This window comes from Sylvia atricapilla, chromosome Z (genome assembly GCF_009819655.1).
Source record: "Sylvia atricapilla isolate bSylAtr1 chromosome Z, bSylAtr1.pri, whole genome shotgun sequence".
Classification (NCBI taxonomy): domain Eukaryota; kingdom Metazoa; phylum Chordata; class Aves; order Passeriformes; family Sylviidae; genus Sylvia; species Sylvia atricapilla.
Window position 1 is genome coordinate 22,894,537 of NC_089174.1, and position 141,516 is coordinate 23,036,052.

Consider the following 141,516-nt stretch of genomic DNA (forward strand, 5'->3'; position numbering starts at 1 on the left):
TCTAAGAACACAGGACACAATTGTGCCATTTCCAACTAATCAATATGGTTTTGGACTCTGATCACATCTGAACTGATTAAATACTTACTTTTTAAAAATGTATTCAAAAAAGTCCAGTGTCTTTATGAAATTTCTTCTTCTTAATTTGGTAGCATATCTGCAAAACAAAGCAAATCCAAGACAAATAAACTTACATGTGTAAGTAATTTCAGGGGACAAAATACACATAATTCACTCAGTTGGGAGTACAAGAACTCTGTTACACACAACTGAATCCACTGTAGTAAACAAACCAGGAGTTTAATTTATAAAAGAAAAAAAAATTTTCTCAAAATACCAGCTGCAGAAACCACCTCCTATTTTTGGCAGACTGAGATTGTATCAATTTGTCATGAGGCTGTTGAATATTGGATTTCCTGTGCTCACTTTTATTCATCCTAAAATACTTGTGATTCCTTAATAGACAGAGATTTTATCTAAGTCACATTAGATACTCCTTTTTTATTATAATTTGTTCAGTGGGTAAATTCCTGCATTTGTCTTCTCCCTTACTTTGACTCCTAGCCAAACCAAGTATATATCCCTAAGATATATCGCAGATGGCTGGGGACTGTGGCACATTTAAGTAATGTGTGTGGCTATATTATAACTCTGCTGTCATCCTTACATATTTATTCAGGTTTAGTTCATGAACAATTTGTGTGTGGGGGGAAAACAATTCAGCTTGCAATCAAAGATGCCTCCTCCATGGCAAAAATGTTGCTGAGAATCTAGAACATCTTTCCTATTTATATTGAAATTCAGCACCTAAAATAGTATCTTCCCAAGTGATGTTCCCAAGGAGTTCCCTGCTGCCTGCAGAAAAAAGTCTGTTGTAGGAGACCCTGAGCACTTAAATCTGATCTGCATTCTGAACAGACTCCAAAATTTTTCTTTCTCTTCAGCCTTTGTCAGCTATAAAAATGCTTCTGCCATTAATTTAGGTGCCAGTGTCTAGGTGGACACCTGTTAATGTCACTGACAGACTGCTTGCTCCTGCTGAGTGGTGCCTTATTCCACCCCTGCTCCCACTGAGGTCAACTTGCTGGGGGCAAGCAATGCACAAATTCAGCAAGATTTTGCCCTCAGTGTGGGTCTGAATTGTTCTGTGAAAACTGAGTAAAGGACTTTTCTGGTTCCCTGCCCAGTCAAAACTTTTATGTAATGTAGAAAGGGATAAAGTTCCTGCAGCAGACATTAAAATATGCTGGGGAAAGCAGCCTGGGTTATTCCTGCCTCAGGCAAAGAAAAACTCATCTGTGGGATTGATTTTGCTCAAGCACCTGGCTGCATTAGGTCGATGACTGGGGAGGATGGGGAATTCTGGTGCCTGCCTCAGTGGAGTTGATTCTGGCTTCCTACACCAGCTATACGTCCATCACCGGACCTGGCACCTCACAGTGCCCATCCTCTGCCACTGCACATTTGGGGATCGGAGCCCAACTACATTGACAAGGAATGAGCTGTGACCAAACTGGACAAGTCCTGCTGTAATGGAATCAGGGCTGACTTCAACACGTGACAATCCACCACCACACATCCTCTCTCCTGCCATGAAAAAATGTTTGACCTTCCCAAGTGCATTCTAAATCACAGAATACTCTGAGTTAGAAGGGATCCACAGGGACCATTGAGGCCAACCCTTCAGTGAATCCCCCACACAGAAATCAAACCCCTGCCTTGGTGTTATCAGTACATGAGCCAATCTCAACTCATTAGCTTCCTTCCTGACTAAAATAATTTTTATTTCTTGCTGTAACAGCAGCCTCAGGCAGAAGCAGTAGCCTAAAAAGTGAATGGGGGAGAGTTAACTGTGTGAAATGTTACCATCTCTGAAATGAAATGCTGGGCACATTGAGACCCACCGGCAGTTTTAAAATGCCCTTTGCATGCATATTTTGAACTTTCTGTCCTATTTTTTTTTCTGTAATTATGGAGATGGAGGTGACTCAGAACTGCACTAATGGGATGTTTGCATTTACCTTCCCCACTGTGAGTCCTGGTTGACTTTCTATGCTCCATCTTCCTGTGACCTCCAACTACTACCTAAAATCAGCTTTCTCCCACATATTGGTGGGATCTGTTGGGTGACAACCTGGCCAAGAGAGCCCCAAGTCTGGAGTTCTGAATATGTTCTGTGAGTCTCTCTGCAGGTACACACATTTAAAAATAAATCTAAAATTAAATTAAATGCAAACGATGGTACAATTTAAATTTGAAAATATGGAGCAGCCTAGTCTTGCCTCCTGTAATTTTGTCTTGGCATTGAACTGCAGCAAAAATCCTGGGTTTTTTCAATTTTAAAACCAAAATAACCAATACACTCATTACTTCTGTGCTTGGGGAATATCAAAGAAATGAGCACTGGTAGGTTTAAGGGTTGTTGAAGATGAGAAGAATTCAACAATTACACCAAATGATGTAATAAAATACTAGGGTTTTTTAACAGTGCTTTATTAATTGTGCCTATGTCATCATCATGCTAAAACTGCACATTGCTCTGAGCATAAAGGAGCAAGCCAAGCTTCATATTAGATATATTTAAACCCAGATGTTTGTCAATTTTTCAATTGATTTCAAATTATTTACTGTGGTTTGGACTGGTTTTCAGTCTGAAAATTACAGGTTGCTGCATTCAGTGGGCTGTAGCTAGACTTTCTCTAATCTGAAATAAGTGTGATGTGTGAATTTTGCTTTGTGTAAAATATGCCACATATTTTATGTAAATTTTATGTAAAATGTGCTACAAACACATAAAGTTTACACAGGAATAACACCAAACTGGAATCACTAAGAGAAAAATAAGCACTAAGAGAAAAATAAGCCCTTGGTTATCCTCTTACTACCACAAAGTTATACTATATTCTGCACTGTTGTGTTCTGTTATGTTATAATGGTTTGTTCCTTTCCCGCCTATCTGGCTTTAAAGAATGTTATTTCCCCAGTTTGTCCCTTCCCCTTTTCCTGTCAATCCTAATGTATCATTCCCAGCCTCCTCCCCTGAATCCTGTCTGTCCTTCGGTCGCCCTCCCGTGTTCGTGGAAGAAAGTTCGTGGAAGGGCGTCAAGTGATAGAAGTGATAGGACAGGAACTGGGGATTCTTCCTGTGCACCCCCCGCCCCCCCCCCCCCCCCCCCCCCCCCCCCCCAGTCTCCCATTGGATTCCTAGAGAGTCCGTCTTATCCCTACCCATTCCCATCTTGCCCCTTATTGGTTCCCTCCTGCGGTACCTCCCGTGTTTAGAAGTTGCTGTTCTTTCCTGTCACAGAGGTTCAGCTAAAGCAGGTACCCCGAGGCTAACAGCTGCTTGTGGGGGCTGTAATAAAGGTCTTGGATTTCGCCCTCTGACTGAGCCTGACTCCTTCCTCCGGCAGTGTCCCAAGCCTCTCGCACATCAAGGGAAAGGATCCCTTGGCCGCCCTTCGGGTTCTGCCGATCCTGAGGAGTGGCCCACGCTTGTCCGCAGCGTTGGGCTAGTCTGGGCAGACAGAGGCTTCGTTGCCTGTGAGAGACACTGTGACACTGCACCTTACTCTTAGATTTTCAGGCTGGAGCAGAAATATTTTAACTACAGTGGATGAAATAGACTTGAGTGGGAATTAAATATTCCAGGCATTTTAAAAATAAACTCAGTGGACTTTTATAGGAATGGTCCATAGACTAAGGGAATGGTAGTTGTAAGAAAATCTATCAAAAGATCAGTGGTGCATTGGGAAGTGTGATACCTGGTGTGACCTAAATGATTCATAAGGGACACTGTCCTGGTTTCAATTAATAAATAGCTCTCATCTGAGTCCAAGAGTCGTTGAGAGTTTTTCTCTCCCCTGACTCTCCTTCCCATCCTATAGGGCTGAGAATGAGCAAGGAGCTGTGGCATTTAACTGCTGGCTGGGGTTAAAACACAGCAAGGACAGACCATAATTTTTCTTCTCTAGAAATAAGAGAAGCAGCTAAACTCAGGGTACCAGTACTCTGTATCTCTTTATTCTAGGGGCATGTAGCAGATTGCCACTCCCACTCTCAGCTCCATTACAGAAGCTCGCTGAGGAAATGACCAGGAAACTGATTTCTTCTAGCGGCCTGGCATCTAAACTGTCCATGGTCTTATCAACCTGACCAACTTCTCACATAAAAAATTATTTTAAAATACAGAAGACAAAAAGGTGAGGTGACTCAAGAGCCTTACTTAATAATTATAGAATCACAGATTAGTTTGAGTTGGAAAATACCTTTAAATGTCACGTGGTTCAATCTCTCTGCAGTGAACAGGGAGTACTTTGTCTTCCTGTTCAGTATCTCTAATTAAAAGCAAAAATGCACGGTTTTTTTTCCACTGCTCTTTGTCAAGGGATAGGAAAGCTCAAAGCTTCTGACAAACACACACAAAAATCTAAGTTCAGTATGTTATGATTATTATGTGGGTGTCCAGAGCTGCAACCAGCTTGCTTGCTCACTGGGTCTGCATACAGGGGTACAGCTTTGTTCATTTTAGGTTCTGTAGGTCTGAACCTCAAGAAGTGTGGTAATGGTGTGGAAGAAAGGAGGACTCTCAAGTGGGTTGGAGCTAAGGTTTATTGGTCCGAGAGCCATGTGAAAAGTGGCTCCTGGGTTTTGGGTTTCAGCTTAAGTACAGGGGTAGTGGAAAGGGGCAGGGGGTGATCTAGAACCAATGCCAGGTAGGATGGCAGTGACCAGAACAATTACCAGGACATCTTACACATAAAACAGGGAGGGGTAACTGTCAAATTGTCAAATGAGAGTGCAGCCCCACCAGAATTTCCCAGGCTTTTGGGTGGGATTACAAGGTGATTGACAAAACTCACCACCAGGGAAAGACCAAGGGGTTTGAACAGGACATAGGGTGGACCAAACCACATTACAGGAATTTGGTAACCTAAGTTTCACACCCCAACAGATTATGCCATCATTTTTGATGCTTTGGGGGTTTCTCTGGAGAGTCATACATTAGGATCTCTATCTATAAGAGTTACAGCTGACATTTGGCTTTTCTCCAGGTTTGCAAAGGAGAGAAAAGTCTTGACACCATTCCTCTTCATCACAGAGCTCTCAGGTGCTTCAAACAATCTGCCAAGAGGAAGTTGGCTTCAGGATTCTCTGGCGCTGTAAAAGTGGTGCTCTGTTTTCTCAGAGGTATTTAATTCCCAGTGACACCCATGTGGTTCCCTGTGATGGGCCAAAGGAGTGCTGGGCTCTATGTTTGACAGCAAGAAATGAAAATTCAGAAAGGACTCATGGAGTGTATAACAGAGCTGGAAAGCACCATCACAGTTTCGTAGTCCAGGATTACATCATAAAGCCTGAGCTGTCTCTATTCTTTCTTTTCACATGACATACCTATCCCTTGCTATCTAGCACCACATTAAAAATAAGTGAGCTTGCTCTGAGAGACCACACTTGCCCAACAGGAATAATTTGACACCAGCATTTGTGCTTGGGAATTGTGTGAGTGTGCTGTTAAAGGGGACTTGTGTTTTCCAAAACAGACTTTATACAGATCAGGGTCCATTTTCATTGGGCAGATTCTGTAAATTCTTCAGTTCTTAAGTTACTTTTGGAGTATGACAAAAAGCATTTGTCATATGTATGTGTCTGGTTGGACTATAGCTTCTCCTGCACCTTAACCTTACCATCTAGTATCACATTATTTAAAGGCTTCCTGTAACAAAAGCCATATATCCAGCTCATTTATTTCCTCATAAAACCACAGCCTTGGGTGAGTGCCATTCTTGGTTGTACTTCATCTCATGTGTCAGCATTTTACAGGCGTTTTTCTTCTGCCAGCTTAATCTCCTGTGTGAGCCTAATACTGCCAAACTTCAGAATTATTTGCCGTTCTAAGACATTTTCTTTGTCACATATGTTTTTTGACACCATTTTGCAAGGGATTTAGTTGTAATCTAGACCACAGAAGACAAAGGAATTTGTTGGAGAAATCAACAGCCTGCTCCTCAATATCACAACCATGTAGGACTCAACCCACAGGTGTGGGTACCACACTTGGCTGGAGGCTAGAATGGACACTGTATTCAAGGAGGTGTTTTCTGCTGTTAGGAGGCTGGGAGAAAGCTCTGCATGAGGTTTGGATCCTCACAAGGATTCACATTTCTTTCAGGATGGCACCCCTGGCAAGCCGCATTTTCTGCTGTGCAGCTCCAGATAGTGCCCAGAACACAAGTGAGCCCACAGACTTTCAATAATACAGCTGACTCCCACCCAAATTCATTTTCCTTGTGCCAGAAATCCTTGTTAGAGCCAGTAATTTGGGTAAGGTCACCCCAGCTGATTTGAGGAAGGATGTAAAAAGTCAGTTTCTAAAGCAGCAAACAGAAGGGTTAAGTCCATTCTACACTTCTCTGAGAAGATGAGGCAATTTGCCAATTCTGCAGCCTTCAATAAATTTGACAGAATTATTTATCTGGACTAATTGGGTGAATTATTTCTTAAATACATGCTGTTGTGGCCTGTCCCTCAACTTGCTTGTTCAGTGTTTTCCTCGGGTTTTTTTACCATTCTTATAATTCAACTTTGATAAGCCCCTGTTATTTCTTACTCTTCCCCCACCACCTTTTATCTGCATGTCTAAGGCAGAGGGAACAGTAAGAAGTCTCTGACCCTGCCAGAGTGATCCAGAAGTGGGGTGTCCTCCTAACCTTGTGAAAATTGAAGCCTTTCTCTGAAAGTTAAACAGCCTTTATTTATCTTTATTGAGTGTTCACACCATGTGGCCTTTTGAAGCCAACCAAAGCAGTGCAAGGGTTGCATACTGCCTGTAATAATTTTATATTTGCCACAGAATTTGGGGGGGGGGGTGGGGGGGGGGGGGAGAGATATAATGCAGAAGCACCACAGTGTCAGCAAAGCAGTACTGATATTTTTTTCAAAACTCTGTGCTTGCTCCATGAGATGTTTGTCTGACCTCACTACTCAAATGATATTGATGCTCATAACAATTTTACACTGACTTCAAACAGATTTTTTTTTCTCTTCCCACTTCCCTGAATTTTCACAAGCACTAGAACTGTCATCTTGGAATAAAGAAGCAAAAACATACAGGGAAAGTTGCATTAAATCCAGTCTGGTCCCATGGAATGGCTTCATGCTTTCATGAAGGATGTCCAGAACAGGGCAATCTTTCTTGTGAGCCTGATTGCTGGAAAAAAAAAAATCAAGTAAAAAAATGTACTCACGGCAAAGACATGCAGCACAGGAGCACACCACTCTAGGAACAAGTTCCATGCTCTGGGTGAGAGCGTGCCAGCCCAGAGAATGAACAATGGGGGTTGACTTTTCTTCAACAATTCACTGTGGATATCGGGATAGCACCTTTCTGGCATAAAGCTGGTTCTTTCTTGACAGGACTCTGTCCTGATCTTTGCTTCACTTTCAGGTCTGGAATATCCAGACAGTTCTTTCCTGTACAGTTGGTTCCACAGGAGTTCAAGACCCAAGAGAGAGCCTTTATATCCAAGCAGCTCCTGGATTCCCACCAGCCTAAGACCAGGACGTTCTAAAGGCTCTCTGTGCCACCCATTATGATTCTGTGACCAGTCTTATCTACTGGAGCTGTTTCCATCACTGTCATATGAATAAAGAAGACAGAAGATATGACAGAATGGAACAGATTTAAAAGTAAAAGTAACTAAAAGCATTGACTGAAACTTTGGGTAGAGGATTGAGGTACTAAGCCAGATAATCTTACAAATCAACTAAGTCAGTACCGTGGCTTCTCTTCCAGTTGTCTCTCTGCCCAAGATTAATGTATCTCCAAGATGAGAACAACAGGGAGTATTAAAAATGACTGGCAAGGAGGAAAACATGACTAAGTGTCAAACTCAGAACAAATGGCATAACCAAAATATGCAGCAAGTGGGGATCCCAAGAGGGTTTTGCAGCTACTGTTTAGAGGAATATACACCATCACCTCAGACAGGGAGCAATAAAAACAATCCACTGGATTACTCACAGTGACAGAAAGAATGATGCTGTCATGTGAAGCTGAAAATTTCCTCCCTCATCCTGGCAGTGGAAACAGGGCCCACACAGTATATTTGTGTCTCCTTTGGGCACCTTCAGTCAGTCCTAGTGGTTAAAAGAAGCTAGTACTAGTTTCTGACTGAGTACTAGTGACCTTTATTTTTTTTTTAATTTACAGGTACTTGGAATGTCTTGCGGTCTTCCTGTGGTAGCATTAGTTTTAGAGAGGAGACTATCAAAGCCAGAGGGAGTGGTGGGCTCTGTGCCACTTCCTGTCAATGTTACAAGGTAGCCTGCTGCTCTTTTATTCAGAAGGGATCACAGAGACAAAGTGGTTGATTGTCTGTTTTCCTCACTCACTCCTTGAGCATCCTCTGAAAGGATCAGTCTACCTGGATTTATACTGCAAAAAGAAACAAAGTGGAAGTTTTGTTTAGATACCAAGAACTGTCTCAGCCTCTCTTGTGAGGCAGTAAAGAAGCACACAGCCCTCACTGGTGAAAATCCATTTGACTGCAATGCAATTGTTTGGATTTGACACCAGGCCTACCCACAGAAGGATATTTGGAGACCTGAACTGTTAAGTGTGTGAATTTTGGCAGAAAATAAACCCCCTTGCAGATCAGAGGGGCTGCGTGTGCCTGGGCTTCAGTTCTGGTTAGAAGCAATTCAGCATGATCAGCCTGGTCATGTTCAGTAGGAGCAATCATGATCACAGATTCACAAATAGTGCAGTTTATTGAAAGAACAGAAATAACAGATTCAGAATTGCCATGGATGAACACAACAGCTGTGAGAGAATTCTGATAAAAAACATAGCATCATGTTAATGCAGGTAATAGTAATCCTACACAGAAGATTACCAAAAAGGTGTCCTCTCCTGAGGGGAGGGAGAGCAAAGGAACCAGTCATCTGTCTCAATCTAGCCTTTTGGGTCTTCCTCCTAGCCAGGTGAAATTTCTACCCTCCTGATATACAGCCCAAACTTAACCTCCTTATCCCTCTTAAAAACAGCAGGATCAAGACAGACAATTGAGTCATTTAGTCATATATGTGGTAGCACATACCTCCTTAAGCTTATTAGCATATGCAGGGTGAGAACTTTAAGACAGGCAAAACTCACTTTTTTGCTGTGCTGTCCTTCAAATTCTCAGTCACACAACCTTGTTCCCTTCTTCACGTTTTATCTTCACAGGACATCCCCCCACAGCCAGCTCAGCTTTTCTGATGTCAGCCATTCAAATCTCCATCTGCAAAGATAACATAGAATGAACACAGCATGTGCTGCACGTTATAAGCCTTGGCCCTTCCCTGACTCCTTCAGGAGCTAACAAAAAAAAAAAAAAAAAAAAAAAAAAAAAAGGGCAAATTTTTCTGTTTATCAGAAACAAAATTACTACTGGAATATCAAAACGGTCGGGTTAGTCCTGAACCCTTTACAATAAGCCAGAGTATCAAATACGTATAGTTCAATATGGGCTCTCCTCCCTTTGGGCAGCAGTATCCCTCAGGGAAAAGGCCCCTCCTTCAAGCTATCAGTCCCTCTCATCTTCTCCTTTCTTCCAATGATTGGTGGATTTCGGATCCTCGATATGATTGGCTCATTTTCTAGGGTCTCATTGGTTATTAGTAGGAACTCCTCTGGACCAAATATTCTTTCCCGCCTTTGAATGACTGGTCAGTTGGGTCTACCAACCATGGCCCAGAGTGATGTCCTGATTCAGAGCCTCGTGTGGAGGATGGAAGTTTCCTTCTTTTCTCTATCTCTCTCTAGTGTCACCCCTGCAAACACTCCAGCAACCCTTCAACTGCAACTTTTTTACATTTGCAACTGTTCTGAACTCATAGTGACAAGACCTACAGAGTTAGCAACAGAAAAGACACTTTTACATAAAACATTTGTGTCAAACCTGTACAAAGTTACAACTGGAAATGAAACTTATAAGATACATACTGATACTCTTATAACTAAGATGTCCAACTTTAAACATTTATGATACTATCAATCCCCCCAGTCTGCATGCAGCCAGTGCACTGATGATCCATCACAGCAAACTGAAGGTTTTCAAACACAATACTCAACATACTTAATGCAATTTTAGATATCTGAAAGTGTTTGCAAATTTATTTTTTCTGCCTGGTGAAAGAGTGCGAAAGAGAGAAAGTAAGAAATATCCAGATGAATAATTTTTTTTTCCCTTTAAGTGGCAATTCAAGTGAAAAATACAACATTTTGTAATCTTGGAAACTGCATTTAGATAAACTGGAGCATCTAAATAGAAACAAAATAATCCATTCCTAGTAAATGAAAGTATTAACTTTACCAGAACAGTTTATTTTTCCCTAACTCTTTATTTTCTAACTACGGTTATGGAAAGAGGCAGTGAGGGAATCATTCCAGGCTGACCCAACATAAATTTCTCAGCCACTCCAAGGCAAAAGAGACAGTGTGAGGTGTCCTGCATCTCAGCTCATGACTTGGGCCTTTTAGAAGATGTGAGCAACTAAAAAAAAAGGCAGATGAATGTGAATTTAAGTAATATAAAGCTTTGTAAAGCCTTGGGGTTTTTTTCCACAATGGGAGCAGAACAACACAGAGCTGGACAGAAGGACTGTGATAACCTATTTTCAAACAAGCCCAGTTGCTCAGAGGAAACAAGCTTTGTAGAAGGTCGCTGTGATACATACAGGACAAATGTTCTGCAGCCCAGAAAGCAAACAAACCAACTCTACTTCAAAGAAATGACAGTTAGCCAAGCAAGTGGAAAGGGCAGCAAGAGAAATATGAGTGGTGATTTTAATCACATTTCCTGCTGCATTTTTTATTGCTGAAAAGCTTTCATCAGCTTTAATGTGATGCTCAGACATCAATCAAGGATGGATAAATTCTGTGGCCACAGTTCTCTATTCCAGCTGGTAGATGGGGTCCGCCGCTTGGGACCCAGAGAGCCACAGCCACCCCAAAAGATGTCTCGCTAGAAACAGCTCCTTGGGGGGTCAGGGCACTCCTCAGCTGGCAGAGGGGCTTTTCAGCTGGCGGGCAGAGCAGTGATTTTTCAGCTCAGTGATTTCAGCTCTCAGTGATTTCAGCTCAGTGCTCTCAGCTCCTGCCCTTGTGAGTTAGCCCCTCTTTTAGCCGGCCGTGGTGAGAGAGAGAGAGGTCTCGTGTGGAATTTCCGCAGGTGGTACTTTATTGCAAAGGTACCAGCGAAAGGGTCCAGGGACAAGGTGCCTCTGCCGACCAGAGGAAACCCAGGGGTTTTTATGGGACACCAGGGTGGGAGGAAAAGGATACAGAACCAATCAATTGTAACAGATCTGCATAAGTTTGCGAGGGGTCTTGTGGGTCTACAGACAGGTCGCCGTGACTAGGAGGTTAGTCTTTGTCTTAGGGGCTCTGGGTGAAGTTGCGAAATTCTTTCTTAACTCATCAGCTTGGCTCCCTCCAGGGCAAAGCAGCTGGGGCTCCGCCCACCCCCACAGTTCTCCAGCAATCAATGCCACCAGCACTCCTCTGCTCATGGTTACACAGGCTGACAACCAGCTCAGAAGAGCTGCATCCACTTGCAGCTACATGGGTCTGCCTGGTCTTCTTTCAGTTGAATAACTAACACAAAAAAAGATCAGAATAGACAACCCTATGGCAACAACCATGAGAAACGGAAAATGAGGGAGAAGTGTTGAAGGCAGCCAGTCTTTAGCATGGAGTTGAAAAAAGTCAACAACTCTGTCAAAAATTATATTCTGTATTTTATTCAGCCCTGGAACAGAGACTGCAATGCTTTTAAAAAGCAAGGTACAACGAATAGCGGACTCCAAGTACTTTTTTAGGCTAAAACAATTTTGGTCTTTTGCACATGAATATTTATGAAAAAAAAAAAAAAAAAAAAAAAGGCAGAAAAATTAATGACACAACTTTCCAAACATATAAACTTTGGTGGCATTTATATCCTTCCTCAGGGCACTTTCTGGAAATATTCCAGCCCCTCACAGAGCAGTATTTAAGGAGTGCTTAATGTCTTCTTAAAAACAAAGCCTGTGTTCAAGTTCTTTGTTATATCAGGGACATTGCAGAGAATTTTATTAACAGAAATATTTGAGCAAAGAGTAAAAATAAATGCAAATGTCAGAGAATACAATTTCATAATTTATTTATTGCTATAAATAATCAAGCTGTAAAGATACTTTCAAGATGAAGAGCCTCTGAGTCAAAAGTATTACAAACAAAAGTTTGACCACTCTGTACAGTTCAGGTTTCTAACAGTGACAACTTGCTATGACTTGCTTAAAACTGAGTCCAAAGCAGGAATTCTTTACAGCCATCATCCCCGTTGCAGTGCTGATGACCAGAAAATCCTATTGCAATCTAGTAATGAATTATCGACAAATGAAAAACAAAAACTCCAATAAACCAAAACCAAACCTAAAAAAGCTAAAAACTAACCAAAAACCCCCACAAAAAACAAGAAAGTAGATATTGAATTATTTCACTTTATTAATAGATTTCCAATGTAATTTTCAGAGATCTTTCAATAATAAGGTTGATTACTTTTCTTGAAGGACATACTTTTTAAAATTAGTATCACCCATGCCCAAAAGCCAGAAAAAGATTTGCTCCTACAATGAAGCATTAAACGAATGACAATTTAGAGTTGTCTGCTAAGGCACAGAAGAGTTACCATTTCTTCTAAAAATAATTCTCACATGAAAACTACCAATTATCTAACTACAGAGCAGAAAATTTATGTGCTTACCAGTTTTTTCCAGACCTAAAAAACAGGATGCAGACAACAAAGACAACACCTCTAGAGCTGTACAAATCTCAAGTGATGTCTTTCTCATTACCTGAAAGGTAACTCCTGTGGTTCAGGGAAAAAGAAAAATTTTTTTCTGCAAATTCTTCCAGTCAATAATTCCTTATTGCTAACAGAGGAGATTTGGAACACCTGTGTTAACACAATCCATTCCTTCAAAGAAAATGAGGAAAAGTGATAGGAAGAAGCTGAGCTGATCAGACAAGAAATAAAAATGTGATTACAAGACTAGAAGAAAAAAGAAAGAAGAAAGGGGAAATAGGAAATTGTTAACTCTTAGACATACTATCAGCTCACCTCTACAGGTAGAACATGGTGCAGTCTTGGCCTACAGACCACCACTCTGCCACCTGTAGTTTTCCATGTTGGGAAACAATTTTGCTACCTTGTACCAATTTAGAGAGAACAATGTGAGAGAAACGCTAGCTTTGAAGGACGGTGGGAAGGTAACAGCAGGCAGGTGCGATGTCAGCTTGCTAGAGATAACGGCATATTGGGAAAAGGGTATATGACACAGAGAAACAGCAGGATGGCTGCCCAAGACCTTCCTAAGACCTTGCTTTGAAGACTTTGTACACCTCTGGGGACCCTCACTCAAGAAAGATGAATTTAAATCAGAAAACACACAGTTCAGACCTATTGGGAGGCAGTAACCTCCTCTTTTATGCAGCATGATGGGAAGTGTTTCTTTCTATGCAGATTCTGTGCATACCAAAGGAAGGAAAACCAAGGGAGGAAAAAAAAGTTTTTTCAGAAAAGTAGTAAAACATTGTCAGAGGTCATCCAGAGATGTGGTGGCTGCCCCATCCCTGGGAACAGTAAAGTGAATGGGGTTTTGAGCAACCTGATCTACGTGAAGATGTTCCACTTATGCCTTTAAAGGTCCTTTACAACCCAAACTATTCTGTGAATCTATTATTTTCTTTTTCTTCATAAATATCTGTGAAGATAAACCTCAAAGAAAGGGGGAAGGTTAACATTCAGAGAAGGGCTTAGGTTAAAGCACTAGTGTGGGTTTGCCCCACACTCTGAGGGTCCAGCCTGGCAGAGAAGTGGCTGTAATTAATTTGAGCCAGACTGCTTCTCGAAGGTGTTTTGTAAATCAAAAGCTATCATAAAGAAAAAATAACAAATGTTACAAGAAACAAATAATAAGCTGTAATAAACCTGAGAAACCTCATACACCTTGCTACAACATCTTGAAAAGCCTGGAGTTTCTTTGTTCTCTCTTTAATACTTAACAGCTTATAGGTGGGCTTTTTGGCCCTTGGCCCAGTGAGAGTAACAACAGACTTCGAGTTACATTCTCGGAGTCCAATCCACACTTCTGAGCTGGCTCCGAGCCAATCCCTGTCAGAGGGGTATGTAAGAATCTAGGTACTCTTCCTAATATGTCTAAACGTAAACTGAATCTCTTTCCCTAGTTGGAAACACCTGCTGGGGGTGTGGGGTATGCATTATTACACACTAGGTCAGGGTAAACTGCTGGAGTTGACAAAAGACTTCTAAACACTCCAGGAGTGAATATCTCAAACCATTCTTCCATGCAGGGCAGCAGGATGCTGCACTGCACTCGGGACTCAGTCAAACAGGGAAAGATGACAGGAGTCCCGCGGGCAAAAAAAAAAAAAAATCCAGGTGTACTCAAGCAGGCAGCCACCGCCTCGCTGCCAGGGAGACCCGTGAGATGATTTCCTCCCGATGGGCAGCGTGGCTACGGAGACAGATTGCTCTGAGATCCTGGCGATCCATCACAGGACGTGGAGCGTGTCAATGCCCCGGTCACAGTATTAGCGTCTCAGACCTGGGGTCAGCACGGCTCCGATAGCCCAGGATTAAACCCAGCTACCAGAACTAAGACATGGAGAGAGATTTCCCCTGATCCTTACAGACGCGCACACAAACGCCCATCTCAGCTCTGCCCTGTTTTTCCTTAAGACAAGAGTGTTCTGTCCTAAAAGCCGTGTTAGTCAGTGCCCCAGGTTTGCGGGATCAGGATCTCGGGTCTCACACGTCGGAAAACGGTTCCGTTTGAAGCAGCAGTGCATGGGAAGGGCACCGGGTTGCCTTCGACAACAAGCGGCAGGGGTAGACACTGCTCCCCCGCCATCCGATGGGGGCCTGTAGCCCACCTTCGGTTCGCAGCCCTCGGGACACGGAAAATTGTTCCGCTGCTCGGGAGCGGTGAGAGGGATGCCCCATGGCAGCACCGGACGGAGGGCTTCGTCGGGGCTGTCTCGGGACGCTCCTCCTGGGGCACAAAGGGGCGGCCCCCCAAGCCCCTTCCTGCCCTGGGCGCCCCGCGGGGGCGAGTCCCAGCGGCCCGGGGAGGAGCCGAGTGGAGCCGGCGCTCGTTGTCCCTGCCGTTGAGAGCGCAGCGCAGCCCAGCGACCGTCCGCAGTTACACCGACAACTTTGCTGGCGGGGAGCGTTTCGAGGGCTGCAGGGGTACAAGGGCACGGGGCTGGAGCATCGAGCGGAACCAGGATTAGAGGACGGAGACGCGGCGAGGCGGGGAGCGGAGCCAGGACCGCGGAACGGTGGCAGGGACCCGGACAGGGGCGCGCTCGGCGGGCTCGAAGCGGGGAACGGAGCCCTGTGGAGCCCCGCTGGGACTTGGGCTGCGGAGGAGTGGCCGGGCAGGAGCAGGCCAGCCAGGGCAGCATCCCGCCTCCGGCGGGGTAGTTGGGTGGAGCGACCACCTGGCGGGGCGAGAGGCGGGGGTCGCAGGGGCGAGGGTCGCAGGGGCAGATTCCGCCTCGGCCCCGCGGAACCAAGGGGGCGGTCCGGGGGCTGAGCCTCCCCGCAGCCCCGGCGCGAAGGCCCGGAGGCGAGGCGGCGGCGGCCCCATGGGCGGCGGTGGGGGCGGCTCTGCGCGGCTCTGCGCGGCTCTGCGCGGGGTTCGCCCGCCACTGCTGATGCCGCTGTAATCCGCCCGCGGGGCTATTGATGCAGGTGGTGGGGCCGGGGGAGGCGGCGGCGGCGGGGGGTTCCCGGCCATGTGTCAGCAAGGGGTGCGCGGGGTCCTGGGCCGGGCATGCCTGCTGTTGCTGCCGTCCTGCGCTCTGTTGCTAGCGGCGGTGCCCGGCTCTGCGTCCCACCCGCAGCCCTGCCAGATACTGCGGCGCATCGGGCACACAGTGCGAGTGGGGGCCACCCACTTGCAGCCCCGGGCCGCCCCGGGCGTCGCTGCCTGGTCCGGGAACGCGTCGGACGGGCGCCCCGAGAGGCCGCTGGGCCGGCGGGCGGGGGGCGGCGGGGCACAGCGGCCGCCTCCCTCGCCGCGGGACGCGCTGCTGCTGGCCGTGGCCAACCTGAACGGCGTTCCCGGGTTGCTGCCCTACAATCTGTCCCTGGAGGTGGTGATGGCGATCGAGGCGGGGCTGGGCGACCTGCCCCTCTTCCCCTTCTCTTCAGCCAGTGCCTCCTGGAGCAACGACCCCGTCTCCTTCCTACAGAGTCTGTGCCACACCGTGGTGGTGCAGGGGGTCTCTGCTATTCTCGCCTTCCCGCAGAGCCGTGGGGAGATGCTGGAGCTGGACTTCATATCGGCAGCGCTGCGCATCCCGGTGGTCAGCATTGTGCTAGGCGAGTTCCCCCGGCGGAGCCTGGTAAGGGGCTGGGACCACGGGAAAAAGCGGCGGGCAAGGCAGCGCTCCGCGGACGCTGGGGGCGGGCGTCGGAGCCGGGCAGGGGTCGCGGCGGGATGACTCTGACAGAGGAAAAAGCTCTCTGACTCCAGGGACACCGGCATCGCTCTTCGGTCTCTCCCTCCTTTAGCACTCCGTTTCGCTTTAGCTCCGGGGTGGCCGGGGATAAGCATCCTCTCTGTGGAAAGAGACAAGAGCTCGGTGGCTCAAGCGAAGTTGTTAGCGCAAAGTCATTCACTTGCTGTAAGCTGTAGAGGCGAGAGCAGAAGCGGGATCCAGGACACGCTTTGCATTATCAAGAGAAGGTTATTAAGAGGGAGGAGGGGCGGGAAGGCAAAACGAAAAGATCCCAAAAGGCTTTCAGAGTGTTTGTTATCGGTCTTAATGCTGGCCTGTGTATGGGCACTGCAGGTTGGGAACCAGGTGACACTTTTCAGGGAAGTTGCTCAGTGTAGCTTGACTGCGTCGAGCGGAGCTAACGCGCCAGGATTTTCTGTACTTATAGGTCGTACATTGGTACTAGATCAGATTTTTGCTAATTCGAGTTGCCTAACTAAAGTACTAGAAACTGCAGCCCAGCCTGACTGTTTCATTGTCTAGCTAAAATAGAAACTGAATTCTTTGTGTTGGACAAAGTCTCAGGCAGAAGTAGAAGTAGCATCAGGAGGTAAACTTTCTATCATACAAAAAAGGCAATTTAGTGTTACACACTCTGGAGAAAGGTGATAGGTACAGCATTTTGCAGCTGTGTGTTTGATGCCAGGAGTCATCTTCAGGTAAAAGAGGTGGAAGAAAATGCTCTATTCTGTAAAGCCTGAGCAAGGGAAGTCATAAGTAAAATGGTACTAGCTACTTTTTAAATACAGGATAAATAGCTGTTTTGTATAAAAAGAGGTAGCTCAACTTTAGTCTCAAAATGTAATCAGAAAAAAATATTGCCAAGTGAATTTGCTTTGCAAAAGCAAAGAAAAACCACAGCTTGGATCACATTCCTGTGGGTTCAGGTTCTTTTCAGTTTTTGTATGTTTGAATTGTGACAGAAAATGTAGAAAAAGTCTGTGTTAGGTAGCTTCTGGTCTGTAACTGAAGATGTGACTGCTGTATGCTGGTCTGAATTACAGAGTGGTTTGGGTCAGAAAGGACCTTAAAGAGGATCTCGTTCCACTCCCTGCCATGGGCAGGGACACCTTCCACCAGACCAGGCTGCTCCAAGCCTCATCCAGCATGGCCTTGAGCACCTCCAGGGATGGGACAGCCACAGCTTCTCTGGGCAACTTCTGCCAGGGCTTCATCATCCTCAAAGTCAACGATTTCTTCCCAATAACCCATCCAACCCTGCCCTCTGGTATTGTGAAGTTGCTACCCTTCCTCCTGTCACTTTATGTCCTTGTCAAACTCCCCACTCCAGCTCTTTTGTGGCCCCTTTAATTCACTTAGGCTTCTCTACTCAGCAAAACCCATGTAACTCAGGTATCTCTAGATTTAAGCAGAAACATAGGGTTAATCAGTGCTGCTGAATTCTGATATTGATAGTGCCAGCAGCATCCAAGTTTGATGTTACATCTACCAGCCTTGCAGCTGCAGTCACAATTGTGCTGGAGTCAACAACCAAAACTCCCTGAGGGCCAGATCCTGAAACCAGTATATAATAATGCTCTGGCTGTTAGCATTATTTTATCTTCCATCTCAGAGAAGGGTCTAAGCTGCCTGAGTTCACAAGATGTGTTCAATACATGCAGCATGAGGTTAGATTTCATTGCTGCTTTCCATGAACTTCAAAGTTCCTGCTTAACTTTCAAATTTTTCTCAGTGGGGAGCCCAGTGAATCACTTTATCCAAATCAGAACTTTGTTCTTAAGCAAACTTTAACTGGTATTGTCTTCAGTGACAGTGAAACCAATGCCTGGCACTGCACGTGTGCTGAACAGATTCTTCCTTCAGGCTGAACTAAAAAAAATTACTTTTCAAGCATCTGTGGGTTTAGAAAAACAACTCAGTCTTACTCAAAGGCTAGCAAGTAATATAAGTGTGTTAGTCTCTTAAGGTTGTCTCGGAGGGGCTGACATGTTTCTGAACAATTATTTTCGTACTTTCGTTTATTAGATACCATTTTAAGGCTAGCACTGGAGGTAGTGCTACAGCAGCCTTGCCTTGCATACCTCCTAGAGTTACAGGATTTCCAAGAGCGTACTGGACCCAGGAGTCCCTGGAGTTGTTTGCCTCAGCAGTCTCTGTTGCAGGAAGGGATTTTGTGTTGCTCACAGTCCTATACCAGCATTTACATGAAACAAACATGCCACAGACCTTTCACCTTCTTGTCTCTATAGACCTATAGCTGCAGATTAGCCTCTCCTACAGACTGCAGGAGGCAAATGAAAATTACATTATTGTAGACAAGGCAGATTTTTTTTTCTGATAGGCCCAGCATGCAGATTTCCAGAAAAGAAGACTGATTTCTAATCCTGCTTCTGAATTTGCACCCCTGAGGTCACCCCTCCTACTGCTACTTGGACAGAGTATCTTTCCTCCCACAAAACCACTGCAGCATGCCCTTAGAAGTGCCTGCAGGTATCTTTCTTCCATGCAGGGACAGAAACAGACCCAAAACTTGTTTGCCCTTGGAAAGCATTTTGCCCTGTGTGCATATGAAGACCATGGCAAACATAACAAACCCAGTACTCGCTAGATGTTGTCTCATATTGCTTCTCTTCAGCATTCAAATCTTTTATTAGAGTGGTCGTAAAGTAGTTATGTCTAGCAAAGTCTCATTTTCCACACTACAACAGGACAGGAATATATACATGCAATAACTTGTGCTGCTGCTAAATATTAATGTCATTACTTCATGCAGAAATTTACAACAGGCAAATGTTCACTGTAATTGAAAAGCACTTTGATCTTGGAACAAATCTTCTCTAACATGGAAAAAAGCAATGTTTGGAATGAAAGGGAAGGCAAAGATCCAGAACTGAAATACATTTCAATAATACTCCCTTTTTTTCTCTGTGGTATTTGATGATAGTAATACTTCAGACATGTAGCATGACAGGAAATCCACAGCACCACAGATGGGCAGCTTCAGTCATGTAAGATACCTAGACTGTGTTTTCAGAAGTTTTGTGGTGGTCCAAGCATATTTAAAAATCCATTTTTATTAAATTCTACCACCCTGAGGGCATTAAAAAAAAAAAAAAAAAAAAAAAAAAAAAAAAGGCGAACAGTCTTTCCCCATGACATGAACAAGAACAATCACAAGACAACAAGACAACAGCCATCACAAGGTGTAGTAGTGCACTTGTTCTCCCACAAGCAAAAGCTTGTTCTGGAGGTTCAGGAGTGTGTTGTTTTCAATGGAGGCTGCACAGAGTTAACCGTGACACACTTTCTAAATTTTATATCTGTGATTTAATTGTTCATGTACACTAACAGTAAATCCAAGTGCTGGTGTGACCTGAAGAAATGGTGTGTACTTTTCCCACTTTACTGATATTTCAGTAAATTTTCACACTCAGTAAACAACAGTAACAATTGAACACTGTCATTCAGCAAGGAAAAAAAACCTACTGGGTTTCTTCACTACTAACACAAATGCAAATTGCAGTGCAGTTTTGACAGCTCATTATTTTGGAGACAGAAGCTCACAAGAACTGAGGCATGGCTTGTGACCTTGTGTATGCTTGTATCAAGAGAAGCACTTTATTTTTTGATTCAAGATTGCCAACATCATTAATAATTTTCCCATGGGTGGAACAGGGAAAAGATCAATACATCGAAAAGATCCAGGAAACATGAACCATACATAAACACAGTGATATTGCTTGTAGTAGTACAGCTCAGAGCTGAGAGTCTGGGAGGAATAGCTGTAATATCCGTTTTGTTGGTGATAGTATCAAAAACATAGGGGAGGTCATGTTTGAAGCAGTGTTCTCTGAATTTAAAGGAATACTTTTAGTGGATTTCAGATAAATCAGGACCTCTGATGTCTGTTAACATGAAAAGGAATCTTCTCAGAGCAAGTAAACAGAATAAAGTAATTGCAAATCATCAGCCCCTGCCAGTCTGTGCTTTACCTGGTTTCTTGAGGAACTGAAACTGCAGTACTACTGATTACTGCTATGATTTCAGAAAGGGTCAAAAGAATAAATAAACCAAATCAGAGTTCCAGGTTAAACTGAATTTTCCAGTGAAATACCAAGCTCAGCCTCAGAACAGATGCTGTAAAAAGAAACTGCCTATAAACATTTAATTCTTTCATTTGTTTTTAAAGAAATTGAGCTATTTTTTTAACAGCATCCTAAGTTATATATATATATATATATAAACAGACCACCACAGGTGAGGAATTTTAAGTATTCTTGGAAACAGGAATACCGCTGTGAATACAGTGTCTTCAGAAGTCATACTGACCTGTAAGACATAGACTGTGAATTGTGCCAGTTAGGGGAGGCAGAAATTACAGATGGAGATGGAGATGTGGGAAAGCTTCTGTCCAACTAAATGCCCAGAGACACTTTTTTCTTTCCTCCTCAGAGCCAGAATTTCATTTTTGCGGAAAAGTGATTTTGATTGGCTGTGGAAAAAGTTTTAATAATTATATTTTCCCTGGAGATGTGCAACATACACATTTGGTTGCAGGCTCTAGTAATTTAAACTGTCACTGCTAATCTGTCTTAGTCCAGACACTGAAAGCTTGTACTAGTTTCTGTGCAGATGAAGACTATGGCCAGTGTCCAGCAACCCTTCTCACCTCACCCTGAGTAAACAGTAAGGTGGACTTGCCTTTTGTGTACTTCAAGAGGGTTTGTAAGAGGGGCATTGCGAGGAATCAAGGACAGAAATTGAGAGGATGTGCAAAAAAATGCCTGGTTGCTTCTCTTTCAGTCAGAAACCTCAGTAATATTTCCTCTATCAAAAATCTTTGCATGGAACAAAGAAAGAGGGAGAAAAAGCCCAAAACTAGCCTCTTTATTTGAATTGGAGAGTTTAAGGAAGATTCAGTTAATCACAACTGCAAAGGATCCCTTTTCAGAATGCAGGAAAGTGACGAGAATGCTTTTACTTCAGTTCTTGCCTCTGGTTGCTCAGTTTTAAAGTTCCCTGGAGACAGAAGGAGCCAGAAACTTGCCAGGATAGTACTCACTCAGAATTGTCCAGTAACGAGATTTTCTCCTTCCTCATCCCATGCTAATTCTTCAATGCAGAAAAGCTGAGTTAACATAAAATTCAGTACCATACATGAGTTTATTTTGGGTTTGGCTCTTTTCTATTTTGGGTGTTCACAAAACAATGTCTTCCTCGCTGCTAGGTCTTTCATAATGCACTGCACAAACTCCTGTCAGTGGTGAGTGATTAAAATATGACAGCCTTAAATCATTGATTATTAGTTTGCTGAAGAACAGGCATCATCAGAAGAAACATAAAAGAATACTTGGCTTAATCCACTAAGTAAAAATTATAATTTTGCCTAGAATAGACAAATTTGAAGGCAACCTGCTGTCAGATTCTATATGAGTACATAAGTGACTGTACTGAACAGATTGTTAACAAAGAAAAGTAAGCTGGAGTATTCAACATAATTTCCCCCAAGAATTTGTCCACAAAAAAGAGTCGAAGTAGAGCTATAGAAACCATCAAAGGATCTTGGGATGTGCTATTTGGCTTATTTTTTGTGATTAAATTCAAAGACTACTTACAGAAGTTCTCATTTAGGGTATATTTAATAATTTATTATAAATTTAATACTAAATTGCTTAAAAATTTAATAACTAAATTGTTAAATAAATTTAATAATAAATTGTTTACTATTTAAACCCATGAAATATTGAAAACAACATAGTGTTTGGAGTTTCAGTTGTGCAGATCTAGTTACAGTTTTAAGCCCTCAAATAACATGTTTATATCATGTTCTATTATTTCCCTTTCTGGATTTCCAATTAATTTTTAAATGAGAAATAAAACCAGGCATAACATGGATAGAAATTCTGTATTAATTGTAATCAGCAAAAAATTGGAAAAAGCAGTTTCTTTTAAAAACATAAATTTGCCTTCCAATAAAGACTCAGACTACAAGCCCATGTTTCTGTGGGTCTTACTGAAGGGCTTTTAAAGAGTGGAAGGGTTGTCTTCTCAATTTGCTGGAATGAGAGTGCATCAGATCTCACTGCAACACAAATAGTTGTACATTGCAGAGTTTGTTCTGAAGAGCTAAAAGCATCCAGAGAAAAGAGGAGGAACAAGAAAATGAAGCAAGAAACTGGAAACATCATATCTCAGTGATGCAGGGGAAGGAAGGACAAAATAAGCTGAATTCCAGTGAGTAATGCTTGCCCAGAAAAATATTTTGCTGCCCCCAAAATGCATTATCTTTCCTGCAGACTTCTCAGGAAACTGATTAGACCAGCATCTAGGAAGCAGTGATGGGAAGAGGGATTATGTCAGAGGTAGGTAATGGTTTATTGCTGTTGCCAGAGGGATGTCTTGCAAAGAGTGTGAGGCCTTTGTGTGGTTGGATGTGATTAACGGAAGCCTCTTTTTGAACTTCATGATGAGAATTATGGTCAGAGTCCTTGTGATGCTTTGGGAACCAGAGTCATCTTCTGATTAGGATTTGGGAACACCAGGTTACTGGGATGCATGCAGCATCATACCAGTAGGTACCCAGAAGGGATTTCCTAATAAATGGGAGCAGATTCAGGCACAGGGACTTTAGGATTGGAGCTTTGGACATTAGTGACTGTTCTTGTGGTCTGCCCCTGAAAGACTCCACATTTTCCCCATACCTTGTCAGTCAGCCAAATTGGTTCTCATCACCACAAGGAAAGGGTGTGCAGATGGTGGAAGTAGCAAGAGAACTGAGAGAAGGATTCAAGCTTGAGTAGGCAGCACTGATAGATGATTCATTTATTAAAGGAGTCACACTCAAACAAAGCTGCTTGTTCAAGGGGCTCCTCATCAGTATGACTCAGAAGTTCACAGCCTGGCCCCAAGTGCTTCACAGCTGTCACAGCAAGCTGATAACATTGCTCTTGGTAATTATGGACAGCTCCATGAAGAACTGAGACAGGCATTACCACAGCCATTGTAACATTACGTGCTGCCCTTGTGGGGCATTGCAACCAAAAGTTTGTGTGCAGCTGGTGTTAAGACTTGGATTTGGCTGCAGACAGAGTTCCAGAGCATCTGTTCAGTCTTGATGTTCACCTCTCATACCTGAGCTCCATGTGTCATTTCCCTGAGGTGTAGGTCCATATAGCCACTGATGAGCATCTTGCATCCCTGGAGTACAGGAATATCCTGTTGGTTCAAGCAGAAAGCAGATGCCACCTCTGTGCCAGGCACCCACCCCTGTGCCTCTGTGAGCTCTGAGTGCCTTGTGAGTGGGGAGATAATGCTGAACCTCTCAGATGCTCCCTACTGCAGGAATGGTGAGCTGGGAGAGCCCTCAGAAGCTGATGGGAAGGTTTCCAGTTGGCAGCAGTTTGGAAGGGTCTGGTGTACAGTATGAGCGCTGGATAATTAGCTTTTATCTGAAATGTTTTGACCAGGGTGGCTGCAGGCTGTAGATGGTGGGTGGAGGAGTGAAGGTGGGCACAGGTGTACCATCAGCTGTGAATTACAGTACTGTAATTACTCAACCACAGTAAATGAGGAAATTACTGTGATCATTTGATTCTGATTATTATATAGGAAAATTCAAATGCTGGGAGCTCAGAAGAAGCAGTCCACCATTTTTTCCTCTTATTTATATGGTATTTTTATTACTCTTCCTTCACTCACTTTTATCAGTGATGATAATTCCCAAAGCCTGTTTTACAGTGTGGAAAGCATTTGAGTGGATTATAAAAATCTATGAACGTTCTGCACAGGCCTATTTTAAACTCTCAGTATTTCCCTGAAGGCATGCTATCCCACTTCCAACTTCTTCAAGACTGTGAAGGAAACAATTGCCCATGCTGTTCATATGACATTTTACAAGACTTTTTAAGTTGAGACAGAGTTAAAAGACAAGACAGATCTTCAAGCATCAACTGGGATTTTAAAAACCAAGTTTTGCATTCGTTGCAAAGAAAGAGCTATTAGACAGAGAAAATAATAACCAGAAAGAGCACCTGAATTATGCACCAGCCTCTCTCAGTCATGCTACTGATAAAGCAGTTGCATTACACTCATTTTAATAGCATACTCACTCAAACTGGCTTAAAAAGATAGTTTTATTTTGTAAATCAGATGAAAAGTCAGTATCATTGAGTTCATGACCAGGGAAATAGTAAAATTAGATAATTTTCTGGTGCTCTTTTAGGTGAAAGCATAATTAATTATTACTTTCTGAGTCTGTAATACTCACATATGTAGCTGCTTTCTATAAGACAGCAGTTGTTTTCAAGAATTTTCTGTACTCAATGTAAGTATCAAAAGTGGGGAAAACAGATCCAACCTTTACTTGAAGCTGCCCTCCTTTGAGCGTGTACTGAAAATGTTTGAGGTATGATTTACATTGTTTTAGTGTGCTAATACCATAGAGCTCATTTTACCTCTGCCTTGGAAGGGCAACAAGATGAAGAGTTTATGTGCCTGGGTTTCCTCTGCTTAAATTCTGTGTATGATAGGTGATAAACTACAGAGCTCAGAGGCGACTTAGATACCCACTGACAGCTTTGAGGCAAACACGGGTAGTTGCAGCAGAAAGCATTGGTATTTTTTTGTTTTAATGTCAAAGAATGAAAATTTCAGATGTCTCATCTTCTGCCCCTGGAAGTGTTGAAGGCCAGGTTGGATGGAGCTTTGAGCAATCTGGTCTGGTGGAAGGTGTCCCTGCCCATGGCAGAGGGTTGGAATGCAATGGTCTTCAAGGTCACTCCCCACCCAGAACATTCTGTGAAATTGTCTGCTGCAGAGCTCATGACCAGGGAAATAGTAAAATATGGCATAAGTGTTTCTTCCTCGGAGATAACAGGGAGAGAAAAAACATCCATTAATCACCTCTATAAAAGTTCCAATCACAATGTATTAGTATGGAAACATCCTAGGTAGGCTGGTATGGTTAAGAATACTCCTGTGCCATGTGATTAGGCATCTTGCATCAGCAGTCAACACAGGGAAGTCAAAATTATGATCATCTTTCTATACACATGAATTATTTACATAGTATAGGATGCTTACAAGCTTGTTAATTGAAACCTCCTTTTTCACTTCAGTTATACCCCTAAGATTTCTTCAGAGCTTGTCATCCTTCTCAAGAGTTTTATTTCATGTTCATTAAGCTATATTTTGTTTAATGTTTTCTTCCGTTATCTAAATTAGAAATTCCCCATGGAATACTCTTGGGAAAGGATTCCTTCATACTGAGAGTTTGTTTCTAGAGAGAGAGATGAGTGGTGGGTCTGTTTTGGATATTGATGCCCAGAATCCCCAGGAATGCTCAAATATTTTTTCAGATGCTCTGTTATCTATCTACACTTCAATTTTCTGTGTGGCATGCTCATTTCATCCTTTATTTGTCTTGCCCTCTGGCCTTTGTACTGAGGTCCTGCAGGACTGTAGGATACTACAGATCCTGAACTTATACTGCAGAAAAAGACTGCAAGGTTCTATTGTGATACAAATGATCAGCAACATAAATTGCTCATCACTCACTGTTCATCTGCACTGAAGAGCACCAAAAATAAGGCACTTATTTATAAATAGCTCAGCCTGCTGGATTCCAGTGAAACACAGTTTTGTATCTTCCCACCATTTTGACAGTGCATATAAATATGTAACATGCAGTTATGTGGAAGTGAGCTGTGCCACAATGTCCTCACAACCCTTACAGGTTTGTGAGTGGCAAATTTAGGCCTGTAGTGGGATGCAGGAGTGCCACACAGCAGAAGAAAGATGCTCTGTTTGACAGGGAATGGGAGCTTGTTGACTGGCTCATACTGCCTTTGTATTCCCCCCCAGAACTGTACTTTAAGAGGAAAATCAAGTGAGAATTCACAGTGAATAATATATCTGATAATCACAGACTTTTTTCTCTCTGCCTGAAAACCACTTGAAATTTCTGGAACAAGCCAGAACAAAGGAATGGCAGCATCCCATAGTCTTCAAAAACATCTATGGGGTTACTTCCTTTTAAGTCACTGGCTTTGAGTAAGGACTAGTCTGAGACAGATATAGTTTTGGTTGTTTTGCTAAGCCCATGATTCTTTTTTTTTTCCCCTAGTCAAATAAGCACAAGAATTGGAGATATACATGGAATCTGGAACTTGCAAATACTCCAAGTGTTTGGTTTTGCTGTGCATTTTCTATGAGCATTTGTCTTAGTGTAATTTGGTTACTGAAGTGTTCATGAAAAGGAGAGAATGTTCATATGATGAGAACAAGAACAGCTGAAGCAAATCATTTCAGTTTTATGAGTGCCTGCATGCCGTTTCTGATGCAACTGGCATAATTAAAAAAAAAAAAAAAAAAAAAAAAGAAAGAAATATTTGGACTTCATTTAAGTTTGGTATTGTTTTGCTTTGAATGAAGAACTAGTCCAACAGGATCTGTAGTTTGTTGCTGTGATACAAAAAATATATTCATAATCAAGCTTAAGATTTCTGTCAACTCTAAACTTTAATTTTACTTGAATTTGACTTATTTTCACCAGAGAGCTCCCACTTTGCCTAAAAACCTATAGAAAGCAATTCACTGTGATCAAGAATAATTTAGGCAATTCATCTCTTTGTAGATCCATATTATGCCAGCATTATGAGAGCAAATGCATGTCTTCCGAGAGTCATACAAAATTACTACAATTTCAATAGAGAATAGTAAGCAGCAAAATGGCCTATTATTATCAGTAAGAGCAAAAGAAATGAGTCTGCAGTCTGACCACTGAACAAGGGTTTCCAATGTGAAATCCAGTCCTCTTCAATACAATTACAACCAGAGGAGAATACACTGGACTGAGTACTAGAATAGCTGCTGGTTTACCAGTCCAGGCATGAAGAACTCCAGATGTATTTTTGTGCTTTGTTGGAAGTCTTCTCTGGAAGATGACAAGTTGCCAGAGGATGTCAGAATTAACCATGACATGTTGCCTGTCTGTAGAAAATGACTACCTCATCTGGCTGCCACTGAAAATGTGTGGTGCTGTGGCATGCTTTAACAGAAGATCCAGGTTTCTGTGAGTCTCCCTTTGTTGCTTTTATTCTCACTGCCACTTATGGTTCCACTCTAGTTTGCCAGGTACCTCAAGGAGCACTTCTGGGGTATCAAAGCTTTATTGCAACAAAATTCAATTCAACTTATAGTTTTACACCTTCTTTAGTTCCATCCAAGGTCACTGAAGTGTGTGGATCTATAATTCTGCACATTGCTGTAATAACTGTAATACAGTCCCCGTTCCTGTTCAATGACAGGCTGGATGGGGCTTGTAGCAAGTTGCTGTTGGGGATGGTATCCTGCCCTTGGCAAGCGGGTAAGGTGCCTTCCAACACAAACCATTCTAGGATTCTGTATCTTAGACTGGCAAGGCTTGCATTCAAGTGTTAACACAATGTAAATAATTAAAACTGAAAAGTAGAAAGAAATAAAATCACAATATTCCTGTGTCTTCAGGGAATATACCTTCCTTTTGTGACTGTTTTTGCTGGAGGTTCTCTCTCCCTGAAGCAATACTGTTTCGGGCAGAGAGAGAGACAGCAGTTTTCTTGCTCTTGCCAAACTCTTAGGAGCACTGATCTGTCATCCCTTCCTCTCAGCTTGTCTGGGGGAATTAGATACTCCTCTGCAATACTCCCCCTTGTTCAGAGTGATAAAAAGAATCGTGGTGCCAGAAATAGTCAACATGAATTCCTTGTCCCCAGGCTTTGGTTCACCAGACTCTGGAGTGATTGTGGATTATCTGCATGGGGATGGAGGGACACAAACATCTTGAAGAGATTAGTGAGACATGATGCTCCCATATTTTATCAAAGGCACTTATCTGTATTAAACTTGCAGGGGACACCTCATTTTCAGTGGTTCTTACCCTCTCTTTCAGGAGGATACAATCACCCACTTGAGGAGCAGAAATAGTGCATGACTAACTATGTCATGGAACAAATGATTAACACTAAGTAGTTTATGCAAGCTGTTTGCAAACAATCCATGTGCCGACAATTACACTGGAGCAATTTTGTGAATACCTAACTCAGTGTGTTTTATATAACTCAAGACTAGCTCCCAGATCATAAAATTCATAACTTCTGTCTCATTTGCTAAATTCGTGAATGTCATTATTTTTTCTAGCTTGTAAAACTCGTAGTGTTAGACTTGACTGTGTTTATTAGTTTTGGTAACACCGGACTGGCGAAGCTGTTGGAGGGATGGTGGGTCTGATGAGTGAGGAGCTGTTTAAGAGGAGTAACAGCTGCTGTGTTTTTAGAGTTTTTAAGTCACTTGCAAGTTAACTTACAAGTTTTTAGGTGCAGAGGAGGGCAGGGTACACAGGCAGGTCCATTAATATATCTGATGCTCTCAGATTCTCAGCAATGCAAATATTTGATGTTGTATCTGTTGCATCCTGTTCTGCTGCATCCAGAAGGTCCAGAGACTCAACCACTGGCTGCCTAAGTGCATCAAAACACTCTTAAGAGTTCATTTCTGAGACCTCAGAGCCTCATTGTCAGCTGGAATAACTGTCTTCAGGGTCAGAAAGCTGACCTGTAGAGAGCATAGCATCCATAGGCATCATCCCATGGGTGAGGGTGGGGAGAGCTGGGCCATGAGCTTGTGTATCTGTAGGAAGCTCAAGCACAGACAAGAGTTTATTGATTCATGTGATCAAGAATGTTTGGGAGCCTTTTGACTAACAGAAATATGCAGCCCAAGCAGATGCTAAAGCTCTTAATAAATTAACTAAATGCCCAATATGCTTGGGTAATTGGTGCTCTGCAATGAGTGTAGTGGCTGTTCAGCTGTTGCAGGGTTTTTCAAGCCTACATAATTCTAAGGAGGAGGTACATTAATTTTTAATGGAGATTATAAGACATTATTTCATAATAGGAGGATATGGAGACAGTGAAAATTTAAAAGAATTGCAACAGAGAAGATACAACCAGTATCAAAACTAGATTCACCAACATCCAGTCTATTAAATTGTTTCTGTTACTTTCATTGTTTTCTCATAAACAAGGCCAACCACTATTAATGTGCTGCAACAGATTTTTTTCCCTTTCCCCTCAAGCAATGTAAGGTATCAGTATATATAAGATTTTAGATAAATAGGTAGGATGAAGAATTTTGTTAACAAAGAAGTTAAATTGGTATTTAATTATGTCTCAACAATTTGTCCATTTCCTTCTGACTATCTTTTTCCTATGAGTGTACTGAACTTCCCTACCATAAAGGTCTTGCCTGGTAAGAGTAGTATGCTGAATTATTTATGGATGGACACATTGCTTAAAGCCTCAGTTATCACTGCTCCACTGAATCTAATCATGATTCAAAAGAGGGATTAATATGTATGATTCATATTTTGTTGTGACTTACAAATGTTGTGCAATCACTTCATTCTTGGTCCAAATGACTGTGATAGGTGCAGAGTTAAACCAAACCTGGTAGCCGTAGTCGTGCCAAGTATTTGTGTGTAGTAGAGAGATGAAGGTGTTGTGTATTCTGTCAGGCACTTAGATGAGGCCGGAAGATTGAGTCACAAGTAGGAGCTGTAAATGCTCGCTTGATGATCTTGTACATTATAAATCCAAGAGTGAGACAGGGATGGGTGATGATTTTTGACACATTCTCCCAAAACTCCGCATAATACTGATTGTAAACCATTTTCTGCCCTCTGAGGTACCTACTACAGCAAGAGACTGTTTCACGGCTGTATTCAGGACACTTTTGGAATACAGCGGACCATTAGTACTTGCTTATATCCCCTTAAAACTTATGTGGAAATCACAGTATCAAAATGCCCATAGATGTGGCGTCCTGATGAGATTTTCAGTGGGATGTTGGAAGTGTGCCAGTGCACCAGAGCAGTCTAATGGTGCAAATACCCAAACTATTTAACAACACATAAAAGAAATGGCTGTCACTTCTCCATAGTTTTTATATATTGAAGCAGTTGTGTCTAGCACAGCAAAGAAGTGGAGATTTGGATCTTAGATTCTGCTTCTGGTAAAGGATTGATGTATTATTTGATCCCTTTTTCTTCTTTTTTTTTTTTCTTTTTTTGCCTCTGGTCTGTGCCTGTGTAAAAAGCTGTGAAGTATTTATCTTGCTGTAAGCCTTACAATGAGTGAGAATCCTGGTGGTGATGTGTCCCTCTGGGCCACTGTGGAGGGGGTAATCCCCATTTTACAGTGGGGTTTGCACACTGAGATGAGGCAGGAATTTCAAACTGGATTGCCCAGCTTCTATATTCAACAGCCAGCTTGTGCCCCTTCTTCCTCCACCTCCTCTTCCTCCTCCTCTTTCTTCTCCTCCTCTTCTCCTGTGTGCTTGGTAACGGGCTCTGTGCAGTCACACACATTTTTGGGTTGTTGCTATAACGCTTTATTGGAAACTCAAATGCTTCTGCTTTTGGGGGTGGGGGTTGGGCACTTCCTGGTTACAAGAGCTTACCTGATTTTGTGGTTTTTCATGCTCAGAAAAAGCAATTTCAAAATACAGCCATGAAACTTCTACACAGTGGCTCATCTTTCAGGTATTTTTGTTAATGACGTTTTAGGACAGTATTGGGAATTAAAAGTAGGGAGCAGTGGTGAAAGCATTTGCAGTGGGTAGAAGCCACTAGGCTTTGGTGCATTTTCAAATTTCAGATTCCTATCTTATGTTGAAGGTAGTAAGTCTGTAGCTGAGGATCTTACAAACATCACAAATCCCAGTTTATTTGGGTTTGCCCCCTGCTGAGGAAGGGAGAATTCACTGTCTGGTTAGTGAAAGGTACCAAATGAGCTGAGGACGCCCATGCAGGATGAGACTCTCTGACCCTGGGCTTCACTGTGGGCTTCAGCTGAGAGCAGGAAGAGGCATTACAAGTCCACTCAGGACAGCACAGTTCAGTGGCCTATCCCCTTTGTCAGTTCCCTGCATCCCATGACATGCAGACTGTATTTGTTTTTAAAAGAGATGTTTGATTTTTTTCCCCCCACTCATCCCATGCCATGACAGCCCATATTAACTCTTTTCCTTATTTCCCATCTTTCCAATTAAATCCTTGATGTATTAAATAAGAAACCTCAAGTGAAGCTGTTTAAATTCTGATCCTGGTTTTCAGCCAAGCCACATACACCTAAGAATTCACCTTAGAGCCATGTTTTTAATGCCTAGCCTCAGAAAGATGAACTACTAACTACTAACTTAATCTACCCTGCCTCATTTAATAGAGTTAAGATATCAGGATTTGCAAGTTTAATTCTCAGCTATCTTTCATACAACCAAATCAATATAGAGCAAAATGCCCTTGTAGCTAAAATTAATCCTGTGAAACATGCCTGGAGCAAGGCCCAGCAGAAGAGGATGCAATGATGAGACGGTGCTGGCTTTCTGAGGAATGGGACATGGGTCAGGATTAATTTCCCCTGCTGTGTATTGCCATATGCATCTATCATTTCAGGAATGCCCTGTGGATCACTGCATGGGTATTTCTTTGACAGGCAGAAGAAAAGAACTATAGAGAAGAGGAGGGAAACACCTTCTTGGGGACAGAGCTGCTGAGGGTATGGGGAATGCAAATGCTCAGGAAGGATAGAGAACAGTTTCAAGCCATGCTGTAATTGCACTAGTGATTGAAAACAGTGCTCCATCAGATTTTATTCCTTGCTGCAGGTGTTAATGGGGAATATAATAAAGAGCACAGAGTGCCCTTGTATCTGATTAAATAGTTCTCTCCAAGTTAAACCAGCAGCACTGGTGTGTTACCAAAATTTCTTTACAGCAACAGAGTCTTTCTCTATCACACCTCAGATGTGAGGAGGAAGGAGACAAATTTCAGCAAGCCCAGAGTACTTGTAGTATCTGCTTCAATGTGTTGCTGCTGTTTTGGCTCTGCTTCTGTCAAAATCTGAGTTGCTTGAACCAAAAACTGGGGGGAAAGAGCCTCTCCCCGTGCATTGCCTCTGAATAATACATGGAAAACTCAAGACTGCCTGCTTCAGAACTCTTCTGTAATGGATCCCTTTGGACTGATAGTAGGGATGTGCAAATCACCGGTACTTGTGAGGTGCTTCTCTCTGAAAAGCACTCAGAGATGTTGTTGTTAGGGCAGATACTAAACACAGAGTGACACGGTAAAATCTTCAGAAGGCTCTTTTTTATGGCCACATGCTGTCTTTTATACAGTTTTCACAAACCTCGAGGGCAACATCTAATTGATTAATAGTTTTCTTGTTAATTATTCTATTGGTTAGTAAAAGGTATTTTACTTATGTGTGAAATCTTTCTATTCTCAGATTGTTTACATATTTTCTTCACTGATTCTCATGGGACAAATCCCTTGTTATTACAGGTTCACTTATTTTTCACTCTCAGAATATATTGTTGCATTAAAGGAACTTCTCAATCTCAAAATAGCTTCATATGGGAATTTAGAGATTGCTTGATAGCTATTCAGCTATTTTCCAGCTATTCAGGCCCACAGTGGCAATCAGAAGAAACACCAAAATATGCTCTTAGTTGAATAGTCACTGTGTTTTGTATTCTTTACAGGTGTGGGAAGACTTGTAGTGGGGCAGCCAGCTCCTTCTGGCAAGTCTTCACCCACTTCAGTTGTCCATTCAGACCTCCACACACAGCAGCTCCTGGCAGCTTTTGCCCAAATGTTTGCAAGGGCTTTTTAAACACTGAAGACAATCCTGTGGCACCTGGGAGTGAGTGCCACAGACATGGATCTGGCCACCACTTCCTTCCATCTGAATTGTATTGCCATTTTAAAGAAATGTCATGGAGAATTAGCACAACTCCTATTTGCACAAGTGACCATGTACCTTTTTTAAACTATAAAAGCAAATTTTAGGGAAGTGATAACTATTCTCCCTCTTGGATCTGTATGAAATGTTCTTTATTGAACTTTGAATGTTGGAAAATTGTTTTCTTGCTGGAGCAAAGAACACGTTGAAGTTTTTGAAATAATATTATTTAGGATAATTTGTAAGTAACTATTCAGATAAATAATGGACCCTACTTTCAAAGAGAAGCTGAAAGTTCATATTTTAGATTGCCTCTTTTACATTGTATAAAGCTGTACATATTCAGATTAGTTTGGAGTATTTTCGTGTACCATTAGAGCTGGCAACCTCAAGTCATGTCTGTCTGGTCTAATAAAAGAAAAAATTTTCAAGACAAACTAAGTTAAGATTTAAATTAAGCCAACTCCTGTGGTATAGTGATTTTTTAAATTGGCAGTCAGTGCATTTTTAGGATTTTCGTGTAAGCATTGCCTGGATGGATGCCAGACTTCTTTTGCTGCAGGAATCAGGATAGCTCTGGCTAGTCTAAGAACGCTTCTCTTTTTGAGCTTTTAAACTCTCTACAAAAAATACTCTTTGGTGCGGGGACCAACTCCATTTGAAATCATGGTCTTGGTCAAACAACAGTATATGAGGAGACAGATGAACAAGACAAGGAAAAAAGGAATTTTTGATATCAACTTACTGGTTTTTGGTCCAAAGCAGGACTGGGATTTTCTTCCCCAGAGAACCAAAAGTTTGCATAGCAGAAGCAGCATAGTGCTGAGGGCACAGCAGTTTTTTAGCTGCAACTGGAGCACACCAGTGGGCTGGGCAGGGAATAGGATGTAGTGCAGAGGGGGCACTTTGGCATCTGATCAGGAAGCAGGGGGCAGGGCTTCCCACAGTCTGTCAGCTGCCAGCACAAACTCCTTCTTGAAGTATTGTCATTTCAGCAGAGGCAGCAGACATTAAAAAAATAAAATGGCATTTTGTAGCCCATTTTCTCATAGCATGAAATGAAGAAGTACCATAGAATTTAAGGAACTGGGCTTTAGGCCTAAATTTTCTAATTTTAACCATACAAAAAACAGTCATCCCAGTTTTTGAGTCTGTGGCATCAGCATGCTCACAGTGCTGTTGAGTCATTTATAGAGCTGTGAGTGCCCACAGTGGCACTGCAAGCCAGGAGGGCTTTTTTCCTTCAGTGGAACTTTCTCTGATGTAATTCCATAGACTGTTTTCCCTTTTGCGTTTCTTATAAAAAATATGTGTACTTATATATATATATGTAAGAACTGCCTTTGCCCCCAAGAGTCAGAAGGGCTTAATATTTTCTGTGCATTTTTTACTTTTGCACAGTTAGCAAAACAATGTTCACATCTATGCTTGTAACTCTGCTAATGAAGCTATTATAATGTGAAATAAAATATCACCGTGACTCTGCCTAATTAGCATTACAAATTCAGTTGAAGAGATAAATGACCAGATCCTTCAGGGTGCAAGTTAATTCAGCTACAGGTACATGTACTCACAAAATTTACAAAGATGGGCCTGCAGACTTATGAAATGGAGGCCTGGAAAGCGCTGCCTTAATGAAATGCAAATCGTGTTTCAACTGTTAAATGAACCTGCTCTCTCAGGTGTCTCAGGCAATGGGAAAAGCCTGTGAAAACTGCTCTAATTGGGATACAAAAAAGAAATCAGTAGTTACAGTCTCTGCTGATGGGCAGGAGAAGAGACACAACAGACCATGTAAAGCTTAATATTCCATGAATGGCTTGGTCCACTTAAAATCACTGGAAAGACTGTCAGCATCTGATCCAAAGGCAATTAGTCAGAAATTAATGCTCTTTACAGAGTAAATAGTGAAGTCAGGTGGTCATGGCTGATTTATAAAAGAAAAGCTGGTGACATTCAATAAAAAATTAGGCACTTGTGGACAAAGAAGATGTTTCTGCTAGTGGCACTATGTAAAAACATTACTAAAAATAGGTAACAATTAGCATTATTCAAATAAGGTTTAATTGTCTGTTTGTGTAGTTTGAAGAAAATCTGGTGCAGGTGACCAGTCTTCAATGGCAACTTGAAGTCAAACTTCAAGACATTTAAACGGACTTTCCATGAGCTTTAATTGTCATTTTAACTGAAATAGTCAAACTCTACTAATTTCAATGGGAGGTAAAGAAAGAGTTTGCCTGAGAACTTTAATAAGGGTGGAGTAGAGCTCAATACACAGCTGAAATCTCGTAAATCTGTGTTCCTTGATAACTACAAAGTTGTACACATCTAAATTATCATTTCACTTGTCAGAAACCTTTAGTATGAAATTACACTCTCAGCAATTACTACTGAACCATTTAATGAATAATTTGTAGAAGTTCTTCATTAAAAAGCAGTAATTGTTGACTTTAAAGAGAGACAAACCAACAAAAAATATGTAAAAGCATAAAGAACACTCTAACATCAAAGGCTCTCTACTGAAATGTGGGATCCATGTATTTTTCTTCAACTGCAACCTACATACAAATGACAAATAAACCTTTCAAAATATAATTAGGAAGGCATTAAATCCAAACATGTCTAAAGTAGCATTCCTTTCTTTCAGTCCCAGCAGAAAGGAAATATTGATTACTCTTCCTCTCAAACACCTACAGTGGTGTTCTCATGATGTGCAAAGACAGTTAGCTGAAATCTAAGCAGAAGTAAAATTAAAATGACTTTAAAGCAGAAGTGATTAAAATTTATGTTATTGTGTCAGAAAAATTCTGAAGACAGGTTTGCAGCCCTCAATTTGCAATATTCCTCACAGAGAAAAGAGTCTATTTGCTGCTTTTTCAGGGCTGAATGTTTGTCTTTCAAGCACGTTAACAGAGAATTTAGCAGCTAATAAATCACAGTGATGATAAGCACTCATGTCAGTGCATCTGTGGGCTCACAGAAATAGAAATAGAGCCAATAGAAAGAAATAACAGGGTTTGAAGAACAGTGACAAGATCCAGTAGATGCTTCTTTCTTGGCCCTGAGCCAATCCTTGTCAGAAGGGTATCAAACTTTCTGGATTCTTTACCTTAAGGGGTAAGTCTTAAACTTGCCCTTTATGGAAATACCTGCTGGCAGTGTGGGGTGCATTACTACGCCAGTGTAAAGTGATACAACTTCTTTAGGAAAGCTACAGGGAAAATTGTCAAGTTCTCAACTAAAAGAAAAAGTTGGAGTAATATATAATATACTAGCTGAAAGCCTGGTAGAAACATTTTTGTAGGGTAAAGAATTATTTCATACCAATTTCCAGAAATTTCTTGGATTCTTTTACTTCTTTCCTTTCTTATTAGAACTGTAAATAAAAAAGTATTTTTAAGACCAGGGAAAGGAGAGGAATCAGAGTAAGGGAAAAGAATGATCAAATAATAAGAACTACTCACCTTAAGAGAACAGAGGAATTATCTCGAATCCTCCCTTCTTTTCTGGAAAATATAAAGCCAAGGGCAATGGTGTTGGGAAACACAATGGGTTAAGTCTACAATAGCATCAGCGACATATCAAAAAAATGAGTATGGAATACTTATTTATCAAATATTTTCCAGCTCAGAAATCACAGTCTGCACACCTTAGCCTTTTGTGCTTTCAGTAACTTGTCCTGTTTTGTTGGCAGTACATGATGTGCTTTGATCATCCGGTTATTTTTTTATTTTTTAGGTTACTCATATGTCTGTAAAAATCCCTCAGCTACACACACACACACACACACACACAAAGAGCTATTATAAAAAGAACTGAGGGGGTTTCTTGATTTTTTTCTTATTGTTTACCAAAGAACTTTTCGGCAGCCATTTGTAAATGGGTCTGACTGAACTCGAGCATTATGGAAATACATTCTCATATCCCTGTTAGGGGTGCAGGGAAATCTTTGCTTGAGAATGCTTTGAAGCACAAAAGGACAAATGGGTGGGAAGAAAAACATATTGTCAGAATAAGCTCATTAATGACTGCTGCAGTTGAGTCAAACTAGCAGAGGAAGCCCATGAATCACAGTCCATTTAAGCTGGTTGGGTATAAATTTTCCTGCTGTTCACACAGTTCTATTGATTGGCAGGTGGTTACTTTGAACGAAAAGAGTGTATAAAATTAATCAGACTCATTAGCTTGTGTCCAGTATATTTCTGATCGTCTTTCACTTTTTTAACCACAGAACCCCCTTCACCTGCAGATGAGTTTAGAAAACTCATTGAGTTCTGATGCTGATGTCACTTTCTCAATCCTTGCAATGAACAACTGGTACAATTTCAGCCTCATGCTATGCCAGGAGGAGTGGAACATCACAGATTTTCTCTTCCTCACACAACAGAGCTCCAAGTTCCATCTAGGGTCCATTATAAACATCACAGCAAACCTCACTTCAACCAGTGACCTTCTGAACTACTTGCAGTTTTACCTGGAGAGCATCAAAGACACGACATTGACCATGGTGATGTTTGGATGTGACATGGAGAAAACACGGAGCATTTTTGAGATAACCACACAGTTTGGTGTGATGCCTCCAGAGCTGCATTGGATTATTGGGGATTCACAGAATGTGGAGGAGCTGAGGACAGAAGGTTTGCCCCTCGGTCTCATTGCTCACGGCAAGACAACTCAGTCAGTCTTCGAGCATTACGTGCAGGATGCCATGGAGCTGGTAGCTAGGGCTGTGGCAGCAGCTACCATGATCCACCCTGAACTGGCTCTCATTCCAAGTACTATGAACTGCATGGACACTGATGAAAGGAATATCACTTCAGGCCAGTATTTGTCAAAGTAAGTTTTGCTTTTTTCTATTTTTTCCACTTAGGTAGTATTTGCTGTATTGCAATATTTGCTATATTGCTGTATTGCAATAAAAAATCATTTTCTTCCCCCTCGTACCATTTTCTGTGGATTAGCTGTCATGCTAACCTCTCTCACAAACACGTTTGTTTCAGTATTTCCTCCCACTTCTTTACTGCTGGGCAGATGAAGAAATTTTAACTTTGCCACAATGGGAGAGTATGCTAGCTGGTGGATGGGGTCCGCCGCTTGGGACTCAGAGAGCTACAGCCACCCCAAAGGATGTTTCGCTAGAAACAGCTCCTTGGGGGGTCAGAGCTCTCCTCAGCTGGACAGAGGGGCTTCTTAGCATCGGGCAGAGCAGTGATTTTTCAGCTCAGTGATTTCAGCTTTCAGTGATTTCAGCTCAGTGCTCTTAGCTCATGCCCTTGTGAGTTAGCCCCTCTTTTAGCCAGCCGTGGTGAGAGAGAGAGGTCTCGTATGGAATTTCCGCAGGTGGTACTTTATTGAGAGGGTACTAGTGAAAGGGATCCAGGGACGAGGAACCTCTCCCGATTAGAGGAAATCCAGGGGTTTTTATGGGACACCAGGGTGGGAGGAAAAGGGTACAGAACCAATCAATTGTAACAGATCTACATAAAATCCCGAGGGGTCTTGTGGGTCTCCAGACAGGTCGCCGTAGCTAGGATGCTTGCCTTTTTGTCCTAGTGGCTCAGGGTGAAGTTGCGAAATTCTTCCTTGGCTCCTCAGCTTGGCTCCCTCCAGGGCAGAGCAGCCGGGGCTCCACCCACCTCCACAGGAGAGAAGCCAGAACTCCGAGATTCTGGTTGAAGAAGACACTTTTCCACAGAAGTAGAGATCACACAGTAAACATAGGCTAGATTACAGACTGTGCTCTGAAACTTTTATTTATTCATGTAAAGTTGGCTACTGTCAAATTCTCTGAGATTTTGAGTGTACAAAACAGAGAATATTTGCACTATCTAAGCCCTCAGACAATATCAAGATTTGTAGTGGCCCTTGATAGTATGCTTCCATGGAGAAGAGAGGAAAAGGTGCACCTTCATATACTCAGAGGGTTTCTTCTGGAGAGAGCACTCAACACACCAGAAGTACAAAGTCCTGTTTCTGCTGCCTGTCACTATATAGAAGTTAATCCGAAAACTACTTGGGTGTTGCTGTCTAGAAATATTATAGGTTTTCACATACAAGTGTAAAACTTGCATGATCCTTTTTGAAAACAAGCAAAAATATCTTGGTTAACTGCATAAATTCATCACTTAATCTACATCCAGCAACTGTTGTATGTTTTGCCCCCACTACATCTGGTTTTCAACTTAAAGATCTTGTTGGACGGAGCTGGGATAAAAGTTCTTGAGACTTTTTGTGTTCAACTTTTTTTGAAAAACGTAACTTTTTCTTGGATATGTCTGCACAATAATGTATTAACAGCCCTGCTCAAAACACAACCATTTGAGATCCTAACATTTCCTTAGTCCATTTATCCTTTCGGAGTCAAAAACTTTGTATTTCCAAAGGGTGGCACAGGGCTTGGGAAATAAATGCTGTAGCAACTCGCAATACCCCCAGTGACTTGTGATGTTTATTTTGCCTCATTATGGATATTTCAACTAGATCATAACTGAAAAGTAAAAGCAGGAGTCTTCTTAGAGTAGTGAAAGAAAGGATTGTGTGCTTCACCTTGTTTTTTCCTATACATTTGCTTGTGAATCCTATTAAAGAGAAAATAACAGGTTAGAGAAACACTAGTCCTAAATTAGTGCAGCTGTTTTTGCAGTGTATGAGCAAGACAGATACCTGATGGCCAGAACTGATGTGTTTGCGCCAGCAGCAGCACTACCAACTCTGAGTGGTTTCATTAATTTTTCAGGTGTGACATGCTAATAAGTGGCTTCACTGTCATCAACCTTGCCCATCTTACCAGAGATTTTAGGCTTTTTTAGCCTCTGAAGATGAAACTTTTGTCTGCTGCTCAACTGCTTGTATGTTAATTAATGAGTGCATTTTTCTGTCTGAATGAACCCATCTGTCTTGGTGTGAAGTGTTGGAGCTGCTGTGGGTGGGGATGGAGAAGGGAATTATGGAGAAGAAGCACTGCACAGACCTTCACCTCCTCTCTCTGCAAAGAGTGGATGAACAGCAGCCCAACTCTCTGGCACAGCCAGAGCTTCTTCTGCCAGCACTGATCTCATACCCTGGGTGTGCAGACATTTAAGTGCATCCCAGAGCAGAATAATAAGCTAGTGCATGGCAAAGCATGCTTATATCTATGTGGATATGGGTGGAGATGTACACCCCCTGAAGATTTTACTGTAGTAAGTCACTGTCCCTCCTTCCTCTTATAATGAGATTGATTCCCTCATTTATTCTCTCCTTCTCATAGGAGTGTCCTTGTTGATGGAACAAGCCATTAAAATTTCAAAGTCTCATCTTGTTTTATAGATTTAATTAGTTTTACAGCTTTAACTCACCTTCTTAGGTATTTCATCAGCCTGCTATTTCATAGAGCCATAAAATCACAAAATGGTTTGTGTTGCAAGGGACCTTAAACATCACCTCGTTCCATCCCCTCCTGTGGGTAGGGACACCTTCCACTATCTCAGGTGGCTCCCAGCCCTGCCCAGCCTGGTCTTGTATATTTCCAGGGATGGGGCAGCCATAGCTTCTCTGGGCACTCTGTGCCAGAGCCTCGCCACCCTCACAGGGAAGAACTTATTCCCAGTATCCCATCTCACCCTGCCCTCTGACTGTTTGAAGTGATTCCCTCTTGTCCTATCAGTAAGAAGTCTCTCCAGCTCTGTTAGAGTCCCTTTAGGTAATGCAAGGCTACTAAAAGTTCTCCCCAGAACCTTCTCTTTTTCCCTGCCAATTGTAGTTCTTGCCTCCAGTAAGCTGCCCAAAAAGAGAGGGAACTAACTATCAAGCTTGAGAGAAAATAATTTCATTAAATCATTCTTAAATATACATTCTTAAATATACTACAAAGATACTTCTACTGAAAAGATAGCACTATGAGAGATCTAAGGAGCAGTTCTTGTAACAATGCACATGAGAAACAAAGCTGAAATGAGCAAATTACACACTCATTGTTCAAACTTAAGTGACTCTGATAAAGCTCTGATGCTGTTATCACAGACTGTCGGTGTGAACTTTAGCTCCCATATATTGACACAGCTTTAAGAAAATTCATTCAGCTGTCAGACTTGAGGACCTGGCCCTTCACCTTCTCAAATTTATGCAGGCTGTCTTTCCATACAGATCTTATTAGCCCTTCTAAAATGGCACTGCTCAGATACTGCCAGCATGTCCTGCAGTTCCCAGCACTTGTAATCCCCAAAAATTCACCCTGGAGATTTCTAGCTTAGGAAGCATAGTCAGAACTTCTTATCTGTTTCCTAAAGTTGTCAAGTAAAGGAGTTTTCACTTGAAGTGGCTGGCATGAGTTTCACTGGTGCTGCTCATAGTGCATGCAAATACTCAACAGCCACAGTTGCTTGTGTATAAACCAAAGTGTTGTTATAATGCTTCTTCAGTATGGTTCCCATCATTTATTTTGATTCATGTTCTGTCACTTCAAAAAATACAGAATATGCAGATCAGTCGCAAAGGCAAGCTGCTAACTTGATGAGGTGGTGAAGTTTTACATTTAAATACTGCTAAATCTCTCTCAGGTATCCACTCCTAACACAACCACAGGACAAGTACGGGGGGCTTGTTCTGCCCTCCTGGGTGTGCTTACTTCTATTACGTGAGTCAGAGAACACTGTGCATTAATTCCATATTAATTCTCATTCCACCTTCAGAAAATTATTGTAATGCATTATTCCATAGCTTCAGTTACTCCCAAAACACCTGCTTTGCAGCATTCTAATGCCCAGGTTGTGCTATATTAGCAACATGGGGCCAAATTCCTAAGAACTTTGCAATCCACCTGAGGACTTGTTTCTCTCAGTTTTTGCCATTTTTCTGAACTGCTAACAGTGTTTTGTGTACAACTCCTAAAGAAATTTTTGTGTAGGCCTATCTACACACATGGAATGGTTTTACTGTTACTGTCACAGTGATGGCTTTGGCCTGTACACCCAGCAAAGCTTGTAAAAAAGTTGCACAATTTTTCACAGAAACTGAAGGAGATAAGAGAGAGATAAAAACCAAACAAGTTTATGGGCACATAAACATTCCTTCAGTGCTAAAAATTGCCTGGTCCCATCAACTTTGTCTTGATAGTGTTTACTTACACAAACAGGGAAGTTACACCATCAGATAGGAAGCATGGATTAGGAAGGAAGGAATGAACAAACAGAGGCAGATACCCCTCATTAGTGGAGCTATGGTGTCCTTTTACACTGAAGTAAATGGTGTAGGATTTAGAAAATGAAAACTGCATTTATAGTTCATATACATTTATATTTATAAACACCTGTCTGCCCTTTTAGGCATGACTCCAGATGCAGGCTAACACATGTACAGATCATCTGCTTTTGAGAGTATTGTCTGTATCGTCTTTCTCCAAACTCAACCTACTCAAAAGAGACTGAGCAAAGACTGTGAAGCTGCCTCAGAGAAGGCTATCACACACACAACCACACTCAAAACTGAAGCATTTACTTCTATAAATCTACCTTCGCAAAGGAATAAAATAGATATGACCTTGAGACTTAAACAGTGCAGAGGTTTAACTGCTGAAACCCCATCAAAATCATCAAAAGTCATCAAAATAAAGTGTAGAGACCAGACAGAGTATGGATGTACACACACTTGCAATTGATTTATCATTTTCAAATCAATTTAAGGGTATTTTTATCCTCTTTAACTATTGATAAACAGTTAACTCTACGTAAAAGTTTATGTCTTCCTTATTGAAACTAGAATGACAGCCTTTATACTGCTTCCAACACTTGCTTTCATTCAGTTCTCAGGACCAATGTGAAGTGCCGTATTCTGCTACAACAGCTGAGTAGTCTGTCTTCTGAGTGCCTCTTACTGAAAAAAAAAAATGCACGAGTTGGAATGTATGGAATTGCGCCATATTAGCAGCAATTTAACTCAGTTGTTTTTAAGGGAACCACTGTTGTAAGTCTTGTGCAACCCCTGCCAAATGCATAGCAGCTTTGTTATTAGCAGCGTGCACTTCAGCTGGTCATGGTGCTCACACTAAAAAGGATTTTCTCCTTCAAATACTTAATTCCTGCTGAGTTCCTTGCTCCTTTATCCATGTCGTTTTTAGCCTCTTTGATGATGGCTCATCAGAAGCTGAATTCAACAGGCAGGCAGGACAACTACTAACAAACACTGCCTTTCAATACAAAGGAAATAAACAACTTCATTGTCAGTATCTGGAATAGTAAAAGCCCAGAATTCTCAATGCAAAATGTGCAGTGCAAAACTGGCTCACTTCATGGGATCTGCCTCAATGGCAGCATTGCACTTTTAAGAACATTACTTTTGCAAATTTTTTTTAAATATGCTTTTTCGGGTGTTTATTTTTTTAAGAGTTAAAACTGACTGTCCTAGAGCAACCAGCTTTCACTTTCTTCTCTTACTTTATTCTAAAGTGTCTAACACTGATTTACCAATGCCAGATTTACATTTTTGAATCCAGATTGGTTCACTTGAGAGCGCTTGAAAGCTGTTGACAGCACTTCAGTAGCCCCTCTTATGTAAGCTAGATCTTACTGAGATTATAGCATTATTCTTGGAAGGACATTTCATACATAATTTCCACTCTTCCATTTTCATATATATTTTTATCAAGGAAAGACACAGTGAATCTGGTGAGTTCAGCTTAGAACTAACCTGTGTTTCATCAATTTGTGAGGCAAAGGTAACTAAAAAAATACTGTTCTTCTACTCATTTTTCCTAGTAAGTAAAAAAAGACATCTTTCCCAAGGAGATTTCATTTGCATTAGATATTTAGGAGAGCATCCCTATATAATTTAGTAATAAATTATGTGTCTGGTACATTATGCCATAGGATCTATGTGCTATTAATGGTCCAGGTGTTCAACAACATCCCCATCTACTCTCTTCAACATCAATTCATGGTTCAGCTGTCTGCTTCTGATCACTCTGCTTTCTGCCTCCAACAGGTTTTTAGCCAACACAACTTTTGATGGTCTCAGTGGCCACATTAAGGTGAAGGGCTCATCCATTGTCAGCTCAGAAAATAACTTCTTCATCTGGAATCTGCAGCACGACCCTGTCGGGAACCCAGTGTGGACACGGCTGGGGAGCTGGCAAGAAGGGAAGATCATCATGGACTATGGGATATGGCCAGAACAGGCACAGAGACATAAAAGTCACATGCAACAACCCACACGGCTGCATCTGAGGGTGGTGACTCTGATTGAGCATCCCTTTGTCTTCACAAGGGATGTGGATGATGAAGGTCTTTGCCCAGCAGGGCAGCTGTGCTTGGACCCACTGACCAATGATTCAGGTGTGCTGGACAGCCTGTTTGAAACCCTCCAAGGGGACAATGACACTGTTCCCATTGAGCTGAAGAAGTGCTGCTATGGCTACTGTATTGACCTGCTGGAGAAGCTGGCTGAGGATATGAATTTTGATTTTGACTTGTACATTGTTGGGGATGGAAAATACGGTGCCTGGAAGAATGGCCACTGGACAGGCCTGGTGGGAGATCTTCTTGCTGGTACAGCTCACATGGCAGTAACATCATTCAGCATCAACACTGCCCGAAGCCAAGTGATTGATTTTACCAGCCCTTTCTTTTCAACCAGCTTGGGGATCCTGGTGAGGACCAAAGACACTGCAGCTCCTATTGGAGCCTTTATGTGGCCACTCCACTGGACTATGTGGCTGGGGATATTTGTTGCTCTTCACATCACAGCTGTATTCCTCACCTTGTATGAGTGGAAAAGTCCTTTTGGAATGACCCCTAAGGGAAGGAACAGGAGCAAAGTATTCTCCTTCTCCTCTGCCCTCAATGTCTGCTATGCAATTCTGTTTGGAAGAACAGCTGCCATCAAACCCCCAAAGTGCTGGACTGGAAGGTTTTTAATGAATCTCTGGGCTATCTTCTGCTTGTTTTGTCTGTCAACATACACAGCCAACCTAGCTGCTGTCATGGTGGGAGAGAAGATCTATGAAGAACTTTCTGGAATACATGACCCAAAGGTAAAGCATGTCTGTTGTTATTAACTCAGCCTATTCTTCTCTCCACTCAAAATTCACTGTTGCATAATTTATGATTTCTAACAAAATCAGAAAGTGATCTTTGTGTAAAACAGTGGTTGCAATTCTTAAAACCTCATGGCATTTCAGGAGGAAAGTTCAGTGAGATAGGGCCCTTAAATACCCATAATAGGTGTTTAAAGGTGTTGGGGGAAGGATTTAAAAGATTGAAGGTGAGGGGAAATGTGAAGTAGTCTCATGTTGTCCATTGCAGAGAAGAATAGTGGGATCTACATGCAGATTAAGGGTTTAAGTTCAGTTCCAAATTCCCTTTGATGGGAGTTGTTTAAATCAGTTGGATTATTCCAGTAATCCTGAGATCTACTCAAACAAAACAACTGCACAGAAGACAAAACCATTGACCCTCTCTAGGTAGGCTATTTCAAGTACTTCATTCTTTGTAATTCTGCTGGCAAAGGTATTGCTGACAAAATTCCGCTTGAATGCTAAATGAAATGTAGCAGAACTGAAATATTTTGAAAAACCCTGCCATATGCATCAAAACAGTGAAACTCAATTTACAAGTAGTCAGGCATTTGATTTGCAGTGTTGTTTCTGCTAGGAAGTTGTCATGGGAGGAGATACGCATGTTGTAGACAGCCCATCTGCAAAGAGCTCAGACTTCCCAGAACTTCCTCAACCTGCTCTCACCCCCTTCCCAAGGAGTCTTCAGTTGGAATTTAAATCCAGTCATTTTATAAGACTATTCTTAATTTATTTGCTGCTAAATCAAGATCAGGAAAGCCAGAGGCAGAATGGCTTGAGAGATAGCTGCAGGTGACACCAGAGCATCCTCTGCACCCAACTGTCACTCCAGGGGACACAGCAGATTTCCCTTGCTCATGTGGCACTTTCTGCAGTGAAGGTGTGATTCTACAAAACCTACAGTTTTGTACTCGTGACCTAACTGCTGGTACAGAAGCCATCCACCATGTGTTTGTCTCAAGGGACTGAACTGATAGATTATTGTGTCTCTGTAAAAAAGTAACTTTAACATGAGAACAGCGCATTCATCTTCCTTTTGTAAACTGTGTGAATAAGTAGTACATATGTCCCTCCCAGACAGCAAAGACCAGGCTCCATCTGTTACATTAGTGAAACCTTGCAGTTAGACTAATGACCAGACAGTTTTGACTTTGTGAGTGCACTGCTTGACTCACTCCCTGCAAGGTTAACTAGATGGTTTCTAACAAAAATGTCATAAACAAAGAACAACAGTTTTGTGGCTGACCCAAGGTGCTCTAAAATTTATGACTTAAAGGAAATTGCTTCTAATTATCTGCCATTCCCCTCCCAGCAAAAAATATCATAAATATTACATTAATATCTTCATCAATATAAGGCACAGAAGTCCATTATATGTGATTTCTTCAAAGCATTCTGAAGATGCTGTTGAGAGCTTTTAGCTGCATATCCCCAGCTCCAGGTATATGTCTGGTACTGTTGTGTGAAACCACAATGTTGGTTTGAAAATTAGGTTAATGCTCTACTCTTCGCACCAGCATCTTCTCATCCATCAAACCAAATTGCAACTGATTACGTCCTATTTTTCAACACTATTACTGTGACCACATGCAGAGTTTTTAAAACAGGTATTGGGAAATTCCTGCAGCTTCAAGGAAAATGAAATTATTCTAAAGCTGTGCTGTTGAAGCTTAGTACAAAACATTGAAGCATGTCAGGTGCTGCAGACACAGATCTTGGTCCAGAACAGAAACACCGATGATTGCTGATTGGTAACTTCAGTGATTCCATTACATTCCATTACTAGCCTTTCCTAGAAAAGCACTTCCCTGCTTTACGGAATAAATCTAAACTCTGAGTTTCCAGTTGGGAATAAGTTCATTATATAATAACAGTTGCCATTGTGGGAATAAGACAACACAATTTTAGGAAAGAAGAAGACTTTCTGCTATTACATTAGCTGCAGAATAGTTTTGTGTATATCATTCATGCATTTCCCTCCAAAGTCTTAGTCTGAAAGAGCAGTTGTAATAGAAAATGCACTAGTTTGACCTTTGCTCACATAGTACCTGAGCTGTGGCTATTCAAAATTCTCCTTAAGAGTTAAAGCTTAGGTTTAGGAAATGTTTGGGCCGTCACAATCACACAGTTACAAGCAGCACATTTTAGTTAGTTACTTAAAGCATTTTTATGTGACTAAAGGATTTTATGCTTAGATTTTTCTTGTCAGATATCTTTACCTCTTTCTTTTTAGTGGTGGAGACTCATTTCAAAAAGAAGTCAGCAGGAGGGAGAAATAACCTTTTTAATTGAAATATACTTCAAAACATCCTTTTGCTTCTCTCAGTGTGCATGTGCCCTTTGTACTGTGCTTTTGAAGTTCATAGAAAAACGAAGCCCAAAATAGAGAAGCAGCCTTCTCAAGGTGACGTAAGACACGTGATTTCTTTAGGCTGTCACCCATAAATGGCAAATCCCATCTGAGGTTGTGAACAGTCCGGAAGGACAGAATTAGAGCTATCTCAGTTCAACTTTTAAATGCACTAATGATATAGAAGAGAATACAGAAATATCATCAAGCTGCTGAAAGAAGGAGCAGCCAGTGAGACAGAAACCAGAAGAAAAGCAGTGAGAAGAAGAATTAATTTACTGGGATATGTCTTGAATTTGAGGAACCTGTTATGTATTTTCTGTGTAAGAATGTTAACCGGGGCGGGTCACTAAAGCCACGCTTCTGCAGTATCCATCAAAAGTGGTTTCTTCCTTTCCTAGGAGGTACAACAGGAGCCCGTAGGTGGTAGAGATCTTGAAGCAATGTCCTGTCACCTTAAAATCTAATTCTTCTTAGAAAATGGGCACTTTTGCGCCACAGCTGCCCCCTCCCCCCTCATTTTCTAATTGTCCAGGTTTTAGACATCCTCTATTGCCAGTGGAAACTGGCAAATACAGCTTTTGTGTCAACTTTAACATGTTCAGCCTCCTGTTTGAGAACAAGGGGATATAGTTACAGCATGAATGTGCTGGCTGCCCAGACAGAACATGCATCCATGTCCTGAATCCCTCCTAAGTAGCTCTCTACAGTACATGGCAAAGAAGTTTAAAAGCTTGTCTCCAGACAGCGGAGATAGACAAAAAACCATTATATTCATATCATTTTGTCTACTTTTATCCCTTCTCTCATATGAATCACTTTTTCTTCTAATGCCACCTCTTACGTTGCACACTAATATTATATATTATATATATTATTATACTATATTTTATATATATATATATATATATATATTATAATATTTTTCTTTCTCAGAGTGCGTAACAGCCCAGGTACTCAACAAGAGTTGAGTTCTTTCCTAGGTTCAGATATTCTTCCTCCAGGCATGCAGACCAGGAGCCTGCCTTGGGCATGGTCTGATCATAGCATCACAAAATGGTTTGGCTTGGAAGAGATGTTAAAGACTACTTGGTTCCACCCAGCTGTTGTGGGCAGGGATACTCTCCACCAGGTTGCTCAGTTATATATAATTTAATCTTTGATATAGCCATGCATAAGTCCTGGAAAGAAAACATTTTACTCTGCAAAACAACTCACGGCAGGTGATTCTGCAGGATCTCCCCAGAGTGGGGGGGCGGGGGGGGGGGAAGGTTTGTGTTAAAGGGAACTTTGGCTTTTGGGTTTTTTATGCAAGATCACATATTAGAGATGCACCAAGAAGTCCTGAGTATGTTGGGTGGTTCAGGTTATTTGAGGTAAAAGAATTCTGGAAGCTCATAGGGCAGAAGAGATATTTCAAATATGCCAAGATGGAAGCAAACAGCAGCAGAGAGAGAGGAGTTGGCCGGATTTTCCATAAGGTAGTCCAACACCTGGCTTTCCTTTCTGCAAAAAGTGTTGCTCTTTCAACAATTTAATGAGCTTTTGGGGTGCTCTCCACCCATTGTGACTTTGTGACAGCTGTCAGCTTTTCTTTCCTGTCTTTAGTACACACTTGAGCAGCCATGACAGAGTTCATTTACTCTGGCTGTATTTTTACTTCTCTGCATTGCTTTACCTTCAAAAATACCCCTTGGCAGTGGCAAAGTTTCTTTCTGCATTATATTTTGACATAAAATATTGAACCTATTTAGCTTCATTTAACAAAAAAAGGGCTACTCCTGTGAGTCCCATTACACAATGGGATTTCACTGCATTGTCTCGCCTAACTTTACATGCCTGCAATGAAGATGTAAGATATTATTTACTCAGTCTACTGTACTTTCACTGTTACAATTTGTAAGGGTGGGCTGCTGTTAAGGCACTGGCTTCAGAACAATATCACCTAAACCATTCCCTGGAAGTGCCTCATTCTCTGTGTCATGAATGATTGTGTTTTCAAAACCCACCACAAAAAACCCCAAAACCATGCCTCAAAGAATACAGTGGTGACACCTACAGTCACTCCTACAAGTTCCACCCAGCAAGTCGTTTAAACAGCCTTGGTGTGGATTTGGATTAGTCCCCAGAAATCTCTGATCTTCTCCTAGTTCAGAGCCTGAAGACTTGCTCTTATCAGATGCCCATCTTTTTATTACAAAACTAAGCATTTTGAGTGATCCAAGAAAAGTATTTCTGAGGTTTTATTAATCAGGAATTCAGTATGTACTACCACCCAGATATTCGTATATAGATATATAAAATGTGAGGGTGCAAGCTCTCATTTCTGATTTATGAGCATCTCAGTTAATTTAGAGGCCTTATGGCGCTTATTATATCAGTTGAATACTTTGTGTTACTTGTATCAAAACTGTCCAGAAATAAAACTGGCAAGTAACTGCAGATGAGCTTTAGCAACACCAAATCATAAAAGAAGAAAGGTCAAACCACTCTGTAGAACCTTTTCATCATTAAAGGCATGATTCAATTTCTCGGTCTTTTACTGATATTTTCCATTGCATTCAGCAATTTTAAAGTGAGGCCTTTACAAGGAGCATCACTTGAACTGCTACGTGTTAAATAGATAATGAAGTAGCGTTTCTTTAAAAAGGCATTAAATTGTATTGCAAAAAAATTAAGTTACAAACTCAGTGAAATTTAAAGAAATCTTACTTCTGCCATGGTGTTTCATATTTGTACAGGACCACAGGGTTCTTTTTACATTTAAAAGAAGGAACTCCAGAGCTTGTGTTTCTGTGAAGGAAGTTACTGGGCACAGAAAGGTCATGATTCACAATCACAGCCTGCTAATTAATACATGGTGCTTTTCTGAGTATTAAGGAGTCAGTGAAGGATTTGAACTCAAAAGGACTTTCAGTGTCACAGAGAGCAAAGTGAAAAACTCTCAGACAAAGGCAAAATTGCATATCAAGCTTCAGCCAGAAAAAAGAATTGCAGATCTGTCTCATACAGGAATGAAAGGCACCTCCAAATTATGGAGATGAAATCTAGACTTCTTTAGCTTCCCCATGCAATTTATGATGGTGAACACTTCACTTGCTTAGCTTCTTCATCACGTCATTGAAGATTTCTAGTTAAAGTTACAGCTTTGGAGGCTCAGAATCTGTCCAGCTCAGATCTACACCATTCTGATACTCATTTTATCAGACAATGCACTACCGTGTTCTGCAAATCAAGTTTCCTTTCCCAATGAAACATGCTTTTTTATGCCTTCTTGCCAATGATTATCTTTTTACTATCTTTGCATAATAACCCCTACTGCTTGAGCTCTTCACCTACATTCATTGCCTCACATTGTCACCGACTGCCCTGGCTGCTCTTTACCTCCCCTTGTTGTTTGATCCAAAGAATTTAGGTGTAGATGTGGAAGAGAGAAGAGAGAGTCTACAGTCTTCATTCCATGTGGTGTAGGTCTTGAAGGTTGTTCTTCAAGCACCAGAAGGAATTAATATGCTTTAGCATTTTCCCATCTATGTGGGTGTCAATTTCTTACTCTCAAGCTAAATATTTAAATACATAATTGTCATAAGATCTTTTGAAAACAGTAAAGTAAGCCCACCACCAGAAATAGTAACTACATCATATATGGGGCTCAGACCCTTGCAAGAAATAATGCAAGTAGAGAACTACAAGAAGTTACTGAAGTAACTGGCAAAAAGTAGCAGAGAACAGTGAATAAGTTGATCCTACCACCTGGCAAGTGGAAGGTCATTATTTAGCTGACTTAGCAGTATGGAAAATGTTTATTATTGTTCACAAAAGTCAAGGCCATTGTTATCTACAGAGACCAGAGTGCTAGTCTGGCTCACCTGCCTGGAGACAGAAGTCCTGCACTGATCTGATGGATTTCAGGGATGAAAAGGGTACAACTTCTCTGGAAGAAATAGTAGTTTTAAATGAGTGCATTAAGATTTGACTGAACACGAGGTCTAATATTAAAGTCTATATTTCACTGTGTAAGAGGCCAGGGTATCAAAATATGACTGTAATTTTTCATTTACACTGCATGCTTAACACATTCCACACTGATTCCAAGAAGGAAAAAATCCCTCGCTCTTCCCATGTTGGATCTGTCAGTGACACGGGACTCCTTCTGATTTACCTTCATTTGTTGTTCTTGAACACAAAGAGCATAGCAAATAATGTGTTGAAGAAATGAGGACTGTGCAGGTAGACAGTTCCACCATCTACAATTGGAAACCTCTTCATCCTGGTAACTCACAATCTGTTTACAACACAAACCATTGTATGTTCCTTTCCTGGAAAACACAGAGCACTATTCTTGCCTTACAAGTTTAGGCAGATGACTGTTTTCAGCCCTGGCACCCTGGGGACAGCTGCCATATGGCCAGGGGGTAGGAGGACTGACCTTCAACTAGCAATAGCTGGAGCAGAAGATATTTGTAAGAAAAAGGATTTTAAAGATGACAGCTTTGAAGAAGGTAAACTACCTACACTTCAAGTTGCCGCCACATTAGGATTCCTCCTTCAGCCTTCAGATGCTTGTAGAAATCTGTGATGGCTTTTCATCCAGAGACTGCAAACTCAGGATGGAAGGACAAGAGGAATTCTCTATGCAGAAATCTTCCCTGGTATCTCTTTGGTGGCTTGAACATGTTCTCAGACACACAGCTCTCCTTCACTTGGTTGTAATTTGAAAAGGATTTTATCTGCCTGATGGGGTATTAGCCATGTTTTACAGGGAGCAAGCAGAAGAACATGCTGGATGAAGTGACTTCATCTGGAACACCTTTATGACTGCTGAAGTGGAATTGGAAGCAGTGATCTACTGCCTTTTGGGAATTACATCCCTTCTTTTCCCTCATTTTTTTTCCCTCATCCATTCTTTTCTCTCATCAAAGTCTACCCATTTATCTTACAGTATTTTACACTTTCTACCTTGTAGTCCTCAGCTCTTCCAGAATAAATCACAGCTCAAAAATCCCTGTGTCCAGAAAACTCTTAGAATGCTATTAAGAAACAGGGATAAACATACTTCCAAGTTCATATTCTCCACAGTGCTCTTCTTATGGAGCTTTTTGCACTGCCCAGCACCAGGCAACTCTCAGAAGTTAATCACAGACCTGAGTCCCCAGTCTCAACCGTGAGTTGAACAGTTTTTCCAATACACAGAGGAGCAGAGCAGGTTTTACAGGTCTTCAATTATCAGCACTCACACAGAGACCATGAACACAAAGGTTCATACTTTTGAGCAGACCTAAGTCACAGTTTTCTTTCACATATTCCTTTGTTGCAGTGAAGAGAATAAACTGTCTGCAGTGGACTGTGCACTTGTGTCCAGATTGAAGGCACTCATTGACTTCAGTGCAGCTGTCAGGTTTTATGCCAACTAATGACCTCTCTGAGCCGGATTCAAAGTGACAGAATTTTAAGGAAATCTGTCATTATCCTGGCAAGGAAAGAATCAACTCCACTGACACTTTCCGCAGCAGAGGAGCAAAAGTGTTGATTCAAATGTATTCTGCAAACACCCTCTCCTGGAGGCCCTGGGAACATCTCAACTTCCCAAGCCGGAACACTGAACACATAAGACAGTTCCTCATCAAAACATCCACTTCCAGAAGTTGAGCTGTGAATTTTCATCTGCTAAAATCTGAAATTCATGTGCTTCACTGTGAATAGTTTTCTTTCATCTTCTTCTGCACTCCATAAATATTCCCCAGTTAGTTTCACTAGTTAGTTTTCAAAAACTCCTGCAGATAAGAAGGGAAAGCCCATGAACAGCTTTATATTGGTTTGTGGTTGGGATAATTTTTTATTACCAGTATTTCATTTGTTTTGTTCATTTTTTCCCTGAAACTTTTTTTAGCACTTCCAATCACTTATATTTTCTCACTGGACTATGGGAAATCTATTAGTGGCTGGGAAACCACCTAAATGTGTGAATTACATAAGGCAAAGTAAAATAGTATTGCTTTATGTGTGAAAGACAGAAGTGTAATTGTAAAACAGCACATTTCTAAAACTACAACAGTTCTTCACCTAATGCTGCCCTTCTCAATTAGCAACTGAAACTGAGCAGATTTTTAAGATTCTGCAGCAGTTGCCTAGCAGAGATCATGCTGGCAATTCTGCTGATACACAAGGTGCCCATTAAACACTGCACTTGGTGTAATACCAGGTAACCAGCACTGTTTGAAAGTGAGTTATAAAACCTTTTGCACCATAGTTTTTTCTCAGGAGTTGTTGTAAAAGCTAGGAAAGTGTTTCAGCCATGTTCCTTCTTTCTATATCCTATTTAAATTAAAAGGTGATGGTAAAAGCATGAGATCAGAGGGCAATATTGCATTGCGTACTTTTGTGGACCTGAGACCATAATTTTTCTGTACCTGGGGTTCTCACAGCAAAAATAAATGGCAACTGAATGGGATTCAAACTTCAAAATTTTACTAAACCAAGGCATCAAGAGTGGAAATGTACTTGAGGCAAATCATTTGGTTTTGCAGCACTAGAAAGTCATACAAAAGCCAGAACCTGATAGAAAGACCTCAAAACTGCACAGTCCTACAGCCTTGAGTGTTCCAAGGTTAACTGCTGCATTTTTAGTTTTAAATCCCAGCAGCACTGGAGATTTCTGGGCCTGTTTCCTTTCAAGATGGCATCTAGGTGTTCTCCCCAGCTGACAGCATTCTGTGCAATGGTAATGCACTACATAAAATGAAATGTGGCAAGTTATGCAAAACCCCTGTCATTCAGGATTGTGTTTTCCTGTTTCTGCTGCTGTGGTTTTATCACATTGGTGTTTATCACATTGGTATTTTCATGCATAATTGGCACCTCAAGCCATAGATGCATGCAGATGCCCAGTTCATCTCCACATCTTCCCAAATAAAGTGAGGTGTCCTCTTCCCACTCAGCAAATGTTTTAACAACAGCAGACAGAAAACAAGGAGATCTGGAAGTAAGGGGCCAAGCTGAGGGAACTGGTAGCTCAGTGTTTTCATCAGACGCACAAACATTATTTGTCTGGGAGCACCATGTTATGCAAGGCACAGAAGACTCTAAGAGGCCTCAAAGCTTGTCCTGGCACTGTCAGAGAAACTGGATGTACTGTAAAGCTCTTGTGTTTACTTAAACACTGCATGGCCTCAAGGGCTCAAGTTCCAGGGCTCAAGTGACCCATTTCACCTCCTCAGTGCTTGGCAGCATTGACATTTCCCTTTGTTTTCTTACACAATGCAAGAAAGCATTCCCTCTTGTTTGTTTCCTTACCCATGGTATGTTTTCTTCAACAGTGAAACTCGTTCTTGGAAATGCTGGGCACAGTCCATATGTCCTACAGTAGATGCTGTCCTGAGAGGTTACAAGGACAGCGTGTTCACAAGGACATCTGTTCCAGAAATCAAGGCTCTAAGGCTCTTTAGCCTTTCTCCTGCACCTTCATCCTCTACTTTCTAGCAGCATGTCCCAGTTCTTCCACCCAAGATTACTGCCTTCACAGAAGATGGAACATCTTCCTGAGCCATCTCTCCCTGTCCTGTGCAGCAAAATCCTCTGGTCTTGGCATACCACAGCACTAAACCTGTGAAATCCAAGCACTCAGTGTTCAAGACAAGTGCTCAGGCCCCTCTGGCTCCATGTCTTTTGAGTCTTCCCCAAACACTAAACCAGATCCAAATAGGATATCACCATGTGCACCAACGCACTTCATGTGCAACACCTTCCTCACAGCAGAGTGTGCAGCTGGTTCTAAAACTCCAGGGTGCACCTTAAAAATGGCTTTTCATGATATACATAATTTCTTCAGGTATAAAACTCAGTTCACTGGCATGAAATCCATAATCTCCAGTATCTGAGATGCAAAATCGATACCGTTAGCTGCTGAAGCTGTCATCCTTTTTAGGAGAGTCACTAACCAGCATCACAAAATAAGTTTTTAACCTCTTTTAGTTTTTAACAAATATTAAAATATATTACCAGTTAATAGCTTTTAACATAGCTAGTTAATTGATTTATTCATATCCTTGCTGATGGACTGCCCAGGCTGTTGGTGTTTCCCTGTTTAAGCTCACAACCAACTGCAGTTGGCTGTGGTGGCCTTGCCAGATAACACTCAAAGGGCTGGTTGCTTGATAAATACTAATGGGTCTCTTCAGAAGAGAGATCCAGGGAAAATTTCTTCACCATAAGAGCTGTCAGGCATGGGAACAGGCTGCCCAGGTGTTGGGGGTTATATTTCTTCCTTTTTTACTTACAGAATTTTTTCCATGAGTTGCTAGGAAACTAGCTACTGAGTACTTATGCCTATTTCAGCAAAACAAAAGAAATGGAAAAAGTTGGGAAAGAAGTGTATCTGGCTACACTTCTTTTGTCTCTGGTGAGTTTCTCTGGGATGGGTGGCAGGGGAGAGAGGGGCAAGGGATGGGGAAGATGCCATAGATTTTGTGGGGAAGCAGGTAAAGGACAGGGCTGGGGGCAGCTGCTCTCATTCTCAGCATTGGAAAGAGGAGGGTCAAGCTGTTGCTTACTGTGAGGACAATTCACTGCAACCGCTGGAGCCCAGCCCTAGGCCCTACCCCCGTGTGCCCGTGTGCCCGGGAATCCCGAGCCGCCCTTTTCCTGCCCTGCCGGGAGCCGGGCCGCCGCTGTCCCGCCCCCGCCGCTTCTCCGGCGCTGCCCCGGGCCTTTGCTCCGCTGTGGGCCGCAGCCCCTGCCCTGCCGGGACACGGCCACAGCTCCGCCAGCGCCGAGGGCCCGCTGACACATCTCATCCGCCAGCCGGCATCGCTGCTCATTGCTGCCCCTCCGGCTCCTCAGAGCCCTGCAGAGGGATCGCACTGCCCCAGGCTTTGTGAGGGAAAGCCTCTCCTCCGTCCCTTCTTCTGTCTGCCGAGACGGCCGTCACCAGCTTCCTGCTTTGTTTGTTGTTAATGCCATAGCTATTGTTTGTTTGCCTTGTAACACATAACAGTAAAGAACTGTAATTCCTACCCTCATACCTTTCCCTGAGAGCCCCTTAATTTCAAAATTACGGTAATTCAGAGGGAGGGATTTTTCATTCTGCATTCCAAGGGAGGCTTCTGCCTTCCCCAGTAGACTTCTGTCTTTCAAACTAATACACCAGGGAAGTGGTGAAGTCACAATCCCTAGAAGAGTTTAAAAGACCTATAGATGTGGCTCTTGGGGGCATGTTTTAGTGATGGGCTCGGCAGTGTTGGGTTAGTGGTTGGGGTCTGATCTTTAGGGTTTTTTAAGCCTAAATGATTCTGTGATTCAGTGATATGATAGTTAAAGAATTTAAATATCTTTATTTGATCTACTGTTATTTTGCAATCATGACAATCTTCACATCTTGTTCAATGAATTGTCAAGGCAGGACAGTTGTGGTGATGATTTTCTACAGACAGAGTGTGCCCACTTCACTGTTACCTCAGAGGTCTGAACAAACCTTGTTCTTTCCAATTCTTACAGCCATAGATGTCTGATTTTGGAGGGATTTTGTAAGGTCAGCTAAGCCAAGTGCCAAGAAAACTAATGTCTGGACATAGATCTGCAGCTATTGCATTAATTTGTTTTTCACTGTACTTAAGTCACCAGCAAACCTCCAGGTGTTCTGGATGGAAAAAGTGTCAACATTCCCTAGTGCCCTTTACCTGATTTCTGTTGGCTATTCGTCTCTGACGCTGAGTGTTGAATGAAGAAACACAGTGTATACACAGAAGTAAAGAATCCATGTAGTAGAAATTACTCTAATTTGAACAGCTATTTCTTCCAGTAAGCTGATCTTTATATTTGTAATTACCAGTATAAAAGTGAGTAACTGCCTCGCCTGAATTACAAGTTTTAAAAAAATAAATACATAGAATCCATTCTTGATTTTTCAAATGCTGATTTTTCAGACCTTATGATTTCTCCGAAGCTCTAGGCTTTAACATTCTGTTATTGGTTTACAGAGAACAGAAAGTATAGGACTTTCAAAACATAAGAAACACAAAAGAATGAGAAAAAAAGAAACAGAAAATATTAGAAAAAAGAGACAAATAATAAAGCAAGATTCATAGCAAGAGTATGGCATTTACCTATCCTGTCAGGACACAGATATTTTTGCATTCCGTCTTGTCACATAATCTTCCCACAGGAGGACCACAGAAGGTAAGAAACCAGCAATGACAAGTGATGAGTCTTTTTTCCATCCTGAAGTTTTTATTTTCTGTTGAAGTAAGTAAGTATCATCAGTGAAGTGCTTTTGGCAGCATTTTGAATTGTCAATCCGCAGACCTGAAAGCAAACCTTTTGCCCCTGTGGATAAGCAGCAAAAAGAGGAAAACAGAAGTCCTTGACAGAAGTAGAAGATTAAAACAACTGTTAACATTTATCCTTCGTAAAAGGAGCTGATCAAATACAAAGTTGCACACACATAAGTATGCTTAAGAAAATGCAGAGATTACCAGAAGCAGGTCCAGCAGTGGATAAGGGATGGCTGAACAAATCCCTTAGACATATGTCCCAAGACTTCCCACCAGGCATATGGTGTTGCTAGAAACAAGATATTAAGCCAGATGGACTTCTGATCTAATAGACATTACAATGTTGTCATCATTTGGGGTGAAATTTGACAGTGTGCCCAACACAAAGCAAAGCATGGAAAGTCCTCAGTAAAGGATTTAGGATAGAAAATTGCATGTAGGTGCAGTATACTGTTTTTGTACCAGCCTTTCTCATTCAGGCTTAAAAGTTTAGCCAAATGCAGACATTGGTGACAGTCTGAGTGAGAGATGCTTCCTAGTAAAGTCAGATTTTATCTGCAGATCAGATGTTGCACTGAAGTTGGCATCACTAGATGGGCCACAAACTTCACAAGAAACACCCAAGTTGACTTAGGTGCCAGTGCTGAGTCTAAATGGGGTTTTTGGTCTCTTCACTGAAACTGCCAAGAAATAAAACTTAAGAAGTGTATTCCTGACTGTGATGATGATCTTCTTGGGACAGAGGATACCTGTCCCAATGAACCTCACTCTAAGTTACTTCTTTAAGCAGGTCATCTTTAGTGTCTCAAGACTGGGGCTGGCAGCATTGTGCTGGAAGTCTCCATGATGTATTGTCACAGCCCAACTCCTGTTATTTATGTCTTCTGGCACTTGAATGCTGCTTCCCCACTCCCAGGCAAGAACAGTTCCCTCTGTGCCCACAGTCCATCTGGCACAGCACTATGGCCAGCTCCAGAAGGAGGCACACACTGCATTCCTTGTCCCACAGCCATCTACACCAGAACACAAAAAAAAAAAAAAAGAAAAAAAAGAAAAAAAAAAAAAGAAAAAAAAAAAAAAAAACAAAAAAAAAAAACACACCCCAAACAACCCGCCAGGGCTCCCTCCATACCACAGACTTGGAATTAGCTGCAGGTCTCATTCCTGGGTTGCAACACAGGGACCAGATCTGCAGACCACAAGGTGGTAACCACGTGCCCACTTTCATTTTCAATTTCAGGTAAAAATTACCAGAAATACAGAATGTTCACAGCTTCCATTGCTGGAGAAACACCATCCAAAAGACTTTTTCCTGTTCCTTTTCAGACTAAATTCTATTCTTCATTCTATTCTTCATTCTATATCTGTCATTCTTAAAAAACTACAAACTGTACTCTATTCTGCTTAGTTGATAATGCAGAGGCCAGATGGACTGTCTTTTCTTGGTCTTTGCCAAGCAGAGCATGGCTGTGGTGAGATCATCTTTGCAAGCTGCTGTGGTGTCCATGAGCTTCCTAGGAAGCAGATACAGCATGACTGCTCTGTTTGGCTTCCTGTGCTCTGAAAGCTTAGCGTGTTAGAGGCTGGTGGGTTGCTGAAGGCTTTTTAATTCGCATGGCTTGGCAGCACTCGGCCAGCTCAAGGAAATGCTTGGCATAGTGGAAGATGCTGCCTGACTCCTCCACGGCAGCTTGAGACTTCCCCCCACAGTCACTAAATGCTCCAAAGGCAGACAGAAACTTCAGAAAGTGGAGCCTGTGAAACCTGAAGAAGGCTCTTTGGGGCTGCAGACTGTGGAGTCAGTTCAGAGAAGGGCAGGGGACAGAACTGCAAAAAAGACTATGTCTGTGGGGATCCATGGTTGCAGCCTGGGCCATGCAGAAGAGAATTTTCACTCCTCACTACCAGGCGAGACTTTCTGGTGACCTTTCAGTCCTCAGTTTATCTGTGAGGAATGGCAGTGAAGCCCCTGTTATGGTGTCTAGACATGAATGAACTTGGGGTACTACCCTTCTACAGAAGACTGAGTTTCATACCTAAGGACAAAATAAAACATTCTGCCAAAACAAATCTAGGCCATGTGTCCTTTGCTGGGTACCCAGAGCCCCAGAGGGTGGATTGTAGCCATCCCAGAAGCTATTCTCATAATAGTTCCTGAAACATTGTCTCTTCCAGAGACAAATAATCCAAATAAACACCTATATTTGGGTGGTCAGAGTGTTTCATGGGGATTATTTTCAAAATTCAAAGAGTACACAGACAGGCTATTTAGTCACCTGATAAGTCTTTCCAGACTCTTCTTGAGAGTTGGGAAACTGCCTGCAGGAAAGCACATGAAAAGGCAAATCTGTGAATGCTGAAGATTTCTGAGGAACTGTTGGCACACTAGGGCTGAAATACCAGATGTGATGGAAGGCAAATGGCTCTGCTAATCCTCTCCTGTCCTCCCCTCAGCTCCACCACCCATCCCAAGGGTTCCGGTTCGGCACAGTGCGGGAGAGCAGTGCGGAAGACTACGTGAGGCAGAGCTTCCCTGAGATGCATGAGTACATGCGGCGCTACAACGTCCCTGCCACCACCGATGGGGTGGCCTACCTGAAGTGAGCCCCTGCATGCAGCACCACACCTGTCCCCCTGGCCAGTTGCAATGATCTGATTATTAAAATTGTTAAGAGAGATGGCCAGATTAAGGTGAAAATAAGGTCAAAGTCAATAGTATGGATTTTACTTAACAGTAAAATGCGAGAGAGACAGAGAGAGAGAGAGAAAGAGAGAGGGGTAGTAATTATGATGATGATGAGGAGAGAGAAAGACAGTGACAGACAGAGTGATGTAGTAGAAAATATCACCACTCCATGGATGCCATATCCCATTGATCCTCTCCTTCCCAGTGCTGAGGGTCCCACAAAAGACGGGAGTTCAATGGATTAATACACATGTAGGCCAGATGAGGATGCACACTTGGGTGTGAGGGGGCTATCAGGCAAGGGCAATGTATAAACTCCTGGCAAGTTTCTGAGCTTGGGGGCCCTTCATCAGGCAGTGAGAAACATTCAGAAAAAAACCAATCCAATCTAAGCAAAAGCTGCCAGTGAGGTTCCTCAGTGTGGTGGGAGGAAAGAAGGTTCTCAAAGAGGGACCTTAATTTATCATTAAAATGAATAAAAGAAGGAATAGACTGGTAAAAAGTAATAAAAGTCTTGTTACTTTAGGGAATCGTGACATCAGTGTGCCTCAGAGACATTTGTGCCTAACAGTCTGGAGGTCACACAATTCTTCCAGGAAACAGGGCAGGTGGTAATAAGCCTGAAATCATTAATTCTTTTCATCTAAGAAGTTATCTGGCAGATGGCCTAAGAACTTTTCGCCAGATGATTTTTCCTGTTTATTTGTTTTTCTGTTTATATGTTTTTCCCCAGACCCATCCTTTTCATAATCAAGACAAATGGCAGTTCTTTGGGTAAAACTGGTGTCAATGGATTGAGATCAATGAAGAAATCACATCAGGAGAAGACCCAGACTTTTAAGGGGACAGGAGTGGAGGGTGCAGTCCTGGGATCAGATGAGAACAGGCACTGCAGCTATTCTTTTTCTATCATTATTTTATCCAAACATGCTGTTCAAAAATTATTATTTTAGTAAAATTCAGTCATTGTGTTCATGAAGACAACACAAGGAAAAGATAAATTGGGTGAAGGAAATAATCTACCTCATGTTCAAGGAAAAAAGGAGGAGAAGTACCTTTGAATAAGTTATCCTTCTGTGGTTTTGCTCTATTATTCCCCAGTTTAACATCACAAAGAAACCAAGACAGCGATCTTCTCCATTAAAGCCTTGTGAACATTTCAATTGAGTCAAGGTCCAAAATTTCATAGAGATTTTTGTCTTTCAGAACAATAATATTTTGTGGGAGCAAAGTAAGTCCTAAACACACTGACTGCTTTTAATGCACAAAGTTTGCATTTCATGCACAATTCCCTCCTTCAAAATATAAATCAGTTTTAGTTTAAGTGCAGATGTGCAAATAGAAGTCCCTGGTCCCTGTTTTCACACAGTAATATTCCAGAGAACTGTGTAGACGAATGTTCAGCGAGTGTCACTGAGTCTCAGACTGTGAAGTGTTTGTGTTTCTGACTTTGATGTTGAATACAGGTATGATCCAGAGAAACTTGATGCCTTCATCATGGATAAAGCACTCTTAGATTATGAAGTGTCAATAGATGCCGACTGCAAGCTCTTAACTGTGGGAAAGCCCTTTGCCATTGAAGGTAATAACTATTTTTGTAGCACACTATTCTGCTCCTCATGTGCTGAATTTCCTTTGTTGTGCTATAGTATTCTTAGTGAAAATACAGAGGTGAAACTGAGGACCCCTTGAGGATTATGACAAAATCCTCAGCAGCTGAGCAGAACAAAAGCTCCAGCCTTTTCTTGTAGTTTTTTTGAGATCTCGTATCACTTTTATGACCTGTTTCAAGGTCAGGTTGGGTGGACCTTTGAGCAATTTGGTTTAGTGGAAGATGCCCGATGGCAGGCATTGGAACAAAATTATCTTTAAGGTCCCTTCCAACCCAAACAATGCTGTGGTTCTATGCTCTGTTGCAATGCTCTCTGTAGGAGATATTCCAAGTGCTCACACAGCGTGTCTCCTGACAAGTAGAAGGCAGAGTCCATTTCCCTGCTCCCCACAAAATAAAAAGGCACCTGGAATGAGCCTTCTCTTCTGCCGGTTGCTTTGTTGACATGCATTCAAAACTTAGTTCAACCGTTTCAAAATGCAGTTCTGCAGTTTTACTCTCATCTGTAGCAGACAAATACTCCTCCCATTTTTAAGGTCAGCTCGATTCCTAATGAGTCTATAGTTAATTGAGAAGGGAGCCTGCCCTGGTGCTTGGCCTCCTGCAGCCTCGAGAAATAAGCAAGGACAGCTCAGAAAGCAGCCTGGAAGCAAGGCTGGTGTGAAGCTGCTTCCTGTGGGAAACACTAAAAGTAAAAAGGATTTTTCAGAGCTGAAAAAGCAGGCCTCAGACAGAAAAAACTGAGAACTCAGAATGCTGCAACTGAAAAGTTTGAAACTAGAAAAGATACAATAGTAAAGCAAACAAGGACATGGGAAACAAAGGATGAGTTTATAGGTTTGGCTTGAATAAATCTTAACACTGCAGAAAATATATGCCTGACAAGATAGTAGAAGGTCTTAAGCTTAATAAGGGTATTGTGTATTGTTAATAGAAAAGCATACAAGTGAGCGTTGTTTGAAGCAGGTATATGTGTGCTATTATTGGCTAAAACAACTGTTATAGCTGTAACTTTAGCACTGTAAGCTTTGGCAGTATACTATTGGCTGAAAAACTTTTAAGATGCTCTGTAACAAAGAAATATTTGGCTGCTTTGGGCAGGCTGTGAGCTGTTGCTTTTTCCCAATTGTCTCTATCCCTGTAAGGAGACTGATACCTCATTAAAGAAGCTACAGCTTCTTCAGCTACAACTACCCCAGCAGTCCCGTCCCATTCATGCCTGAAGACTCAACACAACTTCCAGCATGGATAAGCACATGGGCAGCAGACTTTAGAAACCACTTCTGTGACAGATGGCCAGTGGAAAGGACTGATGCTTCCACTTTCCTCCCCTCCAAGGGCAATTGCTTCAGCTACTCCCATCACACAGTAAAACAACCTCCTTCAGAAATGTGATAAATCACTTTCAGAAAGGTCAGTTCTGCTGAAATAAAACCAGAAGCTTCAACAACTTCAACAACGTCAACAAAACCAGAAGCTTCAAATCAAGTATATTAGATTTCAATATAGAAAAAGAAAAAAACCAAATAGACCCTGAACTATATGATTTTGAATAAATGATAAATGATAAGTGATTTTTTCAGCAAAAAAATATGCTGAAAATGTTATATTTATGAGTCCTAGCTGTGCCAACTCTGAAACAAATCTTTTGACGAGAGCAAATTTAGTTCTGGTGGAATTACAGGCACAATGTAAAAAAACTCAGCAGCAAGGGAGATATTGCATTGTAGGAACACTTACCATCTCATCACTCATTGAAAAGTGAGGTGAGGCAGTGTCCTGGCAAATTCAGCACTTGTCTGTTTGTAAGGGTTTTTTCCTTCCTATGTTGTTGCAGGTTTTTTTAATGAGATAGTCTGAAATTCTGAATTCTGAACTGAAAAACAAAAATCCACAATGGACTAGAAATTAATTTGTGTGGGGGACTGGCATGCAACTGCATGTCTTTGAGAGATCAATTGTATTTGCTTAGAATTTCTAAAGTCAAACCCCAGATTCTGCAAATAGAAATACCACATTTAAACTTACTGAATTCATTTTCACTTACACTAAGTCCTTTACCAGCACTTCAACATGGTGAAAGACAAAACAGTGGCTAAAACCTGCATTTATTAGTATCTGAAAGTCCCTGTCAGAACCAGAGCAGAAGTGCACAAACTGAAGCATAGCCCCAGGGCTTTAAATTGCTGTATGATAACAATGAAGATTGCTCCATGTGTTTACATGCATACAGTTCCTCATCAGAAAATGCGTAGGAAGAACCACCACAGTCACATCCACTGCTCTAACATTACAAGAAGACCACAGTATGGTTTATGTGACATTGACACCCTTTTGCATTGCTGAAAGGATCCATCGCAAGGGCATGAAAAAGTCTGTGTTTTTAGAGAAAATATTTATTCATCCATTGCCTCAATTTTAACTTTTTTAACCTCCAGTTTTACATATTTCTTGTGTGGCTGCAATAATTTTGAATTTGCTTATTCTGTTTATATTGTATTATATTGGGTGACTTTATTTTGCGCAAGAGGTCTTGTCTCAGCATTCTCAGACCAATAAGCCAGGTTTGACTTGGCTGGCTGAAACAAAGTGCCATCTTGCTCTTCCATCCTGAAATGAGCTAACATCATCAAAAAACCAAACAAGAAAGAGAGATGATTGTATTGTTCTCTCTTCTAGGATATGGTATTGGTCTTCCCCCCAACTCTCCTCTCACCTCAAATATCTCTGACCTGATCAGCCAGTACAAATCCCATGGCTTCATGGATGTTCTGCATGACAAGTGGTACAAGGTTGTTCCCTGTGGGAAACGAAGCTTTGCTGTCACGGAGGTAAGCAATGAACTTGGGTCACCTAAGTGAGGCTTTGTGCAAGCTGACAATTATTTCCACTCATTCTTAATGACATGCCTACATGGCAAGGATGGGTGGCAGCTGAAGGGATGGAGGAGACTTCGAAGGCATGAGCTGCTGACCCAGGCAGCAGTCAGATCAGAGCACGAGGAGAGCATCAGTGAGACTGCACTGCTGAGTGAGACACCAGAGCGCTCCTCTGAAGACAAGCAGGGCATGAAAAGGGCAGTAAAAATCCTGATGTGTCACAGTGCATAGCAAACCTGTCTGATTCCACTCAATTGTGTATGTATCACCATCCACAGAGAGAGGGGGAGCTCAGGACATCCCAAGTTTTTAATACACCCTGACCACTTTCCCAGCATGGGTGGCAGCTACCTGTACCACATAGAGGATTTCAGGCTAGAAATGGTCCGCTAAGATACCATACCAAGAAGAAAGGGGAAGTAGATCTCGCTTCTGTGTAGATCTATGAGAAAAGGAAGTAAATCTTCATGGACGTACATCCAAGTACCAAATCAGATGAGTCATGCCAGCTCATGGTAGCTGAAGAGGTAAGCCATTATTTATGAAAAAGATGAGTCTTACCAGAATAGCAGTTTTCCTTCAAGTTCCCCAGACTGTCAAGTGAAAAAATCAGATAAAGTATTGAGGAATCAAAAGCACCAACAATGGCTGAAGCTTATAGCATACACTTTTTGCTCAGGGTCTTCCAGGAGGGATAGGTTATGTATTCTCATGGATACAAAACAGTTAGATCTCTGCTATCTCCTTCTCCAAGTGTTCAGCCAAATCCAAACACACACTCAGTATTCCCTGAGGAAGCGGCAACATTCTCCCATCAAAGAGAAGCTCGGTTTCCTGGGCTCTGACTACTACTTTTCAAAGGTCACTTGCAAACCTCTGGCTGTTGACTAAATCATTAGCAGTTTTTTAGAGATACAACAAAGCAAATCTTTATTTGGCATTTTTTATACATAATTTGTTTGGATATTTCTGCATGTCTTACTACACTTTTTACTTTTTCATTATGGTTGTGTCAATAGGAAATAAATTATATTTTAACATCAGACATTCATAGAAAAAAACTCAATTTTTTAATCCAACCTAATTTTTTCTTTCCTTTTTTATATGATTAATTTGACACAAGAAAGCAAAAAAACTGAAGTGTGTATTCACTGCTCTTTTTGATTTAGCTTATCTGAAAATTGTATTATCATCTAAAAAGGGAATTGTCTTTTTAAAATAGCACTTCCTTCAGTAACTTCTTGTAACTAAATTTTAACAAGTTTTTTAAATTAAATCTCAGCAAAATTACAAGGCAGTAAAGGGATAAATTACCTCAACGTTGCTTAAAACTCAAAACTCTTACATCAGAGAAAACTTGTCTTCCTAATAGTTCCCTAGTGGTGTGACAAAAGGAGCTTCCTCTGATCATGTCTTACTTCACAGCATTCATATGGGACTGTATGCTCTCTATTCTTAGTCATAGAATAAATTCAGTTTATAAGTACAATTTTAATTAGTACTGGGTTTCTCCCAGAACATGTAGTTGCTTCTTTAAGACTGTAGAGTGAGATGCTTAGATCCCTGTGAGGGGCATGAGAGGATCCACTGGGCTGCAGGAATAAAGTATTAGAACCTGAGTAATACTATAAAAATTGTAAATAGATGTACATATATGGGAGTCCTTGCTCAAAATGTTACCAATAGAGGTGTATGAGCAACAAGATTCCTCAAGGCCTACCAACAAAGGGAGAGGAGGTGGGACAAAAGTCTGCTCCAGTCTGAAAAGAAAATTCAGATTTTGCCCTGTGAATAGTTCCATGGAATTCTTTTCTTTATTTTTTTTTCACTATTTAATAAGTTTTAACCACAGGATTTTAAGGGAAGCCTTAAGCATGGCATCACAGCTGAAGGACATGTTGTGCTTTAGCATAATTAGGTCTTTTGCATATAACCTCCATCTGAAGTCCAGAAGGAAGGGCAGGTGTAGCTGGTCACTGATTGGTTGTCTGACCACAGTCCTTACTCAATCTTCAGTTGCACTAATTCAACATACACAACTGAGTTTTTCGTTCAGAAACTGAAGTCCAGTAAGTTGGTTTAGGTGTCTGAACTGAAGGACTCAGTTCATGAAGTGCAACAAGGCCAAGTGCAAGATCCTGCACTTGAGTTGGGGCAATGCCAAGCACAGATAATAGGCAGGGCACAAATATAGAATGGATTGAGAGCAGCCCTTGGGAGAAGGCTTTGGTGTATTAGAAATTCAGAATGACCCGCAATGTGCTCAGGCAGCCCAGATAGCAAAAGATGTCCTGTACTGCATCAGTAAAAGCGTGTCTAGCAGGTTGTGGGAAGTCATTGTGCACCTCTGCTCATTCTGATGAGACCCCACCTGCAGAGCTGCATCCAGCTCCAGGATCTTCAGTGTAAGAAGGATGTGGCACTGTTGAAGGAAATCCAGAGGAGATCACAAAGGTGATCAGAGGGCCTCTCTGCTCTGCAGCCAGGCTGGGAGAACAGAGTATGTTCACCTGGAGAAGAGAAGAATCCAGTGAGACATTAAGAGCCCCTTCCAGTTCCTAACTGAGATCCAAGAGAGCTGGAGAGGGTCTTGGACAAGTGATGGAGTGAAAAAATAAGGGGGAATGGCTTTAAGCTGAAAGAGGTAGATTTAGATGAGATAGAAGGAAGAATTTAAACATTTAGGTGATGAGGTCCTGACAGAGGTCGCCTAGAGAAGCTGTGGCTGCCCCAGACCTGGAATTGTCCAAGAGTGAGACAGGGTTTGGAGAAACCTGGCCAGGTGGTTAGCACTTCTCCCCATGGCAGGGGGTTGAGACTAGATGGTCTATAAGATCTCAAAACCACACTATTCTAGGATTCTATGAATCTAAAAAGTCACTCAAGAGTCCTTTACACAATCAGAAAGTGAGTGGAAGAAGAACGCCACTTGCAAGTCTGCCATTTCTGGGGTAAGTTCTGCTAAGTCCAGATCTTCCTTTTCCGGAGTTGCCTCACTTTCAGTGCATCTCCCACATGCATCCCCTCTTCTTCATCCATTTCTGTTGGCCAAGAACTTGAAGGTTTTAGAATGTGTGATTTCTTAGTTGAGAGAAATTTACTAAACTTAACAGCCAAGCAGCAAACACTCTCCAAAGCACAGGTTCCCCACTGTTACAGCAAGAATCGTGGGAATTAGTCTTGGACATAGCTTTATGTTGGTTTTATAATTTACTCCTATACAGCCCAGAAATCTCTGTAACTAAATTCCCTGCACTCAGTCACAATAGAATTTTACAGATTCACTGTAAGTGTGGACAATGTCCAACACAGAAGCAGACGATTCTGTGGGTTTTTTTTAAGCCTCAGCTTCTCCGTGGGTAGTCATTGACATGTATTATATACCAAACTGAGACCTAGCAATTGCCTTTTGACAGCATGAGTAAGAGTTTGTATTCTTCTATGTCTTTTTCATAAATTTGGTCTGTAACATGTTGCATCTGTTGACCAAGAGAAATGACCCCAAAATGGGAATATATATGGGTGACATACTGATCAGTATAGCCTTTGAATTGGTGGGATATCCATCATCCATTTTTGTTATTACCTCTTCAGCTGATTCCTACCCACCTGCCGCTCCTGCCCACTTAAATTAATTTTTCTACAGATTTGTTTTGAGATCCATCTTCCTACTCATCGTTTTTTAACTGGTCTTACACTGGGAAATTATATTTCATGTGGCAGAACTCACTGCTGGCTCTTCCCATCTCTCTCTATCTGGCAGTGGATGAGCATTTTGCTCATTCTAAATTGCATTTCAAAACAAAGTCCTGTAAAGAAATTATTTAGCCTGAGGCTGGAAGGTTTGCAGTGACTCTTCAAGCTGGAAAACAAATAAGGGTGGTTTCTTTTCTGAAAATGCAGAGGTCAGAAGTGCTTGACTCTGCTGTTTTGTATGAACCTCTCCAGGAAAACCACTTACCCAAGGAATCTTACCCTGGCCAGTACGCACTGGATCATTTATGAGGCATGCAGATAACTCAGGCTTGGAAAGAGTACTGCAGTGAATTGCACTTTACCCTCTCCACTGCTGGCAGTTGTGGGTGGCAGTGGCTGTTCTTTGTGATTGCTAGCTTCTGGTAATATTTCTTTAGTACTCTGCTTTTAAAATTATCATATTCTAGTTTCAAAGGAACGCCTTTGTGGCAAAATCGATGAGTTCCCTACTTAGGGTGAAACATGGTGCAGGGGGATGAGGGATTGATGGTTATATTTGCACATCATATCTAGACATAATCAATGTAATTTGTTTTTGTTTTGCATACAGTACACTCAGCCCTTCCTCTCCCCTATTGTTACTCTCACTGCTGCCCCTTCAGAAGGAGCCAGGCTCTTGGGACCTGCCCTTCCATCCCATTAGCTCACTCCAAGTTCAGAAGAGACTGCAAAGAGAAGGTTTTTACAAAGAGGGTGGAAAATCACTGGCAGATGTTTCCCAAAGGGGTGGTGAATGCCCCATCCCTGAAAATGTACAACCATCCCTGAAAGCATCCAAGGCTCCGAGCAAGTTGTTCTAATTGAATGCCCCTGCTCATTGTGCGGCAGATGGACCAGATGGCCTTGGAAGATCCCTTTGAACTCAAACCAGTCTGTGATTCTAAGATTTTTGGGAACCAAAAGCTTTGCAATATTCTGCTCCTGGGAACAAAGCAACTCTGGAGCTCAGCCAGCAGGGCAGCAGGCAGAGGTACCCCTGAAAGGCAAAATGCCTGCAGTCAGTGAGTTTGGCTGCTCAGGCCAGGCAGTGATAACCAGGGCAGGGTTTATCAAGACAGTACAAAAAGAAAAGCCCTTCCTGGCCCATGCTTTGGGAAAAGCTAACTAAATGTACACACTCTTTCATATCTTTTTAGCTACCTTTTAAAAAATGTTATTGTTGGAACTGTAATTTCTATTTTACTTGAAAGGCTTATATATTCTCCCTTTTATATTCACAATGGCCACAGGACAGCTGGAACTCTAGAACTTAGACTGATTTCCACACTGACTGGCAGTTCAGTCAGATGACAACAAACACATAGAATAAAAAATTATATATTGCCACATGCCATTATCCCAGCTGTTAATATCAAAAACTTGCTGATGCTTCACACAAATGGTATCTAACCTGACCTTTAAAATAACAATATATGAAAGTACATAGAACCTGGCCCAAACTGACCCTGTTGCTTCAGTCCCACTATTTTCCATGGCAGTGATGCTGGAGGAAGGCACAGTGCCATGAACCTCCTCAAAGTGCCTGAGCGACAGTGCTAACAGTGGGGATTGGTCCTTGACCACAGCCTTCCATCTGATCCAGACCAGCCATATAGTAAAAATAAAATCCTTTCATCTTATAATTGTGGAATAATTTAGGTTGGCAAAGACCTCTACAATCAGTGAGTCCAACCATTAGCACAGCACTGCCAAGTCCACCACTAAATAGTGTCCAAAACTTCCAGAGGTATAGGTCTTTTAAATATCTTCAGGGGTAATGAGTAATCCTCTTTTCATCCGCCATCAGTGCTGGGGTCTGTGGATGGCTTTTCTCTCAAGTCTCTGAAGGAATTTGTTCAAACTCATCATGTATTGTGCCTGAATTGATTATCTTTGGCCTCAGCATCACCCAAAAGGCACAGTCAGACAGTGCCTCATTCATCTTGCCATGATTTTCACCCAGCTGTCATCCAGAAAATTGTGCCTTTCTGCCCCCCTTTTTCCTAGTCCTATTAAAGGTCAACCAATAGTTTCCTTTTTTGTTGTACCTATTATCTGACAACTCAATAGTGACTTTTCCAGCCTTGAAGCTCTGGTTTGTGTTTGTCCCTGGTGCAGTGCAGGTGTCAAGGGAAGGCCGTGCAGACACTTCCAAAAAGGAAACAAACTGCCCTGTGCTCATAAATAACAGCTGCCCATCAGTCACTTTCACAGCACCTTGTTGTCAGAGCATGAAAAACAAACACAAAGAACAGGAGAATAAAGGTTCTGCTGTACCAAGACAATCTTCTCAGTCTGCACATATGCTGTCTGGGGAGGAGAGGTGACCCTGCCCACAGGAGGATTTGAGAATGTTACCAAAAAGAGTCTCACAAAGTGTCAGATGTTGCATTGTAAAGGGGTCATCTCAGTTTGGGAAGACACAGTGGGTTCTGGCCTTGCTCTGTGGAAGAAAATACTTTGCACAATGGTCCTGCAGAAAGGAGTGAATGAGTATTGACTCTGTCAACAGAGTCAGGAGAAGATGTCTCCTGCAAGTGAGTAAAAGACTTAGATTCATCCATTGAAACTGCAAACAAACAAAAGAAAAAGGTGACTATCTGAAGAGGTACTGACAGGGCTTGGAAAATTGATGAATAGAAGATAAAACATTTATTACAAAACTGTTTTTCCAGCTCTGTGCAAAAGTCCTCACAACAAGCAGAAAAAGGAACTTGTCTTGGCAATGTGAGACAATATTTACAGTATCTTGAAATTTGTCACTTGAAACCCTAAAGCCATAGTGACCTATCTTTGCTAAGGATAATCCCCCTGAAGAGATTAAATACTTATTATTTTTAAGCTGCCACTTCTTTGAGAGCATAGAAAACCCTAAGACTGAAAGTCAAGTGTAAGAATAAGTGTCTCTGCAGCTACAAGAAATGCCACAAAATGGAGAGGGGGACATGTCTTAATACCTCTTAACTGACTAAATAAAAACATCAGCATCACAAGGATTTTGCAAGCCTACTGAGATGTGTACATGAGTTTAGAATTCTGCCCTTCATATCCATTTATCCCTACTAATTTTTTCTCAGCACAGCTGATGCAAAACTTAACATCCAAACATCAGCAAACCTTTTTTAAATCTTTACAGGGAAAATGCAATCAAGAAAATACAACTTATTATTATAGTTATCACACACATGATACCCATATTTAGTGTTTGAGTTCAACAATGTGTAGCACCAATATCTGTGCTGTGCTGCCAACCTGCAGATTATCCACGAGGATCTTTACAGGCTTCTAATTAGGCAATATTGGACCACAAGGTGTATTTGATGACTTACTCAGTGCAGCCAGGGAGAGTAAAGCATTTACAGTTTCCTGCAGTACGGAGTAAAACAGGAGTTCTTCCCATGAAAACAAATGCTGAAATCACTAAGTGCTCTTTTTGTTTCTTCTCCTTGCTCCAAAGTGAACACAAATGTCAGACTGTCTTCTCTGCATCACTTTGCTTCTATTCTGGGTTTAAAAAAAAAACAAAAAAAAAGGTACATAACTACAGTGAAAGCAATAGGAAGTATTTAGATAGCAATTGCATATATGGGTTGATAAACTGGAAATGTTTCTCCAAGAATATATATATAAAAAAAGCGCACACCTTCTCTTGTATTTGTTGGTGTCCCGAAAATGCCAATTTCCCAATTCACCAGTGAGAAACAATTTGGAGACTGTTGCAACTGTCATGGTTAGCACCTATTAGCAGTAATTATCACAGGATTGACTACACTGCTTATTGTTCCAGAACATGGAGAGTATTATACGGCCATAACTGAGCTAATTCTCCTAAAATGCAGGGAGCTACCTCCTGGATCTATGATCACAAACTTGGAGCAAGGACTGTATTTTTATCCAAGCTTAATACAGAATACACCACATGGTTGACTTTTATACCTTAAAAAAAAAAAAAAAAAAAAAAAAATTACAGTAGAGAAATCCACCAGTTTGTTCTCTGTTGCCAGCACACTCCCAGCCCACACACCCAATCCCCTGGCCCCTACCCCTTGAGCAGAGAGGAAAGCAGTGCTGAAGCAGTGCTGCAGAGAAATAACTTTTTTCTGCTCTTTCCACATATATTCTATGTATGCACCTAAAAATACATAAAGTAGCAATAAAGTAGGTACTAGGGCTTGCTCCTCTAATCAGAATGAACCAATGAAAATGAGAGATGTCTCTATTAGATGGCTTCCTTTATTATTTAATATGTGTGTCTCAACAGTAATTATACACAGCTGATAAATAGCCATTTTACAATGGTTTGTGAATGTGCTGATACTGCTATGTATACTCCATAAACTCCACAAACTCCACAACTGTGTTTAATTATTTCTCTCCTACCATGTTTTCCCCCTTAATTTAGTCGCAAAAATTTCCTTCTACTGTGCAGCCTTTCAGCAGCTCTTCCAATGCATTATCTTCTTTATTGCTAGATGAAATATTATTGATGCTTTGTTTTGGCACTTCCCTTTCCTAGAAAAAAGATGTCTTGTTTGGGACAATTTTAAAATCCATCTATTACAGGGGAAAAACTCATCTGGGATGACAGTGCCTGGAATTTCTTTCACCTGCTTCCAAGGAAGATAGAGAACAATTCTGCAGAGCTGACAGGACAGGGAGCCAGACTCTCATAAGCATAAATCAGAGAGGCTTTGCTGAAAATGAGGGGGTTATTTTTCATGTAAGAAGCTGGCAACATGTACTCTCTGCAATGCTGGAGTGGCATCAAACACTGACCCCAGGCTGGAGGAGACATCCCAGCATGCAGGAACACTCACTGCAATAGGGCTTTTTATTATTGCTTTGGATGGCTAGAGTTTTATGATATTACATTAAACTTATGGCAAGAGCCACCCACAGGTTGTTACTCTCTGTGGCATCCAGCAGCTGGAGCCTGGGAGCAGCATTAGATAAGTATGCTCATCAGATGACTGAGCAAATGCTTTCCCTTCTAATTATTGTTTTGCTTGTTCTTATGTTTACTGTTAGCTCTGCATCTCTAAGTTGTTGCAGACTTGCCTTTGAACACCCTTTCTGGGAAGGGAGTGATTTGCATTAGAGCTTTCTGGAGGACTGGCAAACTACCTTTAAAACCAGTATGTTCAACTATTTGGGACAGCAGGTTTTTTGCTTCTTACAGATACTTATAGATGTGCCAGATCCAAACATGGGCCATACTGAGGTCTTAGCTCTGAGACTTCCGAGAGAGATTAGACATGGGACCTCATTCTGATTTTATTCTATCTGGGCTAAAAGTTGGGCTTCACTGCCCAACTTAGACTGCCCAAGTTAAAAGAAACAGGTCAACAGACCTATAGTCAAACACTTTGGTTCTTGAGGAGTGTAAAGCATTACCACTTGTAATCTTTGTGTAACCCTCCTGTGCCCCAAACTGGAAGGACAAACTATGGAACAAGGTTCTTGTTCAATAAGAAATTGTGATGTGGGCAGGCAAGTTTTGCCTTGAGGTTGAACTGATGCAGCCTCCATACCAAAAAACCTATGTGTCAAAACTCTGACACACTTCTACCGCAGAGCCACTTTGCTCTGTTGTTTGTGTTTGTTTGTTTTGTTTGTTTGTTTGTTTGTTTGGGGGTTTTGTTGTTGATGTTGTTGTTTTGGGGGGTTTTTGGTGTTTTTTTTTTATGGTTTCCAGGCTGTAGTAGTTTCTTTAGAAATTGCTTTTACACCTCCATTATACCCTTCAATACCCTTGAAGTGTTTATTCACTGGTACAAAAGTTCTCATTCCGCAAGTTCTGCTTAGTGTGCTTCGGGACAAGGAGGTTGATTTTGGCAGAGGATCTGCAAAACAAGGGTTTATTGCCAGTGACAGCATGGGAAAGTTCTCACTCTGCTAGACTGCTGAAGCTCCCTTCTTGTAAAAAGCATGTGATATCTCATACCATTGTGTTCTAGAAAACAGAAATCAAGCATGCCAACCAGAAATCAAATATGCAAGCCAGAAGACAGAAATACAGCTCACAGTTGCCCAATAAAAAGTACACAACAAGACTTCTAAGCCCTCAACTTCAGTGGACTCATCAGTTACCAACTCCATGGCTTAAAATTACCTTAGAACAAGACTTCACAAACATTCTGTGATGTATTTTTTGATACATCTAATTCCAGTTTCTTTTTCCAGCTTATGGAAATAGTCATAAAAAAGCACAATCCCCACCCCCATCCACAGATCAAAGGAACACAAGGAACACAACAAGTCGAGGGTAGCAGCATTGCAGGTGACACACAAACCTACCCAGACTCTGCTTCTCCTTTTTTTGCTTACTTGGGGAATAACATTGTTTAACAGAAAGACACAACTGGAATCTGTATTCCTGGAAATATTTCCATAGTAATCTGTGCACAGTAATTTTTCACAAGAGATTTTAGTTCTTAGTGGAGGCCTGAGAATAAAGTTGCTACATGCATACCTCACCCACACATTTCAATGCAGGCGTTCATGCTACAGATTTCTGCTCTACATGGTTTCTTAGTGTTCAAACATGATTAATGCTGTTAAGACAAGTTATTTACAGGCTTCCTATGCTACATGAAAAGGGTGGATTTGGAGAAAAAGGCGGGAGTGCTCCTGTTTTCCATAGCTGTAGTCAGAGTTCCTAACAAACACAATTTCAGTCCTGTTAATGTAAGGAGTGGAGGGGTGCCATGTTTGTGCTATTTATTTCACATTTTCATCATGACTCACCATCAAGGGTAAGGCACAAAAAGGGAAAGTTAATGATCAATTCCCAGAAAATACTAACATTAGTTCCCTGTTGATGAAGGACTTGCTTTACAGTTAATTTGACATTCTATCAAGCAATATTTGCTTTTACAAATGCAAAGACACTGCAAACAGTGGATTCTGGATTCTTGTGCATGTTTAATATGCCACCTCATTAAGGGAATGGCACCAAATTTCCTGGTGTTTGGCTGATTCTCTTTCCATGAGAGATCCTTTGCTCTGATTGAACACCAAGCAGCGCAGAGTGGCTTTGCTGTGAACTGTATCCAGATTGTTCTGCATTATTTCACCACTGTGTATTCAGTCAGGCCACATTCCTACATGAGAAAACAAAGCATCTGCTTCAGCAAAGTAACAGTCTCCTGCATTAACTTTCCCTTCTGATTTTATTCATAGACACTGCAGATGGGGATAAAGCATTTCTCAGGGCTCTTCGTGATGTTGTGCATTGGCTTTGGTTTGTCTATTCTCACCACCATTGGGGAACACATCACGTACAGACTGATCCTTCCACGAATCAAGAAGAAACCCAAGATGAAGTACTGGCTCCATACCAGTCAGGTACATGTTCTGAAGGGACCCTGTGAAAGTTGTGTGGCTGACTAAGTAAGCCTGGACAAGAACAAGGTATAAAATGTTTAAGACCACTGACAGTTGGCATTTGAAAGGTGACAGCAGCTTCTGGAGCTTTAAAAGGCAGATGTAAGGATAGAATGGGAAACACAGAGGAAACAAATTAAATATTCAGTTGCAAAGTTCACAGAAGGACCTTCCCATTTAGCTTCTAGCCTCACAGCTCAGCTTTTTTGGATGACAGAAGCAACAGTGTTGTTATCCTGAATTGGCAAACCAGAACATTTTATCTCAATGTTACAGGTTCCCAAACCTGTGAGGCTTGCAGGAAATGCTGGATAACCTCCCTCGTGATTCTCAGAAACTAATGGGACAGATTTGCTCTGTGAGTTTGCTCTAAAGGAAGAGATTACTTTACAGCAAAAGACACAAAAAGGAGGAGCTTCCATTGCTTTAAAGCAACACAGTGAAAGAAATCTTTTAAAACTATGTTAACACCAAGGATTATTCCCAAACTATTCATGAACCTTTCAGCTTGGCCTTCTGTGGGAAAGTACTGGAAAATAAATCTGTTGTAATGACAAACCACAGACAATTGCTTGTACCCTTCAATGAGCAAAATAATTTATGCTCAAGTTCATCAGACAAAGCCTAAATTGTTTACTTATTTGTGGAGCCATTTTTAATCTTGCTTTTACTAGTTTGTGTTCCTCCTTTCCCTCTAGAGATTACATCGTGCTCTGAACAGTTCATTTATTGAGGAAAAATGTCAGCCTAAGAAAAAACGAGCAGAAAAGAGGTATGAATTCTCTATGCCTTAAAACACAAACTATAAAAATTACTTTGAAATTAAATACTTTGTGTCTGGATATGTAGTTATGGATCATGGATCTATTACACCTCAAAGGTAATAGAATTAAAAAATAAAAAAAAAAAAAATTAAAAAAAAAAAAAATAAAAAAAAAAAAGGCAGGTAACCAAGGCTTTGGGAGGCAGAGTCTTTAGAGGGAAAGACAGATCAGGCACTCACATGCCTGAAATTCCTTCAGCTCTCTTCTTTTGGAGACTGAGAAATAAAAAAGCTGAGGAGAAGAAAATGCAGTCCTTTCAAAAATCATTGCGTCCAACAAGTGCTGTTGAAGTAAAAAGGAGGCAATAACCTTGCCTTGTTTTCATAGCCTATGTCTTCTAGAGGAGATAGTGGGATGTACAGCTTCCAGGAACACAAGGCATTGTATGGAACTGTGCATGTATTCAGCAACCCAACCCTGCTGATGTACTTTGTAACAACACAGACAGCAGCACTGCTTTTCTACAGAGAAGTTCAGGCACAGAGTATAGAATACAAAAAATCTTCTGGAATGTTATTGGATGTTTGGCCTGACTGAAACCTAGAGATTTCAATGTATGTGGTGTGTCTTTGATACTGCTCTGCTAAAGGAAGCAAATATAAACAAGTAAGCATCTCTAAGCTGCCTTTATACACACAAATGTCTATAAATGCCTGCAATTGATCTCCTCTGTTCATTCCTTCATCTTAGCAAAGAACATCATGTATAGTACCTCCTTGCATGCAGCCACTTCTGGCTTTTGATCTGTGAGAACCAGGAAAGGCAATGAGTGCTGCAAAATATTTCCTCCTGCTGCACTCTCGTTGCTCAGTGGAACAAGAGGAGATGGTCCATAAGGCCCCCAGACAATGGCTTAGAAAAAGAGCCATGCAAAAAATCTTCCAACTTGAGAGAGTGAAGATGTACTGCTGTCCAAAACCTCCTGCCCACCCAGCAGTCAGCCCACGGGCGTGTGGATGCACACCTGCCTGCTGTCCTTGTTCTTGTGAGCATCTTGGGCCTGCTGTTTGCACAGAATTGTGGTGAATTTAACGCAACAGACACAAGAGTAGGATGTCCAGCTTGTCGTGAACACTGACATGGCAAGGCACAAGACAGAGCTCTCAAAGCACTTACGTTACCATATGTGCTTTTATTCCTGCTGGGGACTGAAGAACTCATAAAACACCAAAGACACAGAGAAGAGGTGAAAAGAATTGGCATCATGCTATTGCTGGTATCCTCATGGAGGAAGATCTATCGGGTTTTTTACAGTCATAACTTTCAAAAACTAGGAGAACTGCTTGGCATTAGTAGCTCAGTTGTAAATTATTTTATTGACTTGGTGAAACTGGAGTGCTAATTGTGGACTCTGGCATCAGTTAAAATCAACTGCCCAAACTTGACAGCCTTCCCATCTTTTATTTTGAAATATGAGAAAATAGCTGATCTGCACAAAAATAAACAATTCTACATACACATCTCATCTAAGATTCCCTGAGCTCTCTGGAGCATGATCCAGGCAGGAGCTCCTGCCTGAAACCTCCTCTCCTGCCTCTCTTCCAGCACATCTCTTGGAGAATACTCCTGATCACTACCTCCTTGAAAAAAAATTTCACTTTCCAAATTCCTTTACTGCAGGCAAGTGTGAAAACTATCCACCCCAGAAACCAACTGGGTTTCTAAATATCCTAAAATATCCACCTGCTTCCTTAACCTGCCTACTGGGAGCTCACACAGAGAGGCTTTTTGTCCAAGGATATCCACAGAAGAGCTTGAGGATGGAGCAGTTTGAAATGCAACTTCTCCAGTGTTTAAACCTCCCTTTATCAAATGAGCACACACCAATTTGTGCCAAAGGGAAAGCAGGCAGGAAAGAGAAGCTTCTCTCCCACAACAGCAAACTCGATGTTTCCTTAAGTTCCAGTTGGAGGATGGAGGCCATGGGCTACTCCTGGGTTTGGGAAGGATCCCTGGGAAATGGCCTGATCTTGGAGGGCAGCAGAGGGAACTTCCCCAGAGAGAAGGAAAATGTTCTCTGGAATCAAAATATTATGGAAATATTTCTTCAGGGGGGAAAAAAATTTGAAGCATTTGAAAAAAGTTCCCAGATGGGAATTTGTGCCCCAGTATGACAACCCTAAGTCTCTGTGGTGTGTCAGGAAGCTCAGGAATGAACTGGAAAGGCTTGGATACACATCATTGGTGTCCGTCCCCCACAACACAAGCAGCTCCCCAATAAGACATCAAGACCAAAGGACAAAACTTCCCCCTTCACCTCTCTATACCAGCTCTAGCGAGTCTCCTTCCTTCTCCGTGCAAGTGCCTGAGCCAGGACAGAGTAGCAATATGCAAAGGACTAACACTGTATTAATCTTGCACATTGCAACCACAAAAGTTTACAGAAGGCTTTGCAGGACTCAGATTTTTCTGAGTTGCATCTGAGTACTTTCATAACTTTAAAAAAACCAAGAAGAGTTTTGGGAAAAATGACATTCAAGGTTCTGTTCTAGCCTCTGCTATCGTTAAATCACAAAAATTTGGTCATTTACATCATGATTTGTGCTTTGCAAGAAAACATAATTCCAGGGATAAAGGAATAATATTTCTATATAGTATGTAACAGCAGCCTTTTATTTTTCCAGTAGGGTGGCTCACAGAGGAGGTCAGCACACACACAAGAGCAGGTTCTGATTAACTCTCCTCTATCTGTTCAGGGCCCACATGGGGAACAGCCAGCATGCAGTGTGGAACACAGCCAACCTGGGCAACTGCCGCAGAAAAACATACATCTGCACAGATGAGGGGAAAAACGAGGTGACAATCCATCAGCACCAGGACATCCCCCTGCCACAGGGGAGGAAGAAGTCTCCACCTTCCTTAACCACCAATGGGAAAGCAGAGTCCATCAACACTGCAAGGCTCTCAGTACTGCAAGAGCTGACAGAGCTGGAGAAGCAGATCGAAATCATCAAGGAGGAGCTGCAACTCGCCGTTGTCAGGAAAGCAGAGCTGGAGGAGTATGCAAGGACAAACAGAACTGCAGAGCCCTAGGCCAGCATACCTGGGCCCTTCCTCTTTTCTTCCTTTCTCCCCTTCCTCTGTAAAATTTGTAACACACTTTTGTAATGCCAGAAAGGGGTGCAAAATAAAGCAAGCAATAAGCTCTTCAGGAGAGCAAAATTGCAGCAGCTCACAGACACTGCCACCCTCCAGAGTCCCCGTCCTTTCACAACAAGTTTCTTACTCTCCTGGAAAACAGCACCCACTCCCAAAGGGCTGGAGAGACAAAGGAGCATCCCTATGAGAGTTCGTTGTTTCTCCACCTGACAGTACAGTGAGATTCCACTTTTTTAGCCCTTTCTGTGCATTAATTTAAAAAAAAAGAAAAGATAGCCCAAAAAAAGGTTTAAACTCTTCATTGGCAGTATGTCTCTTTGTTGGTACATTTTTGTTATGTTCTCTATGGGTCTATGTGAAGGCTCCTCACAGATGCCTCTTTATGGTAGGTGCTGTTCTGTGTTGGCAGTCCCTTCCCTCCTGCCACAGGCTCACAAGACAAATTCCTGGTGGCAAACCCACCACACACCATTCCCTCAGCTCTGTCAGCACAAAATGGAGGTGTGGCTGCTGTGAGACTGTAATGAAGGAACTCACCCAGCTTAAAATAATTGGCAAAAACCAAACCACCACTTCTGTCGGCCTGTGAGTCTAGGCTGGGCTTCTCCTCCATCCCAGAGAGAAGCTGTGCAAACACTGCACCAGCAGGTGAAGGGATGGAGTCAAGGTGGCATAGGGCAAGGATGAGAAAAGAGAGGGGGCACTACTGTAAATCAGTATTTACCTCAAAAAGTGAAGTATTTGCCAGTGTGAAACTACTCCCTTAATATTGTCTTCTTAAAAGGACAGTAAGGTCCTTTCTCACAGATGAGGTGACTAAGGGTGCTCTGGACCAAAATTTTTCAGATACTAATATCCCATCAAAACCACCCTGTGGATGAAAAAGGAGAATTGTGGTTTCAGAGACAGTGGACTAAATGGAGCTCTCCCCCTCCAGGGTGATATGAGGAAGGAAGGGTAAGCTCTTCAGCATCTGAATAAACACTGCATCAACCCAGCTGACTGTTTTTTAAACAGGGTTTCTACCAATTTTTAAGAACCACTTCCCAAAACACCCTGTATTGCAGAGAAAAAGAAAGTTTTTCACTTTCTCTCTTAACTCTGGTCTGCCAGATAAGTCACCAAAGTAATTTTTACCCTCCCTGTATCTCCAACCACCTGCAGGAATGTTGCCCAGGATGTTCTTGTTAGGTATAGTTCAAAGGCTGCAGGCAGATTGAGGAAAACCTACTACACCTCTAACCTTTGAAAAACCCTTGTACATGAAAAGCTCTGCATCTGCACTACAAGTTGATCACAGTGACACCCAGACTAATTAGCCTAATCAAGACCTGATTGTCTGTTCCCTGCTCAGGGTTTGTTCTCTGCTTTTTTGTGTCTGCTCCTCCCAATGCAGTAACATGGGGAAGAGAAATTAGGACATAAAACAGGGATGTGGGATCCACAGGCATTCACCTTGGTAGGTCTAATAGATTTGGGATGTCCCTGCATTCCTGACAAACTTGATGGGCAATGAGGTTACTTTTGCTGCCTTCCCTTCCTCTCCCTCCCCACTTTAGGTAATCAGCTGTTTAGAAGTAGCATCTGGTATCTCATAACCTCCAACGTCACGTGGTTGGAACAGATAAATATTGTTCTTTTCATTAAAACACTGAGAAAGGAGTATTTCAGTCTAATTTGTAAGTATTTTTGACAAGGCTTTTATGTCCTTATCTCTACATGCATGGGGTCAGAAACAGACTTTAAAAGAAAAGTAATTGAAAATGTTAATCACATCTTAAACAAAAATGTTTTGCTTCAAAGCTCCAAACACCAAATACTTCAACAAATCAGACTTCATTTAAAAGCAAAAATATAAATGGAAAAATGTCAACCTCATAACTATTGCTAAGAAAGTGTTACTTCTGGTGATTGTCTGAGGAGCTTCTCCCATTTCAAATTCAGAATAGGGATTGCTCTGAATTACTGCAGCACCAACTGTGCCTTTTCAGAAAAGACCCAAGTTACTGTTGCCCACCAGAGACATACTTTTGTATGTTATTTTCTTGTTCAGCCACTGCTCCTGATCTCCTGGGGACTTGAGATTCCTGTGGCTTTGTGCAGGAAGTACCACAGGCACTTCAGTGCCTGCAGACTGTGGTAGAGGGGAGGATCTGCTGTGACATGGTGCACCAGAGACTGGAGAAGATGCTTTTTCTTTCTTGTCTAAGACACTGAATTTAGAGAACTTTTTCCTAAAGAATACCTGTCACCATTTTACATTTTTTTTACCCAAATACTTACCAGTCCTGATAAATTTTAATTATTTCCATACATTCTGTTTTTCAGTTGTTTTTATTAAAAGCAGAGAGAAACACAGTCACTTCCAAAATGAGCTTGAAAGAAGCTAATACTTTGAAACAAAGCCAAGACACTTTTCTTGCTAAGGGAGAACAGAAGTTGCCAAAACTCCTCTGTGAAACTCATGCGGTTTATTTGAAGTATCCATTTCCTGCCATGAGCTGAGGGAAGCCAACCTGGGCAGCGTGCACACAAAGCTCCGTTTCATAGAAAGGTGATACAAGAGCAACCAGGGAAGGACAGAGAGGCTTTGCAGCCCTGCTGGGGCTGTTCAGATTACTGTTCATAGCTGTAAAAGGAGCTCTTGCTGCTGTAGCAAAGCTGTTTTAAGATGCAGACGGTTTGTTTGTGAGCCACATCCTGGTTGTGATGAACAAGCACTTGTACCCCAAAATCTACCAGCAACAGTACCACACCATTCTTTAGCCAACTTCCTGACAGAACTTGTAATTCTGGGAGAAACTTCCAGTGAAAGGGAAGAGGCTTCTACTCTAATTTCTTCCAACAGCTCTTACACCATGACAGAAATTCTCAGCAGCCCAGGCTCCCTTTGGAAAGGCAGGATGTGGTGTTCCTTCTCCCTTTTCAGTATTCCTCATAATTTACAAGGTTTTATTCATATATTTTGAATGTTTTCCCCAAGATAGTAATGAACAGTCTAAGAGTGTGTGACAAACTCCTTTCACTTTGTATCTGTTATTTTCTGCAGGGGGGGTATACAGGAGGGCAGTGGAGATTCCATGCTTCAGGGAAGGTACACCCATGAGACAAACCTCTGACAGGTGCACCTTCCATGCAAATCAAGTTTACAGAGAAAACACTACACCCTAGGAAGAAATGTTGCAAATCAACAACTTACCATTTTTATTTTAGGAGCAGACTTCAAATGCAGCCTCCAAGCAGAGGGAGCACTGAGACTCTAAACCACACCACATCCCTGCTGAAATTCCTAGCAACCATGACAAAATGACCGCAGAAACAATGCAGCACCCTGGCCTTCCTGTTGTGTCAGGAATAAGCTACTGGGGATACAGCCAAAGGGCAAAAGTTGTTCTAGTTGAGCATCTTTGAAAGCAGAGGAAGGAAGGAATTAGGTGTCTTTACTGTCAAAGTTTCAAGCCTATGAGAAATGTTTCCAAGAATTGGACAAAGCATGAGAGCACAGACATATAATACCTGAAGCAAGAAAACCAGAAAAATAAACTGAACAACAGCTTTAATAAGAATTTGTGGTAAAGTTGCAGCAAAGTCCTAGAAGTCCTTTTCTGAGAAGGACAATGACAGCAATGCCTCAGCCTAGGGGAAGGTGAGCACATCAACCAGGGCTCATCAGTGGCATGCTGTTTTCTTTTCAAGGGTCTTCAAGATCTTTCCTTTCTCTCCTTCTGGATAGTAAGATATTTAATGTTTGTTTGGGGTTCAGGAGGCTGTTTCCTAGTGCACCAGCCCTCAGGGGCTCTTGCCCTGACGCAGGAAGATACACAGGTACCTAAGGAGTTGCTCCACTGAGTCTACATATTCAGTTCCTCTGCCTCTATTGGGCCTGCTAACTGGGAAACACTTCCTTCTCAGGAGCAGTGCCATCCCTTGTTGGGATTCAATTAGCATCCAAAGTAGAGCCCTCAAATAAAGCTCTCACTAATCACTGCCATAGCTTGGTTTCCATCCCACCACGGCAGTACTTCAGCTGCATGTTCCCACCTTGGCAGTGTGAAAGCAAGGGATGGGAAATTTCCTCTCAGGAACAAAGAGCACACAAAAACTGAGGGTAAGACCAAAGGGACAGGGCCAAGAAAGGAAGCAAGAGCAGAGTGCGTTTCTTTCAGGACCCTGAAAGCACCTTCGAGAAGACACTGCAGCTCAGGCAGCAGAAGCTGACAGAGAGGGAAGGAGGCTGGCTCAGCACAAGCAGACACTCTGTGAGGGCCTCAGCCGATGTAGATCCTGTGGAAGTCGTTGGCCCCGAAGGCTGCGTTGCACTTGGGGCACTTGCGCTGCCGGGTGTCGTAGCGTGTCTTCACGCACTCAAAACAGAAGACGTGGAAGCACTTGGTGAGCACTGCATCCTTCTTGCGCATGTTGCAGCATGGGCACGTCAGGCGGGCCTGCAACACAAATAGACACACACACACAGGGCTGTGAGGGGCCCTGCAGCCCAGCTGCTCTGCTGAGAGATGTCTCAAGGTGAAGGTCCTTCTATTCCTCAGAAGGACAATGTGGTTTCTTTAGTACCAGAGTACAGATGAGAGGTCTGATGATCTTATCTGTGAAAGTGTGCCTATACTAGGTCTCCAGCTTCCTGCGCAACCTAGAAATATCTTCCTGCATAAAAAGATGAGACCGAGTGAAAGAGCAGTACATTCTCTGTCACAGCTTCTTCAGGGACCAAAGAGAACATGCACCTGGCTAAGTCATGCCACCCATGGTTTCATCCCCTATAATCCAAGAGGCATCATGATCATCTGGTGCCACAAGTATTTTGAGTTATCAGTGGACAAAATCTGAAAGAGCCAAGACCTGATGAAGACAAAATCATAGTGAAACTGGACACCAAGAGCGTTTAGTTGAAACCCTCTACAAGCTCAGCGTACAAGAAGTACACTAAAGCAGACAGATCATGAAGGATTGTGCATAGGATATATACCTCAGCCCTTTTGAAGTTGAACATCTCTCCCTCTCTAGTTACTCTGTTTTCCACAATCTCTTCCTGAAAATAATGTAACTTCTTCTGAGGCCGTTCTAGCTGGCACTTCGGATCACCCACAAGCTGCGCTGTATCAATGGCCTGAGACAGAAAACAAGCATAAAAGGACTAAACACAGAAGAACATCTCTTGTGATTTCTAGTCCCTTGTTATAACCTTATTATTAACAAGTTCTAATCATTTAGCTTCAAGATTCCTTTGGGCAGAGCCAAACCTTGGCACATTGCAAAGCACAACTCTTAGAAAAACACTAATGATCATCCAATTCTCTTAAAGTATTTTCAGCTTTCCAGCTTCCATGTTTTCTCAATTCAATTGTTTAGAGGCATTTCTACAGCTGAACTAGACAGAACTGTGAAATACATTTCCAACAATCTTCTCTTCACCAGTTCCCTTCTAACTTTATAACGAATTGCTCTTAATACCATGTATTGTCATAAAATGCACAGGTGATTCTGCTGAATTTTCTCCAGCTCTTCTCCACAGTGATATCTCTGCTTTCCTTTCTGCCTGTTTTAATGTAATTTCTGCATTTCTACTAAAATTTAACAACAAAGGCAGCATCAGCCATAAGACTTAGTCTCATTTTACTGGTGACACATCTACTTTACTGATCTTAGGCATTTGTTAGAAGTGTTCACATTCCCCAGCTCTATTTTCCTTTTGCTTATCCCATCTTTCCTACAAAAGCTTTGACCACAGTTAACTTCACCTGGCTGCTGTCTCTTTCTTTACCATAGGTTTCACAGAAACACATATGACTTTTACTTTAAACAAACAAACAAACAAACAACTCTATATGGTTTGCAGCTTGTCTTGAATGAGGGCTGAGATGGCCAGAGGAGCTGATGAGACGTTTGACCCAAGACCAGATGTAGGTGTGGAAAATCCTGATTGGTGTGGAGAATGGGAGGGAATGGGCCGAACCTTGAAGGAATTTTCTGATCCTCCAGCTTGGGAATTCTCACATGAACAAATTCAGAACCCAGATGAGGTGGGGATATATCTGGAAGTGAACTCCCATGATGACTCTAAGGAGAAAAGGATCATTGCAATAAGCTGGACCCTGGCATATGCTTATCGCATGCTGCTAGATACTGTAAGGCAGCAGATAGGGGTAGGGGGGCAGAGAGATATCAGCAACTATCCCAGTCACTCAGGCTGCAGCCAACACCCCAGTCACTCAGGTTGTAGTTAAACCAGACAGTAAGCCTAAGCCAGCAGCTAAACCAGATAGTGAGCCTAAATCACTGGCAGTTGCCACAGGAAAGAGGCAAACAAACAAAACCAATTGACCACTGGACAATGATCCAGGGGAAGGACCCTCAAAGTGAGCTCCTGACACAACATCAAAAGTCAAAACTCCTGACACAAAATCAGAAGTCATAGCAAGAGACACAAAATCGGAAGTCACTACTGAGTCCTTTTCCCCGAAGGACCTTTAGGGCTTAAGAAAGAATTACACTTGACAACCTGATGAATCTATAACTATTTGCTTAGTCTGCCTTTGAGATGCTGCAGGTGAAGCTACAATTCTGGACATACTGATCTTTATATGCAGCAAACCCAGTGGAAGACCATAGAACAAGGGATTCAGTGCCTGACAACAGGGGCAGAGACTGTCTTTTCAGATGACTTAAACACTAGGAACCCAAACTTGGTACCATGTACATCCATGATGTGGCAAAAGCTTGTATGACTTGGGCCACAAGAATACACTTCTGCTTTAGCAATAATGAAGCAGGATGACACAGAGGAGACCAGGCTTGATATGGCAAGGAAGCTCTGAGCATTTGCAGATGCCATGTATGGCCCAACACGTGCAAGAATTGCAGCTGTGGAAACACATCTGCAGAAATTATACGATAGAGGAGAATCACAAGAAACTCAGGAAGGAAATTAAAGAGGACATTCTCCAAATCTCAGCAATACGGATCAGAAGTTCTGTCACCAAATGCAGACATCCACCAGATAGGGAAAGAAGGTAAACCCCACAAGCTGAGCTGTGGTTCTTCCTGTAATTGTGGGGAAAACATGAGAAGATGGGATGGAAAATCTATTGCTGCTCTGATACAACAGGTGCTTGAATTGAAGGACAGCAAGGCTCAGAGAGGAAGTTCCACAAAAAAGGAAGTAGCTCCAGTAGCCTGTAGCCTAACTGCCAGGTATGATGGTGATGACGTGTCCGATCCCCTTGAAGGAACCTGCAAGACCTATGCTCAGGGAAAGAAGGATAACCAGGCTTACAGGGTTACCTCTAGCAAGGTACAAGCTAGGGAAAACTGTGGTTTTTGGAACTGTGTGTGAATTTGTTGGCCTGGCACATGAAAACCACAAAAATATGAGGCCTTGGTTGACACAGGTGCGCAGTGGACATTAATCCCATCAGGACATGCGGGGGCGGAATCTGTTTCTATTGCTGGCGTGACAGGGGGATCACAGGATTTTAGTTTGGTGGAAGCCAATGTAAGCCTGACTGGGAATGAGTGGAAGAAACATCCTATTGTGCCCAGAGGCCCCAAGAATTTTAGGTATAGATTTTCTCCAAAATGGGTATTTCAAAGACCCAAAAGGTGGGTGCTTGGGATAGCAGCTGTAGAGACAGAGGGCCTTAAGCAATTGAATACCTTGCCTGGACTATCAGAGAAACCATCTGCAGTAGGACTTCTGAAGGTGGAAGAATAACGAGTACTAATTGCCACTTCAACAGTGCACTGTTGACAGTACAGAACAACTCAAGATGCTGTGATTCCCATCCACAAGATAATCTGTGATCTGGAAAGCCAAGGGGTAGTCAGCAAAACCCACTCACCCTTCTACAGTCCCTTTTGGCCTGTGCATAAATCTGAATGAGAATGGAGACTGACTGTGGACTATCATGCTTTGAATGAAGTGACTCCACCATTGAGTGCTGCTGCATCAGACATGTTGGAGCTGCAGTATGAGTTGGAGTCCAAGATAGCGAAGTGGTATTCCACTGTTAACATTGCCAATGCATTTTTCTCCATTCCTCTGGCCACAAAATCAGGCTTCAGTTTGTTTTCACCTGGTGGGGCACCTTAGTTTGCAGTACACCTGGAACTGACTGCCCCAGGAGCGAAAAATAGACCCACCACCTGCCATGGACTGATCCAGGCTGCACTAGAAAAGGGTGAGGCCGCAGAACATCTACAGTACATTGATGGCATCATTGTATGGAGAAACACAGCAGCAGAAGTGTTTGAGAAAGAAGAGAAAATCATCTAGATTCTCCTGAAAACTGGCTTTGCCATCAAGAGCAAAGTTAAGGGACCTTAAGAGATGCTTGAGAGATCCAGTTCCTGGGAGTAAACTGGCAAGATGGACAGTGTCAGATTCCCACCAAGGTCATAAGTAAGATCACACCATGTCTCTACCAACCAACAAGAAGGAAAGACAAGCTTTCTTAGGTGCCAGAGGCTTTTGGAGAATGCATATTCCTGAGTATACAGCCAGATTGTTAGCCCTCTTTACCTGATTACCAGCAAGAACACTACAATTAGATAGTTAGTCCACCAGTGGAGCCCTAAACAGCAAGAAGTCTTTGCCCATATCAAGCAAGAGATCACTCATGCAGTAATCCTTGGTCCAGTCAGGACAGAACCAGATGTGAAGAATGTGTTTTACTCTACAGCCAGAAACAATGGTTTGTCCTGGAGCCTTCGGTAGAAGGTGCCTGGGGAAACCCAAGGTTGATCACTAGGATCTCAGTGGCGAAGCTATAGAGGGTCTGAAGCCAACTACTCTCACAGACAGAAGGAAATCTTGGCAGCTTATGAAAGAGTCCAGGCCTCTTCAGAGGTAATAGACACTGAAAAACAACTCCTGGCACCCCAACTACCCATGCTAGGATTCCCTCTGCCACCAATGCCACCAATGCCACATGAAACAAGTGGGTTGCTCTCATTACACAATGCACTTGTTTTGGAAAACTCAATCACCCCAGGATTTTGGAGATATTTACAAATTTGCCTGAAGGTGAAAATTTTGGTCTCACTGATGAAGAGCAACAAGAAATGACAAGGGTTCCACTGTACAGCAAATTGCCAGTGGAAGAAAGACATTGTGCTCTTTCCACAAACGGTTCTTGTCGCATCGTAGGGATGAACCAGAAGTGGAAAGCAGCTGTAAGGTGCCCCACATGACAGGTCGCAGAAGCTACTGAAGGGGAAGGTGGATTGGGCCAACTTTCTGAACGCAAAGCTGTTCACCTGGCCCTGGACATTGCTGAAAGAGAGAAGTGGCCAAAGTTCTACCTCTGTACTAATTCATGGATGGTAGCCAATGCTCTGTGAGAATGGCTAGAGAAGTGGAAAAAGGCTAATTGGCAGCATAGAGAAAAAGCAATTTGGGCTGCTGAAGAGTGGAAAGACATCACTACCAGGGTAGAAAAGCTATCTGTGAAAAAGTCTGCCATGTAGATGCCCATGTCCTCAAGAGTTAGACTAATGAGAAGCACCAAAACAATGAGCAGGTAGATCAGGCTGCAAAGACAGAGGTGTCAAAGATAGACTTAGATTGGCAACAAAAGGAAGAGCTGTTCCTAGCTCAATGGGCCCATGATGGCTCAGGTCATCAGGGCAGAGATGACCTATAAGTGGGCATGAGACCATGATTTCTCAGGTTATCCTTGACTGTGAACTGTATGCTGCCATCAAAAAGGCCAAGAGGGTAATGCCCCTATGATACGGTGGTCCAAATATAAGAGACTTGGCAGATTGACTACATCACCCTTCCCCAAACCTGCCAGGGCAAGCACTATGTGCTTACGATGGTAGAAGCCACCACAGGATGGTTGGAGACCTACCCTGTGCCTCACGCTACAGCTCACAACACCATCCTGAGTCTTAAAAAACACATCCTTTGGAGGCATGGTACCACTGAGAGGATTGAGTCTGGCAATGGGACTAACTTCGAAAATAGCCTTATCAACATCTGGGCTAGGGAACATGGCATTGAGTGAGTGTACCATAACCCATCCACCACCTGCAGGCAAATTGGAGAGATATAAAGGACTGTTAAAAACCACCTTGAAAGCTTTGGGTGGAGTATCTTTTAAAGATTGGGAGCAGCATCTAGCAAAGGCCACCTGGTTAGTTAATACCCAAGGCTCCACCAGCTGAGCAGGCCCTGCCCAATCTGAGCTCTTGCATATAGTAGACAGAGACAAAGTCCCTGTGGTATATATTTGAGGTTTGTTAGGAGAGATGGTTTAGATCAATTCTGCCTCAAGTACAGACAAACCCATACGTGGGGCTGTCTTTGCTCAGGGACCAGGTTGTACATGGTGGATAATGCAGAAAAATGGAACAATATGATGTGTACCTCAGGAAGATCTGATTGTTGGGTGAGAATTGTATGAAAATACCACTGTTTGTTGAATGTCACTGCCATAGTCTGTATATGGCTCTATACTGTACATATATGTATGTATAATGTAATTGTTTGTAAAGTTAGAATGTATATTCATTTTCGTAGTAAGCGGACAATATGGGGATAAGAGGAAGAATGTCCTGGCGAAGCAGGGGAAAGAAGAAGCATGGAGTTTGCTTGCAGAAACAGCACTCACTCCTCCACATTCTGCTCCTGGACTGTGTTTTCTATGGATGGATAGTGAGAGAGATGTCTCCTTTGCTTTAGCTGGCTGAGGCAGAAAAGTTCCCTGGACTGTTGTTTTATTGGTGGGGGTTTTTTTGTTTGTTTGTTTTTTGGGTTTTGTTGTGGGTTTGTTGTTTTGTTTTTTGTTTGGTTGGTTGGTTGTTTTTTTTTTTTTCTTTTTCTTGGAACTGCTTAAACTTGTTCTGGACTGAAAAGCCAAGAAAACACTCGGATCTCATGCCTACGGCCCACTGGGGTCTAGGACAGCATTTTCCAGTGCCAGAGGGGCTGTTAAGGGCCTGTGAGAGCTGAGCTACAACCCACAGTAAGAGCCTTCTCAATTTTGCCATCTCTCTTCAGAATAAAATGTTTTATTTTTAAATATTATTCATGTTTATGCTTGTAAACACTCTGCTTGTTGAATAAACAGGTTTTTCCCACTGTTTCTCTAATGAATTTCTTTCCCAAACTAGCTGGGGGAGGGGTCATGTCTTGGTTTAGAAAGACAGGTGCCTGCCAGGAAAATGCCTGGAACGGAGAATGTAAACCCCCTCCCTCCAAATTATTATAATTTTACAATTAAGGGAGCTTTCAGGCAAAAGTATGTAATAGGAATAGCAGTTCTTTACTAGGAATACTAAAAAACCCCCCCAAATGTAGTAGTACAAAAAACAAGCAACCAAACAAATAAACAAAAAAATCCTAGAAACACTAACAAAGTCAGAATATAACCTGACACTGTTGGTCAGGGTGTTGGGAGCAGTCCAAAACAAGCCCTCCTGGAGAACTCCTAAGATGGAGTTCTGTTGGAGTAAAGATGATCCTGCAGAAAGGGTCCAGTGGTGGCAAGATGGGTCCAGTGTTCTTCTAGGAATCTAGTGGAAAACAGGTTGCCTTCATGTTCTGAAGTGCAGGTTTTATTCAGGTAGGAATGCTTGGCTCCTCCCACTGGGTGGAGCATCTCACAACGAGATGATGTCATTTTATCAGTCATGTGGTGAGCCTTAATGGCCCATTAACAGCAGATATTCCCTTGGAGGGAGGATGGGTCTTGCAAAAGATAAGGAACATGGCTCCACCTGGTTTTAACAGCTGGCCCATTAACAGAAGGCACCTGCAGCCTCCCCACTGGAGTTAAGAGAAATGGGTTATATAAGAGATAATGAAAAACACTTCCCCACCCACTTTCAACAGATGGCAAATAGAATACCCATTTTTGGTTACATATTGCAACACAAGACAAACCACTTGAACTTGCTTTCTAGAGGGATCCCATTCGGAGGTTTCCTCTCAAAAATTGCCCTAAACCTGGACAGACCTGCTACTCCTTACCAAAAGAAAGCATCATAATTCTCTCCAGAGCTCCTCAGCCTTCTTATATACTCATCCAAAACAAGGGAATACCAAGTTTTGTAATACCATTGAAACCTCAGAGCCTTCTATGCTCCCCACAAGGCAGGCAGCAGCAGCTCCACCTCACAACCCAAGAGGAAATTAAGGGGCCCCTCACCTTGCATTTGTTCATTTCCAGGGCCTGTTTGCAGACCCAATTCCCTCTCTCCTGTTCCAATACTGCTCTGCAGTAAATGTTCCTTCTCCTCCAGCTTATGTACAACCTGTAGCTGGGCATCCACCTTGGGAAGGGAGACAGAAGGTACAGAAGAAATGAATGCATGCTCTGTGGGTCTTCAGAGCTGTCACTCAAGCTGCAGGCTAAAACTACCCCTGCTTCCCCATCACCAAGGAGCACACCTTCAGCCTGCCTTTTTCTCCCTGAAGAGCCGTGCCTGCATCCGGAGAGCTGTACTCAGATCTCTGGTCAATACTTTAAAACTTAACAGTCAAATATTTGCAACTGACATGTTTTAATTTTTGGACAGTGGCCCTAAAGCTTGCTGCAAGGCAATGAACAGTTCCACAGTGGTTCCAAAGATGACAGGATAGAGAGACATAGAATGGCCTGGACTGGAAGGGACCTTAAAGATATCTAGTCCCAGTGTCCCTAGGAAGCTTCCATAGGGTACATTTCTCAAAGCCCCATCCAAGCCTCACCTGGAACACTTTCAGGGATGGAGTCCAGCAGTGGGGAACAAAGACACACAGTCCCCCTTCTGCATGCAAAGGAAATTACTTTATTATAGAAAACACTCCCCATTTATACCTTTAATTTCCACTGGACATAACCAAAACTTAACAGAAGAAGAGCACCCATTGACTGTTCAGCTACAACGCTATTGTCCACGTGTCTCACCATCCAATCAGTTTTACACTCACATGCTGTCCGCACATCTCTTCCCACAAGTGCCTCTCAACCCCCAACTGACCTCTCACCACCCAGCCTGCTGCTTTTCCACGCCACAGGGCTTTCTGGTAAATATAACCAACGTCTTTAACAAACACAAACTCATATACCACAATGGAGCATCCACAAACTTCTTTGGGCAACCTCTAGTAGTGCCTCACCACCCTCTGAGTAAAGAATTTCTTTCTAACATCTATAATCTAAGCCTGCCCTCTTTCAGTTTAAAACCACTGCCTCTTGTCCTGTGTTCATATAAAAAGTTCCTCTCCCTCATTTTCTAAGCCCCCTTCAGGTACTGGAAGGCTGCAATGAAGTCTCCCCAGCGTCTTCTCTTCTCCATCCTGAACAAGCCCAGCTCTCTCAGCCTGTTCTTGTAGCAGAGATGCGAATTTCTTATCATCTTTACATGCTCCTCTGGACTCCCTCCAAGAGGTCCATGTGTCTTTCCTGTGCTGAGGACTCCAGAGCTGGATGCAGCACTGCAGCTGGGGTCTCATGACAGCAGAGTAGAGGGGCAGAATCTCCTCCCTCAGCCTGATCCCACACTGCTTTGGATGCAGCCCAGGATGCAGTTGGCTTTCTGGGCTCCCAGCATATGCTGCTGGGTCATGTCCAGCCTCTGATGTACCAGAATCTGCAAGTCCTTCTCTGTTCTACTGTTCTCAGTGAGCTCTTCTCCCAGCCTGTCTGAGATAGTTCAGACTGAACCATGGTTTCCAACTCCTTCTGCTTGTTACCAATAGATCCAGGTATAGGTAGAATATACAGGTAGAAATAGCATTACAACGGGAAAAGGACTCCCCACTTTTCCTCACCCATCTGCTCTCCATAGCAGTGAACCCATAGGACATTTTAATGCTCATACAGCAATTTCAGCTTCTTACAAAGACAGGCCTCTTTGAAGCCTAATGCATTCCTGGGCTGGTGAGAGGAACATTCTGTCCTGGACTGATTCTGGTGAGGATAGTTAATTCTCTTCAGAGCAGCTCACATGCTGCACTGTTTTGCATTTTGGAGCAAAACACTCCAGTCAGTAACACAGCACTGTTTTAGCTGTTTTAGTGAGCAGTATTTACACAGCATCAAGACCTTCTGTGTCTCATGCTGCCCACTAGCAGGTAGGCTGCGGGTGCTCAAGAAGCTGGGATGCCACACAGCCAGGACAACTCATCCAGCTGGCCCAAGGGGTGTTTCATACCCTACAGGGCAGCGCTCAGCAATAACAGCTGGTGGAAGGGAGGAAGTGGGAGGATGTTCAGAGCTGCAGCATTTATTAAATAACAATAAGACATGATGAAGCTCTGCCTTCCTGGAGATGACTGAACTCCTGCCTGACACAGGAAGTAATAGATCTTTTCTTTTGCTTGTGTGGACATCTTTGCTTGCTTTAACTGTTAAACTGCCTTTATTTCATCTCACCTGTTTTCTCTGTCCCTTCTGATTGTTTCCCCTTCCCCTCACTGGGGGAGCAAGCAAACGGTTGTGTGCAGCTGCCTAAAACAGGTAACCAACAACACCTCCACCTTCCCCACCAGCTCTTCTGTCCTCTCTCCTTTTTCCGTATTACCTGTGTTTTCAGTGTCAAAACTTGCTCTGCCAGCTCTTCCTTCTCCTCTTTCAGCAGCTTATGGATCTGGTTGGACTTGATAGGTTCTGACATCAGCTTGAAGTTGGCATCATCTTTCTCCCGCAGCTGCTGCATCAGGCGGATGTTCTGCTCTTGCATGTCTTCAAAGGCTTGCCCTGTGACATCCATTTCTGACAGCAGGGCCTCTTCTTCCTGCAAAAGAATCACATGCTCTGTGTCGTGGACCTCCTACAGTAACCCTGAACATTTTATTCAGAGACACCAAACTTAGTGAAGATTAAGGAAGATTCTTGGTGTCAGGGAACATTATGATCCAAACAACCAGAAAAACATACTCCCTACAGGTCCACACCACAGCAAAGATACTCTGAATTTGAAGGTGCAGAGAAAAGATGGTCACCTATCTCTTGCTGGCAGAATCAGCTTTGACACAATTGTTGCCAGAGTTGGACAGAAACCAGATCCCAATTCCGAGACATGGTCAGATAGACCAGGCCAAAAATCCTACATGTGGACAGCTTGACAGCTTCCAACTAACAGGCTGTCAAGCCCCTTAAACTCACTTCGGCCATTTCAGCATTGACAAGATAGAGCAGTTCTGTGCTACAATAACAAGTATTCTAAAAAAGTACATGTCAATTATTGGCTTACCACTCACTAAGGTGGTCCTGCTCTATATTGAATTAAGCCTTTATTTGGCAGAAGGTATGTACGAGTTACATGCAAACATTTTCACCAGAAGAACTGAGGAGATAATAATTCTTAAAAAGAAATTGTAATCTCTTCCCCTAATGACTGATAAAGCTAATTCTCCTCTGTGTGCTTCACCAAGGCCACATGTTTAATTGCATGTTTAATGTTTAATTGTTACTAAACATTTCCCACTATGGCCTGCCTGTGATACCCTGGAGCTGAGAGTGGAGGGGGTTATTTTGTTGGCAGTTCTTTTGCTTGTTTTCTTCCCCTTTGGTAAACAAGGATCAAACTCATATATCTGTCCCATACAGATACAAATTCCTTCTCTCTTTCTGGACATAATCTGAATCCTTCACAGGCACTCTAGCCAAAAGAGAACTCCTCAGAAACTTCTCACCTGCTTAGCAATGGCAAGTTGCTTCTGCAAATATTCGATCTGTTCCTCCACTGCTTGGATCTTGCAGAGGGCATCCTCATCAGCCATCTTTTTACTATCCTTTTTTTTTTCTTGTCTTTCAATTCTTTCACCCTCTGCCTCAGTTCCTCAAGCTACAAAAACCAACCAGAAATGACATTGAACACAAGGATGTGCATTAATGCTTTAGGCCATTGTTAGAAAAACACTTCTACATTGACCACATCACAATCAGATACAGAGCGTGTCAAGAAACTCTCTTGGCTCCAAACTTCAGCGATGCTGATCGCATAAAAGCAAGAACATGTGAACGAACACCACAGGATTGGGCACTGCTCACACAGGAAAGGGAGAGACAATACCTTACTTGAGCTCAGCCTTCAGCTGCTTGATCACTTCAGCCTCCTTCTTTCTGCCAACTTCATGCTTCCCTTTCTCCTTCTCTTTCAACTCTCTCTCCTTCTCTGATTCCTTCTGCTTCTGTTTTCCCATCCTTGTTCCTTTTTCTGCTCTTTCTCTTTTTCTCATTCTCTCTCTTTTTCCTTCTCTCGTTCCCTCTCCCTTTCTCGTCTCTCCCACTCCCGTTCCTCTTCATCTCGCCTGGCCTTCATTTCATGAACATCTTTAAATGCAGCCTTGGGAACAGACACTTGGGCAGAAGGATCATCAGGCTCCTGCTTGATCCCTGCAGGTTCCTCCTTTGTGTCTTCAGTGCTGGCCTGGGACTGGAAGAGAGCACTGCCACTGCGAGAGCGGATCTGGCATGGAACAGCAAAAGAGATGATCAAGAAAACATTTAAGTTCTTAGCCAGGAATCTTCTATACCCCTTTCTCCTCTGTCTTCACAGATCCACAGGTCCATGCCCTCTTTTCATGGAACACTACACAGCTACAAAGGAAGAGCATTCATTTGGTCAAAGGAAGCAGCAGAGCTCCACAGAAGATTTCACTACATCCTGCACAGTGTATCAGAAAGGCTGATACTGCTGGCAAGGGTGGCAGCATTCCCCCTTCTCCTCAGCATGTTCCCCCCTTCTCTGGCCTTTCCTGCTGTGTTACCTCGCCCAGGTCAGACTGGGCCTCTCTCAGTTTGTGCTTGTATCTCAACACCTCTCCCTTCAGCTGGTGGTTGTGATTCTGGAGGCTGCTGATGAGGTGACGCATCTCCCGATTAATTGCGCCTGCAAAAACAGAAACAACTCTGTAACAAACCACACTTATGTCAACCTTCTTGAGGACTTTCATGGAGATGGAGAACAAGATACCTGACAATGCTGAAGAACAAAATAAAACTGTTACCATTCTGCCACACAACAGAGCAACACAAATACTTGCAGAAAAAAAGTCATGCTAGTTTTATATGCAAGAACAAATTCTTGCAAATTCACAGGCCTTAGTTCCCACTTTGTAACTGCTACAGCAGGTTTGTAGCTGCACAGATAAAATTAGCTATAAAGACACCAACTCAACTAGCCTAGCTCTTTAGAGAATAGAAGTAAACAGGCCTCCAGACGCAATAATGATAAGTCAGATTCAAGTTCAAACAGGGGACCTCAGCCAATCCCTTTGAACCATGAATGCACCCATATCATTCAGACCCTTAACCAATCACATTTGTAAGCACTGGACATCTGAAGCCCTATAAAAGGGGAGGCCCAACAATAACTTCGGCTGCTGCTGCATGAACTCCATGATGAACTCCGTGTGTTCTTGTTGTATTCCTGTCTCCAACATCAGCAACAATTGGTGACGGCCAGCACGATACAACAAACTGCTTCAGTATTGCAGGGAGATAGAGGGACAGCCGTATTTGCTGCAGACAGCCGGTAGGGCTGCAGGGAGTGGCGGGGAAAGCCATGGGCAGTGGAATTGCTGCAGGCAGTGGAGAGTTTTGTGGAAGGTGGCCGAGAGTGGTGCAAGGGTCTGGACCCCTTTAAGAATAAAAGACATCACTGGGAAAAATGGGTTTCGGCATCTGAAGACGCTACCCTCTAGGTATGGACTTCTACTTTAGGAAGGGGCGGGATAAGATACAATAAACAGGCATTATTTAAAGTAACAAACATGGCTAACTCAATCCAAACATATTCCAAAATCAGACAAGGGGTCAAAGGACCATATTTACAATTTCTAGAAAGACTACAAGATGCCATGGAAAAACAAATTGTTAATGTTGAAGCCAGAAATATTTTAATTTTATGATTGGTGCGGGACAATGCTAATGAAGATTGTCAAAGGATCATAGAACTGCTGCCAGTTGGGAGCCCGTTACTAGATAACATGATAAATGTCAGTGCTAAGGTTAGGTCTAATTCCCACAACATGTCACTACTAGCAGGTTCCATAGCAGCTGCTGTAAAGGTGATGTCTTAGTGCTATAGATATGGACAGCAAGGCCACCTGAGAGCAAACTGTCCCTGCAAGCCCACTCTATCTGGGAACTTTTCAAGGACGAGAGTATGAACATCAGTTATAACTGGTGCAGAAAAATTGGTCATGAAGCTAAACCATGCAAGTACAAAATCTATACTAATAAACAATCTTTTTAGGAGTCTTTTAAGAACCAGGGAAATGGACAACGCAGCATGAGCAGGAGACGCATGAGGATACAAGTATATCAGCTTTCTGGGCAAGCCTGTGTGACCAGCTCATAGGAACGAGTAGAGGAGCAGCTGGAATAAATGTATCCAGCTCTATCTCAATAACTATAAGCACTTTAAAGATACATAAAGTTCCTCTCCAGGCCCAGGGGCCCATCGGGAGAGGATTGAGCTCACTGATGATTGATAGGTCCAGTGCCACCCTGCAAGGCATCATCTTTGTACACCCTGGTGTTACAGACACAGATTTTACTGGATAAATACATGCAACCGTTTCTACCCCTACTCCACCTGTGAATACCCCTGCAAACATCCGTATTGCCCAACTTATCCCTTTTAAGTCTTCTGCCCCAAAACCAGATCCTAAGGTACGAGGAGACCAAGGCTTCTGGTCAACAGGAGAACCTCAAGTATTTTGGACCCAAGTCATAGGCGATCAGAGACCCAACGTGGTGTGTACCATCATGATGTCTTGACAAGGCTGTCACAAATAAAGGTCGGTGGGATGACTGACACAGGTCCAAAGGTCACCATCATATATGCCAACACCTGGCCTCCATCATTGCCCACTATGCCTCTGGGATCTGCTTTTGCTGGCCTCAGAAGGACCACACAGAGCTGTTTGAGAAGCAAACTTGTGTTGGTCAAAAATCCTGAGGGTCAAACAGCTACGATTCAACCTTACATCAATGCAGCACCACTTAACCTGTGAGGGAGGTATGTTCTATCCGTATGGGGAGCTCTCACAGGGATGGATTTTGAACACGGGCCACTGTTCTAAAGGGTGTAAAGTGTCCTACACTACCCCTATAAATGGCTTACAACTTAGCCTCTGTGGCTACCACAGTGGCCCTTAGAGAAGGAAAAGCTACACACCCTTTAGTCTTTAGTACAAGAACAGCTGGCTCAAGGGCACATAGAATCATCCATGAGCCCCCTTGGAACACTCCGATGTTTGTCATGAAAAAGAAGTCTGGGAAATGAAAGTTGTTCCATGACTTAAGAAAAATCAAATCAGTCATGGAGAGTATGGGCACCTTACAACCAGGCATGCCATCTCGTACTACAATTCCTGCCACCTGGGATATTGTAATTGTTGATGTAAAGGATTGTTTCTTTACAATTCCTTTACATTCAAATGATACTGCAAAGTTTGCTTATATGGTGCCTTGTATCAACAACGCTGCACCAGTGAAGCGTTATCAATGGAAAATTTTTCCACAAGGCATGAAAACCAGCCTCTCAATTTGTCAATGGTATGTTGCTTAGGCATTATCATCAGTCAGAGAACAATTTCCAAGGGCTTACTGTTACCATCATACAATATTTTAATAGTGACCCCAACTAAAAAAGACCTTTCACAGACCAACCAAACCTGATGCAAGCTTTGGAAAACATTTGGACTGCAAATAGCACCAAAAAAGGTACAGCAGCAACCACCTTGGAAGTACCTTGGACTCAAAATAATGGATCAGATCATACAGCCACAAAACAGTTCAATTCTCAACAAATGTTCAAAATTTAAATTATGCACAAAAACTTTTGGGTACCATAAACTGGCTCAGATCCTATCTAGGGTTGACCACCCCACAATTAGAACCTTTATTTCATCTCCTAAAGGATGATCCTGTGTAGGGTCATATTTACAGGAAAATGGATGTGCACTGAATGAACCAGGCTAATCTTCTGGAACTAAAGAATGCAGTCATCTTTGTGAATAAAAAAGCTGTTGCAAGAAAAAAGAAGAAGCAGAAAAGACACATATGGCAGTGTCAACCTGAGTAAAATGATGCTTACAGTATCAACCAATTAGATTAAGAAGATGCATGCTTGCCTAATGGACAAGGTAGAGCTACCAACCAAGAGATGCATGAACAAAGCAAAGCTACCAATCAAATAATGCATGGCCGTGTAAACCAAGATAAAAAGCAAATATAAACAATGTTTAGAAGCACAATAAATGGCTTTTGCTAGATTCATATTGAATCATACAGAGTCCTTTGTCTCCTCTCCTCAGCCCTGATCTAAATTCTCCCAGGAAATTAGCACCAGAGGCAGAAGCTGCTCTTGAAAGAGTAAAGCAGGCTATCACAGAAAGGTTCACTGAATATACCCAGAAGTGTGTATTACTGTGTTTATTTTAATTTCCATCCTACTGCTATTATTGAATGATGGGATACTCAGTGGTCTGACCCTTTGCATGTTTTAGAGTGGGTGTTCCTACCCCATCAACCTATAATAATGGCAGTTACCATCTTTGAGTTAATTGCTCACTTTAAGCATCAAATGCTGTCAAAGATGTTTACAAATGACTGCAAAAGATCCTTCCAAAATTATTATCCCTATTATGCAAGAAGAATTTGAATGGTGCTATGCCAACAGCACAGCTTTACAAAAGGCCTTGCAAAATTAGTTACCATATACCATCATACATTACTGCAAATGAGTAGAACCACTGCACTATCCCTAAACCCACTGAATAGTCAAACACCCTTAAAAGGCATTACTGTATTTACTAATGGTTCTGGGAACACGGAAAAGCCATTGTGACATAGAAGAGAGAAAATTAATAGTAAACATTGGAAGGTTATGAGAGTGGGTCACTTCAGTTACTGGAGCTACATGCTCTAGCAATGGTTTTTCAGAACTTTCCCCACATTCCATTAAACATTGTCACTCACTCTGCCTATCTTGCTGGCATCACAGAGAGATTAGATCAAGCTTTGCTAAAGAAAATTGATAATGCACAGTTATTTCACCTACTAAAAACTTGGTGGCATACAATCCAGCCCAGAACTTGCCCATCCTACATCCTACACTTTAGAAGCCATACAAACCTACCAGGTTTCATTGCAGAGGGCTAGCAGATCACCTAGTTAGCCTTGCCTGGACAGCAGATTAGTCAGACATGCTGGCAAAAGCAAAAATATCACACACCTTCTCCCATCAAGGTGTTCAAGCTCTACAGAGGCAATTTCTGCTGTTGAACACAGAGGGTCAAAATATAGTCAATACCTGTGTTGACTGCCAAGGCCACATTGCACCACTACAGATGGGAGATAATTCCCATGGCTTAAAAACGTTGCAAATCTGGCAGACTGATGTCACTCATAATCCTGAATTCAGACATCTAAAAAATGTGCATGTGTCAATTGATACTTTCCCCTCAGGTATATGTGTTGTACTTCTCTGGGGAATGGGTTTTCCCCAGGACCCCTGAAGCCTGTAACCATGTAGTTTGACCCTTCCTTCCTTTCTTGACCCAATTGCCTAAGCTCCAGCTATCCCCCATGAGCAAGAGCCTAGATAAGGCCCTGTTCTTCCTCTTTCCCCTTCTTTCCCCCTCTTGCACCCCTGGAACCATTCAAGAATAAAACATCTTGGACCAACTCCCGGGGGGTAAGAGCCTCTTTTGGATCTTCTGTCTTGTCCCTGAAATATTGCCCCAAAGCTTCCCAAGGAACTGAGCTAGCCAAGGAGCCCCGGGTGGCTGCGGGGGTTTGTTTCAATATGGGCATCAGTTCACTCAGGGGAAAAATGTCGGGATGCCATTGCACAGTGGAGATTAGCCTTTGCTGCTTTGGGTATCCCTCCCAACAGCAAAACAGATAATGGACCTGCATATGCATCACAAAAAATGAGACAATTCCTACAGGTCTGGGGTGTGTCACACAACACTGGTATTCCCCACTTGGGAACAGGACAGGCCATCATGGAATGTGCACGTGGCACTCTAAAGTGCATCTTAGATTACCAGAAAGAAGCAATGTGTGGAGAAATCCCATAGAGCATAGTAGCAAAAGCTGTTCCTACCCTGACTCATTTAACAGTACCTGAACAATTCCAGAATCCAGTAATCTGAAATAATTTCCTATCACTGCAGTCATCTGGTGATGCCCAGTCACCTAAACCTAAAGTAATGTTAAAAGGTATTATCACTAATAAGTGGGAAAGTCCGTGAGACCTTATTACCTGGGGACATGAGTACGTTTATGTTTCCACGGACACCGGAACATGATGCATACCTGCCTGGTGTGTCCATCTTGCCCTATGTCCTGCTTGGGACCAACATCTTTCTGATGATGGTCAAACAGATTTCATGCAGCAGTGATTTAAACAACTTGTGCACCTGCTACACAGACATCTGGAACCTTTTAGGGTGACAAGTTTATTTAAGGATTTTATCTATTTAAGAACACAAACATTTTATATATTTAAAGATACGAGGACTAAGGATTTTATGTATCTAAGGACATGAATCACAAACCCAAACTAGACAAGCTATTTCCCTGGTTGGTTGGTTTTCCCAGGGTGCTTAAGTTGAAATGTTTCCTACTCATAGAGTTAAGTTGTAAGTCTATAACTTCCAAATAATGAGCTTTCGGCATGCCGATTTGAAAACTTGAATTGTTGGTAATCTTGTCTGATAGCTTATGCATATGAATGTTATATCATCAGTGATATATGGGACACATCACTAGCTGGGAGGGCCTAGGCTTGTGGAGTTGGGTGGAGTCATCTGTGTCATCATGCTGTTTTGTCATCCTGTCTGCAAGGAACCTGCATCAGGATGATAAAGTATACTTCACATTTTTTAAAACAGTAAGAGGGAACTGTGATAGCTACAGCATGTCTGTAGCTGCACAGATAAAATTAGCTATAACAGACACCAACTCAACCAGCCTAGCTCATTAGAGAGTAGAAGTAAACAAGTCCCTTGACATGATAATGATAGCTCAGATCCAAGTTCAAACAGGGGACCATGAATGCACCCATATCATTGGCCAGTGAGATGGGTAGAGTTAAGACCCTTAACCAATCACGCTTGTAAGGGGAAGTCCAACAATAACTTTGGCTGTTGCTGCATGAACTCAGTGTGTTCTTGTCACATTCCAACATCTCCAACATCAGCAACGCCATTTAACACTATTTTGATACCCATGATCCTAAGGGGAATGTTTTATGTTACAAAAGAAATCTGATTTAAATGCTACTTCAGAAGTAATTTATTTCCTCTGATGAAATTTAAGAATTACTGCTTTGCTATCCATACTGTCCTTACAGATTTGGAAATGAATCCTCCCCTAACAAGTGATTTTTAACAATGCAAAATATCCTGTCATAAACCAAATTGTTAGCAGACTGTATTATTATGCAGCATCAAGAAGGAAGTCAGATAACATGGAACTGGCCTCCCAGTTGAAGCAGCTGAAGAGCTTTGTTTTTTGAGATGAAGAGACCTGCCAGAACAAGTATTTAACACTAACAAGGAATCGAGCCAGGTGTTCTAGTGCGCTGTAGCCCCAATGGGCATTGGTGGGTAGGTGGTGTTTCTTTTTAGGTACAGCAGAGCAACATCATACCTGCTTGCTCATTGGCAGCAAGTGTCTGTTCAAACTCTATCCTCAACATCTCATATTCTTTGCGGACTTGTGCCAGGGTGTCTTCTAGCTGAATCACCTCTGTGCGTAGCTTCTTGTGAAGGCCGACCTCGTCCCTCTGAGGAAGAAAAAGGAAACAGAACTTGGTGCTCTGAACCTGGAGTATTTCTCACCTCATCAATATATGCTACCACAACAGCCTGAATTATTGCCAGAAACATAAATTTCCTGAGCATTTGCAGAGGCACATAGACCCAGAAGTGATGGTCAGTGGCACAACAGAGTTCCCAGGCTGATGGAGCAGAGGTGTTACCTCGATCAGTTCCACCTGGCGCTGGTGTGTGGAACGAGTGCCATGGAGCAGTGTGCGGGCCTCGTCAAGGTGTGCCTTCAGCTGGAGACTCTCGTTGTACAAAACAGAAAACTGGGACTGCATGCAGTGATATTCTGGAGTCTCCTTCACAGCCTCTTCCACTGCTTGTCGCAGCTCAACCTGGTTAAGACACAGGAAAATGCCACAAAAAGGAATAATATCCCCTTGCCTTTGGTTTCTGTCTCTCAGGAACAGTGAATCAAGCTGCCACAAGCAAAGACTGAAGTAGAACTTCATTAGCATTGCTATGAAGTAGGCCCAAGTGATATGCTCCAGTACCAATTTTAAAAAGTCTTGTGGTCTCTGCATGCACTAGGCTGCTTCTCTTGCACAACCACATCATAGAAGTTTTTGACTCTTTGTTCCTGAAATAGTTTCTCTCAAAGACATGAACTTGGGAAACAATAAATCATAATTATCCAGATCAATAAAGATGGACACATAGAAAAGTATGAGAGAACAGAGAAAATGCACATACAAGTAGGCATTATGGTTACCTTCTACCAGTAAGACATAATGACTGACAGGAAGAGAAATTAAAAAAACCTCAAGGGTACAGAACTGAATTCCTAGGGGAAAAAAAGTACGCCAATGATTGTGACTAGCAGCAGTGAAACACACATACATACATGCACTCAACTTAAAAGTAATTGGGGGAGGGGGAAATGTTGTAATCTACAGACCATTTCTCTCTAAACAAACTGATGTGGATAAACAGAATTCAGAGGTGCCTCAAGACAGTTCCCAGCATCAGATCTCTTGAAATTCACGGTATTGTGACAGATATTTCTTATAACTGGCCCTGATCATTAATGTAACATTTGGATTATTCTCCCCGCCATATACTTATCCACTACAGAGTCACAGCTTCTTGTGTTACCACCTTTAAAACATCACAAACTCATAGGCTGTTTCCTATATATCCATTCCCCACACTGGGAAAGGCATAAATTCATTGACTTTTTCAAGAGTCTCTCTCCCCAAACAAGTTGCCTGATTGTTTCTGTTCTCTGATTCCAGTCGCCCAGGGAGTGGGGAGAGTGGAAGAGGGAACACTACTTGGAAAGAGGTGGAAACACTTTTAACCAGACATGGTTAAAATGGACACGAAGTACGGAATGGGACATGGGCAGGAAACCATTACAATTTCCAACAGTGACCACACGGTGTCACCAATGCACTGAACTGCAAGTGGAGGCACAGACTCGACGAATCACACCTGGAGCAAAGTGTAACACAGCTAAAGAGGCGGCTCAGAACAGACATTGCAAAATGAGGTTTCTGGAGACGCAGCACTGCAAAGCTGAGGGCAGCCCATCTACAGAACACCTTCATTCTCACATAGCTACAGATGTCTCATGTTGAGCTTTTCATTCTGTATTGTTACTTCCTCAAGATCCTGACGTAGTTCTCCCAATTCATCAAGGTGATTTATTCTCTTCCAGCTCTGCATTCATCTCCTCAAACTGCTGGGATAAACTCCCTGTAAATCCTACTGTTAATGTGTCTCCTGAGAGCGCTGATGAATCTGTTCATACAGTAATAGCAATTACTGAGCAGTGAGGTAACTTGACCAAGTGAGACAGAGTCTAATTCCACCAGGTGTTTCTTAAGTACAAAACTCATACACAGAAAAAATGGCTTGCCCAGAGTCACCAAGCTCTGTGGCACAGGATCTGTTCAATTCTGTTCAAACTGTGGTCCTTGTTCTCCTTGACTTTATTCTTTCCCTTACCTACAACCAAGTTCCTGACCTTACCTTGAGGGCATGAATGGTGATTGTTCTCCCATAGAGGTTGCTCCCAGCTCCATACACCTTGTAGCCTTTGGAATTTACCTGTGGAAAAAAAAAAAAAAAATGGCAAGATATTTCCTCCAGACTCACTGAAATACTGACAAGAGTGATGGAGCAGATCCAAGACCAAAGAAGGTACACTGGAGGTTCTCAGTTCTCCCAGAAAAGTCCCAGAGAGGATGTCACCACCACCCACCACTCCCACGTTTCCTGGCCAGCATGGCAGCACTTACTCGCTCCAGGACATCAGCCAGGTGGCGGTTGAGCCTCTGCTCCCTCTTGCGGATCTTGTCAATGTCCCACTGAAGGTCATCAATCATGGTCTCCAGGACAGACACCCGGGATTCTGCTGTCTCCACCCTCTCTTGCAGCTTGGAGAACTGCAATCAAAGGAATGCTTCAGCCAACATGTTGCATAGAATCAACTTCTCCTGAGGCTGCTTAGGAGTCATTTTCTCTTGTTCATCAAGCGTTTTTCATCTTTCATTCTGACAATAGACTCCTCATGACAATATTCCATGAACCATCCTGAATTTTACACCGGCAGACAGCAACAAATATATATATATCCTTTTCTTTAGTATGTAATACCAAGCAAATCAATCTGAATTATACAGAAAATGTATGTGCAGTTCTCTGTAACAACAACCCTTTTTGTAACTTCCAAACCATGTTGCTCTTGTGCCTCTCCAAGGAAATAAGCTGCTTTCCAATCTATGGTAACCATAAATCATGCTAAGCAGGACCCTAAAGCAGATTTTTTTCTCTCTCCTTTTAACACCTCCTGAGACATGACTCTGTGCTTCTCCTGAAAAACATCAGCCAGTTCCTGCAGCTGTCCATTCTCATGTGACAAGTAGGAATTCAGCTCCACTACTGCTTCCTCCATCAGTGAAATATCTGAAAGGTGCACAAAGAAACTGATATTCATGGAAATCAATGAACACTGATTTGAATTCCTGAACAGCAAAGAGTGAAACAAGAAATGAGAAAAGGAGATTTCTTGGTCTAACTTCAGTTTACTCTACCTCTCCCACAGGTGCTGCTTCCTGAGGGCCAGAGAGAGCTTTGACTTGCACTCCCTAAGCAAAAGGCTCTGCAGTTAAACAGTGCTGCACATTTCTGGCCCAGAGGCCACCCCCTCACATCAGAGATCTTCAGCTGTGTCTGTACCAGTAACCCAGAGCATGACCTTGGAACCCAGGGACATCCTATCTGCTGCCCATATTCATGTATAAATCTGCCACAATAGGTGGCCCAGTGTGACAGATACAGGCAGTGTTTAGCTGCACAGATGATTTGGCTTAACAGATACCATCTCAACCAGCCTAGCCTGAAGTTAACAAGTCCCTGGACAGAATAATGATAGGTGAGATTCAAACCCAGACAGAGGACCTCAGCCAAACCCTTTGAAGCACGGATGCACCCATATCATTGGCAGGTGACCTAGGCGGAATTGAGAGCCTTGACAAATGTGTTTGTAAGCACAGGAAATTTGAAAGCCCTATAAAAGGAGCTGCCATACAAAAAACTGAGGTTGTTGCTGTATGCACTCCATGTGTTAATGTCACATCACTGTCTCCAACACCACAGTAACAGCCCAGGATGACACACCTGGCCAACACACTATGACACAGTGTGACAACCACAGCATTTGTGACAGGCTCACATGGCACCAATGTCAAAGCTACTACAGTTTCCAGACAAGGACAGCAACACTTCCCTACATCAATGCCAGACTTGGTCAGAGCACACAGAAGGCACACCAAGCACAAGTTGATTTTCCACCCAAGTTTTCATTCAAAATATTAAAATTCTAACCTTATGCTTTTTCAACAGTCATCAGAGTATAAAGTGAATCTGCTAGATTCATTTTTAGAAGGTGGTCATTTGGCTTCTGCAGAACTCCACTATTTTCAAAGATGACAGCTACATTAAGCACACCACACCATTACATGGGCACCATTTTGCTCAGAAACTCAGTGGAAACTGAGCAGTTGGTTATTCTTACACCTTCTATTCCACCACAAAGGAGGACTCCACCTTCAGTTTGCAATGCTGATCTCACTTCTTTACTTGTAAGTGTGAAGCCTTTTATGTGGTGGCTGAGGACAGCTAGCTGATAAGACTTCTCAGGCACAGGGACACAGTACTGGCAAAAACAAGCTGCTTCTTAGCCCAACATGCTAGGCAGAGCCCTCAGCATTCCAATACAGAGGTAGCTACATTACATTTCTGTCACCTGGCCCTTTTAGTAGAGGTTTTGATAACAAGAGTCTAGAAAGTCAAACAAATTCATCTTGGAAAATAAATGCACATGAGAAGGAATAAACCTTATTGTCTACAATTCAGGATCATGTCTAAGGTGGGGGCAGATAAGCATTTTTGAATACCTGCCACCTTGGTCATACCTCCACTATTCAGTTTGTGAGACAGCACATCCACCTTCTCCTGCAGCTTGTCATACATTGTCACAATCTGGGCAACAGCACAGCAGGAGGACTCCACATGCTCCTGCAGCTGTGATTCTATCTCCTCACTGGTACTGCTGGCTAGAGTGGCCAGGAAGGAGAATGCTGGCTCCAGTCCCTCCACTGGGAACATAAAGAGGTGTCGCCTCGTGTATGGTGATATGGCACTTTGTGGGATGCAACACAACCCCCAGGGTCTTAGAGTCCTAAACAGTTCCCCTGGTCAGTGTAGAAAGGAGCTTGGTGGATTTCACATGCAGTCTGACATTTCTTTATTCATGTCACATAACTCGAATACAGAGGTAAAGAAAGGGAACAAAGGCGGAAGTCTAGGTTTTAAGGGACAGAATCATTGTCCTGGGTTGTAGTTTAGGATGTATTCTATCACCATCTTCAGTTAATGGCCCATCAATGCCTTTTGCATGACTCAGAGATAACACCCTCCGGGAGTTATCTCTCTTTAATGGGCCATTAAGGCTCTCTTCCATGACTCATCATCCCACTGTGAGATGCTCCGCCCATGGGGAAGAGCCAAGCATTCTCACCTGGATATAAGCTGGGATTTGGGACAGTAGAAGCAGCCCTCACCCACTGGATTCCCAGAGGACTGGAGCTACCAGACCTTTCTACAAGATTTCGGTTTTAGGAAGACCACCTCGTCTGGACTGTTTCCATCACCCTGTTCAGGTTGTATTCTGACTTTGCCACTGGTTTTTCTTTTTCGTATTTATTTTATTTTATTTTATTCTATTTTATTTTCCTTTTCTTCTCATTAAATTTTATTCCTGACTTAGAGCCTCTTACTTGGTTTGTTTTCAAACCACAACAATCATGGTGGAGTTTAGGGTCAAGGGGACAATAAGGAGAAGACCGAGGAGAGACTCAAGGTGAATTTTACAGAAAACAAACTAGTGGGGAGGGTAATGTAATAAACAGACCAATGGAACCTCGAAGGATAGGGAATTCCTCAAGGGGCAGTCCAGACAGGGGTTGGTGCCAGGGAGAATTGACAGGGAACTTTCGGGAATAGGAGTAGGGAAAACTGACAGCCCAATCGGTGGACACAACCCAGCCTAAACCATCAACCCTGGGAGGCTGAAAGGGAAGAAATCATAGGATATTAAAACACAATATTACACACAGAGGTGAAAATAAGTAAATGTGCTCTAGAAGGTAGCATATCACTGATCTTTACAATCAGAAAAAAAATCTCTGTCAGCCTTTAGAAATGGACATCAACATTGTCCACAGCTGAAATCTGTCTTTCCCACTGTGTCCAGACAGGTGCCTCACCTTGTTCCCTCTCATCTTTGCGCTCCTGATTACTGTCAGAGTCTGGTTCAGGTTCTGGCACCACCAGTGCTTTTCTTTCAGACAAAAGGTCTCCAAGACCTTGGTCCAGGTTGAAGCGTTTAAGGATGATGCGGATATTTTCATCAAACTGAAGGATGGGACAGGCAAGGCAGACAGGATAAAGAATGGATGTGAACCAAAGGAGTGCAGTAACACAGGAGAGACAAGAAAACAGTGTATAAGAAGTAGCAAAAGCTGTTACCAACCTGATTCCAGTATCGGTTGATGATCAGCAGAGAGGCATCGTCAGTGGCCTGTCGACGCTCCAGCTTCTCAATGTGCTCCCGCAGCTCATCTTCGATGGCCTGGCGCTGGTCGAGCATCTCCGCAAGCTTCCGGTTCTTGGTCTGCAGGGTCCGGATGTCCAGCTCCTCCTGGGCACAGGCACATGGGACACAGGCCAGGTTACAGAAAGGTTCATACTGACCCCGGAGACATTTTTGTCTCCAGATGATGGAAAACAAAATGTAGAGTGGGCGTATGCAAGGAAGACATACTGCTGAAGAAACACCACCAAGTTTAATGGTCTCCACAGTGGTGCCCAAATCTTCAACCCCTGCCTTCTTCTCCGGAGGTGCAGAAGCACCAGCCTCTCCAGCCATTCGTTTACTGCCAATTCCAGACATCATGGCCAAAGTGTACAGATTCCCACCTTCTCCAAGATCTTTCTGAACATTAAACAATGCTATTAAAAAAAGTCAAATACACATCTACACAGTCAATTTGATTTGCAGTTTTTAATTAATGTTTTTAACTGTTACCATGATGCTGACCCATCATGGTAACAAGATACCCAAAACAGAGCAGAGCATGGAACTCAAAAGATTTTGAAAAATATTTGTTGGGAGGAATAGATTAAAAGTGGAAGACTAGTAAGAAGGACTGTAAATCACTCAAATGACCTTGTAGCTGGGAATAATCCTTGATAAGCCAGTGATCCTCTGGCACGAGCTGAGGTTAAGGGTGCCCACATCTCTGCCCAAGTGTTGCTTTGGGGATCCTACAAGTAGCAAGGTAATGGAAACAAATCTACTCCTTGTGTTCTGACCGAGAATTTGTGCCAGCCTGTGCTGACTCACACTTTCTGGTCCAATATTAAGCTGTAAAAGACACCAGCAGGATCTGCACTGCAAGCAGAAAGTTGATGGGGGAAATATCCACTGCTCTGTAATGTTGAAATGGAAGTACCGTACCTTATCACATTCTTTGCAAAAAAATCTTCATGCAGGTTCAGTTGCTGCTTTTCTGCATTAACAAAAATGAGCCAGGTTAGACTTTAGCAAACAACTGAGATGGTGTGCATGTGGCACCAGTCCACTGCATAACAACCAAACTGTTCCTATTGAATCTACACACAAAGCCAGTCAAAGCTGGGGGCAGCAACATCCTGGGAATAAATGAACCCTGCACTCAGAGAGCTCAAAAATCCTATGGAACTGAAAAGCAACTCAGAATCAAGGCTTGTAAAGACCCATTCCAAGAGTTTTCCTCTCTACCCGAAGAGATTCAGAAATGTTTGAAGGGAACCCATTCCTAGATCAATGCAGTCTGAAAAGCTCTGGACTAACAGAGAATCACAGAACAGCTGAGGCCACAAGGGAGGACTGAGGTCAATTGCCCCGTGCTCCTGCATGAAACAGGGTCAGCCAAAGCAAGTTGTCAAGGGCCTTGTCCAGGCAGCCTGAGCATCTCCAAGCACAGAAACTCAGCCATGACTCTGCGCAGCCTCTTCAATACTTGATCACCTTAACACTAAAACAGCTATTTCTCATGTCTGAGCAGTATTTCCTGTAGTTCCCTAAAATATTATTGAGCAAAGCTACAAGAAGCTCCTTAAAGACTTTGCAAAATGAATGGAGCAGCTGGAGATGAAAAAGGAAACCAATTAGATCTTCAATAGAGAGAGTTGCATTCTTCTACCACAGTCACTGATGCTGCGCCAGCCTCTTGACTGAATGAAACCATAAGTGAATGAAGTGCAGACCATACCAGCAAAACCTGATTTAAGCCTATAATAGCATTTACAGTCAAACTAGAGGTTATGAACTGAACCTCCCAGTTCTTATCTACCCCTAATTGAGCAGTTTGACTCAAAAACAACAAGCATTTTGAAGCAAAGCAACATTGCATTTTGAAGACAGAGCTGGTACACTGCTTTGCCAAATCTCAGCATTTCACAAGCATCTCAGGCTGGCATTGCACTTCATCTAATGCAAAATAGTATAAAGATTATTTTTAAATGAGTTACTGAAACAGCACATACGGGGATCCTGTAAGGTATCTTTTAACACAAGCATTAAATTACATCTCAAATTAAAAAACAAAGACAGCTTGCCATGGAACCATTTTTCTTCTCTTAGCAGCAGCACTGAGTTTAGCTGTGTTATAAATGACCATATAATATTGGCTTTTGCATTTACATATTAGGTTTTGCATGTTGTTAATAATAACTATTATTTTGATATGGTGCAATTTATAAGTCCTTTTAACTGCTCATTAGCATAAAATAACCTATAAGTTTATGTAAGCAACTTATATAAACAGTGTTGTGATGAATATATCGTAAGCCTTAGCAAAATATGGAATGTTAAAAATGCCATTAACTCAGAAAATAGTGCAAAACAATTAGCTTCATCCAGTTGTTTTTCGCATCTGAGACTGACCTCTCCAAGTGATGTGTTATAAATGCATATTATAAAGATGGCTTTTCACAAATATTAAAATGAACGTTATATGTATAATGTAGAAAGTTTTACTGCATTTTCTTTTATTACTTACAGTCTTAGAAACATGATGGATGCATACTTTCTTTTTGAGTTGTAAAACTTTTTGTAACATTTAAAACCAGTCAAACCAGTTGACCAAAACTGAATCAAATCCTCACTGGAAGATACAGATCTAATCCTGAATTGATCAGATCAAGGGATTTGTGGAAAAAAAGCTACAAGAAAGAATTCATTAATTTCCTGGTATCAGAAAAACTACCAGGCACCAACAATGACTTTATCTGATAAAATGTTAATTTGGTAGAGTGGGGCAAGTTTCAAAGGAAGGGGGGGGCAAAAAACCAAGGGAACATCTGGATTCAAAGGAATGTTTGAAAAATGCATATTGTAGTACATGGTATACAACAATTCATGCTTGAGAATTAAAGATTTCAGCAATTGTGAAACCACAATCAACAACAGGGGAAGAAATCTATTTGCAAGAGAAAAGAAGATGGCTCAAGCAAAGATAGGCTGCCTCTGGAGATGGGTCTGACAATACCCCCCATGATAAGCACCCGATATGCACCTACAATAAGATAATATGTGTCGCCAAAGACGTGCATTCCCAAACCGGACTCCCCCAAAGAGAATCAAGTATTCATCCCTTCCCAGAAAACTTTTCATGAGACCAGCAGCAAGCAAAAAAAATGCGAATACGTTAATAGAACAAGAGTGACAAAAGAATGAGGAAACCCCTGCTCAGTCAGAAAGCTGTATAAAAATGGACACTGAATTTGTGAACCGAGGGGGATTCAGAACAATAAGAATCCGAATCTGAGTTCACCCAGTGACAATCATGGGCTCAGCACTGTTTTAATTGTGGCTTTTCCAAAACTGATTTTAATAAAGCAATAAAATTCTCTTTACTTATTAATTTGGCATTGTCATTAATAGCACATATGTAAAAGGTTAATCTTAAAAAGCAAACATAGTAAGTGATCACCCAATTTTATCAATAAATAGTTAATTGAAAAATTGCCAAACGAAAGTCCAAGAAAGCCACAAGCAAAGTTCAGCACTGAGCCCATGATCGGTACTGGGTGAACCTCAGGTCCGGCCTCTGACGCACCAAATCCCGCCTTTCAAGAAGTCTGTCTTTGCAGAGTTGGTTTTTATACAGTTTTTGGACTGGAAAGTAGGTTGTCTCATCCTTTTGTCTACCTGGTCTTTGTTGCAGATTCATTTTTCTTTTCCTCCTGGCTGCCAGTCCGATGAATAGCTTTCCAGGGAGGGATGGACACTTGATTGCACTTACGGGAACCAGGCACTGGGATGCACACCCAGGCCGATGTAGGTAAGATGTTCATCGGGTGTTGATCACTGGGTCGTTGGCAATCCCATCTTTTGGAGGAGACCCATCTCCTTTTGGAGCCACCCTTCTTTTCTGTTGCAAATGGGTTGCTTCCTCTGTTCCCGGCAGAGATGGCACGGTTCCTGAACATCTTTCATTCTTACACATGAATAATTTTATATCACATTCTACCATAAAACACAAATTAATTCCACAAAATATATCACATATCTAACTAAGAGAACAGTTTAAAGCAATCATGTTGTTTTCCCACATCTGCTGACTGACCTCTGCAAGCGATAACAGTGACATAAACCAGAGCACCGGAAATGAATTAGAGAAGAACTTGTTAACTCCTCTTACCAGGGAAGTGTGAAACAACAGGACAAAACCACAAGAAGGAATAAAATGCATTGATCTGATCTGCAGGATGTCATGCAGATAAGTCAGACTGTAAAACCAAAACAACAAAGAGTTCCTGCAACATCAAAAGCATTTAAACATTCCCAAGAATGTTTAAATCATGTATGAAACTTATGAATATATATGTACCTCTACTAAAGTAGCAGTATAGAGATAACATAAATATAATTTACTGGTGTGTTCTCTGGCTGATAGCCAGGAAGGCCCCAGGGCTGGATATCGTTCCTTCTTATCCCCTTATCAAACTAAAAAATATTCTAAACCATGAACTTTTTTTTTTCTCACTTATGAAGAGAAACTTCTTTGGTCTTCCTTTACACTTCATAGTGAATATTCCACTAGGAGAAAGTCAAGAACGTCCACATTCCACCACTTAGGCCCCTGTAAAAGCAAGTTCTGAATGCCAAAATATCAACACATGTTGCAGTTTCCTTCACATTAATGTACTGGAAGCTCATCTGGCACACTTCTTTCTCTCCCTTTTTCTTTTTTTTTTTTTTTTTTCTTGTTTTCCCCCACTGTCTATTGTAGGTATGAAAATAAGAAGATAATTTTCATTTCTCTCAGCCAGTCATCTGTGTTCAGCTATCCTGAAAAGGAAAAAAGACCCAAACAAAAACAATCTAAAGAGCAGAAGACAGCCATAGCTGGTGCCCATATTGTGAACAAATGCCCATATTTATTTTCTGTGATCTCTGAGTCTTACGTTCCATGTAGACTATATAATTGCTCATTAAATTTCCATTATTTATTGAGGTTTGTTAAACTTAAGAGACTATAATTGCTACAGATTACAGGCAAAGTTAATTTTATCTATCCTTGTTTTTATCTGCCTGCTAATGCCATGGTCAGTACTCTCAGATGAGTCCATTTCATGAACACACAACAGGGAATAGGCTGACTGCATCCTCCAAAGTACTTTGATTTTGGCCCAATTCCTCACTGAGCTGACACAAAACAAGCATTCACCTTTCCCAGGCCCATCTAGTAGCAAATGAACATCATTTTCTCCTATCCTTTAATCTTTCTTTGTTTTTTTTTTTAAGAACCTTTGGCTTTCTTGCCTTGCTCTGATTCTAGACCCACGAGCTGAAAAGATCCTGTCACTGATTCTGGAACAGATTATGACACCTGGTCAACAGGGGAAGAAAGATGAGAAACTTACAGTTTCAAGAGACAGGGAAATGAAGATGCGAAGCTTGATGTCCTTGTCCAGCTTTCTGTTACGGATTTATTACCTTTACTTTCCTTCACAATCTGACTGCCTGCAGAACCAGTTAGTAAATTCTGTGTTCCTGATGTTTCACTATTCCATTTGCCAACAGAAGCAGAAGGAGTCCCAAGGATTCCACAATTGTGTAGATATAAATTATTCTGTAGGAATCTGTCTTTTTCTAAGGGTGTGAAATCTCCAGGAAGAGGAGATCAAATCATTACAGTCAAGACTTACTGACAGCATTCTAGAAATAGAAACTTCATGAACACCTGTTTTGCTTTGTATGACTGTACCAACCAACCAAACCACAAACAACCAAAACCAAACCACAAAAAACCCAAAAAAACACCACCAAAACCAAACCAACCAGCCAAACAAAACCCCCCAAAAACCCAACAAAAACCACCACCAACACCACAAACCCCCACCACTTCATACCAAAAGCACCACTTCGATTTAAAATTTCTGACTTTCCGTGGAACGGGCCAACATTTTGTGAATGCTGAATAGTAAAAGCAGAGAGCTGATCTCCAAAGCAAGTAACTAAATGGTTACTTTTTCCTTTAAACAGGAACTGTCTGGATGCTTAAGGAGAATGTATCCCATCTGATCCACAGCTCAGGGATGTAAAGTTGTAAAGTCTGGTGGCATGCTCCACAAATTCATGGATTACTTAGATCACATTGTACTGCAATTATGCAGTATTCTGATGCTTTCAAGTGAAATTAAATATAAGCAGAAGTAAAACTCAACTGAACTGTGTATTATAAAACCCACCAAGCTTCATACACTGGAAAGAAAACATCAATTTTGACTATGTTGAGTGTTTCATTCCATGAGAGCTCTTGTTGACATACAGTAAGATATGAAACAGGTCAATTGAAAAAAAATTTCATATTTTGTTTTTTTCCTTTTGAGAAAGGGAAATGGAAAGATCACAGCATCTTGAAGGCTAGCATAGGTAACCCAGACTAACCCTCACACCAGTCCTGTTGGCAACTCCTTCAGTAGTTTTGACAGCCAGATCTGGGCCAACCAGGAGCAGTACGAAGAAATCCAGCCAGGCAGAGAGCTACAGTGCCATTCATCAGTGCTGGAAAAAGCATTCCAGAGCTTGACATCTATGTTCCAATGCTTGCCAAGCACATCCCAGGAGTGGCCACATTTTATTTCTGTTATGTGTTTGGACTATCCTTATTTCTTGCCAGCGGGAGTCCCTCTTGCTCAAGCGTTCCTACTGCCAGAGGATTTATCAGATACTGTGCCACAGAAGCCAACTGTCTTATGGGTTCAGTTAATGGAGGCGAGAAAACCTATAGTTAAATGTACTTTGTTCTCCAGAGAAGAAAAGATCAGAAGGTTGGGAATGATGGACACTGGGGCAGATGTAACCCTCACAGCGAAATCCAAGTGGCCTTCCGACTGGGAGCTGGAACCAGTTTCAGGATTTATTTCTGGTATTGGTGGAGTGGCAACATCGTGGAGGGCCAAGAAGAATGTAGTCATTAGTGGCCCGGAAGGTAAAGTGGCAACTGTAAGACCTTTTGTAGTCAGAGCTCCGATTACTTTATGGGGAAGAGATGTCTTGTCCCAATGGGGGGCTACCCTTACTATTAATTCCAGGGATTTTTAGTAGGGGCCACTGAAGAGCGCACCTTATATATCCCCTGGCTCAACTGGAAGCAAGATCATCCAGTTTGGGTCGATCAGTGGCCCTTACCTGAGGAAAAATTGTGCGCACTGGAAATTTTAGTAGAGGAACAGCTGTCCAAAGGGCACATTGTTCCCTCAAATAGTCCCTGGAATACCCCCGTCTTTGTAATTAAAAAACCCAGGAAAGATAAATGGAGACTGCGACAAGACCTTAGGGGGGTTAATGAGGTAATTGAAGACTTTGGGCCCTTACAGCCAGAAATGCCCTCCCCCATGATGTTGCCCAGGAACTGGCCACTTGCGGTCATTGACATCAAAGACTGCTTTTTTAATATCCCACTTCATCCAGTGGATGCTCCCCGGTTTGCATTTTCTGTTCCGTCCCTAAACCGGCAAGCTCCCTTGAAGCTTTATCATTGGCTGGTTCTCCCTCAGGGGATGAAGAATAGTCCATCCATATGTCAGTGGTATGTCGCTGCAATACTATCCCCAATAAGAGAAAGATTCCCAGACAGTATTATTCTGCACTATATGGATGATGTACTTTTATGTGCTAAGGATCAGACACACTTAGAAGATGTTCTCAAAGCTACCTGAGTTAAGAATAAAAATCTGGCTCCCGAGACCTTTGGGGTCCTTCCTCAGAGAGTCATCGGAGAATAAAGAAGGCTCCTGAAGAAGACCCCCCGGCTCCTGTGGTTTCTCCCGCGCCACCTGCGTAAACCCCTGCCTAGAAGGAAGCTGCTTTGGCAGCCACAGCCTGGCGAGAGCTGACAGGCTTGATCGCTTCTGCGATCTCACAAAAGAGCTGATCACTCTAGAGGAGTGCCTGTGCCGCCTGGGTTGAGGCCGTCTCTCATTGGGCGACTCACTTGGGAAGGTCGTGGCACCCAGAAGACCCCTGCCAGGGAACTGGGCAGTCAGCGACAGCTGTTCACAAGAACAAGCAACAGTAGCACAGCACACCAAAGCTCTGACAGCGACCATGCATCTGGGTTGTTAGGCATCTTGGATAAGTACTTTGCACCAGGGCAATGGGCACAGTTAAATATAAAACCTTCCAGATAACAAGACATCTCATACTGAGTGAAAACAGGCCTTTAGGCCTCCTGGCAGAGGACACTACAAAAATGGCAGAGCCAAAACCACGTTTTGTTCCTAGCTGCTGAAAGCCCTGGAGATGCCAGAGTAGTCACACAGTGGCAGCTGCGCAGATCTCTCCTCTGGCTTCACTGCAGTGAAGTTTGGGTGTCAGGATTTGAGTGTCACTGTATATTTATTCCACCAAGTGACTGCACATACAACTGGTTTCTGTATCTTCAGTTGTGAATATTTCAGTGCAGTGGGCTTGCTCTTCTCTGTCTTATATCTTCGTACTGTATAAATCCAGGACAGTGCTCTGTTCTATTTATACTAATTCTTGCAAAGAAAATCTCACGGCAAGAAATGGGACAGGCAATGGAAAAAAGAAGAGGGGAAAGAAAGAAAGCAAGAAAGCAAGAAAGCAAGAAGCTGTATCCAGTTAATAAATGTTTTGATGTGGGAAAATGATTTACCCATTTGTTTCGAAGTTATTTTCCTGTTTGTCCAGTAGTACTTAATTTGACATTTCAAAAGTCCGGGAGAAGTCAATAATTTCACTGAGCCTCATAGCTGAAAATTAAGAACATGAATTTGAGGCATCCCTTCTAAACTAAAAGACAAAATGGCATAAGAGGTGACAGAATCTGACTGTGAGACCAAACAGTGTGCAGAGGACCTAGGCCTTGAACTTGTCAATGTGAGAGTTTCAGATAAACCAGCTGAGAACAAACTCTTTTGTGCAAGAAGCAGATTAATAAATTCTTTATGTCCTTCTGGGACAGTTTTGTAAAGTGCACAACTCACTTTCACAACAGAGATGCTGCTTTGCTGAGCCTGCAGGAAGCTGTTCTGAGTTACTCAGGTGCTTGCACAGTGCCCACCCTGCCAATGGGGCATCCCAGGAAAGAGCTCCTGCTGCTGCCTTCTGATCTTCTTTGAGCAGATTGAATCTTATTTCTCTTTTCTGTGCTGCATGTTTTATTAGAAATTAGAAGTTAGAGAAGTGCATGTCATTCAGAACAAAGAATGGGAGGCTACCATGAATTCTTAATTCCTGTTGGATTTTGTTCTACAGTTTAGGCTAAAAATGCAGTTTAAACACCCACACGCACTTTCCCCCTCTTTTCTCCGAGAGCAGTGGAGTTGAGTTGCCCCATCTCAGGCTACGGAAGTTCAAAGCACCATATTAGCTCCCTGAAATGTGGCCTTAAGAGCTTGGTTTCTTTCACTTGAAAACAAACTTAGTGACTGTTTTTGAAACAAACAATATGGATTTCCTTCCAAGGGTGTTGGCTCCTTCCAAATAGTTTGGAGACTATTCTTCAATGCAGCAGCTGTTGCTTGCAGAAGAGGAGTCTTTCTTGATGGGCCTTCAGCAGGACCCAAGGTTTTATTGTCCAAGACAGTTCAGAGGGAGTTACTAACTTAAACAAAAAGCACATTTGTTTCTAAAGCATGTCCAACATAAGCATGATGCTGGCAGAACACAGGGCATAAGCTGACAGGTCTCTACTAGACTAGAAGCACAAGAGGATTTTCTAACTCCAGTAGGCATCAATGTCTTAGTGAGAAGGCACTGCATTTGAAGAGAGAAAAACCTTCCTTCCTGTGGTGAGCAGTTGTGAATCACTAGATTGGATATTTCAGCAGCAGTTTGTCTGCATACAGGCTGAATTTATTTTATTTTTAATGAAGTTACTTACAAGCAAACTTTCTTCAAGATAAACAACCTTTCTAATAAAATTCTGTTAACAGCCTCTCCCTTCTGTGTCTCACTGTTTTCCTGACTGGCAGATCTGCAAGAGTGGGCAAGGAGACCAGCTCCTTTTTAATGCCTTTATTAAGATCAACTGTTGGTGGGGACTTGAGGGGTCGCGCACACCGGCACTGCTCCCAGTGGACGACACAGGGAAGATGTCGTGGTTTGACATTCGTCAAATTTCGTTTATCAGCTGGGAGATAGGACTTTTGGGAGAAAAAGGTAAAACAGGCACAACTTAAAAGTAAGAACAGATAGATTTTATTAATACACATCAAAGAAAAAAAAATGAGACCTGCTGAGACATTCAAACACTTCCCCCCCCACCCCCTCAGTTGTTCATTTTTTCACACACTACAGAGAGAAAAAACTATGATTTTCAGTCAGTTTCTACTATTTAAACATGATTCTATATCACTTTGGGAGAGGAGCCTCTTTAGAGTTATGGGGAACACACCATAAGAAAAAAAGATTTAGTGACTTTCAGAGATCTGCAATCACCCGGAATTTTGCAGATTCTGTGCAGTCTCACCCATATAACAGCTTTTCACGCTGTTCATGGGCTTCCACGTGTTTGGGGTATCATTTTAGGAATGCTTTTCTAGTACAAAATAGGGATTTTTTTAAATTTCTAAATTCACTTCTCTCTCAAAAGAATTAGAGACTTTTTTATTCCTTCCCAGGAGCCAGGGATATATTCTAATCAAAATACTTAATTAAAACTCATGTATATCAATATACACAACCCTTTGGCTGGAACTTGCATTCTCCGAAGCAACGTTAGGATATTACAAAAACAGTCCATTTCCTCCATAATTCACATCTAGAGAAGCCTGGTTAAAAACGTCCACTTCCTCTATCCCATCTTCAAAATAGTCTTTCTTAGTTCTTCTACTGATGTTTTTTCAATGCTTTCTTTCTCTACCTTTCAAATGTCTTCCACAGAGGAGGGAAAAGAGTTAAAGTCTTTGCTTAGAGTTTTTCTTCTTCAGCAGACTCAAGGCTACAGATGATGGTCAGGTGAGAGGAAGGGAAAGCGCAGGCTTAAAAACATTAATAGATGAAATCTTCTCCACCCCTGGTCAGACTTCAAGCAATTTAAACTCAGATCAGCTTCCTGGGGTTTCGGAGAAAAGTTCTTACAAGTCTCTCCTCCTTCGGGCCAGTGGCTCTGGCAACCAAGGCCCAGAGCATGGCCACCATAGTCTTGACGCAGGGCCAGACTGCTGGTCTGTAGTACTCCTCCTCTTCCTCTCTCCATCAGAGGAGCCGGGAGGGGACAGAAGGAATGCTGCCAGCCTCAAACACTGTCCTACAGGCAGGGCCCCCCCCGAGGCCTGGCAGGCCTGGCCCCGGGGGGGACCAGCCCAACCCCGACCGACCCACGAGGTGATGTTACCTTCTCGATGACCAGAAAAGGAAAGAGCGTGAGTCACCTGAAAGATTGTAATTTAAGACTGTGTTTCCAGAGACGTAGAAACGCTCTTATTCATCAGCCAACCTGTCAATCACAATCCATTTTAAACCACCACAGAAGACGGTGTTCAGCTTTGCTGCAGGGCAGAGCTGATCCTTCCATCCTTATGAGAGTCGCTGGGAAAACACTGGGTCATTGGAAATTCTAGGATAGTCCTGTGGAGAGGGAACTTTTCAAGTTATGGTGACCAGACACGAAATCTCAGCAGGTAGCTTGATGCTTTTCTCTGCTCACTGATGTAGTTTGGAGTCCAGTCTGGGCAATGGCTCACTTATTTTAGGAGCTTTTCAATATCAATTCCATTTCCTCTGGGGGCTAAGGCCTATGGAAATCTTCTTTTATTTGCATGTTGGGTGTTGTCATTAGTTGCCATATGGTTGCCAAGCAAGAGCAGCAGGGGTGATACAAAGAGGTTCTAGATAAGTATCATTTAACAGAGATAACATTTAGGAAAGGCATTTGCAATCACAATCACAGTGGGTCTGAGATAAGCGGTATTTAACAGAGAAAGCCTTACAAGGTAAGGTAAAGGCACTTTACAGTAATGACACTTAAATTAATTTCAGGGATTTTGTCTCTTATTTCTTACAGATCCATCTTTCCTTACCTTATGTTTGACAAAGAAAGATACTCCCATGTTCATGCATTGGCACAGATGATGTAATTTTTATCCAACCTCACACAAAGCAGGTCTTACTAGACAAGGTTTCTCAGGCCCTTCTATAAGCAAAACTGAGGCATTTTAAGAGGAACCTGAGGTAAAATCAAGCTCTGAATGGTGGAATTTAACTTCGGCTTACTTTTGTATAGAGAGGGTACATATTTCACAAAATAAGAAAGGTCATTTTCTGTGAGAGACAGTTGTAGTTACAAAGATATTGGCAGTTTCTTGCCCAAAGTCAGAGTCTCATTTTGTGTATTTCCACACCAGCTTTACAGACATTGTATCCAAATTCAGCAGATGGCAGTGTATTGGGAATTGATGGAGAGACAGGAAGACTGATTGAGTGATCAAAATTCAATTTTACTCAGGTTTTCCAAAAGCTTATATACCATTTCAGGAAGGTTAGTGATTTCTACAATAATTAGGTTAAAAGATCATACAAGCAACTCATGCATTTGTCTTGGTTTGGGAAGACAGGTTATCTGCCAGTGAATGATGGAGTTTCGCTTGGAATAGAGAATGTAAACCACCCCCCCCACCCCTCTTTTTTCAATTATAAATTTGCAGTTAGAGGCTTTTGGGCAAAGATTTGGGGATAGAAATAGTAGTTCTTTACTAGTATGTATAACAAAGCAAACAAAACAACCAACTACAGCATTAATAACAAAACAGGACCAAGAACCTTGAGGGCTTTGCTTCACAAAAACCCAAGGCAGTCTAATCTCTGTGCCCCTGCAGGATCCTCAGAGCACCAAGCTGGAAACGGTGGACATCCCCGAGGATGTCCCTGCAGGGCAGGGGGGTTCAAGGTCACACTATAGCAAATAGAGCAGCACCAAAGTAGCCACTACAGCAGAGCAGGGCTGCCCCAGCTCCAGCAGGGCAGGCGGAGAACTGTTGCAGTCACGGGAGAATTGCCAGGAATCGATACGATTTGATAGCAAGACTCAGTTTATTAGAAGTGTTTACAGAATATATAGCACACCTAATAAGCTCACACATAAAACTAAAAGCAAGCATACCATTGGGCAGTGAAGGGGTGAGAAAGTAACACTCAGCCCTGCATTCCTATGGCTTCTGCTACACCTTTGACATTAGCCAGAGGTTACCTCCCTGAGAGCCCAGAGACACCATGTCTCTGTCTTAAGGATGAGGGCTGCAGTAAAGATAAGGCTGCTATGAAGGTAAGGGTTGGTTTATCAAGATCATTTTTAATACGCTGTCACCAGTGTAGCCAATTGTTTTTTCCAATTTCTTTCCCAAAATAGGTATTCTGCTGGGGTTAATAGACATCCAATTATATTTCTGATGTCATGTGGCAACAGCGTATGCACAGCAAAAGTGGCTTCCAGCAGGTGCCTGAAGTAGTGAGAACCGCAACCATGTTCCTTTGCAGCTTTATTAAGTTCTTTTAACTCGTTAAAAGGCATTGCTTGCCAGGTTACCTTTCGGGCTTGTCTTTTGCCCTGCCTAACCATTATTGGGAAAGCTGTTATCTTATTAGCAATGTCCCAGTCCTTGTCTTTTATTGCCTCTTCCCTAGTTTTTGCCCAATGGTCCTCATATTCGAGGTCCGATAACGAAGACTCGCTACTGTCATCCTCTGAGGAGGAGGGAGGGGATTTAATGTATCGATGGCATCGCCTTTTTATAGTGCCTGAAGGGGAAGTCTTGCCATGGGTAGTATCCGAAGCCAAGATGGCTTCCTTCCGGCCATTTCTACCCTCCCTTCCGGTTTTCCGCCAAGGAGGCGTGGGGGTGTGTCTCTGTCCAGGGGGGCGTGGTCTTTGATGTGGGCGTGGCCTGAATTGTGGGCGTGACAAGGGGCAGGGACTTTTCAGGGGTGTGGTTGGAGGTGGGGTCTGTGAGGGGAGTGTACTTAGGGGTGGAGTCGACAATAGGAACAGGAGATGACATCACAGGTGGGTGGCCATTTTGTGGATTAAGGGCAGGAAAACATGGGAATGGAGGAGCTGAAATGGTGGGGCTGGCCACGTCACCGACGCCATCTTGAACCTTAATAGAACCCGATAATTTCGAACTTGAAATTCGTGGGGGGGGGGTAAAACTGGGTGGAAAGGCATGGGAAGGAGGTTGCAGGGAAGGCTCAGGGCAGTGTGGCCAACACTGTCCTGAGAAGGGTAGAGAGGGGGTTGGGGAGAGCCCGAGAGACGGTGGCTACCCGGTGCAGTACTGCAGGACACGCTCGCCGACCCACCCTCAGATAGGGAAGAGGAATGAGGGACACAGGGTGAGGGAGAAGGGGTACAGGTTTTCAACTGGGGTTCCCGAACATTCCCTGAATTTCCTCCCAAACTAATTCCCTCAATTGCTTTTATTATTAACTTAAATAAAGGAAAAAACCTTTAATGTCCCCTTCCAACTGAACAACAGTCAACTTAGTTCCCACTGCATCCCAAAACTGATTGGACTTAAACGATGTCAACTTAACATCAGGAAAAGATTAAAAAATCGATCGAACAAAAGCCTTCAAACCTCCCTTTTGAAACTTAAAACCCGCCCCAACAAGGGTGTCTTCAACTTGGTTATAAAACTCCTGCTCTGACGGGGTGAGCGATGGACGGCTCAGCTTATTTCCCATTTTGTCTCCACTCCCTCCCCTACGGTAAAAGGAAAAACAAAGATCGAAAGGCCCAACAAACTCACGACTTTTCTTCGCCTGATGGCACGAGCCAACAGAAAAGTGAAGGGAGGTGGCCGCCTCGCTCGATCGGCTGCCGTCCGATGCTCCTGGCAGGTCCTGATCGATACCTCCTTGGTACCTTCTACTAGAACGCAGGAGGGTCCCTCGGAGGAACTGGACAACCCAAGGCCGTTTCTTCTTCCCACAGTGGGAACGGCTCACCAGGGGAACCCAAAAGGGTGCCCCACGTTGGGCGCCAGTTGTCGCCAACTGCCCAGTTCCCTGGCAGGGGTCTTCTGGGTGCCACGACCTTCCCAAGTGAGTCACCCAATGAGAGACGGCCTCAACCCAGGCGGCACAGGCACTCCTCTAGAGTGATCAGCTCTTTTGTGAGATCACAGAAGCGATCAAGCCTGTCAGCTCTCGCCAGGCTGTGGCTGCCAAAGCAGCTTCCTTCTAGGCAGGGGTTTACGCAGGTGGCGCGGGAGAAACCACAGGAGCCGGGGGTCTTCTTCAGGAGCCTTCTTTATTCTCCGACGACTCTCCGAGGAAGGACCCCAAAGGTCTCGGGAGCTGGATTTTTATTCTTAACTCAGGGGGTGGGGTTTACTAAAGCAACCAATAGTGGCGCGGATTGAAAAGTTAGCCAATCGGAGAAGGGATCCAAAAAGAACCAATCAGGATACAGAACTGAGAGGAAGACACAACAACCAATCAGGGGTAAGGTGATTAACATATCAGGAAGTAACTTTAACTGCCAACTTCAAACAACAAGGGGTTAGACAACTAGGTTAGGGAAATTCAAGGGCTAGACACCCTCCATGGGAGAGCCGGGAGCGTTGCTCCCTCTGCATAGTCTTTGGGGGTCTCCACAAACAGCTTTCTTTGTTTCCCATAGGTATTCTGCTTTCTGCCAGGAGCAGTGAATGAACCACTCCAGCTGACCTGTGAATTACATCTCCAGAATGAGCAAGGATCCTGCACAACAGCGCCTCATCTAATCTTTCCTCTTCCTCTGTGCTGAGGGAAAGTCAAGGTAGATTCATGTTGAATGTCTGAGTTCACCCGGTGGCTGATAAGACCTCTTTTAATGGATCCAGTACATTGAGTAATTATCCCAATCAACACAATCATTGTGTACAATGTGTCTCATGTATCAATGAAAATGTGCATTTGTGACCCATCTGTGGAACACCAGTGGTGGTGATTCTCTTTTCCTATCCCTACTCTCACACATGACCTTTAATGAAGTAGCAGAGGTTTTGTTTTTAAGAGCCTCTGGTGGAAACAAAAGAAGCGGGAATAGTGGAGGTGCAGATAGGGAGACAGTAACTAAAGAGATTTCATAAATCTGAAGTACCTAGGCAGAACTTGTGGGGAAGTTCCAGCCCTTCTGCTTTTGAAGGGTCTGCTCAGAACCACAGGTTTGGAAGACAGACAGGTCAGAGATCAGACCTTACCTTAGTAAGGATGGGGAAATTAGGCCTTCCCCTCCTCATTGGCTTGAATTTGAAACATTCACTTTGTCCAACATTTCTGCTCCCCTAAGGTGAGGACTTTTGTAACTACTGTCCAGGAGAGTAGGCAGGAAAGCTGTGCATGGTGGTGTGACAGCTTTTCTTCGGGAATGGCTAAGGAGACTGAGCTGGAATCCTCCACTCCCCTCCCAGGTGGTACATGGTGATTAGTTTCAAGATCATATTAAATAGGATCTATATGTACATAAGCTGATTTTTAAAGAAAACTTGTACTTTTAGAGAGAGTTATTCTTTGTCCACATGGAGACACAGGATGCCAGTGTAAGTAGCACAGAATCCAAGTTTGCACATTGTCCCTCTGCTCCATGGCAAGTGCCCAGGGTGTTTTTTGTGTGGCAAGGCAAGAGCAGCTCACAGCAGTTTCGGGTTGCTGTTCAGTCGGAGGCTGGAGTACATCCCCACATGCCGCACCAGGTTGGGCTCCACCACAAAGGCATTCTCGCCCTTGCCCCTCAGCAGCGAGTAGAGGGCGGTGTCCTTGGCAAAGCCCTGGCGGCAGCGCACCCCCCGCAGGTATCCTAAGGCCCGGCGGGCAGAGGCAGCGGGGAAGAGCATGGCAGGTGTGCAGCACTCACTGGCCGGCACCAAATTGTAGAGCGCAGGGTGCAGGCGGCGCAGCTCCAGCCCATAGTGCCGCCCCACCAGCTCCGACAGGGCCATGCTGTACAGGGCAAAGAACACCACCAGACACCAGCTGGGGCCTGCACGCCCTGCAGCCCAGCAGTATGCACAGGTCAGCACTGGCCCCAGGAACATGCCCAGGCCCAGCCACTCCAGGATCCTCATGGGCTCAGGGTTGAAGTAGCGCTGGAGCCTTTCAGAATGAAGCTTGAAGTAGAGAGCATCTCTGAGGTAGGGCTTGGAGAACCGGGCCGAGAAGAGGTGCTGCAAGACAGAAAATATCTCCTCCTCTGGCACAGCATCATCTTCCATGAGGAGGATGTACTCTGGGTTGTACACCAACAGTGATTGCTCTAGGCAGAAGATGTAGTCCTGCTTCTCCTTCTCAAACTGGTTCAGGCTGGGGTCAGGATTCTTTCCAATTCTGCCACGACTGACCATAGGAAAGAGGCAGCTCAGCAGCCTGACATCCTGATGGCTGCTAGGGTCTGACTCCACATTACAGTGGAGCATGCGGTGTCTCTGGCAATGCACCCCACATTTCTGGAGGAGGCGGTGGAAGTGGGAGGCCACTTGCAAGACATAGTGGAAATCATTTCACCTCTGCACTGTGATAATGATGATCAGCAGCAAGGGCTGGAAGGCATCACTGCCAGAGCCCGTAGAGATGTTTGGCATCTGCATCTTCTCAAAGTAATGGAGAGCATCCTGGCCTTCCTGCTGGTTCTGCTCCAGGAACTCCTGGCTCATGGGGTTCAGGTGCCACTGCCGCAGGTAGAAGTATGTCCTGGTTTAGGGCAAACTTGGGATGAACCTCCAAATGGGGTTCCTCTGGAGAGCAAACTCAAATGGCCCCTCCCTCCAGCAGATCTGGCAAAAGAGCTTCCTCAGAGAAAAGTGGAAAACCTATTCTTTTAAACAAACAAAATGCCCATAAGCATAAAGAATGAATAATGTGAAACAATAAAACCTCTTGCCACTCCAAAGAGAGATGGCAAAACTGAGGAAGTCTTTGCATAGCACAGCTCACTCAGTCTCCCACCAGTCCCAGTCCCTCAGGAGGTCCTAGCCCTGGTGGGCTGCAGATGCAAGCCTTCAGTGCTCCTCTGGGTTTTTCAGTCCAGAGCAGATTTAAACAGTCCCAAGAAAAACAAACAAACAAAACGAAAACAAATCAAAACCAAAACCAAACCAAACCAAAAACCCCCAAAAACAAACAAACAAAACCACCCCCAAAAAACCCACAAAAACAAAAACCCCCAACAACAACAACAACAAAACCCCCAACCAAACAAAAAAACCCCACAAACAAACAAAAAAACACCCCAACAACAACAACAAAACTGTCCAGGAAGTTTGTTTGTCTCAGATAACTAAACTAACTAAAGGCAAAAAAAAATTCTCTGTCCGCCCGCTGTCCATGTCACCAATGAACAACAATGTCCTGAGGGAAAAAAAGGCAGAGGAGTGAAGAGTGAACACTGTTTTTCAAAACAAACGGAGCTCTTCTTTCCCTGCTTCCCTCTCAGAACCCATCTTAAAGGCACAGAACTCAATATACAACACAAACCAACAGCTGGAGATACGAGCATCATAAAGTCACCCTAGGACAAAGTAAGAGTGGCAGATCAAAGGTGCCAGCACACCAAAAGTCACCACGGTCAGGATGAGGAGATGGATGAAAGGGCTAGACCAACAGCACCACCTCTCACAGAGCTGCCAGGCTCGGTGTAACATAACTGCTGCAGAAGGAGGGCACTCCTGCACTGCTCATGCCCTCAATCCTTCACTCCCAATGCACCCTTCTCCCTGGACTGCAGGGTACCAATGGGGCCATTGCTGCCAAAAGCCTGTACAGGTTGTTCAAGCTTAGAAAGGAAGACAAAAGAGTGGCTACTGAAATAGGAAGTGACAAAGATAATAGAAAGCAGGGGACTAGTCTCTGAGTAAGCCAAAATACAAGGCCCCTGTGGAATCCCTTGAAGTGGAGGGATCACAGAATAGTCCTGAGAGGTTAAGGACAGATGAGCCAAACTTAGTTTGCAGCAAAGGACCCCTAAGGCCTTTTTTAGCACATAGGAGCTCTGATCTAACCAAGCTCCAAAGGACATGGTGTGTTTGTTACTGTGCTTCAAACACGTAACAATAGGCAAGGAGGATGCAGGATGTGTGGAAATCTCTTTTTTTTAAAGACACAGAACTTAGAACAGAACACAGAACCCTATCTGGTGACAGTGACATAATATGTTTAGATCACAGCCAAGGAGCAAAGCCAGATCTCTTGTATCTTAGTCTAGCACATGTTGAAGAGATAAACTTTTATGTCTTTGGAGGCACACATGCTTCTCTCCTGCTGCTCACACACTTCCAAATGTGTGTTTTTTCACTCTCTTCCCCTGAGTGTGAAGCCACATAACAAAGACACTAATTTACTTCTCTGAAGGCCTGTGTATGCTAAGGGTTATGTGTGTGTCTGTTTCTCTCAGATGTCTCCTCACTAGACCCTGTGAAATAGCACATGGGCACAGCAACATCAGCATGGTGTAACTGAGCCATTGATTCCTACTTCTTATTGAAAATATGGAATTCAAAAGTATATGCCTTGAATTTTAAACTGAAACATTCATACAAATAAATAAATTTTTTTGTACACACACACACACACACACACACAGACACACACACCCAGAGTTTAAGCAAACATCCCCTTCACACAAGTTAGATTTTGCCATATTTGGCTTTTCTGTTCTGCTTCTCTGGCTGCCCTGAACACCTCACAGCTTGGCTGTCAGAAGCTTACACAAAATCAGGGCAATTAAACTGTTCACATGAATTCTCTTATGTCACTAATCTCACTTTTAATCTGTTGTTCCTGGAGAAACATTTCCTACATGTTTCAAAGCTGCAAAATTTTAGATTCCTCCAGAATATAAGACAGACCATCTGCCTTCTCCTTCCTGCACCATGACATAATTATTCCTGTACAATTACAATCTTAAATTACTCCTTTTGGCCTATCTACACTTCTTCTCAGTGTCAGTGGGAAAAGACAGTTCTTTCCTAATCAAAACAGCTGGATGAAGTCATGTGGCCAGAGCCATAGAGTCATCTCTCTACAAAGGGATGAAAGAGGGAAACAAAGGCAGGCTCTTGGAAAATGTTATGGAAATGTCATGGGCGGTCACAGTTCCAGCTGGGCCATAGCAGTGGTGGGAGTAAAGGTGCTCACACAAGTGATAGCATTCACTTGTGTGTTGATCCTGTAGCAACACCAAAGCTGAAACCTTTGTGTCAAAAGCTTTTATACACACAAAAAAAAGCCTGACACCATGCAGATAAGCTGCCGGCTCAGGACTAGCTCCTCTGCTGATGAACCTGGCAGAGACAAGGCCTTTGTGGTGCAGTGACAAACATCCTGCTCAAATCTGAGGGAGCCGATGGAGGCTTCCCAAGGAGCCATCGAGATCTCCTGTAACATACAGGCATGCTGACAGGGAATGTACAGATAGCCTCGAATTCCAAAACCTGAGGTGCCTGCCATAAGCTGATCCCTGTTACTGGGCCAGATGGTCAGCTTTTCTGAGCTGCAATTCCTCTTGTTTTCTGACAGCTTTTGGTAGGTCAGATGCCAGATAATATTTCTGCAGTGTGTCAGCCCTCCCTTGACAATAGCAGTGTCCAGTAGAAGCCAAGCATCCACAGATCTGATCATTGCACTTTTGTGCCACACTGGGAGTTGGGCTCCCTAGAAAATACAAACCATTCCAGCAAGAGCTGTGCTGCTAAAAATATTCAGAGGAACCTTAATGGTAAGGGACAAGTAGTTCTTTGATTGTATTTTACTGGCAGGTACCAAATATATCTTTCACCTCCTCAAGCACTGCTGAAAGCAATTGTTCTTATGTTATCCATAGATTATGAGTGTCGTCTATCATCTTATCATCAGATAAGCCAGGCAAAGATCAGGGCTGTTGCACTTAATCTCTCAGCTCCCTTAGAACTTTTGTTTCTTGTGGTCTGTGTACTAAAGGTGTAGCACTGTCACAGTTAACAGACTAATGACAGCTTGAAGTGTAAGAGAAGTGGCTAGAGAGGGGCAGAGGACTAGGCCCTTTGCAAAAATTATGTGGTGCATGAGATGGAAATTGAAGGCACTGCTATCTGTTTTGATCTGCCATTCCTCAGGGCCTGTCAGTGAACATACACACCTCTGTGTGTATGAGATGGCAAGGAGATGGAATTTAAGCTCTATTGGAACAGTAAAAATGCACAAATGTGCAGGGTATAACCATGTCCAGTTAGGTAACCAGAAATTGCAGAATTAAAACTGGAATGTAAATTTTGTCATAGGCTGTCTTGCTATTATCATTGGACTGTAGTTAACTTTTACAAGTTGTTAATAAATCCCTAGAAATCCATGATGCACAGTTTGAAAGCTACTGAACTAAGAAAGGAGGGACATAGATGTGGCAGGTGAATGACAATTTGCCCATTTTATTTGAATTAAGAAGATAAGACTATGTATGCCACCAGTGAAAAAGGCTGTGAGATATATATATATATATATATATAGTAATTAATGACAGTTATTGCCCCAACTTCTGTCTTGTTTCTCATGTATATTAATTTTCTTGTGTCACATAAATCTGAAGGGAGCCCATTTCACCTGGCTGCCTCCCTGCAGGGCAATCCCATGGGAAAGCCATGCTCCCTCTGTTGCTACCAAGCAGTCAGGTAGATCAGATAAAGTGGGAGTAGAGAGCAGCCTGAGAAGAGTTCTGCAAGGTAATAGCTAAACACAGAGACTAAGGCAATGACTTTGGAGGAGCTGTCTGTAATTTTGGTGGGTGTGACAGGTGGTTGAGGTGCCCCTAGAGAACCAGGTCTAGCTGTCTAAAGAGGGTCTCATCCACACGGTCTTCCTGGTGGGGTGGCCTGTAGCAAAGCCCCAGGTGATAAAGTCACCTGTCCTCCCTTAATCCTGATTCATCATCTCTTGGACAGCTCCTCATCCATCTCTGGGCAGAGCTGCATTCACTCCAGCTGGTCACTGACATAGAGAGTGACCCCTCCTCATGTCCCCCACCTGCCCTTGCTAAAGACTCTGTATCCTTCCATTCCACTACTCCAGTCCCAGGAACCATCCCAGGACATTGCCATGATGCCAAAGAGCTGACAGCCCTGCAGGTGTGCCTGTGACTCCAGCTCCCCATTTTCATTCCCCATGCCTTTGCACAGAGGCGGGTTAAGTTGGACTCTGATGAAGGCAAAGTGATGAAGGCAAAGCACTGGTTGGAGTGCCTGGGATTCCTTTGTAATGCCATTCAGGTGCCCTCCTGCTGTGATCTCTCCCCACATTCTGGGCATCTCTTGCTAGCCCAAGTTTTAAACTGAAACCTTTGAAGTTCCCCTCCCACAGTAACTTCAAATTAAGGCTCTCACCAACCTGGTGAGCCTGTCACTGAAATTCCCTCTCCATGTCAGAAGGACCCCAGCAGTCCCAACAGGTATTTCAAAGTGGATTTTATGGTCCAAGCTGGACTCCTGTGTGTGGCACTATTCCTGTGACCATTTGTTGGTTTACCAGATTTCAAAACTCCTTCCCTTTGATTGGAAAGGTTGGAGAAAAAGCTACCTGTGCTCCAGAAGATATGAAGGGATTGGAGCATCTCTCCTATGAGGAAATGCTGAGGGACCTGGGGCAGCTCAGCCTCTAGAAGAGATGGCTGAGAGGGGGACCTGATCCATGCCTGTCAGTGTCTGCAGGGAGAGGTTGGGGGATGGACCCATATGGGGCCCAGAGGTGGGACAAGAGGAACAGGCAGGAACTGATGTCCAGGAAGTTCCACCTGAACATGAGGAAGAACTTCTTCCCTGTGCAGTGACTGAGCACTGAATAGATTGCCCAGAGAGGCTGTGGAGTCTCCCTCTCTGGAGACATTCTAGAACATGGACACAATCCTGTGCAATGGGCCCTAGAGTGACCCTGCTGGAGCAGGGAGGCAGGACCAGATGACCCACTGTGGTCCCTTCCAAGCTGCCCCATTCTGTGACTGTGCCAGGCCTTGTCTTCCCAGGAATTCAGGTGTCTAGGCCATGCTTTACAGAAGCTAAAGGTACCAGCCTGAGCTGGGATTAGACGAAACTGGATCTGCTACAGCTGCACCCCTACACCTAGACCAAAGAGCTGTTGGCTACCGCAGTCACTGTAGGCTGTAGATTACTGTGGCTCCTGTGAGCCCACAGAGCTCTCCTGTGTGGCCTGGTGGAGACCTTCCCACGAGCTGGAACATTGCTCAAGGACACTCCTGGAGGCTGAGACCCCCTTACACAGCACCTGATGTCTATAGTGAGGTAACATATTTTGCATTAAGCCTAAATGTATACTGTATGTTCATGACATTTATATGTCCAGCTACAGCTTTAGGTTTAGAAGTGTAGTAAGTGGCAGAGTCTCATCATGGTTTAAATCATTGTTGAAATCAGAAACTAAAACATGGTTCAATTACCATTTCATTACAGCTTAATTATTAATTATTGTTAAATAATTGTTAAGTTATAACTGAATTATTCCTTAATCATCATTTGCAATTTATCATTAAGTATCATTTGATCATCATCTAATCATTAATAAAACCTTTTTGTTATCCCCACAATAATGAATTCTCTTTAACATTCACCTGTGCCAGTAGAGTTGTGAGTGTATGAATGGGAGGAGAAGGAGAGAAAAGGAAACAGATGTAGTGATGGCTGCTAACACTGCGGATATTGTAGCTTAACTGTTCTTCATTTACGACTGTTAAGAATAAAGTGCAGGAATAAGGAAAGAGAATATTTATGAACAAAGGCCTTTGATGACAAAGCTGTAAATGCGTGGTTGGGACAGGTCTATGTAACAATCAAAATGCAAAACTGTACAAGGCAACAACCAGAGCATTGTGATTCAAACCTCTGAAAAAAAAAATGTTTAGTTATATTGATAAAAAAGCATTCCTCTTTCAAGAGACTCTCTACTACTGTTAAATTTCTCTGTATTCACCACTTGTGCCTGAGGACACCCTCTTCATCCCTTCCCCCACAACGTATGAACTAGAGTGTTTATCCTGCATAGGAAGGCATGGTGAATGGAATGCCCTGGTTCTGGGGGATCCTGGTGATCTGCTTGAGCCCCAAAGGAAGAAAATGGGTTAAGTGTAGGAGCTGAAAAATAATCTGTGGTATAATTAGCTATTCCCTTGTTGGACAGACAAGAAAGCAGCAAATTTCACATGTGCAGGAGGGTGTTTCTCCTGGCTTTTGTGCTTGCAAATGCCTGCTTAACCTCGTGTGTCTTTATGGTTGTACATAAATTATTTTCTCAGTGACTGCAGGAGAGAAGCCAGCCCAGGAACCTGTAGTATGTATCAGCATAATTTCATGTTTTGCTGCATCACAGCACAACTGCAGATTTCCTCAATGGCCTTTGATTCTAAATGTCAGCGACTTTGGCCAGTGGGCTTCTTAGGTGCTCCTCGTTCCCTATGGGAGAGCTGCCAGGTAACACAAGGTGACCTGCAAAGCACCAGGATTAATAGCAGTTACCTCAGTGGTGATAGTCAAAGAGGAGAGGGCGTTAGATAAGAAAAGCTGATCCCACCTCCACTCTCTGCCATCCTTGCAGGACGGCAGACACACAGAGGGTGTTTCAGTGTGCTCAGTCGTCAGCTCCTTGCCCGGATTTCAGACCAGAGAGATTCTGGCCATGCTTTCTACATGGGGCGAGGGCTCCTCTGGGTGGCACCAAGCACTGGGCAGAAGCTGGCTGACTTTTCCTGTTCCCTTTCCTAAGGGAAGGCCCGTTTCTTGGGGGCCGGCCAGGCTCTGGCCACTTGTCCTCCTGCTCGTCACCATGTACAGGCACATCCCTGGAGCAAACACAGAAACATTTTGTCGATCCCCGGAGGGTTTCCCCTTCCCTGCTGGCTCGGGTGGCGCAGCTACAGCAGCCAAGCCCACCTTGGTGAGCAGATGTGGCTGCCAACTTCGTGGCTCCCCTTTTCATGTTCCCCCAGCCTCAGTGTGTCGCGGTGTCGTGGCTATTCCTGCCCTGGCTAACCCTGACACCGCTGCAGGAAAGGTACTCTCCAGTGACCAGGTCACCTTTGAGATCCTGTGGGTCTTGGCTGGCCCTTAGCTGGAGGCAGTGATGGCGCGAGATAGAAAGAGGGGACACTGTCGAGGGTCAACCAAACTGGGTTTATTTGCCCAGAGTGTCTGCCTCAACAGAGTCCAGAGTCACCCTTTGTGCAGTAACTTTTATCCTGGGGGTGGTACAGAGGGATGGGTTCTGTGTGGGTCCAATCAGAGGTAACTCAGGCGTGGCTCACAACATAATAGACAAACAGGGGAACAAACCAAGGTGGGATAGGAGGGGAAATCTGGAATCCTGTCCTATCACTCGAGGCTCTCCCTAGAACCTTCCAGACGTAGGGAGGGGCCTCGAGGTGACAGGCAGGGCCCCTGGGTTACATAACAAATGATAGACAGAAAACAGTGACTGGGGTAAACCAAGCGGGGAATAACCAAAGGGGTACACGGAACAAACCATTATAAATGACTTCAAGCAATAAAAACATGCATAACCCAAAACACACCACCACATCGGTGCACCGCCCCCCTATCCCCCAGAGGGAACGGGGAACCATCCCCCCGGGACAGCCCGATCCAGCGGGAGATTTACCCGATCCCAACGGGAGATTTACCCGATCCGCTGAGCAGCCCCGCACGGCCGCTCCCGCCTCCCTCCCGCACGCAGCTCCGCTCTCCCCGGGATCCTGCTCTCGGCATGCGGCTCACTTCTCTTCCGCGGATTTCCCGCCTCCCTCTCGGGCGCGGAGGGTGGGATTAAAGGCATCAAAGATCGAACATGTGACCCCGCCAGCACAGGGATGCCCAAGGAAGGAGGTGAAGGAGAGATGGCCGGGGGAATCACCGCGCTCCGGGGAGGGGATCGGTCCCTGGAAACAGGTTCAAGAATAAATCCCGAGTCCCAGGAGGACGCCCGGGGCGGAGGCGGCTGCGCAGACGGAGCTCCTCATTCCTGCTCTGCGGCCCCCGAACGCTCCATGAGGAGCGGCGGGACAACCGCAGGGGCAGCGCAGTTCACCCTGCCCTCCCCAGCCGCGGTGTCACTTCTGCCCGATTTCACCACGGCCTCGTGTCACTTCTAGTGGGTGTCATTTCTGACGGGTGTCAATTCTCGCTGGGTGTCACCTTTGCCGGGTGTTACCTCTACTGGATGTCACTTCTGCCGGGTGCCTCCTCTGCCCGATGTCACTTCTTCCGGGTGTCCCCACACCTCCCGAGGCTCTGGGGCGCTGCCCTTCCCTGCTAGGACCTGATGGATGCTCCGGACCCCTCACCTCACTCCCGGGAGGGGAGAGGATCAGCCGGGCCCTGCAAACTTGAACAGAAAGTGTCAATAGTCACCAGCATGTCACCCGTGACAGGTAAAAGCTTTCGCTGTCTCAGTGTGCAGCAAAGTCTTCACAGGTGTATTGGCTGAAGTAGGGAGGGTCATCAGCTACACAGAAATTTCTATCATGTTTTTCAGAATTCAAACATTCTATCAAACTGCCCCAAGACTGCCTCTGAGCGGTCCATTCCCCCTCCCTCCCACCTCCCAGTGCTCCTCTGTGTTCTTAAACACACACAGCCTTCAGCCCTGTGACCATAATACCTAATTAACTGGTTACCAGAAAGATGCTTCAGGGAAAGTTTACTGTCTGTCATTGTAGAAACTACTTGGGTTGTGCCTGCAGCTCCAGAAAATGTAAGTGCATGTATTTGGGTAAAACTATTCTCAGGCTCAAACCTCTCTTTGTATCTTAGAAGGATCTCGGGGAAAAGACAACTCCTACCAAGGAAAGAAATCCCTTAGACCCTTTCAGTAAAACACCATGTTCTGTTGCAAACAGCTAGAATTTTGCTAGTGCCCAGTCCTGTAATCAGAAGCTTCTAGCATGATGCATATTTTTAATTTTAACGTAGTAATTTCTATTATTCCTTCTTAAAAGCATGATGGACAAAGGAAATCAGCTTTGCATGCCTGTGATCCTTATTCTTCCTCCTGGCAAAAGCTGTCCCACACCTAGGGCTTTTTATTGCAGAGACAACATGGAAGAAGGGGAAAAGATGGAGGAACAGTAATGCCCAAAACAACACAATCAAGCACACTTTGATTCTTGTAGTGTCTTCCTAGAAATAGGTTAGGCATACTGGAAGGTCCACCTGTTTCCTAAGATACAGGTTAATCTCTCAAAATAATAAAGAAATCATAGTTTCTCAGGTGATTTGCTTTCCAAAATCCTTCTTTGCTGACCACCTCTGCCTCTCTTTGTTCTTAGCGACAATGATTTATACTCTACCTTCTACTTAAATGCTCTCATGCCTTCAGAAGTTGATGCACTGAAAACACAGCAGATCTTGGAACAGAGCAGAGAAAAAAAAAAGAGAGTAAAAGGAGGTGAGAAAAAGATTAAATCTTCCTAGGAGGTCCATTATTCCCAGGATAAGAGTTGCAGAATTTTTAAAAACTAAAATTTTTTTCCACTTCTGTGTCAGTGTCCATGTGGGAGAGGGACTATTGAGCAGCATCAGCAGAAACACTTCCCACACTGCACCCAGGATTACATTTTGGATGATGTTTTAAGCCAGCAGAATTTATTACCAGGAATAAAAAAAAAATTAAAAAAAAATTAAAAAAAAAAAAATTAGCCTGAAGGCTTTTTCTTTGGGAATAAATATTTAGGTCACTGTAATTTTGTGTGATTTTTGTGCAATCTTCCCAGCCCCCTTTTTAGCTCACTTGCACTGCTTTCAAGGAACACTTGACTTTCATCCTTAAACAAATATTTCTTTAAAACAGCTTCTGTTAGACCCAAAAGACTAGGGAGAAGAGTCTCAAGCAGGACATTGTGATTTCGGGGCAATGACACAGAATGACAGTGGAAGCCTGTCATTCCTGACTACCCATCCATGCTTATCATGGTGCTGTCTCCTGCTGTGCATGACCATAAATGACACTGACATAGCTGAAAAATTAAGCTTTTTTTATTGGCGGGTTATGTCTTCGTTGGGTCACTTTATCCCTTCAGCTCCCCACACCAAATAGCATTGTCAGCACAGCTGGGAGGGCTTTGGAAAGATGAACATCTGGGGACTCGTCTGCTCCTGCAGTAACCTAACTGCAACCTGAAATGCTTAGAAAAAACAGTTAGTTATGAAATTATTCAGCCTGTACAATAACAGGAGAGAGCTTAAAAAGTATGATCAGAAAAAATGTTGGGATGAGAATTTATCCAGGTAGTGAAGGTTCAGCCCATCCACTCAGATCCCAGTATTTTCCATTGCCAAAGGACCTTTCTCCTCTGCCATCCACTGTAATAGCTCTGATGGCACTCAGCCTTTGTACAGGAGAATAGGAATAATACTTACTTTTGCTTTGCCTGAGATCAGGTACAGCTCCTGCTTTTCATAAGCATGAGTGTCAGAGAGAGGACAAGCCTGGCAGATGGGGTTTAGATATTTGCTCAATGTGCAGGCAGGGCAGAAATTCACGTTCTTGGGAGAGCTGAATTGAGAAGCCTGGTGTCTTCTGAGTGGTGTTATTTGTGCCCTATGCATCACTATCAAATTATTCTTACTCTTGCCTCATGCTCCTTGTCCCTTCCCCATTCCTTGGCTTTCCTCCTATTGCCTCGTGTTTTTTCCAGAAGGCAAGGGCATGAGGGTATGCACACTCCAGTTGATTTCAAGCTGTTTGTGCTGATTATTCAGCCAACAAATCAAATAAACAGCTTCCTGTTTGGGGTGTCCTAAGGTTCTGCTCAGCAGGATGGACATGCTCAGCTCTGCTCTGCAAGGCACTGCCTGAAGTACACAGCAGCAAACATGTTTGGGGCTTCAGCCAGTAGCAATGAAATTTGAGAAGTGTGTTCAACACTTACTGAGGACAAGGAGGAAGCTGTGAAAACAAAGAAAAGAAAAGAAAAGAAAAGAAAAGAAAAGAAAGAAAAGAAAAGAAAAGAAAAGAAAAGAAAAGAAAAGAAAAGAAAAGAAAAGAAAAGAAAAGAAAAGAAAAGAGAAAAGAAAAGAAAAAAGAAAAGAAAAGAAAAGAAAGAAAAGAAAAGAAAAGAAAAGAAAAGAAAAGAAAAGAAGAAAAGAAAAGAAAAGAAAAGAAAAGAAAAGAAAAGAAAAGAAAAGAAAAGAAAAGAAAAGAAAAGAAAAGAAAAGAAAAGAAAAGAAAAGAAAAGAAAAGAAAAGAAAAGAGAAAAGAAAAATACATAGAAAAAAAAGTTTTATAAGGCTGGTTTCCTTAGGAAAAATACAAAGCTGTTGCATTCCAGCAGGAGGAATGAATAATGTGTTTAGCATAACATGTCGTGCCAGTATGTACATAATCTGCAAAGGCTGCACCTCTTCCACAAACACTCTGAGAAGTTCTGTAGTGACAGCACTATTCCTTTACATACACCTACCAGGTGATAACAATTGCCTGGTTATTCCTGTACTGTCAGCTGCACAATGGATATGCTCTCCTTGTAGGTACCTGCTGTTCACGTCAAAGGATAACTTTTAAAATAATTTTCTTCCCCTGCTAATTACTTAATGGGGAAAAATCCCAAATAATATTTCCTGCTTACATTCTGCTTTTGTAAGAAGCAGCAGACATTTCTGATGACTATTTTGAATAGAAATATGATATTGAAGATAACCAAATTACATAGAGTGGCAGTGGCTATCTCTTCTTTTCTTTCAGACTCTCTATTTATCATTGGGGACAAAGAGTGTTCAAAGACCTTTGCTGTTTAATGGAGCTATAATCAGCTTATATTTCAGGGTCATAGTGTTTCACTTTAGACAGCAATAGTCAGAGGAAACACAGCTCCAGCAGGCATAGATTCATTCTGGCTTGGCTGTCTAGGGTACATTAGTATTCTCTAAGAAGGCTGAAATATTTTATCTCATTTTCATCCTGGTCTGTGCTTTTGGTTTTTGTTCTTTTCTGAACTAACCACCCTTCATATATTTCCTAAGTCTTTCGTCTACAGAGTCTCCTATATACAACCACAGCCAGACTCTTCAGGCTCTTACCAATAGCTAATTCATCTTGCAGAAGAATTATTAAATACTGTTTCTTCTACCCAAACTACACACATCTGAAGATGACAGAAACACACTCACTGTAGTCCAGTTCCCTTTAGAGGATATTGGGTACCCCTCCCTGCCACAGACACCCTTTTTCTATGCTTTTTTTAGCTTCTCCAATCAAACTGTTAGAAAAGTCTGTTCATAGCTAAAAGAAAACCAGAGTGAGCCAACACAGAAATGTGTTAAATGATGATGGAACTCAGAAATACTGCAAACCTGGTGACACTCAGAGGAATGGATGTACCTTGGCCAGTCTAGTGGCATATGCTCTGGTGATCCAACCTCCTTTCTATCTTTCTCCAATGTTCTGACTCTTGCAGAGCACAGAGTATTTCTAAGAAAGGGACAAACCTTTTTTTATATCCAAATACAATTTGGATATAAAGTCTAAGTGGCTCTTCATAAAATATCTGTTAAAATACATTGGCTATCAGTTACTTGCTGTGTCTTGCAACATAGAAGAGTGGCCTGGAACAGTTCACTTTTTTGCTAAAAAAAGATGCTGATGCTAAAAAAAGAGAACGAGGTGAGAAGGCAAACCGGAAAATTTCCAGACTTAAAGTCAGGAGGAATTATCCTTTATTATCCTTTAGGGACTGCTGGAAAACTTTTACTTTCCTTTGCATGGGAACTTTCCCTTCCCATGGTATTTTGGTATTCCCTTCCCATGGTATTTTCCCTTCCCAAGTTATTTTGTATTGTGACTGGGCATTTTTCACTAACAAACTACATCTGTGTGAGAAGTACAGCGTTATGAATTTCTCTGCTGTCTCTCACTGTAAATTTTAAGGTGAGCACTTCTGGAACTAAAGGTCAGATGCTGGCATGAGATAAATGGCCTGTCTAGCTGGAAAGTTTTAGCACCGCTTGTAAAAGGTTTTAACTACACAAAGACTCTCAGGAAATTTGTATCAAATTATGATTATTTTAAAACTGCTTAAAATCTCTAAGGGGAAGAAGCATTATTTGAAATTTAAGAGGTTTTAATTCAGTTTATTTGAGTGGTGTTATGTTAACCTTTTTTCATTCCATCTAGTAATAGATCTATCATGGAGACAAGTATGTCGTGGTCGAGGTGATGGTGAGGTGCCGTGACCTCGCCAGAAGCGCCTTTATAAAGGTGTCCTGCAGGCACAGGCGGGCTCCTTGCCTAAAGTGATTTCTGTGCTCTTTTGTGAGTGCTGCTAAGCAGCACAGCCGCAACTGTTGCCATTTCTGGCCAGGCGGGGAAAAAGGATACAAGATGAAGTCCTGCCTTCTAGAAGTCTTCTTTATCCTCCAGGATCCAGGGGCAGAAGAACCAGGGAAATCA

At 42.8% G+C, this 141,516-nt stretch overlaps 2 protein-coding genes, 1 long non-coding RNA gene and 1 pseudogene across 3 annotated transcripts; 1 reads left to right on the plus strand and 3 right to left on the minus strand.

Moving 5' to 3' along the window:
* The first annotated feature begins 15,766 nt into the window (after positions 1–15,766).
* GRIN3A (glutamate ionotropic receptor NMDA type subunit 3A) lies at positions 15,767–80,513 on the plus strand. The gene is given in 9 exon segments (XM_066340069.1): positions 15,767–16,459; positions 37,589–38,193; positions 44,314–45,361; positions 60,476–60,621; positions 62,174–62,289; positions 64,999–65,150; positions 76,116–76,280; positions 77,018–77,091; positions 79,840–80,513. Coding segments are annotated over 9 exon segments (3,336 nt in total). The 3' UTR covers positions 80,177–80,513.
* Positions 80,514–83,843: 3,330 nt separating this feature from the next.
* Positions 83,844–84,818, minus strand: LOC136374093 (uncharacterized). The gene is made up of 2 exons (XR_010745826.1): positions 84,423–84,818; positions 83,844–83,967 (listed from the first exon to the last, which is right to left on the minus strand). It is a non-coding gene; the product is annotated as an uncharacterized lncRNA (long non-coding RNA).
* A 3,344-nt stretch (positions 84,819–88,162) lies between these two features.
* LOC136374243 (E3 ubiquitin-protein ligase BRE1A-like) lies at positions 88,163–110,540 on the minus strand (annotated as a pseudogene).
* A 15,934-nt stretch (positions 110,541–126,474) lies between these two features.
* LOC136373658 (post-GPI attachment to proteins factor 4-like) lies at positions 126,475–128,854 on the minus strand. Its single transcript, XM_066338594.1, is given in 2 exon segments — positions 126,475–127,800; positions 128,617–128,854. Coding segments are annotated over 2 exon segments (1,191 nt in total). The 5' UTR covers positions 128,751–128,854; the 3' UTR covers positions 126,475–126,743.
* Between the last annotated feature and the right edge of the window lie 12,662 nt (positions 128,855–141,516).